This window comes from Manis pentadactyla, chromosome 2, assembly GCF_030020395.1.
Source record: "Manis pentadactyla isolate mManPen7 chromosome 2, mManPen7.hap1, whole genome shotgun sequence".
Taxonomy (NCBI): Eukaryota; Metazoa; Chordata; class Mammalia; order Pholidota; family Manidae; genus Manis; species Manis pentadactyla.
In genome coordinates, this window is record NC_080020.1 from 149,677,163 (window position 1) to 149,821,341 (window position 144,179).

At 40.6% G+C, this 144,179-nt stretch overlaps 3 protein-coding genes across 8 annotated transcripts in view; all 3 read right to left on the minus strand.

Annotated features, from left to right (window-relative positions):
• Nucleotides 1-13,962: 13,962 nt before the first annotated feature.
• Nucleotides 13,963-74,637, minus strand: SLC9A4 (solute carrier family 9 member A4). 2 transcript variants are annotated; one of them, XM_036907407.2, is made up of 12 exons: nucleotides 73,888-74,298; nucleotides 68,682-69,145; nucleotides 44,388-44,647; nucleotides 42,897-43,114; nucleotides 39,579-39,781; nucleotides 38,921-39,007; nucleotides 35,720-35,790; nucleotides 33,251-33,412; nucleotides 27,888-27,984; nucleotides 24,473-24,604; nucleotides 23,219-23,306; nucleotides 13,963-17,198 (listed from the first exon to the last, which is right to left on the minus strand). In XM_036907407.2, the coding sequence occupies exons 1-12, from the start codon at nucleotides 74,129-74,131 to the stop codon at nucleotides 16,843-16,845; spliced, it is 2,382 nt and encodes a 793-aa protein (XP_036763302.2). In that variant the 5' UTR covers nucleotides 74,132-74,298; the 3' UTR covers nucleotides 13,963-16,842. The 2 variants fall into 2 exon arrangements, with proteins under 2 accessions (XP_036763302.2, XP_036763305.1); XM_036907410.2 differs by lacking the exon at nucleotides 13,963-17,198 and having other exon boundaries at nucleotides 22,860-23,306; nucleotides 24,404-24,604; nucleotides 73,888-74,637.
• A 23,402-nt stretch (nucleotides 74,638-98,039) lies between these two features.
• IL18RAP (interleukin 18 receptor accessory protein) lies at nucleotides 98,040-126,150 on the minus strand. Of its 2 annotated transcripts, XM_036907405.2 has the most exons (12): nucleotides 125,160-126,150; nucleotides 124,868-125,013; nucleotides 120,601-120,773; nucleotides 119,032-119,353; nucleotides 118,749-118,935; nucleotides 110,811-110,961; nucleotides 106,792-106,857; nucleotides 104,875-104,998; nucleotides 103,481-103,632; nucleotides 102,262-102,399; nucleotides 99,496-99,669; nucleotides 98,040-98,807 (listed from the first exon to the last, which is right to left on the minus strand). In XM_036907405.2, exons 3-12 carry the CDS (start codon nucleotides 120,668-120,670, stop codon nucleotides 98,308-98,310), a joined length of 1,884 nt encoding a protein of 627 aa, XP_036763300.2. In that variant the 5' UTR covers nucleotides 120,671-120,773; nucleotides 124,868-125,013; nucleotides 125,160-126,150; the 3' UTR covers nucleotides 98,040-98,307. The 2 variants fall into 2 exon arrangements, with proteins under 2 accessions (XP_036763300.2, XP_057352870.1); XM_057496887.1 differs by having other exon boundaries at nucleotides 124,868-126,150.
• An 8,273-nt stretch (nucleotides 126,151-134,423) lies between these two features.
• Nucleotides 134,424-144,179, minus strand: part of IL18R1 (interleukin 18 receptor 1) — a 37,541-nt gene continuing 27,785 nt past the window's right edge. For 2 of the 4 annotated variants that reach the window (XM_036907402.2, XM_036907403.2), the window contains exons 9-11: nucleotides 142,824-142,985; nucleotides 138,330-138,488; nucleotides 134,424-136,411 (exon numbers count right to left, since the gene is read on the minus strand). In XM_036907402.2, the coding sequence (XP_036763297.2) occupies nucleotides 136,056-136,411; nucleotides 138,330-138,488; nucleotides 142,824-142,985 (677 nt within the window). In that variant the 3' untranslated portion in view covers nucleotides 134,424-136,055. The remainder of the gene's footprint in view (nucleotides 136,412-138,329; nucleotides 138,489-142,823; nucleotides 142,986-144,179) is intronic. The other 2 variants (XM_057496888.1, XM_036907404.2) reach the window with 2 other exon arrangements.

A 144,179-nucleotide genomic window follows, 5' to 3' on the forward strand; every position in this document is an offset into this window, starting at 1 on the left:
TAAGGCAGTTATCTTTATATGTTCTTCATATTTGGCCTTTTTTAGACTAGAAAAGAAAGAGCTAAATTGTTTTTCAGGTCTTTGTTTTACTGATAGACTAACGTATCTGACTTCAAGACTATGATGGGATGAGTTCTGAGGACAGAACATGTCATTCTGGCTTTGTGCAGGTTACATCAGTATCACTGTCAACACCTAAATTATTGTCATTATTTAGTTTCAACTACATAGAGAAAAAGCAAGAAGGTATCATGAAATCTATGCAGCCAAAGAAAGAGAGTTCAGAAAATGATGAATAAGTGCGTCAGAATGAAAAGCACTCAAAACAAGATACAAACAAACTCAACAAAAGTGTGCCGATCCCAAGCATGCCGATAGAGACTGCAATGTTTATAAACAAAGGTCTTCCCTTCCGGAGGATCACAATCTTATGGAGGACATATTCAAACATCCTGGACATACTACATAGGAAGTGTTATAATACAGAAAAGCATAACAAAATTAAACTGTTATATAGAGGATGAAATGGTTCATTTCAAATAGAAGAATTAGAGATCTAATTCATGGGAGAGATGGAATAGTTCAACTGAACCTTGAGGTGTAGAATAGATTAAGGCCTGTATTGCTGAAAGAGAAGAAGGGAAAAGTTCACACCTTGATCTTGAAACAGAATATACTTGTGGTAAGAAGTATATGCCACTGGTATGATTCCTGCTATCTATGGTAAGATAAAATTGTCTATGTCATATATCTATGGATAAAATTGTCTATGTCATATATCTATGGAAAACACAGGTATAAAAATCCTAAACAATGCACCAGAAGTAGAAATTCATGAACACTTAAAAAGGTAATATGTAACAACAAGCTGTGTTTACTAGAGGTGTGCAGAATTGGTTTAATATTAGAAAATCAATCAGTATAATTCACCACATTAAAAGGGAGAGAAAAATCCTACAAAATGTTGGTAAAATGTTACCCTTAATTGTAATAAAAATTTCTTGCCGATATAATACAAAGAATTTCTGTAATGTGACAAATGAACACGGAGATAACTCACCTGCCATAGCCCAAAACCAAACCAAACAAGATCACTGTGATATAGTAGTAATTGAATTGCCTGACAGAACAAAATTCAACATTATTTGGAGAAAGCTAGCAAAGTACGGAATCCCTACAACATACTATCCAAAGTGCCCAACTGTTAGACAGGAAGAGGCCGAAAACTATAACCCCTACTCAGAAAAATAATCAATAGAAGTAGATCTATAGATGACTCAGATATTGAAATTAGCAGACAAGGAATTTCATGTACCTATTATAAACATGTAAAGGATTTATGGGAAAACATGGACAGATTTATGAGCATTCAGAATATCAACAGAAAGGGAAGCTATTTTTAAAATGAGGTGAAAATTGTGCAACTGAAAAATACATTAATGGGGAAAAATATATATAGGATTGACTTACAGGAGACAGGACACTGTAGAAAAACTGACCATTAAGCTTTCAAATAGGTAAAAAATTATCCAAACTGAACTTCAAGAGGAAAAGAAAGGAAAAAAATAAACAGCCCTTCAATGACCTATGGGACAATATAAGGCAGTATAATATTTGTGTAAATTAGAGTCCCAGAAGAAGTGGGTACAAAGAAGAGCAGGAGAAACATCTGAAGGAATTATGTCTAAAAGTTTCTTATATTTGGGTACAAAATCAATATACAAATCCAAGAACCTCAATTAGCACACACAAAAAAGAGAAACACACATATCATAGTAAAACTGCTTAAAATCAATTAACAAGGAATTCCTAAAAGGAGATATAGAAAAAAAGACATAGAGAGGAATAGCAGTAAAATTATGGCTGACTTCTTTCAGAAACAATGGAGGCCATAAAACAATTATGTCTTTAAAGTGCTGAAAGGAAAATACATCAACCTTGAATTCTGTGTCCAATGAAAATATCCTTCCAAAATGGAAGCAAATGAAGCCTTTTTTCCAGTTAAACTAAAATTAGACAATTTGACCCCAGAGATCCTAACCTTAAGAAATACTGAAAGAAGTTCTTTAAGCTGAAAGGAATTGATGCCTTATGGAATCATGGATCCATATAAAGGAGCGAAGAGGACAGGAAATAGTAAATATGGTAGTAAGCATAAGACACTCCTTTTATTATTTGCTAATGTCTTTACAAACAAGTGATCATTTAAAGAAAAAAATAGCAATAAAATATTTTTGTTTTTAAACATAAAAAAGTAAAATATATGAAAAATACAGGGTAGGAGGAGAGATACAGGGAATTATACTGCTCAAATGTTCTGGGCATGTGTATGTGTGTGTGATGTTAATTCAAGGTAGAATGTGCTATGTTAAGGATGTAGATCATCATTCTCAGTGTAATCACTTAAAAATAGCAAACACCAATAAAGATTTTAAAACACTGTAACTAATCTGAAAGAATGCAGAAAAGGAGGAAAAAACAAATTATACATTTGGATCAATAGAAGAAAGCTTAGATTCGTCAATAATTGTATTAAAAATAAAAAAGTCAGAAATAACCACCCAGGGTAAAAAGGAAAGAACCAACTATATGGTATTGACAAGAAACTTAAATATAAAGACACAGACAGTTTAAAAATACAAGGATAAGGAAAAAGATATACCATGCCATCAGAAAGTATAAGGAAGCTGCTATGGCCATATTACTATCAGAGAAAGACTTCAAGACAAATATTGAGTCTTGAAATATTAAGGGATACTTCACAGTGATAAAGAGTCAATTCTTCAAGAAAACCTAATACTTTTTAATATATATGCATCTAGTAACTGCTGCAAAATAAATGAAGCAAAAATTGGTAGAAATCAAGAAAGTAATAAAATAATACGAACTCAGAATTCCAGATTTTAACAATCTTCTTCAGCAACTTCCTTCAGAACAGGAAGACAAAAACATTATAATAATGTAAAAAAATTGAACACTATCAAACATGATCTAATTGACATTAATAAAGGAAGATATCCAACAAATGCAGATTATATATTATTTTCAAGTGAATAGGAACATTTAACAAAGATTGATCATATGTTGGAACATTTAAAAAGCAAAATACTGAAATCATTTAGAGTATGTTCTATGACCTCAGTGAAATTCAGGTGAAGTCAATAATAAGAAACTATCTAGAAAACCATCAAGTATTTGAAAATAAAGCAATAAATTCCTAAATAACATGTGGTTCAAAGGAGGAAAAAAAACAGAAATCAGAAAATATTTTGAACTGAGTGATACTGGGTATTTTGTGGGATTCAGGTAAGATAGGGCTTAGAAGAAAATTTATAGTATTAAATATTTATTACTTAATAATAAGAATTATTATTATCTTTCTTTTCTTGTGATGGCCTTAACAGATTTTGGTATCAGGGTTATAATGACTTCATAAGGTAAGATAGATAGGTTTTCTCTTTTACTGTTTTGAAAGTGTGCAGGTTTGGTGTTTTTCCTTCCTGAAATGTTTGATAGAATTCATTTATAAAACCATCACAACCTAAAATTTATTTGTGACAAGGTTTTTAAATAATGAATTCAATTTCTTTAACAGATAGAAGGTCATTTAAATACTCTATTCTTTCTTAAATTATAATTTGTGTTTCTCAACACATTTTAGAAGAAGAGTTTTCCCAAAATGCAAAGATGGCTCAGTATTTTTTAATTAATCAAAATTATTTTTTAATTAATCAAAATTAAATAAAGAAGAAAAATGGTACAATTATTTGACTAAATGTCAATAAAGTATGTAACATAATTCAACACTCATGAATGATAATTCTTAAACTAGAAATAGAACTTATTCAACTTGATAATATATGTCTATTAAAAAAAAACCTTACAGATAGCTTCATACTTAATAGTTATTTAATGACCAATTTCCCCTCTTTCACATCTTTTCAGTGTTGCTGTGCGGTGCTCATCAGTGTAACATAAGAGGAAAAAGAATAAAAACTATATATATTGGGAAGACACAAACATCTTTATTTGAAGATGAAGTGGTTGTATACTAGAAAATCTTAATATATCCACACATAAAATATACTAGAAGTAATGTGTCAGTTTAGGAAGGCTATAAGATACAGGGTAAATTTTGAATTCAATTGATTTGTATTCTAGTGACAAATAAGTGGAAAATAAAATAAAAATGAATTTAAAAGCATATCGCATAGCATTAAAATACTAGAATACTGAGTAATAAAAGTTAATGAAAGATGTTCAAAAACATCTACATTAAAGTATATGGATCATTACTAAGATAATTAAAGAAGAACTAAATAATGTGGAAATACACTATATTCATTAATTGAAGGACTCATTATTTTTAAGATGAAATTTCCCACCAACATGATTCATAGATTTGCCACAGGACTAATCAGGACTTCAGTGGGAATTTGTTATGGAAATTGCAAACTTATCCTAAAAGCTACATGGGAAGGCCAAGGATAGCTATAACTATCTTGAAAACAGAAAGCAAAAAAAAAACCCAAATTTGGAGGAATTACATTTTCAGATTTCAAAATTTACTATGAAGATACAGAAATCAAGGCAGCGATATTGGTAATAGAGATAGACAATGATTCAATGCAACAAAGAAGGATCCAAGTATAGACCTAACAGGTAGTGCTTTTGAGTCATCTACTCCAGATTAGGTAGGTCAGCGTGAAATCTGAAAGCCCAGACTTGCAAATTCAAAGCTAGAGTTATGGCAGCCCCACCCCAGCCATGAGCCCTGGACATTTGGAAATGTGTAGATATGTTTTAGTGGCAAGCAATGTGCCTTACAGGGTATGCGTAGACGGTAAGGAGCCAAGAAAAGCCTTGGTTTTCAGAGTTTGCACAACAGAAGCCCCCTGCCCTAACTAAGAGTGCCACAGCTTTTATTGGAAGTGGTTCTATAATTCTCTGGGACAAAAGGAGTCAATTGCACCCCCGTTTAGACTGGAGTGTACTTTAAAAAATGACAGCATATTAGTTATCTATATTATTGAAAGGCCAAAGGAAGTTTGAAAGAGGTTCATATTTTGTTTAGAAATAGTCACAGCAATTAACATGTGTTGAGCAGTTATTACTGACAAGAAGACACCTTAAATGCTTTCCAAAAACTATATCTTTTAATTTCCTAACAGCTCACATAACCATCATCATCTTTTTTGAGATGAGAAAGTAGTGATCCCTTGCCCATCATAAAACCGATCAAAGTAGAAGCTGCTGCAGAACCCCAGGTAGTTGGGCTCTGAGCCCACCTAAGCACTAGTCTATGCCTCCCCCAAAACAAACACGTTGACACTTCGTCATTTCTTTCCCCACCTTTGATCTTTACATTCTTGTATTTTCTACTTTGGCATACCAGTTTAAAATAAGCCACCGGCAGCCGTAAGTTACCTGGATCTGAGGTAGCTTTCATAACAATGTGTCCAAATGTACTCTCTATTCATACTCTACAAAGGGTGTGGATAATTGGATTATTTGCAAAATATTGAGGCATGAGTTCTCTAAACAGCACATTAAAATCAAAACACAGTTCTCATTTTTTTCTATCCTCCTTCAGCAAATAGTTCCCCACCCTATATTCAGCCTATATGCCTTCCTTGTTACCAGTCTGTGCCGGGCTGAATTGCTACATTTTCTGCCTATGATTTGTCACCTTTCTTTCTGAGTCATACTTACCATTATTTCTTGGTTTCCTTATTCTCCTTTGTATGAGGTATCTAAGTTTCTGAGAAAATCCTTATCTAATACCAAACCAAACACTCTCTCAGAAAACTTGCGAAGTTCTCACTTGACCAACATTGATCAAATATGACCTTTATCTGAGCATGTTTAAGGTAAAGCTGAAAATCATGTTGTTAAATGTGTTAGCTACTGTGCTGGGCTTTCCATTAGGTTCTGTACTAGGCTTTAGAAGAATAAAGATGGATGAGACTTGGGAATTGCCCTCATCAGCTAATGACCCAGGAGCAGACTTGTGAAGGACCTTTGTGTTTTCCCTGGATTTAGAGAAATGCTAGAGAAGAAAGGTCAGTCAGAGAAGCAAGAGCCCTAATTTCAGACTGAGCCCCTACAGCTGCAGGAGATGACTGAAAAGATGTCTCCACATAAGATGACTGAAAGAACTGGCCATGCCATTAATAAAAATAACAAATAGCATTTGAATGCCTACCATGTGACAGACATCATTTCAGGGTCATTAAGTAAAATTTTAAAAGTAACTGCCATTTTATGAAATATATATTATTTATTATTATTGCTATTGTTATCCCCACTTCATAGATAACTGAAGTGCAGAAGACTAGTGGAACTTCCTCAGCGTCATCCATCAGGTAGAAGATGAAACCATCCTTTCAGTACAAATATCCTGGCTACAGAATCTGTATTTTTACACTAAAATCATATGTCTCTGCTAATTGGGTAGTCTTGGGCAAGTTATCTATTTAAAAGGAAAATAATAGTATTTGTAGCTACTATATTTCAAGCACTATTTCAGACACAAACAAAGAAGTAGTAAACCTTGCACTCATTTGTGTGCAACTCAGCAGGCCATCTATCAAGAAGCCTAGCTAGATGGTATTTATTCCTTTACTTTTTAATTTATTCAGTAGCTATCACTGAATATTAATTATGCTTTAGACTTTGTCCTAGTTAGATCTAGCAGATACATATATGCCTGGGTTTATTTCTGGGCTAGAATTTCTTTAATTATCGTCAGTGCCCACCTTGAGTAGCATGCCCATTGCAGACAAGGCCTTGGAGGACAGAGTGGAGGCTGTTTTAGGGCCATTAGGAGCATGAGGAGCACAATACTGGTGACTGCTGCTTCTAATTGTGCTGGAGAGTGTTAAGAAAGATAAGGTCAGGCTCAAAATTTTAAAATTCTCTGAATACAGCACAGTTAGAGAGAACCAGAGAACTTGCTATAATTGTCCTAATGGAACGTTTTGAATCAATAGACCTACAGAGCCCATATAGCTGAAAATTGTGTAAGTTCCTTGGCTGCATTAAAAAGTAAACTTCATGCATCTTACTACACTGATGGACAGTGACTGCAGTGGGGTATGGGTGGGGACTTGATAATATGGGTGAATGTAGTAACCACATTGTTTTGTCATTGAAGCCTTCCTAAGAGTGTATATCAATCATACCTTAATAAAAAATTTTAAAAAAAAGTAAACTTCAACTGAATAAATGTTAAAGATCTTATTGCTTCATTCATTGATTCATGAATCAGACAGCATCCAATCTAACAGATAAAAAGGAGCTCCAAGGAGGTGTACAGAATGAAAGGTTTGTATAGGCAAGAGGGAGCAGGAGCAAGGAAGCTGTACTAGCAAAAGGCGGGTTGGTTATGGCAAGGCTACGTTCCTCACAGGGGATGGCAGGGAGGCAGGCATCAGGCAGGTCACCTGACCAGAGCTGGTCAGGTGAGCTCTGATTGACCAGGTAAAAATGTCTTTTCTGGGAGAGGCCAAAACTGTCATTAACTAAGTCTCAGTTTGGTGAAGTGGGGCATAGCAAAAGAGGCTCTGTTTTTGGCCTGTTATCTTGTTTTTAATGACAAAATAAGTTGTCTAATGAAAATATTGCTTGAATTCACAACTCAACATAGTCTCTTCTGTGAGACCATAGACATTGCTTGGGAAAGAGTAAGAGGCAGAAACTTTGAGTGGGGACATTAATGACTACCTGAATCATTCACAATGCCCCAAACTAAAAAACTCCACTGAATCTCCCTAGACAAAAGAAGCAATTCCTCCCATTCTGCGTTTTGAAGCCCCACCTTGCTTGAGGACTATAAAATGAACTCACTGAGGCAGCTTCTTTGCAAAGTAAAGCCACCTCTATGACCACAGGTCCTTCCCATGTCCCAGCATGGCAGAGGGGGCCAATCTTGGAAGGAGAAGAGTTACTGTGTAAAATAATTGCAGGATATCTTCTTGTTTATATTGCTTAACCATAGAAAGTATTTATGGCAATGAATTCATAGGTTTCCAGAACAGAGGGGAAGAAATACATTTTTAGATCAAGATGACTTTGATAAAATATACTTCCTGGGGAATCATAGATTCAATATACTTGCTTGAGCAACTGGGAACATTATTTGCTTGTCCTGCTGGCTGACATCTGAATGAAATCATGGTCTACACTGAATGGAGTTCAGAAGTCAAAAATCCATTGGCAATGTATCCAAATCTAAGGAATCCTAAGATATAAAGAATAAAGTGGATGTATCTGTGTCATTTTTTGTTCCATCTCTGGATGGAGCAGCGAGCAAAAAAATATGGAGATGGAGCAAAAAATTAGACACTTTCTACTTCAAAGTTCTGAAGATCTCTTCACCACGATGAGGGGAACACCAGCATCTTTGAGAAGTACTGTACTGGCTGTTTCCCACAGGCTATCTGGTAGATAATGCATTCGAGATGGACTCTCAAGTTTCAACTTCAGCATGATAAACTCTTGATATGGCAGAGACCAAGCAGCGGTGCCTACTAAGCAAGAGAGTTGCTGTTACTGTGATCATCAGATTGGTTGGTGCAGTTATGAGAATGGTCTGATCTTCAGAGGTCTTTGGCAGTAATCACTGATTGACCATTAGGTTCCCAGAACTGAAATAGCTAGGAAACCTACTAATTTACTTCTCGATCCCCTAAAAATACCCTAAAACTGGGTCTGTCGACCAGATGTCTGCCTTAAACCACCACAGTCAATTCTCTCATTAACCAATTCTCAGGTTTAAGTCAGTTTACAAATCCAGAGCTCCTTGAATAAAGGGGAGGCCAGATACTCCTGACCATCCTGTGATAAACTAAAACCACACAATTTAAATTTCCCACCTAATATTTTGCAAAGTTATAAATATGTTTCTGGTAACTGTGTCCAAGGGAAAGAAGAATCCAGGGAATTTGCTGGATGTGGGTTCTGAGGTACCTTTCATTTCTGCAAATCTGAAATTCAGTAGTGGAACCCTTGTCCAAATAAGAGCTTATGGGGTAAAGCAATACATGGGATTTTGGTCAGAGTCCAAAGATCAATTACCTATCTCCTAGATCTGTGGATCTATTTGTGGTCAATTTTCTAGATTCCGATTTGTAACTGGAATACACTTAACCATTAGCTCTCTGACTCATTAACTGGGGTTATTACCTCAAAAAAAGAACTCTACAGAGCTTCTACTATAGAAAATTACCTTTTCCCAGGGTCTAGGCAGTCTGACTCTGGAGCTTACATCCTTAACCACAAAACTATGCCAACAGCTTCACTGAGGTATCATAAACATTCTGCTGACCCCTTGGAGAAGTCAAACACGTTGCCTGAGTTGTACAATTCAGGTCCACCTTACTTCTGTATGCCAGCTCTTAACCAGCATGTTACATTTCCTCAAGTTCTTTGTAGCCACAAACATTTCTACTTGCTCAAGACCAGTGCAAGCCTCGATAATTCAGTTTGCTAAACTCTTGACCTCATTCCAGAGTTGCAAGGACTTTATGAGGGTAGAGTAGATATTATAACCCTCCACTTACTGATATGGAACTGGCTTGAGAGACTAGATGTTTTTATCAACAGTACATAAGCATTAAATGATGGCCTAGTATTAGACCTCTGACTCCGAATTCTTCTATGTTGCTCTGCAGGAGGAGAAGGCTGTCCCTCTGGGTCTGGGGCTGTCTGGGTCACCCCCATACAGGTGGTAATGCCCAGTGAAAAGGGGTGCTGCCAGGTGACTTCACACTCTGTAATCCTGGGGAGAGTTCGGAAATCCTGGGAAAACAGATCCCGGAGCGCGAAACCAAGACTGGCTGCTGTTCTGAGATGTTTAAATCTTAGTGCTTATTAGGGACACATTCATGCAGCCACATTTCCTCAGGTTTTCTTTGTATCTGGAATTCAAAGAGTTTACGGTCTAGAAGGGACACTGGGAGGTACACCAAGCCTCGCAGATAATTTATGAAATGTAGAATTATCTTCCTGTGTCTGAAGGTGTCCTGAGTCTACCATAAATACCTGGAAGGGTATATAGTTGTAATATAATTACAACTGTACATTTTTCCTCCAGCAAATTCCTCCTTCCTCCTCAAGGCATCATGAAACTTGCTTGGTTAGTTGTTGTCTGTCACTCTACTTAGAAGAATTTACACCAGGTCACCATAGATGTATCTTACTTCTCAAATATTCATTTTCACTCTTGCAATATTTGTCCAGTTATTTTTAAGTGAGAGCTGCCTGAAGCTCCATGTGTTCTGGAGTAAAAGTGCAGAAATTCCAGCTGTATTGTCTACATTCAGAACTTGAAATTCAGCTCCAGCGGTGTGGGTGGTGTACAGCAACCATTGTTGGCTAAACCCCAAGCTCTACGACTGCTGGTTTGTCCTGCCCCGCTCTGTGTGACTTCCCGTGGGTGTGTGCCCTGGGGAGGACCTGTCCTTTTGTCCTCTTGCTTAAGAATATCCCCCTTTCAAGGGCAGAACACCTACCCTCCTTTCCTCTTTCTGATTGGTCGTTTTTTTCTAACGTCTGCATTTATACCCATGGGGACATACCTGCTCCCCCCACACATACAACCCCTTTTAAAGATGGCATAGTTAGATAACAGGGCTGCCTCCTGAGCCAGGCTCAGGACAAGCACTGGAACAAGGGCCGCCTTCACCTGGTGAAACAGTACACTACTGAAACCCAGCGTCTGAGTTTCACTTGCTCTTAGTTATGCAGAAGAATTCCTGTAGAGAAACAAAATACATGAAACACTGTGGAGCCTTCCTTCCAGTGCCCTGGTGCTAGGTGACCCCTTATTTTCAAAGTTTCTAACAGTCTCTATTACTTGTAGTTCTATTAGTTCAGAGATAAAATACAATAGGAATAAAAATGTTGAAATTCTTAAAAATCGATTAAAGGTTAATTCATGCTCTTGCTTCACTGTATCTGATTTAGTGATCTAAGAATTCAAAGGAAGGTGGCATAAAGCATACCTACGTTTTTAGATTACTTAGTGGATTCTTTACATCTATGAGGCTGTTACTAAAGCTTAGCAGGTAGAATTAAGTGGCTTTGAAGTCATAAGGCTCTAGATGTAAACACACTTGCCATGTGTGTATCCTTAATAGAAATGTGGACCAGCCGTATATCCTGGGTGAAAACTTCCCTGAGACTCAATTTCTCCATCTGCAAAAATGAGAATAGTAGCCTTAATAACTACTTCACAGCAGTGTCATGAGAATTAAATTTTTAAAAATATGTAGGTAAAGTTCTTAATAAAAGCAAGGCCCATAGTATGTTTTCAATTAATGGTACAGTACTTACCAAGAATATAAGTTCTTCCTTAAGTATCTTATCAACACTTCAGTAGTCTAAGTCATTCTCCTACTGGCTTCCGTCCTTTCAGTGGGTGGTTGGTTTACGTTTCCATCGTACATAAATAGCATTGTGTGGCATTTCAGAGTTGCCGGGACCGTGGAGATTGTCTGGTTGGGGACCTCCTTTGGGACCAACAAAGTTCTTTGGAAACAACATATAACTGATAACAGAAACTCAATCTAAAATCAGACACAAAACATTTTACTTGTCTTCAAAAAACAATCTTAATGACACAATTGATCAAAATCCTACTCATCATGTACTTTTTAGATCATCCTTTGTGAAAATAGATTTTCAAAATCACGTCATCTTCCGCTGTATTATCTGTCCATTTTAAAACAAAGTTCTCTTTTGGTAGGACGGAGCTCTTCTGTTTCTTCCCACTGAATTTCTCCCAAGTAACAAAGAGAACTATAATGATTTGAGTCACTCATTAAGTTTCCATTTCTTCTAAGGGAGAACGGTTAGGTAGGAGGTTATGAATGAGACAGACCTGGTCTGCATGGTTTTTACTGGAAGTAGGAAGATACTGAACCTGTTATTTAATCTCTCTAAACATGTATCCTTTCATTTAAGATAGGGTGATACTGCATCTATTATGTGAATCATTTTATATAATTGCCTTACATAAAGCATACAGTAAGCACTCTATAAATGTTGGTTATTTTACTTTTCTATTCAAGACTGATTTCTTAGAACACATCGCATATACCTTGGTTTCCAGACCACCCATTCTGTATTACTGAGCCTGAAAACAGTCATGATCGTCCAGGGTCAGCCTACAGAAGGGTTCCACTCCCTTTGTTGAGTTTCCTGAAGGAGGCTGGGCAATGGAAATTTGGATTTCTAATTTGTCACACTCACTTTATCACCCCTAGCTTGGAAACTCATTGGAGTCTCAAAAAGAAAAAGAATTTATTAAATCAAGTACTGTGCACAGATGAAACAACATATCACTTGCTAATTATAGGAGTGAATAGCGCTGAGGCAGGTATCGCTTTTATTCCCCAGGGCTTATGGCCCAATTAACAATTAACAGTGACTAATGTCCTTAAAGGAAGCTTTCTGTCTGCACTGCTGGGTTTTCTCAGGAGGAGTCAGAAATAAGGTACTTGACAGAGTTTAGTCAGGAAAATGAAACGAAAAACTGTGAGAAACCACCTGTATTATTTGTGGATAAAACATACTTGCAAAGACCTTTCACAACAGCAACATGTTCACTGGCTTTATTCCCTAATTTTAGAAAGTTATGAAACATACTAGAAATTGTTTTTTTCCTTGATGAAAATTCTTAAATGTTTTTCTTTCTAGTTAATATTCCTAAATTAAGAGAATCAGTTATTGGAGAGAAGTTATCTTATAGAAAAGATTCTAAACTGAGGAATTAAACCCCATTGAGTATAGAAGTTTGCCCTTTCTTCACCAGATGCCTATCATGATATGCCTATCATGACATGCAGAGGCAGGGCTTCTAAATTTATTGGCCCTTTGAGAAAAGTGTGATTAAAACTGGACACCAGGGTAACTGTCCCCAAAGCAAGAAAATGCAATAATTCAGAGTTAAAGCAAAAGAATAAATAAATTTTGCTTGAAAAACAAGACTCCATATCCAGACCTGGTTTTGCTATTGATTTATGGAAGCTGAATGGGGACACAACCAGAGTTGCGACCATGTTCCTCAGTGCCCTCTGTTTCTGCCACAGCCTCTGCCCAGAGCCCCCAAATGTCTTCTATTATGTTTCCATCGGGTCCAGTGCCATGGTGCTAGGTGACCCCTTATTTTCAAAGTTTCTAACATTGTTGGTTAAACCCCAAGCTCTGCGACTGCTGATTTGTCCTGCCCTGCTCTGTGTGACTTCCCGTGGGTGTGTGCCCTGGGGGAGGACCTGTTGTTTTGTCCTCTTGCTTAAGAATATCCCCCTTTCAAACTGCCTCTCAGAAAACTCTCAGCGGTTTGTTATTTGCACCTCTTTAGGTGATTAAATCAATGTGTGTCCTCTCTCTTGAGTACAGATATTTTAGCCTAGAGAGTAGCTATTCAAGCTCTTACTAGAAAACAAGCACAAGCTAAGAATTTTACATATAACTCATTTAATCCTCACAGTCATTCAATGAGGTAGATAAATTATTATCTTATCAATTAATATATTTCAGCCCATGGTCCCACAGTTAAAGTGGTCTGGCTTCAGCAGTCAGGCTCTGATTGGTTCAAAAATCTAAATGATCTGAGTGGCAGGTGTCTGAATAGGTAAAGAAGTATTCTAGGAGTTTCCCTACAAGCCAAAGCCAACACTAATGGGCTGAAGATTTGAGTTCTGCCACACACCTGCCATAGTAGTCACCTCTTCTACAGGAATGATGATTCTGTCACTGAATTTGGAGTCCTACCTTCCCTGACTCCTTAACTTTCTCCAAGAAGAGAAGCACAGAAGTATATGGCCTTCAAGAGACAGAGAAAAGTGTGAAGGAAGTATAATAAAGTGTCCAGAATCTCACCTTCACTTTGTCACAGTAAATTCCCTTCTATAGCCAATGTTTCTCTTTTAGCAGGTTTGAGGTCCCATAGCATTACATCAGGTTTGAGGAGAATGAGTAAGAACATTTCCACATCCAAAACACCAGAAAATATGTGAAAACTGTTAAGTCAGAGAGTTGCTATATAGGATAAATAAAAGGACATGGTACTTTATCTGATTTCAGAATTCACTGAAATCCAAGAACATTCAAGCTAGCAACATGAATAGTTTTGAAAAAGTAAAAAACAAAACAAACACAAAACTTATGTTAGGAAATTGATCTTTGTGGGGTATTTGTGACTTTTTGAGGTTCAACATAAGAAGGCAAATTCTACCACTGGAAGAGAAGGTGTATGGCTCAGTGGACTGGGCACGAGGCCTAGGAAAGCACTCCTACAGGAGTCCATTCCCTCCCTGACTGAGGAGGGAACAAGAACCAGATCTTCCTCAACACTCAACAGGGCACTTTCTCCCCTGCCCTGCTTAGCACCTGTTAGAAAAACTCATCATGCAAAACTGATACCCAAGAGCATTCTCCAGGGAACCAGTACGCCCTTGGCCAATCCCCTGTGCAATGAAGATCAGCTCACACTGCATTTTGAAACAGTCCTGGAGGAGTACACAAAGAGGCCATTTCCACCATGAGCTCTCCAAGTCTGCCAGAGCTCCCAGGACCACTAGGGTCCTCAACCAGCCTTAACATCTAAGGAAGGCGCTCCAGGGCTGCCTCCCAGACTTGGGCAGCCATGGCCCAACAGTGTCTAGATGAACAAAGGGCCTCTAGGAACATAGCTCCACTATGGCTTCTACCAAGTTCCAATCTACTCACCAAATCCCACCATCCCTCTCCCAAGTGGCAGCAGCATCTCAGAGAACAGCAGAAGAGTTCAATGGATTGCACTAATCCTTAGACCCTGCTGACTCTGGGAAGGGGCCTTTGCAATCTGGATCTCTGGCAGTACATGGAGAGTCAAGTAAGTGACATAACACTCTGCACCTCTCAAGAATCAGGCTTGCATATGGCTTTGAAATTTCTCACGACTTCTCTCTGTTTCTCTATCTCCATCTGCACTTTAAGGATAATGACTCACTGACTCCCTCTCATGGGGCTTAAAGGTTTTTTTCTTTGTAAAACCTTTGCTTGTTTGTTTAAACAAAAAGAAAAACCCAGAGATCATTGGGTTTTATATGTACTTATATTGCTTTGGGGATTGCTACTATTTGGTAGGATATAGTTTTTATGAAGGTCAAAAAATGTGGACAACTTAGAAGCAGTCTTATATTTCAGATTCAGAAGAAAGTAAGTGGGATCCTTTGATTGACATTTCTACCACTGCAGCAGGAACCTAAGTGAGTGCCATTCACAAAATATAAATTCAGGGGAACACATATCTTTGTCAGTCACTCTTATCCATGGGTTATACTAGAGAACAGCTCCATGTCCTTCAAGGGAAAGCAGACCCTGAACTGGCACCAGGTAGCTCTCAAAACCTCATTTTTGTCATCTGGAAAATAAGAATGTCTGACAATATCTTCTCTGGTGTCCTTTCCAGCCTTAAAGTGAAATAGTCACCTCAATGTTTATAGATCATGTGCCATGCACAAGGCACCATAATTTAAACTAAGAGAAAAAATTGATAAAAGCTAAATAAAATACACAAAAATGGTAAAGCCTGGAGTTAAAAAAAATGATAAATGGATAAAATGTAAAATGAATAGAATAGACTATCCTCTCCACCCTTCAGACCACAGTAGTTGCACATTGCACGTGTTTAAGTGTAATTCCCAGATAAAGTCTATGACTTACCCAGTGTGGTGTGGGGGTACCCAAGAGGAAGGGAATCACATGCTCCCTCCTGATTACGGGGATTAAGGCAGATGCAGGGAGCAGGGAACAATGGATCATGGCCTTTAAAGGGGCATAGGATTTAATCAGTTGGGATGGTTAGAGATGACCTATAGCGATGATAAAGGATATTAAGTTTGATTGATTATTATAGATGAGATATTTGGCACAATAAATAGCACTTAATAAATATTTGTTGATTATAGGTGACCAGAAGAGAGAAAGGGGAAAAGAAGGGAAGGAAGAAGGACAGATAGTCATCTAGCAAAGTTGGTGACCTGGAGTGTGAAGTTCAAGGTCAATCTGGGGATGATGAGGATGAAAAATTAAATCGGAAAATAGTTTCAAGCCCTAGGGGAAAATATTGCACACCTGTTAAATACCTGCTGTTTTTGTCATTGTCATTAAAGCCTGTTTATGGCTATTTTTTATGTTTGTTTTTAAAATATATATTCCAATTATAAAATAGACTATAAGCCAACTGTTCATCAATTAATCCTCTGGTTTGTATCACATCTGTTATTGTTACTGATTAAATATGGTAATGCTATGACAAACTTTACCTCTCCCAATAACACATATCAGAATCATGTATGAATGCATTCTCTTTGGAGGGAGGTCAGCCAGCTTGTGAAGACAGTAACTCACCACGTGACCTTGGACCAAGTGTCATTTGGAGACACAGGGGTTTGCCAAGCAATTTCTAAGGCCCCTCTTAAGTTACAACTTGATTATAAGTGGCACATGCATATAATCAAGGTGAATTACTGATCAGTCATGCTTGTTTCTCAATACATTACAAGGATCACACACTCTTAAGAATCCTTAGTGAATAATTCCTGGGATGATTAACATTTATCACTCCCATGGAATTCATCTACAAAGTACACCAGCTAAGAATGTGGCAGAGCCTGCAAGTTTGACCCCAGTCATCCAAAAAAAATCTCCCTGCCTCTTGCAGATGCATATCTAACAGCTTGCATAAGAGTAAACTCAATAGCTATCTTCAGAACTCTGAAAATCCTTCTTTCATAATAATCAGAAGATGGACTCTTACAATACATGGAAACAATCTTGCGGACAGTAAAATTATTTTCTTCGGAGCAAAGGACTGTGAGACCTGTGGTGGCCCCTGTGGGGTCTGCGCTCAGCTGACCGTCTGGCCCCAGCTGCTGAGGCCTCTTCTTCACTCTCCCCCCCAGATTCATACTCCTCATCTACTGCACGAAACAGCGGTTTGGGCCTTACAGCCACCCTTCTGCCTCCTCCAATATGCTCTTCTTGGCTCACATTTCTTTGATAACTGACGTTTGATGGTTTCCTTCCTCTGTGTAAATTCCTCATTGGGATTATTTCTTGTACCAGTTGTCTTTCTTGAGGTGACCTTGTTTGACAGTGCGCCTTCAATGTGATGGACAGGAGTTCCAAATCACTGTTGTCATTATCTAGGAAAACATGACCAGGGAAGGAAAGAACAAGATACAAGATCAGAGAGAAGAGCTAACATACAGAGGGCAAGAACGCAGAGTGAAGCAATATCTTTCTTGAGGTGCCAGCTCTTACACTCAACTCTCTTATCAGCACGATTGTCCCTCTTCAAGGTTCCTACCCCCAAGGGGGGAGTGGAATAGAGGCTATATGTGCAGTGTTATAAATAAATAGAAATGGATGGAAAGCTTGTTTCAAGTAGACTCCTCCAGTTAAGTAAGGGAGTGTTTTTAACCAAATCAGATCAGTTGGTTATACGCCTTAGGCCATAAGACAAAAAGATGCTTTGTGTTGTCCACAGTCCCATGCTATACGACAGTCACGTGGTACTGTGGTATGAGACTGGTTGGTTCCTCTAGGTTTGTTTTTTGATCAGTGGTTACCAGAAAGTATTAAATCGAAGTTTCATCCCTTTGACCTCAAAATAGTCAATCTTAGAGAAACAGGGATGGGAGAGGGCCACAGCAGACAGCCATGTGTGGCAGAGCAACCATGACAAGATTGTGTCCTTTCAAAGGGTGGACAGATTGTGGCCGGCACACAATGACAATGATAATGATAGTAATGTCCACTTACTGAGAATTTACTAACTATCTGTCACTGTGCTAATCATTATAGGTCTATATGCCATTTAATCCTCATAACAACCCCTTGAATTGAGCAAAATTATGTTCATTTCACAGGTAAGGAGACTGAGGTTTCAAGAGGTTCAGTGACTTGCAGTGTCACATAGTGAAGATGGGACTGCCCTTTGAGTAGAGCCTACCTAGCAGTGCATCTGCTCCGCTAGGCTGTCCCTACCCTTGATGTATGCCGTGTGTGGGTCAGGTGGGCTACAGTGCAGGGAACCATTGGGTGTTTGTGTAGCATCCCCTCTTGTATGACCTTCCTAGTACTTAAACCATACCTAGAACATTGCCTTTTCCCTGCTTCACTGCAGACACATCTTCAAGGGAATGGTCTTCACAAATCTCACTTATTCTCATCTACTCAAGTTTTAACCTTACAAATTTATTTTCCCTTTAAAAATTCTTCTGAGACTATAGGTATTTTAAGACCTTTATATTTAAGTGGGGTTCTTTCTCCTACTTTCAACTCCATCTTAAAACAAAACAAAACAAAACAGGACCACAGCTAGAATAATATGTACACAGGTTTGTTTTTGACAAAATGTATTTAGAATCAGAAATATGGTTTACACTTGACAAAATGTGTTTTAACATCAAGAAAGTTTTAAATAACCTGTTCAATAAGGTTTATCTAAAATGTGAACAAATTATCATGAGCAGATAGCATGGAGGTTGATGGGAACTGGAGGTGGGGATCAACTGCTTTGAATAAAAACAGTTTATTTGCCCATTTTTTTCAAGACCTCCCTTCACCGTGTGCTCCATGATCTGGATGGGAACCAGGATTCCTCTTGATCCTTTGGAGCTTGGAACACTGTTGGGAAGGAAAGGACTCGGCTCGGTGGCGCAGGGAAGTCAGATACAGTGAGACAAGAGACCAAAGTCAAGAAAGCAAAGTAAGGTTTAATACACTCTGCATAGAGTAACAGGGCGGGCCTGCCTAAGATAAGACGGGCAGGCATGGATGCTCATTCTGAGGCTTCTTTTATGTGGTTCTGGCAGGGCAGAGAGGTCCTTGATTGACAGCTGTCAGCTCTCTAGGCTGGTTCTGATTGGTGAAATGGAGACAGGGGCTGTGCTGTGGCTGTGCCTCTGATATTTTTTATCTGGGGGACCCTGGACATTTCCTGAGTCACTTTTGGACCCTGTGGCTTCATCTGATTAACTCTTTGAGCCATTTCTGGCTTTCTGGTTCTATTTAATCAACTCCCTGAGTCATCCATCTTTGCGGGGCCCATTCTCCTTTCCATCCCGCTCATTTCTGTCTTTCTGCCTAACAACACTACCTAAGAAAAACAACTGCCTAGATGCTTCTGCGGCCGGAGCCGGCCTGTCCGCTCTCCCTCTCTGCCCTCTGGTTCCCAACCTCTGCTTCTGAGCACACGCTCCCCATAGAGGACAGATTCTGGCCACCATTTCCTGTTCACCTTCTGGTTATTGAAAAGCAGATTCTAAACACCAGGAAGGAGCTTGGGCAGGTGATTTGGTAAATTTCAACTTAAGTCACTAGGTCTGTCCTAGTAGGAGGAGGAAGGGGGTTGGAAAGCGGGGGCAGAAGGTGGAAAGCAGAAGGGCGGGTACTGGGTCTCGTACCATCTGCGTGGCCCTCCTGCAGCTCAGCCCTGCGGCAGGCAGCTCCAGGGAGCTCAGTGGGGACCTCTGCAGCAAAACTGGGGTATCTGCTCTATCTTCAGGCGACTGGCAGCCTTAACTTCTGGCAAGGGTCCTCCGGGGACAGGTGAAGGAGAAATGGGGGAAGCACTCTGCTCAGGGCAGCCAGATTCCATTACCCCAGGGATGGATGTGGATGTGCTGATTCAACACAAGGTATTTAGCGACATTGAGGGCAACCCTTCCCCTCCCCTCCTTAGAGTTTGGTTTTGCTTTAATTGTGGTGTAATACATGCCACAAAATAGCAAAAAAGCTGCCATTTTTCTATCATTTTCACCACTTTGAATCAGTGTACATTTGTGTGGCATTAAGTAGATTCACATTGTGCAACCATCAACATGCTCCATCCAGGGATATTCTTGATTTTCCCCAATCCACGAGGGTTTTAAGCCGTCTCTGGACATAGAAGGGGTATGCAGGCCGAACCTCTTTATTTACAACACCATGTGAGCCCCAAAGGCAAGGGAGCCTTGAAAGAGTGTGTGGAGCCCCCCAAACCAACAGGGAGCTCCCAGACATCCGGAGTAGGGGAGGTAACCCTGGAGGGCGAGGGCAGAGTGAGAGAGGACAGTGTCACAGCCTGGGTAGCCAGGACTGCTGCTGGACACCACATCTCCCTCATGTGCTCTCCTAGGGCCCCTCTGGCCTTTCCTTGACCTTGTCCTGGTCCTTCAAGTTTGGAGAGAAGGTGGATTCAAATCATTGTGCACATTGAAGACTATGTCAGTCTAACCCTCATTATTATTACAATTCTTTAAAACCGATTAACCAGTTAAATAAGTGCCACTTCATTACTTTTCCTTCTCAGATTTCTAGGTTTCTGCTCACCTAATGAAATTTAGAATCAGTTGAATACATTTGAAAAAAAAGTTCACTGGGACTAAGATTTCATTGCATGTCTAGATTCATTCATGTGGAACCGACTTTTTGAGTGTTGTCTTCCTTTCCAAGAATTTCCGTATCTGCCACATCAAGCCTTCTTTGATGTCCCTCAGCAGTAGTGATAATAATAGCTAATATTCCTTGTGAACTTACTTGATACCAGGCACATTTCTAAGAGTGCTATGTGCATCAACTGACTTCACCTCAGGGAGACACCTTTGTATGTGGAAAGCACTAATATTCTCTCCTTCATAGACAGAAGATGTCAGCATGAGAAGTAGACATATGTTTTCTTCCATAAATCCTATAAATATTTCTTGAGGATTTTGTGATTTTGACTGAAAGTATGAGTGAGATGCCTTTTGGGGCATTTATTGAAAGGATAGGATCATTTGATTTATTATTCAAGTGACTAATATAAACATATTTCTGAATGTTAAACAACCCCCACCTCGGGAATAAATCCCACGTTGTAAGGTGTAGTATTCCTTTAATGTTCTATTGTATTTTATTTATAATACTTTGCTTAAGATTGGTGTATTAGTGCTCAGGTAAGGCTGCTGAGTGGTTATCTCCTGCTACAGTAGGTGTCTGATATTGATGTGTATCTTGTAAGAACCAATTGTAAGACTTTCATGTTTTCTACTCACTCAAACCATTTGAATAGCACCAGGTATTTGTACCAGGAAAAATTTTTTTTTAATTAACTCACTATACACACTATAACTGGTGCTCTTTTGTCTTGTTTGCTTTTGTTTGTGGTATAGCTTTCTTATAAATTAATACTAGTTAAAAGAGTGATTTGGGAATAGATGATTAGATGGTTGAAACAGAATTGAGAGTCCAATCCCTCTCCAGAATAAAAGACTTCAGTACAACAAAGGTACATGTTGTCTTGGAGGAAAAGATGGTGTTGCAACAGGAGTGTAGCCATTTGAAAACAATCTAATCTAAAGTGTGCCACTATCTTTACACAAAGTTGAACCTTGATGGTTTGAAATTTAAACAGGAAAATTGAACTATTAAAACTCTAATTAAAAAGTTGGGTAAGTCATTTCTGATTTTTCTGTAGGAGATTGAGCAGATTTGATTAGGCAGAATAAAAATTTCTGAATAGCAACTATATCTAAAAATTAAAAGATAAATGTGAAGCTAAAACTACTGGCTACAAATATGGGACAGTAGATGATATCCTTGTTACGCAGTGTTCTTCATTTCATTTTAAGAGCACAACTCAATAGAAGGAAAAAATGGGCACAGGCAAAATCAGAAATTTCCCTTAAGGAAATACAGTGCCTCTAAATATATGAAAAATGTTCACCTCACTAAAAATCAGACTCAGATGAAAGTTAAATATAGGGTGTAAATTTCATCCTATCATATTGTTATTATTCAAAAGTTTAACAGTAGCCAAGTGATGGTGAAAGTGTTCAGAAATGACCTTTCTCACAGATTTGGTAAGTTTAAGATATGTAATTTTTTACATATTTTCTAAAAATTTTGTTTCCACAAAAATGCACTAAGGAAATAATTGGTTATTTGTGCAAAAGGTCAGTAATAAATGATCCAAGGTTCTTCTTATATATTGTTGCTTATGTTCATTAAAACTCAGAGATACCTTAAATATGTGTTAAGAGTTTAGCTAAATAGGCCATGGTGATTTCATATCATTGATTATTAGTAAGTGATTAAAAATGATTACTAAGTTCATAACTGCTGATATGGAAATATGCTCACAACATATGTTGAATGAATTAGACAATTTATAGAAATTACAAAACAATGACTATACTATGATTTTATTTATAATATAATGGTGTGTTTGTGATTTTATTTTTTATTTTTTATTTTTATTTTTTGTCTCAGGTACAGGTAGGATAGCACAGGGATGAGGATGGTGTAGGTCAATTATAGGAAGATGCTCACTGAAATGTTCTACAGTGATTATATCTTGGTGTTGAAATTTCAGGTGCTTTTAACTTTCTTTTTTTATGCTTTTCTCTACTGGTTTGTTTTGATTTTATATCAAGCATGTTTTTAAGTCAGAATAAAAATAAAGTTTCCTTTAAAAGAATATTTATATCCACTCTTCAAAGAATTAATTCTAGAACCCTATGTGTTTAGTTTTTCTGAATTTCCATGTTTTTAAGTCTTAAAAATAAATCTAGGAAAATTACAATAGATAACATGACATATTACATATACTATAGATCACCTTTTGCTAGTAGTCCTTTTATATACACATTTTTAAAATAACAGCTTTTATTAGAACAACAGGCAATTAATAATTCTAAGAATTCTACTTAAAAATTATATATTAAATTGGAAATATTTAATCAGTAAAATTTATTAAATTATTTTGGTAAATTTTAACCAACTTCGAAGAATTCTACTAATTTTTAAACTATGGGTGACCCCCAACAATTTTTAAAAGATGCCCATTTTACATTTCTCTAAGACAGGGGCCAGCAAATTATGACCCCTGGGCTATATCTAGGCTGTTGCCTCTTTTTGTATGGCCCCCGAGCTAAGAATGGTTGCCATGTTTTTAAATGACCAGAAAAAAAGTAAATAAAAGAAGAATATTTTATGATAAGTAGTTATGTGAAACTCAAATTTCAGTTTCCATAAAAGTTCTGAATCTGATTACTAAAAAAGTTGTTTTCTTTTTTATGTATCCTATAATATACCTACAAAATATTCTTGATTTTGCCTTTTGGCCCGTAGGCCCCCAAATAATTACCCTCTGACTCTTTCCAGAAAAACAAGAAAAGCAGCCAGGTACACAGCTTACCTGTGAATTCAGCAAGTGTCCTGTCCCTTCTTGTTGGCTGGGGATTGCTATAGGGAAACGAGAGGTAGCGGATGTTTTTGGTACTATCCTGTGGGTAACAAGCAGAAATAAAAAAGCAGAATTAATACAGAACTGAGAGCTTCCTGGCAACAAAGTGAAGGGTGCAGACCTCTCCCACAGGACCTGGTTCACGCACTGGCTTTCTGCTACTACGGTTTAAAGGACATGGAGTGTGTCAGCCTTCATTATGAATCTCCTTCTCCTTCATGGTAAAATAGACCATCATGACCCTCTCAAAGTTTTTTTTTGACAAGCACTTGTGTTTTAAAAAGGAAAACATGGAATTCTGGGTGAACATAGATATTTTTATGGAAAAGTATATTCAGTCCATGGTCAGGAGAGCTGCATTCTATTCGTCACTGATCACAGGATCAACCAATTAGCCTTTCTGTGCCTGAGTTCTATTGTCTGGGACCAGAGGATAAGAATACCAGTGTTACATTACCCACGGGGATAGTTTGAGGAGAAAGTAAAAACACTTAGCATTTCAGCTTTTTCAAAATACAATATTAACATTCCATCGCGATATTGTTAATAATTTTACAGGTACCTTTCAAGGTTACCTAGTCAGATGTGTGCTTAAGATAGGTCTTCCTATGAGACTACAGGTTGAATATTTAGTTTTATTTCACTTTAAAAATAATAAATCACAAAACTAAAATGTTTGAGCAAGGTCACTCCTCTCCCTAGGTAGTTACTAATGATACTATTATCATGATTATTATTACTTTTGAGCCATGGAGATAAGGAAAGAGATAGGCTCTATCCAGACCCAGCCTCCATCCAGAAGTCCCAGGAGGATGGCTTGATAGTGCCTCAGACAGGACAGTCAGACGCACAGTGGGAGACGTGCACATGAGACCCCCGAGTATTGGCAGGGGGGAAGAGAGCTCCCTAGAGGTGGGGGCTGTGGCTCATGGACGACTCCTCAGTACCCAGCGCCATGCTGTGCTCCCTAGAGCCACAGTGCAGTGAGTGTGCTCCTGTCACTGTCTCATCGTAGGGAGTCGTCTGACCCATGGGCAGATGCCTGGGGACTCAAAAGAGAGGTTGATAGGTATCCTGCACCCACTTACTTTTGCATTTCTCTGGCAACAAGGTGGTGAGTTTTGTTTGTTTAAATACCTGTGGTGGGCCCCAGCGGAGGCCCTGAGCGGGGACCAGCCCGGCTCCAGGCACCTCAGGAGTCCTTACCGGCTTCACCCACGGCAGGCTGTGGCCTTTCCTCACGCTCTCCCTTAGGGTGTTCTGGCGGCGGATCAGAATCTCCTTGGCCTGCTTCTCGCTTGTTTGGGGTTTCAGGTTGTATTTGTTGTAGGACAGGGTCTGCAGGAAGAATGGAATGTGAAATACGTAAGGACGTCTCCAGGACAATTTGTAACCTTCGGAAAACATGGAAATATCACGACCTAAGGCCACTAGAGCAAGCAGGCATCATGGAGGTCGTCTGGGCCTCAGCCTCCATTACAGAGAAGCAAGCTGTGCCCTGAGGAGAAAGGGCTGTGCAGATGCCCTGTCAGGACAGAGCTGTGACAGAGCCCACGCCCTCTGGCTTGGAGAGAGTGCCGTCCCCCTACTGTCCTTGCAGTGGTCTGCCCCAGGGAACCCACAGACTTTGGCTTCCACAAGTACACACTTCTTTCCCAAGTCATGTTTTTGGATTTAATGGATCAGGGAAATGTCAAAACTAAATGTCAAAACTTTGGGAATCTCTATGAGGTTGCTATTTTAAAATTTTTTCAATTAAAGATACATTAAAAAAATCAACCAATTACTATCACCAGTTCCAAAAGGAAGAGATCTTTTAACCAAAATATTAGCTAAGAACTTAATCTCAAACAATGAACAACGCTTCCATTTATTTTCATGACAATTTCTTCCTTGTCATTACCCAGGCCAGGGAAAATCTATCTTAAACCATAGACCAACATCAGTCTTCAGATGCTTGCAAAGTGCTTAACTGGAACTTCTCTTGTTTCTTCTCACTCAAGGTTCACCAGTGAATATCCTGTGTCCCCTGGGTCAGTAGGTCCCATTGGATAATGAGATCAAGACTGAGGCGTTATGACTCCTGGTTAATGGATGCTTTAATAAGGATTGTCAGTTCAACAGCAAAAGACCAAATGCTCTATGTGCAGGTGCCATGGTAAGCACAGGATTTCTAAAAAATGGATACATTAGAATTATGGTCTTCAAAAGGCTGACAGTCTACTGGGGATATAAAACAAATAAGCACATACTGCATAGGGCCAGCTAAGTGCTAAGACAGTGGACTGCAGGGAGTTGGAGTGTACAGACAAAAGGTGCTTATCCCATCCTTGGGGCGGAAGGTGCATTGCACTGAGCTGAGTTTTGAGAGATGAATGGATGTTCCCTCCAGGAAGAGGGAACACATGAGATGAGACATAGCTGTGAACAATTTGGGGGATTGGGGGGGCCACTGGAGCAGAGCTGGGCATTGTTTTCACAGGGGAATGAAGTGCTCTACTCAGAGTACAGTGAGAACTGAGACTAGCAGTACAGGAAGGGGCTGGGGACAACCTGTCAAGACAGGAGACTCCACCCTCCAGGTCGAGGGTCTCCTAGGTGGGGTGCACACACTCCAAGGGACACGAGATGACTCCAAGTGTGAGAAAAGAAAACCCTAATCCTTATATTTCCATTTTTAAAATAAAAATTACAAAAGAGATTAAGGTTTATTAGTATTTAACATAAGGATTTATAATAGACCCTCGCCTGGTCAATGTGTGAGATGGCCACGTTTCCACCCAGAACACAAGAGGGAGTGTGTAGCAAGGAGTCAGACCCTGAGCCCATCCCAGCCTTGCCCGGAAGTGATTCCTGACTCTCAGGATGGTCTCTGCCAGCATGCAGACGGTGAAAAACCCCACACCTCCTAGCCCAGCACCGCCTGAGACCTCCGGAACTATCACGCAGGTTAGAGGACTGCAGATGTCACCTTCCGTGACAGTCCTCCAAACTGTAGCATGTCCACTAGACACAAAGCAGATGAACGGTTGCATCTTTGGAGCAGTTTTTCCTTCACGAGAGCAACAGGGCGCTGGAGGAGGAGAGGAGTCACTGACCCCGAAATGACAGAGAGCAGGGAAGGATGGGTGAGTTTCACTGCCTCAGACAGCAGAAGTGGAGGCAAAGGCACCTAAGAGGCTTGGAGCCGCCCTGTTTGTTGTTTATGCTCTCCCACACAACTTCCCAGGACCTATCTTGGATTTGGGGGCAACAAGGAAGGGGAATGTAAGTGGCTTAGAAGGCAGGAAGCTGGGAACAGATGTCATGGGCACGCTCACAGAGGAAGAAGAAAGGTGGCTATGTGGGAAGCCGCAAGCAGGAAGGAAGAGAGACTGGGCGGCTGGCCTCACTTCAGGCAGCGGTGGAGTCCTGGGGCCTCGATCTCCGTTTCTAGACCTTGCCTAAACTCAGCCGTCATCAACATGGGGAAAGGCTGAGCACCAGGCACCCCTCGGGCCTTGGCCCTCACTAAGCCAGCCGATATTCATCAAACCAGGAAGTTCTTGACTGTGTATCTAAGGCAGAATGTGATAGTCTTACTGAAACAGTTTCACTTGGAATGATTTGAAAGCAGTTGAATTTACTCCAAGCGTGCCACGACTGACGCCGACCTCTATTCCTTCAACAGGCACAGAGCCTTTCATGACACATTCCCCTTAATCACTGACCTTTCCAAAACAAGCAGCCAGAGAACACTCACTTTCACTGGATCACGGAAATCTGGAATCATGGAGAAAGCACTGGGTAGGAGTTGAAAGACCTGGGTTTGTTTTGTGACCTTAGTCATATCAGATAAACACTCTAATAACCTTAGTATCTTCTTAAAAATGAAGAGTTTGGACTGGATGATTTTTTGGTCGGTCCCATGAAGACTATGATCATAGTCACAGATACCACGGCTCTCACAAATGAATTCACTTATATGCAAGAACTGGAATGCTCAACTGAAGCCTCCAACAAAAAGGCCTCCTGTTTAGAGGATGCAAGTTTAACTATCATTTGAATGTATCACAGTTTCAGAAGGACTCACCTGCCGCCCCCAGAAATTCTCTTACTATGCCCTGTGGACCAGTTCCCAAGGGCTAGCATAGACTCCACACCTTTCTCCAAAAGTGGAAAATAATAAGCCCAATGTGTTTCCTTCCATTCCAGCTTTCAGCCTTGCAGTTTCAATATTCTAACCTAAACCATCTCAGTTTTCTAAGCTCTTTTGCAGGCAATCGGATCATGACAACTCTAGCACCACGACATCTGGCTCTTGCTGGTGGTGGGGTGGCTGAGCTCCTCCTCTTGCCCGTCTCTAGAGGGAGAGGGACCTGCTGGCTCTGGAAGCACCAGGCTGTAGGGTGGGGGCAGCCTGACCCCTAGGGCCTGCAACTGGATTTACATTTCTTTTTATATCACGGGTGCCAATAGTGCTGCAGAAAGATAACAATTAACTTTCTGTTCCCCAAAGGAAGCATAGAGAAACTGTTCCACAAGAAGGCTGCTTTAAAACGGGCAATGTGAACGACAATGGATGCCTGGAGGACTGGCTCCAAGGACAGACAAGGGGGCGAGTCAGACGGCCTATACACACCCTTTGGCGAACTTGGTACATGCTGTGTGTCAGAATGTCCCTCATGGACTCCACGTCTTCAGGGGAAAGCCTTTTGGTTCCTTGTGTCCTCTGGGCCCTGGAAACATTATGGGAAGGAAGCCAAGCATTATTCCATGTTGGCCAGAGTGCTGCCAGAGTATCAGTGCACTTGGAGTTCCAAGTTCCAGAACCCCAGTTTTTACATAATTTCTCCTATTGGTTTATTAGTAAGTTCATGTGAAATGTCAGTACATGTGTCTGGATTTACATTTGAAAAATATGATTCCTTGGCCTATAGCTTTTATGTGAGAATTATGCTAACTCATTTTTAATAAGGGGTTTAAGGTGGTGAAACACTTCTTTCCTTGTATCAGTTATGAACAGACACAAAAAAATGCAAAATACAATAAAAATCAATTATTAGAAAACACATTTTTAAAAGATACCATGCTCTCTACTTCATCATGTAAGAACTGATTATTACTTTGTGCCATCCAAATGTTTTACTGTTAGATTCAACAAAAAGAAGATTTCTCAGCCAAGGCTGACTCTTGGTTAGGTCTGTACTTATCTCATTGTGGACAGGTGACAAACAGCCCCTGGATGACACCATCCTCACACCACATCTTGAGCAGCATTGATCGAAGGGAGCATTAATATTTTTAAGAGTACGTGTATGAGTACATTTATCTTGGAATTATCCCTGTAGGGATTTTATCTTTGGTTAAAGAACAATTGTAAGAAACTAGGATCATATTTTACAAGAAAAATTAGACAATTTATGCTCTGAAAGTCAACCCAGCTGAGACACTGGGCACAGGAGTTCTGGAAGCAGTTGACCGCTCCCTGCCTCCTCGCTGATAGCGCGTCCTTCCCCATGAGCCCACCCCCACCCCCCACCCCCACCCCCGTTCACCGAAAGGGTTTAAAAGCCAAGTCAGGCCCAAGTCACCTATCAATGCACAATTGTCCTCTAAGGATTTCAAAGTCATGGCATTGTTATGTGCAGAATCCTCACGTGACAAGTATATTTGATTTCAATCACTTCAATCTAGTAATGATAATTTCTAGGGACTTTTTGTTGTATGAATAATATATGTTTACTGAAGCAAAAAGGAAAGAACTAAAGAAAAACCCATTTTGAATACTGTCATCTCCCCTAATATCTTGGTTTAAACCCTTAAGAGTTTAGATTTTTCTTTCTCATTGCAGCTTTTCTGAATGCCTGAGGGCACTGATGTGCTAATATCTGCCTGCAAAGGTCTCAGAATAACTGATCACAGGGACAAGTAGCTACTAGTTTCAATACAGGCCACTTTTTAAGTATTTCCCCCCCAAACAGTAGAAGTTTAAGCCATAAATTACATAGGACATTTTCTAAGCTATGTACAATTGGTGAAAATATTTTTAAGGACCTGGACACTGTATTTCACAATATGCCAGGATTTATTTAGCAATGCTATCTGTAGACTAACTATTGCCCTTTCTACATTATCACTGAAATCAGAATTTCCATATCTCAGAGCTGCAAGCACTACTTATAATTCAGTTACCACCCTTGGTGATTTACACATTATTATCAGGGCATTTCAACTTAACTGTTTAAATAAGCTTCAAATAAAATTTATCCTGACTTAGATACACCCACACATGCCCACAATCTGAACACATTCCTTTATTATGATGGAAATAGTCTACTGCTAAGCAGAAACAACAGCTGTAATAAAAAAATTACACTTCCTGTGTTCATAATAAAACAACCAAATAGGACGAACTACTGGTGAAGGAAATGATAAAGTTAAACTTGAGATAGCAATAGATCTAACTTGGCATTTTCCCCAGTTTATAATGATCACTTTGGAAAGGGCCAGACTTAAGGTCCGTTCTGGCTGCTGGCCGAATGTTATTAAAGTATCCCAAAGGCATTGTAGCTCACTGATGCATACTGAGAAGTTGTAGTTATAAAATTACACAGTGAAATTAGTAACTTGGACAAGGTGATACCTGGAGTTTTCTACATGCACTTCTTTAGCAAAATTATCCCCAAAATGATCATAACATGACAAGGAAAGATGAAATCCTTTAAAAAACTTAATGTTGGAAATCTCTAGGTCAAAAAGGTAAAATTGCAAACAGAAAGACTCTTGTCACTGGAACACTCATTTATTATCTGTAAAGGAAATCTATGTCACCTTAAATAACAGCCCTGTGGTAATTTCATGGCTATTAAACTCTTGGGGAAATCTGAGTCTAAATATATCTGAATATAAGATTTGCATTTCTCAATTTTTTCTTTTTATCAGACTCTATAATAATGTAAAAAGGGGCTTCAATTCTAAACACAGCAATATAGACATGAAATCTAGAAGATGCTATATTTATGCCATAATAGGGACTGCCAAAAGATCAAATACTATATACCCTGATTCGTTCAGAAGAATCCATCCTCTTTCAATACCTTTATCCATGAAATCCATGGGAAATGCATGAGAGGATGACCGATTCATGCCCACTAAGTGAGCAAGGATACCCCGCAGCCCTTCTGTGTGTGTGGTTGCCTTATGTCTGTTTAGAAAGGTCACCAAGATGACCAACATTTTAGAATGAGTGAAGAGTGGCAGAGAAGAGGGCCTGATTCCCAATACAGTGTTCCATTCTGGAAGTGAAAATGATATCAGAATCTTCCTTCCAGAGCCTGCGGTGTAAGAATGCCTAAATGTAAACAAATACCTGTCAATGTGATCAATTAAAAACTTAAACAATAATTAATGAAAAATTAACCAACTACTTCTTAAAGCTTGGACAGTATTAATCAGTTTGAGCCTCTATCTTCTGATATTTCTAAAGGATTACTACTCAATGGAAAAATGAGGTGCCTCATATTTAAAATGACAATCCAGGTACATATTCTACCTACTCCACAGTTGTCTGAAGGTCAGATAAAATAATGGACATAGAAGCAATGGGATTCCATAGCATCACTGTGATCCGTGCTGTACTACAGACCACTTCTGGTGCTAGTGTTCTCCTGAAGGTCCCAGAGTTTGGAAACTCAACTGCTGGTAGAACAATTGCTTAAACTTCTAAAGAAAAAAATATATGTGCATTTTGTTGTTATCATCTCATACAGAATAATAAAAAGCGAGCTGAGTACACACTTCTTCTTCCTATTATTGTATGAAGGTTTGTTTTTTAAGAATTTAGCTGCTTTGATCTTAGAAGAGGAATTCCTTTTTGCTTGATGTCCTCCAGATTTCTGATGAGATCAAATAAATGCAATTTAAATACTAAACTTGTATTAAATATCACTTTAAAAAATATCCTCTCCCACTCCAGTAAACTAACTGGTTTGGGCTTTAGGAGGGAAAAAGGTATCTCCAACCTAAAAGACTCTCTTACTAACCTTCAATCAATGTCTGAAAATATAATTGACTCGGCAGAAGGGCTCCCACCAAATACAGCTGGATTAAAAATTGCCTTAGGTCAGAAACAGGAGCAACTGCTTATGACCTATGCCGCACTACAGAGATTCAAAATATGTCTGGGCACATGATAGGCTGATTCTCATTTGAGATAAGCACCCCTACATTCCTTGACCAAGTGCTCATATAACTAGTAAGCAGACCAGTGGAGGAAGTTCATAATGGTCTCAACTGCCTGAACCTGCCCAGCCCTCCTGCACTGCATTCAGTTAACTCTCATTCATCCTTCAGTGAGCAAGTCAGACTCCAGGGACCAGGGGAAGGTTTCATCTCTTATACTCTTATAGAACCCTAGATATGATGATTATATGTTGTGTGATCTTTTTTATTAATGCCATGGCTCTCCTGGATCTTATTTCCATGAGAGCAGTGACTGCACCTGCTTTCACAGTCCTTGGCATATAACAGGTGCCCGAGGAACAAGGTTGGACCTAAGGTAGGGTGAGAGAGTCCTCCTCTCTGGTAAGAGGAATTGAGAAAGTTCAATAATCAAGTGTAGTAATCAAATGAAGTTAGGTTAGAAAATAAAGATCAATGCCAAAAATTGCATGATTAATACAGTATCAACATTTCAATAACAACAGGATCAATATGACTGATGTTTCCTTTGTCTCAGGCCTTAATAAGGGCAGAGCATGGCATTGACAATAAATGTTAGCATTTTAGTGTCAGAAGTTTCCTTCTAGCCATGTAATGGGCAGCACCAGAACAAACAACCCAACTACAAAAAACAGTCTCTCCAAGAAATAAGGCAGGAAGCTTTCTGTTTATACCCAGATGGCCTCAGGGACACTAGTTTAGATTTTTTCCCAGGCTGTGTAAGAAAAGCAATGGTGTTTCTGATTCTTTTGTGAGTAAGGGATGAGAAATAACACTCAGACATTCGTGACAATTTTGCTGCTCTCTATTCTTAGCTGTTCTCTCAAATTGCCTTTCGAACATGAGTGCATAATTGAATCGCATGATCAAGTGTCATTACCTGCTGAAGATGACAGGATGGAGAAGTTGGTGTTCCTTATTCTAAATACAACTTGTGACTAATTTTTCCAATTCATAAACCATTTCTTAGGAGAAAACTGGGCATCTTGGAGGGGTTGAATTACTTCTTGTGACACTGAAGGGACTTTGCTAAATGTCACAGGGTCAAAGCAACTTTTAAAATGTCTAGCCAGCTATTGGGACCTTTGGTTTCCAGAAGTTCCACCAAAAGCATCATGTTTCACAGGTAATCACCTGGTCCTGATGGATTCATACAACAGTATGGACACCCTGCCTCTACTCCAACTCCTTCAGGGTCTCTGCTCCACAAGAAGCCAGTCCTCCCCCTGCACCAAGCTGTGTGCATTCCACAGACTCAAGGAAAATCTCAAACTCACACACAAATCTTAGACACAACTACAAACACAGCTCTTAGTTTAAAGAGCCTACCAACTGCCACATCTCTCCTACAACCACTCATCCCCAAATCTATGTTAGCAGCACCCCATGCGGACCAACAAAGAGAAATTGCCTCATGAGAGCAATACAATAGTAGGATTCACAGAATCAATGAGCAGGGGTGAAAGGGTAGAGATTTCTAATCAGGAAGAGAAAGGGAAAGTCTTGTAAAATATGCTGTTATTCTATAAATTCACTCCCCACCCCATGAAAGGTGATATTCAAATACAATAGGCAACTTTTGTCAAAAAGTGGTTTTCAGAAACTAGATGAAACACTTCGTAGCCAAACTACAAAATGCCAAGACTTAGATCATCTTTTTTTTCATGATTTCTTCCTATGTCTGCTTCTTCACTTCCAGTATTATCTTAAATGGAACAATGTGTTAGTGCCCCTTGCAATTCTGGTGTGGAAAGTCTAGATCAAAGAGCAGATGTGACTTACAGATGGGGCGTGGGGAAGGTTGTAGAACTTAGTATCCCCATCTCTACCATCTCAATAGCTTGTTTCATTTCCAGCTTCTTGTACAAAGAAACAATGCTTGATTTTGGCAGGTTCTTTCGGATTAGGATTTTCCGTAAATATCTGTGATCAAACTTCTTAAACCTAAAAATGAAAATCAACATTTGGAAATCTTTAACCTCTGTATATATAAGTATGTATTTTTCATAAAACAAACTACAACTTAACTTTATTCTGAAAAACACCAGGACAGTACCAGAAATTCAGAGACTTTGCACACACTTTTTTTTTTTAATCATAGACTTTATACTTTTTTTTTAAATAAAGAAAGAATGGCCTACTGGCCTGAATACATTGAAAATCAACTAAACAAAAGGAAAGGTCAAGTGGCAATCAGGGTAAAAAGTATGCATAAATTGTGAGCTGGGGAGGCCCAGGCCAGCTCAGCCCCAATTGCAGGAGAAGAAATGAGAGGGTTGAGGCTTTTGAACACATCTTCCATTCTAATAGCTCATAACGGTGGCAGCTGCACTTACAGTAATAGTGGCCCATTCAACCAGAACCCAATACATTTAAATGGCCCAGTAGTTACAGTAGTTTTGCCCATTATGCAGAAGATCATTTTGAATTCTGCCAATTAAGAGGATGGGAGGGAGAAGCCACGTATCTCCTGACAGTCTGAATGACGGAGCATCTGAATAGGGTCGATGCTGATGGCCGCTGACTATTGTAGCAATCCTCCCGCCCACCCATCAGGCTGAGCTGAACGTGTGCCTCCGGAGTCAGCCATTTGTTCCAAGTAAGAATTTTCAATGCTTCCAATCATGTTACATTCAAAGAGTAATTTGTCAGCCTGCTTTATTTTCTGGGGGAAACATAACTCCCAGGGCTGTGGGCTTATTATCTGGTGATTGGTTTCCTAGTCTGAGTGGTGGATGGGCCCTTTATCAGTCAAGCCTCCTCTGTAATTTCTTAAGTGCTGGGGTTGGTGTTTGGCTCACACTGGGCCCCTCTCCCTCCAACTGGGTCAGCTCCTCAGGTTCCAGTTTGATGCCTTTGCTCATGTTCCTGTTTATTCCTCCATCCACTGTAACCAGCTCCCTGACTGTCAGGACTTGTCTGATGCTGTTCACAACAAGCTCACCTTGACCTTATGCTGTTCAATACCAGTGGGTGCTGTTTCCCTTGCCCTGCTTGCCAGGGGGCTCCTCCTGATGTGCCCCTGGGTCATTTCCTCAGCACCCCTCACATCTGGCTTAATACCCATCCTAACAACTTCTTCCGAGCCTCCTCTGCCCTTCCTCTTTCTTACCTGCCCCGTGGGAATGGGAGCTTCTCAGAGTCCTGTTCTCAGGCAGCATCCCCTTTTGCACCCCTGTGGTTCTCTCCCCTATGACCACGGATTTAGTTATCACATGCTCACTGACAACTCACAGCCTTTATCTCCTGCACCACCTTCCTCCTGAAAGTGAGACCGCATTCTAAAAGGAGACTGAGTATATATTTGAGATAACTTAAACAGAATAGATTATTTAATTCTAAACATTCTTCTATAATCTATACATTTAACCATGGCATTATGTCCCTAGGCTCTCTATCTGGGGTTCTGTGGTTTATTGAAAGCAAGGAGTTCATTTTAAAGCCAGACCTCACTTTAGATCAAGGTTTTTCTGTTGAGCAGGTTAACTAACAAAGATGGTTTCCTCACCTTTGAAATGAGAATGACAGCAATAACACAGGACAGTTAAAGCAACCACATAAAATATAACATAGTCTCTTTGATATCACCAACATCAATTTGTTCGCAAGCCCTAGAGAGGAAACATATACCATTTGGTTAACTCAGCTACTGCTAACTCCTACATCTTCCAAACAGCTGTGTGTAAGTCCAAAACTCCTCTTTCTCATCCTCAGTAAAACTCTTCTCAGAGCCATAATTCAGAAATATGGCTATAGATTCACTCCAGGAAGAGAACGAGTTCTGAAATGTAAGAGGTGCCAGGGGAGGGGACTTTGGCAATCCTACAGAATCACCAGGTGGGAAGGATTCTTCAAGGTCTTCAACTACAGCCTCCCCTAACCATGGAGGAATCTCTTCTGCAGGATCCCTGATGCGATGCCAAACTCCCTTTGCAGACTTAGGAAGCCAGTCATTCCATGGAAACTTGACTTTATTTTAAACTTAATCTGACTTCTCTAATCTCCATATCTCCGTGTACTGGTTCTCTCTGAGATAGCCTAGTCTACCCACTGACAGTTCTCCATTTTCCAGGCTTGGCATTCCCAGGAATTCCGCCATCTTCTTGCATGCCATGGCTGCTAGGACCTTTGATTGCCTGGTCTCCTACTCGTGGCTTCTTTCTGGCTTCATGTTCAGCTTCTGGTGTCAAGTTGTGAGTTTCCCAAGCCCCAGATTCCCCTCCTAGATGGTGAGACCATCCACCTCCTTACTTGTCTCTCACTTGATAGTGGCTCCATTGCCCACACACATCTTCAATTCCAGCTTTCAAGTGATCCATCAGCTGCCAAGCCGAACAAGAAAATAATTGCTGGTGAAACATTAACTCTAAAAGACACACAAAGAATGCTAACATGCTTGGAAAAACAAAGGATGCTTTAATTTCCTGGAGCCTGTCCTCTCCTCTGTCACTCTGTCCTTGTAACTGAAACTTATAATGTCTTTCATAATAATTTAACTTAGTTTCATGATTCAGAGACTCTGTAGATAAGTTCCTTAACAATGCACATAGCTTGCAATGAAGACCAGGTACCTGCCATTTGCCTTGAATAATATTTTTCTAAAATGATAGAGGAAATTTCACATTACTGAAGTCACCTGGATGTAAAGTCTAATGATTAGCTGTTAACTTTTAATTTCATTGCAAAAGAAAAGAAAATGCCAGCATCCACTTTATAAAGTTTCTAAGAATACAATTCTATAGATATTCTATTATATACCAACATATAGCAATAAAACTTATCTATATGCCTCATTTTTTAATCTATTTCTCTTACTATTTACATTTCACCACCCAAGCCAATTACACCATGCTTGCTTTATCCAAATTCTTTACAGGAATTCAGAAAAAAAGCACAATCTCTTCAAAATTTATGAATTAGTCTTCAAGTAAATTAAATTTGTAATAATTGAAGTTTATACCAGATTCTAAAAATTTTTGCAAAATAGATTACAAATTAATTCTGAAGTAATTAATGTACATTCTACCAATAATTAAAACTTTATTTGAAAAATAAATAAATAAGAAAGGAGTAAAATATTCAAGTTTTATTCTCTCAGGTATATTTTCTAATTTTTCAAAATAATGAACATAAGAGATAAAGATAGAGACAAAAACCTCCAGTCATGTTTAAGGCATTGTGTATTTTAAAACACTCACTCCCTATTCCCATCTGTTGAACATTTTCAAATGGTCTTGAAAATTTTTGATTTGGGTTTCCTGGAATTTAAATTTATTTCCTCAGGTGATTTCGGCCATGAATTCAGGGCTGATTTTGAAAGACTTCATCAGTTACTCCAACATTAGAATCATGAACTCTCAGGGATGAAAGAAACCTAAAAAATTATCTTGGCCAATCACCTCCTCAAAGCTTGAATCTCCTGCTCAGCACCTATGCCAAGTGTTCCTAATCATTGCTTGCGCACATCCAATTCATCTTTGGGTGTGCCACACAAGAAACAATTGTCAGAATGCTCTTCATTAACAAAGGTGAAGTCTTTCTCCCTCTGTCTTCCATCCCTTAGTTCTTCCCATTGCTATTCCCTTGAGCCACACAGAATGGCATCCCTTCAACATTGTGTTGCATTTAAACAGGTAAAATCCATGCTCAACTTCCTTTTCATCTTCATCAGAGTTGGATGCTTTCATAAAAATTGCCACTGGGCCATGTCTGCAGAAGTATTCGAAGTCTTTACCCCTTCCTAATTAAAAGTTCAGAAATAGCTGAGGGTTCCATGTGCCATTGGTACCAATGGTTTTAGAAGCAAGTAGGGCAACTTGGAATATTAGTCACCATGACAGCTTTTGAGGTGTCAGCTTGCCTAGTCTAGCCCCTAGTGATTATTAGCACTAATCTAGATGCTGCTATGAAGGTATTTTGTAGATATGATTAGAGTTCATAATAGTTAATCTTAATAGTTACCCTAGATAACCTGGGTGGGCCTGGTTTGATCAGTTGAAAGGCCTGAAGAGTAGAGCTGAGACTTCCCTGATGAAGAAGAAAGTTCCACTCGTGCACAGCAGCTGTAGGTCAAGCTTGAGAGTTCCAGTCCACCCTCCTTGCTGGCCTGTCCTACCTATATTGGACTTGCCTAGCCAGCCTCCACAGTGGGTAACCCTACCCCTCACAACAGAGCCCTTAGTACATCTCCTACTGCTTCTGTTTCTCTGCTGGACCCAGATAGAAACACTGCCAGCTCAGACCAAAATGAAAGGAGACAGCATGAGAGCAGGCTGTCAGATCCTAAAGTTCTCCAGGCAAGAAACAAGCTGATCAAACTGATGAGGTGCAAACACATGCTGCATTTCATGTAAAGGAAAGTGTGACTCAAGAATATGCAGTTGAGAATCCGGAGGGTGAAGCAAAGAATCAGCAGTGATTGTTCCCAGGCCTGAAACAAAAAGAGTTTTCCCAGGCAGACTTGGGCCTTTGCTTGGGACAGATGACCCCTTTTTTCCTTCCAATTTCCCCCTTTTTGAAAGGGAATATCCGCCTCTGTTATTCTATGACTCTCCATCTGGTGTATTTTGGAAGCAAATAACTTGTTTCTTGAGTGTCACAGGCTCAGAACTGGAAAGGAGCTGTGCCTCAGGATGGATAATACCTGGAGCCCCAACCATCTCTGGTTTACAAGTTGACATGATGAGATTTTGGACTTTTAAACATAACATTTAAATGAGATTTTGCTCTTTGAGTTAATACTACAGTGGATTGAGACCTTTGTGAGGTTAAGATAGAGTTAATGCATTTTGCATGTGGAACAAACATGAATCTCTGAGGGGCTATGAAAGGCTGTGGTAGGCAGAATAATGGTTCCCCAAAGATGTCCACCTCCTGATCCCTAGAACCTGTGAATATGTTAGTTTATATGCAAAGAAGAATGAAGATAGGATATGGACTTAGGGTTGCTAATCAGTTGACTTTAAGATAGAATATCCTAAATTATCCACATGGGCCCAGTATAATCCCAAAGGTCTTTAACAAGGAAGAGGAAGGCAGAAGAGTCACTATCAGAATGATGCAGCTAAGAAAGACCTGAGTGGCTGCTGCTAACTTTGAAGATGGAAGGGACCCACAAGGAATGCCAGCAGCTCTCAGCCTGGAAGAGGGGAAGAAACAGACACTTTCCTAGAACCTCCAGAAAGAAATGCAGCATCTTTATTTTAGCCCAGTGAAACTCATCTTGAACTTCTGACCGCTCCCCCCAGAAGTATAAGATAATACTTTGTGTGTGTTTATGCCACTGAGTTTATGGTAATTACCTACAGCAGCAATAAGACACAATACAGTCACTCTTTGTGGAGCTGGGAAAGAGGCTATGTGCACATGTCTCATCAAAGCCCAAGTTGCTCCCATAGGTGAAAAATGGGGAACATCCTATTAATTTACTAATTATAAAAAGAGAAAACTTACACGGATATGAAGCTCTTCATTGATGGATTCCTTTTTATTGGTCTTTTTAACATCCAGGTACCTGACCAAGGGGCCAATTGTAATTCCCTAGATCATAAATAACAAAATAAAGGGTTTTGTTTGGAAGATTGTCATTATCAGGAACAAATCTTCTAGCAAAACTATTAGGACTTCCAATTTTTATGTCTTTGTTTTGTACTAGTTTTTACTGGATAAATGCTACAGTGTTTACTTGTTCTGATTTAATTCTTCTAAATTCTACAATAAAAGTAGACATTACATCTATATATTAAAGCAAGAATTTAGTTTCATTCCTTAAAATAAACTCTCATTAGTTTGTTGAGAGATAACTCCAACTAAAATTAAAAACTCATGCTATGTGGTACTAATTGGAATATCATTTTGAGCAATACCGAGAATAGTTATGATTCATCTGTTACCCAGGAATATATTTATAATATATTTTACTGATTAAAAGACAATGTAACTAGAGGTTAAAGGATGACTACAAACATGATCTAGAAATATTGGGAATTTAGTTTGAGTATTGAGCCACATGTCTGAAAATCAGATAAAGTATCTCTGTTTTGGTATTATACAGTTAATACATAATCCCCCCAAAAATTACTCATTTCAAGTATGAAATAATTCAACCAACCTGAATAAATACAGTAAAATATATAACTACTAGAGTAGCAGTAACAAACAGTTTCTTCCTGGGAAAAAGAGACAGCGGAAGCAAAAATGCAAGTGAAAAACTTCCAGCTCCTCGCACGCCGCTGTAGAAGATTATGCACTGGTCCTTGTTGGAGAAGGGGAAAGTCCGAAACTGGTTACTGACATAGAAGAGAGCAAATACGCCTAGAAGGGGGAACATAAGTATTAGACCAGAGGGTCCTGGATGAGTAAAGATCCCAGGCCATGTGCATGTGCCCTCCAAACAAGGCAACTAGCTCCATCACACCCACAACTGTCTGTCCCAAACAGAGTATCTTGCAAAACTTTTCACTTTGACTAGAAGTGAGGTACTAGTACTTCAGACAGGGAGCTTCCCGGCACATGTGCACATGTCTGTGTATTTAAAATAATGAAATCTTGATACTTTATAATATATGAAGTTGCATATATTTTCTAATCCATATTTATAATTTTTGCTCAGCCTTTCAAAAAGAAATAAAGCTAAGTTTTTATAAATCAGTTTACTAGCTTAACTGCCCTGTAGATTCCTGGAGTACAAATGAAAAGGGACCTAAGAAATGTGTCTGCACAGTTTTGTGGTTGAGAAAGATTCTGCCCAGGTCGAATAGCTACTTGGTAGTAGTCCCAGGATTTGATTTGAGATTATAAATTCATATGACAGTCTCCTTAATTCTTTCCTCCCTTGGAGACCTAACTGACACATGTATTCAGGATTCGTTTTGTAAATATTTTAATATTTCTGCATTCTTACTATTCTTTCTTAGATCTGAAAACCCACCCTAACTACTTTTTAATGTACTTAGTTTTAATTCCAACCTAACTTTATTTAAAACCTAATTTTATCTCCCTATTACTGGGGGCTAAAAGCATTTTTACCATCTCATGTTCTCACTGGGTGACCAAAAGAGGTGTATAATTTTAAACATGAGAGGGGCCCTCTCGGTGACTGTGGTCTCTGCAAGGTGAGCAAATCTCTTGTGTTTGGTTTGGTTCTTCCTGAGGTTCAGTGCAAACCAGAAAGGATGTTGGCAAGGGTTCAAAAGAGTGCCTCTTTCTGTCAGCAAATGGGAGGAGGCCACTTGGGGAGAGCATGTCTAAAACGTAGAGGTGTTTTCTCTCCCTCTGCTTTTCCATCCCCAAGTGGCCCACCCACACGGTGTTGCTGGTGGGAGACATGCCTTCCCTAAAGCTCTGACTCATTAAAGAGTTTTCACTGCAGAGTAATAAAGCTCTCAGTAATCTCGTGTGACTTCTAATCCCACAGGCTTCACACCAAGCTACCTTGTTCACAGGCGAGGGAGTGCAGCAGTCAATCAAATCAAAATGTTTTTCACTTAGTTTTGTTTGTCTTCACTCCTTCACATACACATCAGCCTCGGGCAATGTTCTTAACCGTTTCATGTGCTCAGTCCCCTCAGTTGCTGAGTGGAGATAATGATAGTATTTACCTCCAAAGGTAGATGTGAGTCTTGAATGAATTTAATATCTATAAATAACATAAAGCAGGGCTTTGTAGGTTAAAAGCCCTCATGAGTGTGAACTATTACTGCTTACAATGAGTCAAGCTGGGAAAAGGAACAACCTGAGAGTGGGAGGAGTGGGTGCTGACACCTGGCTCTGTCCCTCCCTGGATGTGGCCAAGTCCGCCCAGAGATTGCTCCGTCAGTTGCCTCAGCGGGAAGATGCAGGGGTTCGGCTGGACAGTCATCAGGACCAACAGTGTTGAGCTGTCTACAATATTAATCCCCTCCTAGATGGCCCTACTCTTGCCGGCTGGCCTGACGCTCTCTTGACAGTAACCTTACTCCCCTATAGATCCCTGGAGTGTTAGAAGTGAAAGAGACCTAAGAAATGTGTCCACACCCACCATTTTGTAGTTGAGGAATATTCTGAGTAGTTCAGTATCTGCCCAAGGTTGAATAGTTAGTAATAATAGTTGCAGGATTTTATTTGAGATTATAAATTCATTATCACATTTTCCTTAATTATTTCCTCCCTTGGAGACTTAATGGACACACATACTCAGAATATATGTTTTCTGAATATTTTAATATTTTTGTGTTCTTGCTATTCTTTCCTAGATCCTAAAACCCATCCCAAATTAATTTAGACTTGACATAGTCAAGATAAGTTCTCAGCATTTTACCTGAAAGTTACTTAAAAATGCTTCAAATATTGGTCAAAATCATTTTGCAATAAAATTGCTTCTAATCAAAAGGCAACACATATATTGTAGTTCAGTACTTAATGTTCTTTCTAGTTTCAGAAACATAAATGTACAAGACAAATCAGCAGCTATTAGTTAAGACATCTCATTTTTTAAAATTAAGTGTATTTTATAAGGGTGAAGCTGGTTCCCAATTATAGAGTTGCCTTTACTAATTAATAGTAAGCACTTCTTTGAAAAACAAAGACTCACTTCGTGGTCCTTGGTTTTCTATACATCAAACTCCACCCTCAACTAAAACCACCTGTGTTATTTAGGGGGATGTTTTTCTAACAGTACTTGCCTAACACAAAACACAATTTGTGAGATCTCACTTTTCCTGTAACAAGTGTAAATGCTTGCAGTTTATAATCTATATCTGATTTAAGGTGCAAGAGGGTAAAAATTGCCAAAGTGAAGAGCAAGGGATAAATTTACTGAGTTATATTTAAATGTGTAGATGTGAAATTTCTCTCTTCAATTAAGAAAAATATACTCCTTGCTCTGACCTTGCTTCAGTGCAGCACCTTATCAGCCACTCATTACTTCAAATTGATTAAAGGAGCAAACAAAATGCTCCTAGTCTCCCTGAGATGCCTATACTCCCAGAACCAGTAAAACCAGTTCACATCACCTCACTACTTATGCTTTTACATCACAATTGCACTTATTTGTGGAATATAAAAACAAAGCAAAACAGAATAAATGGAACTGCAGTAGACTCATAGACACTGAGAAGTAACCAGTGGTTACCATGGGAGAGGGACTGGGTGGGCGGGTGGGGAAGGGGAGAGATAAAGGGGCTCAAGAATTCTCAGTCATAGCATAAGTTGGTCATGGTGATAGCAGTACAACATGGAGAATATAGCCAGTGATTCTGTAACATCTTTCTATGTTAACGAAGAGTAACTGCACTAGTGGGGGTGAGGATTTAATAATACAAGTAACTGTTGAACCACTGTGTCGTACACTTGAAACCAATATAAGACCATATATCAAAGATACTTCAATTGAAAAAAAAACAGCAGCCAACAGCAGGCAGGGGACCCTGCGAGGCCTTGCGTCTCTTACTAATGGCTCTCCAGACCAGGCAGAAGGCCAGGGTGCAGCTCACAAAGGCCCAGTTCCACTCGTGGTTCTTCCCCACGGTGGACACACCCATGAAGATGAAGATCAGGGTCTCGCTGACGCTGCTCAGCATCTTCATGAAATACTTGATGGTCGTGTAGGATGTCTGTGACACGTTTTCTTCTACATACTTTTTCATTGTCACTGCACAGGCTGTAATTCTGCAAAAGGAACAGAATCTCAGAGCGAAGCCACAGAAAAGATTTTGCCCGTCCACAGAAAAGCCTCCCTATAGGTGATGCCACAGACACACAGATCTCATTTTTATACAGGCAGGATGTCTTCTCCATTTTTGTCTCTGGATGCAGATTTTCCACAGGGTGTCTTTCTTCCTGTTCTCTCTCCCCAAGGGTTTTGCACAAGTGGAGTTTGGCAGTGAAGGTGGGCATGGTGGGGGAGGTGGCGGGGCACGGCTCTCTCACAATAAAATGGCGTCAGCCAGGCACAAACCCAAAACAGGGCTGTTCTGTCTTGCCCTCTCTCCTCAAGAGTTGGTCAGCACCACCTCTAACTCTACTTCACGCTGCCTTCAAGCAACACAAGCCCAGCGCAGTTACCTAGAAAGTACAACTCAGCGAGGCCCCTCATTTCCTCCACCTGAGCAACATTTCTTACACTTTGAGAAATTTTTCACTTAAAATTTTTCTGTTCTAGAGCCACTTAGCAAATCTGGGGGTGAGGGGAGAAAAACTGTGCCTTGTCTAAGTAGTTTTGATCACTTTTAAGGTGGGGAAATGATGAATGCCTAGGAAGATTAACATTTAATTAAAGTAAGTATTTCTATATAATAAAATTAAATATTTCTGCCCAGGTAGCTGGATGTGGCGATAATGTCATTGTAAAAACAACATAACCAGGTATAGCAAGTCAGGTTAAGAAGCCTCATTCCCAGATCTATGGAAGGAAAAACATTTCAAAAACATTTTCCTTGGGAAAAAGAAATCTGGATTGCTAGTCTTATTCCACTGGCCTAGTTTCATTGCACAGTGATGAGTTCTGGTGCGGGGGTGTGGTTGAAGGAAATAGAGGAGGCAGAACCCAGGAATGATGGACAGTCCCTCATGGGATTCTTCTCTGTAACTTTAATGAATTTTTTTAAGGAAAAAACCCCAAAAAACTACTGAGATGAAACTATAACCTTGATCTGCGCCCAGCCCTTCTCTGCATTCACCTTTCTAAGCACTCTAAATTGACCTTATAATTATTATGCTCTCATAAGGCAAAGCATGAGAATAGAGCAAACAAAAATGCTGGAGAGAATATTTGTTTGGCAAAGGACCTGAATCAGATTTTACCAAGTTTAAATAACTAGAATCCCTCAACACTTTTGAGGACTAGGGTCAGAAGGCAAGCCTTCTCCAGAGGCTAGTCTACAAGAGGGGCTCCCAAATTCTCATTTGTGACTATCAGAGTTAGTCCTTGGTTTGTACTCACGCCAGGATGCCGGAGAGATAGAGTGTCTCAGCAACTAAGTAGGACAAATAACTGAACATGAAGACGATGAGTGGCTCAATTGCAGAGATATTCTGAGTGAAACGTGTGATAAATGCAGAAATGAATCCAAAAACAATGCCGAAAAATACCCCCCCAACTCCCACAATGATGAATCGGGCACATCCAGCCAAAATGTCCACAGGCTCTATGTCTTCAAATTTATGCATCTTTGTGAAGGCAATTAATATATTGTATAAGACCTAGATAAAAAGAAAAGAAAAGAAACATGAACTAGAAATGAGAAATGTTTTACACACAGATTATTAACTTAGTGTCTAGTTAAAACGAATACACACCAGTAAATTATACAATAAATATTAACATGGCTGCCCGACTTTCAAATGTATTCCAGATAAACTAAATTTATTTACTTTGTTTGAATAAGAAATATAACACAGCTTTCAGTCACTGAACACCTACTACGTGCCAGCCTCTTTGCCAAGCTCTCTGTCAGTTTTTTATTTACTTCCCGTCACTTGGAATGCACCCTTCATTATGGGCTCTGTAATAAACCATGGACCCCTGTAACTGACTGCTTCTCCTTCAAAGTGAGCAAGTGCCTCACTCTCTCAGTAAGGGGTGCTGAAGGGACGCTGCAGGAGGAAGGGGCTTCCGGTAACTTCCAATGGGAGGGACTAGAGAGTCAGTCAAGTGGGAGGGAGGACTTCTGGTGGATCCTGCCAGGGCCCCAGGACCTCAAAGGGATTCTTGTGCAACGGTGCAGCTTCACCTGATGATAACCTGTGCACAGACCTCTTAACACCCTAAAACAAGCCCTGCATTGGCCCCTGTGCAACAAGCCTGTGGCCAGGGGTTCCCTGAGCAGCCCACCTGTCTGTAAACCCTCTCTTCCAAAGGCCCTCTGCCACCTCCTGAGCCAGGCTTCCACTGCATGTGGGCAGCATTGACTGCTCCGTGTCCACCCTCCTGAGGATGGTCTTCTGTTTGCCCAGCAACTCCAGACCAGCTCCAATCTGGCTACCTGGCCAGCTTCTCTGCTGTTCAGGGGCCCATCCACACCTTCTCCAATGAAATCTGAACCCCTTCCAAATTTGTCCCTCTTCGGGGGCCTTCCCTCAGCTCTAGGGTACCATGGAGAGTTCTCATATCTCTATTCTTTTGTTATACTTTTTATATAGCTATTTTTTATATTTTTCTATTTATTGTATAGTTATTCTTTTATTATACTTGATAATTTTGATATTAGAATTTCTCTGTTTAACCTATGGGTGGTTTCTTTCTTGATTGGACTCTGCCTGATTCACTTTCCTTGTACACAATCTCATTACATCCTCCAAACACCTCCAGCCATGTGATACACAATCCCAATTCTCATCTTATTTCAATGCTTAGATGAAGTTACAGTGCTTTATTTATCACTATTTCATGTTACTTGGCAGCCCAGCACTTAGACTGAATCTCTGAAAAGTGGCAGTTACCACATGGTTAAGGAAACACATAAAACAGGTAAGGTAACATCTCTACAGAAGATGAAGACCTTTGAGAGTATCATGCCCAAAGAGTCCTGATAACCCAGAGCACACAACTATTAGCCTCTGTCTGTCTATAGCAGGAAAATGAAAACATCAGAGCAGGGGCAGAAGATAAAACTCAGGGAAATAGGGTCAATGATTATAGTGTGCATGGCAAAGAACTACAGGAATGCTTCAGCCCTTCAGAACAAATACACCCGATTCAGTCCCTCCCCTCACACCCTGATCAAGTCTTACCATGCATGATGATCCCCTATTCTGCATCCTGCCAGACTTCCCCAGGCTGGAGCCTCCTGCCAGACTGACTGACCTCTTCGTTCCCAATTTGTCTTTCCTCACTGAGTCACTTAGTGTCACTTCTGTCCTTCAGTGTGCCCTGACAGCACATGGATACCAGCTCCAGGTGCACCCTCAGGCCTTCCCAGAACTGCTTGCTGCCTCATGTGTGTGCTGACCTCTTGGCTGGAGTCACTCTTCCCCAGCCCCCTTCCAGTGCTGGTCCCTCCAGGTCTGCTCTGTGCATGACATCACCTTTAGGATAAACGATCACTTGTTTCTCACAGAGAGGCTGAGAATGAATGTTCATCTACAGATGGTCCCTAGGCTAGTTTCTTTTTATGTTCACAATCATAAACAGTCAAGGTGCATTTAAAATGAAGCCCACTTCATGTCATTTGTATTTCCTAAGGAGAACCTCACATTTGTTTGAGTGAGGCTGTTCTCCGGTGATGGAAGCAGAGGCAGCAGCTGGTCTGTAAGGATGACCATCTCTGCTCATGGTGCTCTAGAGGCACCATGTAAATGGTTTATACACATTTTGCCATCCATTATGTATGGAGGTCAAACAATCTTACACATGGCATGGCTTTTGGCTTTGGAGTGTGAGTTGGCAGAGAGGGTCATTCCTAGAACCAATCAGGTGTCACCAGTCCTCATCTAGGGATGCTTCCTCGCTAATGCCCTTTACTGATGTGGGAGAGGGTATGTGAGGAGGGCGTGCAATGGCCCCTCTGCTCACAGGTTCTTAGTCACGTGCACCTCTCCAGTGCAGTTTTCCCACATTGCCTTCTGTGCTAGTTTCCTAGGGCTGCTGTAACAAAGCACCACCAACTCAGATAGCTTATATCATCAGAAATTTATTCTCTCATTGTTCAGGAGGCTGAAAGTCTAGGACCAAAGTGTTGGCAGGGCCACACTCTGAAGGCACTAAAGAAGGATCCTCCTATTTTCTTCTTAGTTTCTGGTGGTTGCTGACAATCCTTGGTGTTCCTTGGCTTATAAACATACTGCTCCAGTCTCTGCCAGTATCTTCACATGGCCTTTCCTGTGTGTGCCTTCCCTGTGTCTTCACATGGCCTTCTTCTAATGACACCAGTCCTTGGATTTAAGGCCCACCTTAATCCAGTGTGAGCTTATTTAACTAATTATATCTGCAAAGAACTATTTCCAAATAAGATCACACCTGAAGCTCCAGGTGGATGTGAATTATTGAGGAATGCTAGTCAACCCAGTACAGCTTCTACAACCAAAATGACTGCTCAATGGAAAGAACTTGTATTACAGACAAGTATATTTTAGTTGTATATCTCTCAGGACACAACTTAATTTTGAATTTCATAAGGTTCTAATCCGTGGCTTGCTCTCCAAATGGATCCAATATATTTCTTTAAGAGTACCTGGGACATATACTTTCAGTGTTTGCATTTGTTTCTTCTTTTTAATATAACTAGTAGCCTATAACCAACAAGCTTGGCTAGATAAGTGGATGTGGACAACAGATTATAAATGCTTGCTTCCTCTCCCAAAGAGATATTTCTAGTGTATTTTCTGGGGAAGATGAAAAAATGGTTGATGCAAATTGGCTCAAGCAAGGATCACACATACACACGCAACATGAGCATTTATCAATTTCTGCTATTAGGAAAGGGATTATCTTCAAAAAGAGAGAGGCTTGCTGAAATCTCAAACCAGATTTGCTTAAGAATATACATGCTGATAAGCTCACTGGGATGGAAAAAGATGGCAGCATGAGAAGTGAGGCAGAAATCTCCTCCCAAAACCACATATAACATGAAAATACAGCAAATACAACTAATCCTGAAAGAGTGACCAGAAAGAAGATTGCAACAGACTGCCTACATCTGAGGAAAAGAGAAGACCCCACAGGAAAGGTAAAGTAGCAAAGCTGCAATCCAGCAGGACCCAAGCCCTTCTCCCCACCCAGCTTACCAGCAGGAGGAAGACAAACTGAGTAGGGAGAGAGTAGAAGCCAAAGTCTGCTAAACACCCATCCCTGGAGATCTTCACCATGAGCACAAACCCACATTACATGGTGCTCTGGTAATTAGTGGGGTTAGAAAGCAAAGACAGGAAGAATATTCAGAAAGACTGAAATTCCATCCACTTGTGGAAAACAGGTACCCCACAAATGGCCATTCTGGGACAAAAGAAAGGTGGGTACTTTGAAAGACTTCCCAACAGTGAGAGGGCTGCTAAAGGGGTACGGATTACACGCAGATTGCTGCTCAGGAGAAAGGACAGGTAGACAAAATCATCCTGGAACACTCAGCCCAGCAGATTGGGAGCTTTCAGGAGCTTCAGGCACTCCATCCCCCCTGGTTGGCTATGCAGTGCCAAGGTCTCCCATTGCGATACGCAGTCTGTTGCTCCTGTCTCCTGGCAGGGACCAGTTCACAAATCTTCTGCCCCTGCCATCTCACCAGGCAGCCAGAGGGTAACCCTGTCTACAGCAGCTATAGGGGTATAATGCAGAGGCTCCTCCCTGCACACTCGGCCCACTAACCCTGGCAGTGGAGGCAGACACTGCAGCTGGGAAGCAGGAAAGAGCTCTTTCCTCCTGGTAGACACCAGCACTGCTTATCTGCAACCCCTGCGATTGTTCCAGGAGCTGGGCAGCTCCACAGAATAGAGCATCTGGGCACTAGAGGAAGCTGCCTGCACAAAGTTATTATACCATAGTAATCATTAGAAATATGAAATGGTAAAAGAATCTTGTACAAACCAAAATCCCCCAAACACCACAAACACTAAGTGAAACTGAAATCACCAATCTTCTTAATAAAGATTTCAAAATAAAAATCATAAACATGTTCACAGAGCTACAGAAAAATATCCAAGTTCACAGAGAGGACTTCAAGAAAGAGAGAAAAATTTTGAAAAATACAGTATCTGAAAAGAAACATACAATGGAGGGATTTAAAAGCAGATTAGATGAGGTAGTGGAGATGGTAAATGAAATAAAAATTAGAGAACAGGAATACAAAGAAGCTGAGCCACAAAGAGAAAAAAGGATTTCTAGGAATGAAAGAATAATAAGAGAACTGTGTGACCAATCCAAATGGAACAATATTTGCATTACAGAGGTACAAGAAGAAGAGAGAGAAAAAGGGATAGAAAACCTCTTTGAGGAAATTATGGCTGAAAAGTTCCCCAGTCTGGGGAAGGAAATAGACTCTCAGGCCAAGGAAGTGCAGAGATCTCCCAACACAAGGCACCCAAGGAGGACAACTCCAAGATATATAATAATTAAAAGGGCAAAGGTCAAGGACAAGGACAGAGTATCAAAAGCAGTCAGAGAGATAAAAAAAGATCACATTCAAAGGAAACCCCATCAAGATATCATCAGACTTCTCAGCAGAAACCTTACAGGTCAGAAGGGAGTGTCATGATATATTTAATGCAATGAAACAGAAGGGCCTCCAACCAAGAATATTCTACCCAGTAAGATTATCTTTTAAATTTGAAGCAAAGATTAAACAACTTCCAGATAAGCAAAAGTTGAGGGAATATACCTCCACAAACAGTCTCTATAGTGTATGTTAAAGGAACTGCTTTATATGGGAGTGCTCCTAAGGCTAAATAGTTGTAACCAAAGAAAATAAAACCACAGTGAAGGAATTAGACCAATTAAATACTAAGCAAATCCAAAATTAAATAAACTACATGCAAATTCAGTCAAAGGATACACAAAGAGTACAGAATATGACACCTAATTTATAAAAAGTAGAGGAGGAAGAAAAAGAAGGGAGGAAAAAAAGATGTTTAGATTGTTTTTGAAATAGCATAATAAGCAAGTTAAGTTAGACTGTTAGATAGTAAAGAAGCAACCCTTGAACCTTTGGTAACCATGAATCTAAAGCCTGCAATGGCAGTAAGTACATATGTATCAATAATCACCCTTAAGGTAAATGTACTGAATGCACCAATCAAAAGACATACAGTTACACAATGGTTAAAAAACAAGACCAATCTATATCCTGCCTACAAGAGACTCACTTCAAACTCAAAGACATACACAGACTAAAAGTGATGGGGTAATGTAGTATTTTATTAAAAAAATAGACTTCAAAACAAAGAAAGTAACGAGACAAAGAAGGACATTATATAGTGATAAAGGGGTCAGTCCAACAATAGGATATAATCATTATAAATATCTTTGCACCCAATATAGGAGCACCTAAATATGTGAAACAAGTACTAACAGAATTAAAGGGGGAAACAGAATGCAATGCATTCATTTTAGGAGACTCCAATGCACCACTTACTCCAAAGGACAGATCAACCAGACAGAAAATAAGTAAGGAGATAGAGGCACTGAACAACACATTTGAATAGATGGACCGAACAGAGATTTTCAGAACGCTCCACCCAAAAGCAACAGGATACACATTCTTCTCAAGTGCACATGGAATATTTTCCAGAATAGATCACATACTAGGGCACAAAAAGAACCTCAGTAAATTCAGAAGGATTGAAATTATACCAACCAGCTTCTCAAACCACACAGGTATGAAAGTAGAAATAAATCACACAAAGAAAACAGAAAAGCTCCCAAACACATAGAGGCTTAACAACATGCTCCTAAATAATCAATGGATCAATGACCAAAAAAAACAGGCCAAGCAATATATGGAGACAAATGAAAATAACAACTCAACATCCCAAAATCTGTGGGATGCAGTGAAGGCTGTTCTAAGCTATTACAGGCTTACCACAAGAAAGAAGAGCATTCCCAAATGAACAGTCTAAACTCACAATTAATAAAACTAGAAAAAGAAGAACAAATGTGGCCCAAAGTCAGTAGAAGGAGGGACATAACAAAGATCAGAGCAGAAATAAATAAAATTGAGGATAATGAAACAACAGAAAGAATCAATGAAAGCAGGAGTCAATCCTTTGAGAAAATAAACAAAATAGAAAAACCCCTAGCCAGACTTATCAAGAAAAAAAGAGAGTTTACACACACATAAACAGAATCAGAAATGAGAAAGGAAAAGTAACCATGGACACCACAGAAATACAAAGGATTATTAGAGAATACTGTGAAAAATTGTATGTTAACAAATTGGATAACCTAGAAGAAAGGACAACTTTCTAGAAAAATACAACCTTTCAAGACTGACCCAGGAAGAAAGAAAATCTGAATAAACCAATTACCAGCAATGAAATTGAAATGATAACAAAAAAACTATCTAAGAACTAAATTGCTGGGACAGATGGCTTCACCACTGAATTTTATCAAACATTTACAGAAGACCTAATACCCATCCTCCTTAAAGTTTTCCAAAGAGTAGAAGAGGAGGGAATACTTCCAATCTCATTCTATGAGGCCAGCATCACCCTAACACCAAAACCAGGCAAAGACATGACAAAAAAAGAAAATTACAGACCAATATACCCAATGAACATAGATGCAAAAATACTCAAGAAAATATTAGCAAACTGAATTCAAAAATACATCAAAAAGATCATCCATTATGATCAAGTAAGATTTATTCCAAGGATGCAAGAATGGTACAATATTCAAAAATCCATCGACATCATATACCACACCAACAAAAGGAAGGACAAAAATCACATGATCATCTCCATAGATGCTGAAAAAGCATTCGACAAAATTCAACATCCACTCATGATAAAATCTCTCAACAAAATGGGTATAGAGGGCAAGTACTTCAACATAATAAAGGCCATATATGACAAACCCACACCCAACATCATACTTAACAGCGAGAAGCTGAAAGCTTTCCTTTTAAGAGAGGGAACAAGACACGGATGCCCACTCTCCCCACTTTTATTCATTCAACATAGTACTGGAGGTCCTACCCACAGCAATCAGACAACACAAAGAAATAAAAGGCATCCAAATTAGTAAGGAAGAGGCTAAATTGTCACTGTTTTCAGATGACATAATATTGTACATAAAAAACCCTAAAGAATCCACTGCAAAACTACTAGAATAACTGCATTCAGCAAAATTGTAGGATACAAAATTAATACACACAGATCTGTTGCATTCTTATATACTAATGATGAACTAGCAGAAAGAGAAATCAGGAAAACAATTCCATTCACAATTGCATCAAAAAGAATAAAATACCTAGGAATAAACCTAACCAAGATGTTGAAAGATCTATACCTTGCAAACTAAAGACACTCATGAGAGAAATTAAAGAAGACACTAATAAATGGAAATACATCCCATCCTCATGGATAGGAAGATGAATATTGTCAAAATGGCCATCCTGTCTAAATCAATCTACAATTTCAATGCAATGCTTATCAAAATACCAACACTATTCTTCAACAATCTAGAACAAAGAGTTCTAAAATTCCTATGCAATCACAAAATACCCTGAACAGCCAAAGAAATCCTGAGAAGGAAGAATAAAGCTGGGGGAATTTTGCTCCCCAACTTCAAGCTCTACTACAAAGACACAGTAATCAAGACAATTTGGAACCAGCACAAGAACAGAACCATAGATCAGTGGAACAGAATATGGAGCCCAGATATAAACCCAAGCATATATGGTCAATTAATGTACGATAAAGGAGCCATAGATATGCAATGGGGAAATGACAGCCTCTTTAACAACTGGTTTTGGAAAAACTGGACAGCTACATGTAAGAGAATGAAACTGGATTATTGTCTAACTCCATATACAAAAGTAAATGTAAATTGGATCAAAGACCTGAATGTAAGTCATGAAACCATTAAACTCTTAGAAGTAAACATAGGCAAAAATCTCTTGAATATAAGCATGAGCATCTTTTTCATGAACACATCTACTCTGGCAAGGAAAACAAAAGCAAAAATGAACAAATGAGACTACATCAAATTAAAAACTTCTGTACTGCAAAGAAGACCATCAGCAGAACAAAAAGGCACCCTACAGTATGGGAGAATATATTCATAAATGACATATCCAATAAGGGATGAACATCTAAAATATATAAAAAACTCACATGCCTCAACACTCAAACAACAAATAACCTGATTGTAAAATAGGTGGAGGATCTGAACAAACACTTCTCCAAAGGAGAAATTTAGATGGCCAACAGACATATGAAAAGCTTCTCCACATCACTAATTATCAGGGAAATGCAAATTAAAACCACAATGAGATATGACTTCACACCAGTTAGGACAGCCAACATCCAAAAGACAAGGAACAACAAATGCTGGTGAGGATGTGGAGAAAAGGGAACCCTCCTACACTGTTGTTGGGAATGTAAGTTAGTTCAACCATTGTGGAAAACTATATGGAGGATCCTCAAAAAACTAAAAATAGAAATGCCATTTGGCCCAGGAATTACACTCTAGGAATTTACCCAACAAGATCCCAGATTCAAAGAGACATACACACCCCTATGTTTATCACAGCACTATTCACAATGGCAGTGCTGTTGTGGAAGCAACCTAAGTGTCTATCAGTAGATGAATGGATAAAGAAGATGTGGTACATATACACAATAGAATAGTATTCAGCCATAGGAAGTAAACAAATCCTACCATTTCCAACAACATGGATGGAGCTAGAGGGTATTATGCTCAGTGAAATAAGCCAGGCAGAGAAAGACAAATACCAAATGATTTTACTCATATGTGGAGTATAACAACAAAGCAAAACTGAAGGAACAAAACAGCAGAATACTCTCAGACTCCAAGAGACTAGCCATTACCAAAGGTAAGGATGTGGGGAGGGTGGGAGAAGGGGATTTATGGGCATTATGATCAACACACATAATGTAGGAGGGGGCACTGGGAAGGCAGTAGACCACAGAGAAGACAAGTATTGATTCTATAGCATCTTACCATACGATGTGCAAAATTTTAGAAAATGTAAGAAAGTGCAAAGTGAAACTCCCACAAATGCTCCACAATCCCTCCCAAAGAAAGCCACTCTATTAAATATATATATATGTGTGTGTGTATACAATACTTATTTTCCAATCTTGCTTGACTGTCTAGGTATATCATCATCATCTGTCATCTATCTATATATCTGTCTTTTTGTATATTTATAATTACCTATCTACCTGTTCTCTACTTATCTACCTGGCATTCACCATCTACCTGTGTCTCTGTGGCAGTCAGGATCCCTCAGGTCTCTGACTGCCAGGAGCAGAAGCAAGTGGACCGCTGCTACACCCTGAGTCCCATTGGCTGTTCTCAGCCAAGGACCTGGTATGACAGGCCACTAAGGCAGGCCCATTCTGGAAGGTGCAAGACTCTTGATGGGCTTCATAAATTGTCTTAGAAGTGCAGTGAAAGAGTCCTACCCAGTTTCCCTCCATCCCCCACTGCCTTACCTACACTCACTCTGCAAGGTGGTCCAGGGCTCTCCCCTGTCTCTGAGCTCCCTTCCCATTTTCTCACAGAAATTTCCCCTATAAATCTTTTGCTCAACTAATGCCCTCTGAGTGTGTGATACATGGGAGACCTGAACAATATCTATTAACCTCTCTGTTTATCGATCATATTTTATAAAACTGTAGAAATACTGGCCTATTTAAGCAAACTGAAGCCATATTCCAAGAGAAATCTTAGCTACATGTTTGAAAGAAAACTGTGACTTAGGGTTTCAAAGTGAATACAAAAGAATCTTATTGGTGTATCTCAACTCAGTGAGTTTCTTTAATCCAGTTTCACCTTCTGTCTCACCTCAGAACAACCCTCATATGAGTTTTAGAAGATCTGGGTGTTGCACCTCTGGAACTGTACTTATACTGCAGGGAGTGAAGCCAAGATGATGAGCCAGACACTTCCACAAGGCCAACAAGAGGCGTGTTTGAATGAGTTAAACTGGACCTGAGAGTGTATTTGACTAACAAACCTCAGGGAATACGACTGAGACTCAGAGATTTGCATGCTATTGCCACAAACTCTTTAGCCGAGCTCTCCAGATTGTAAGCAGCTACCCAGTCTCTCTGAAGGCCAGGGAAAGTCAACTGGGTCAGACCAGTTCCTGGACACCTGTGTGCCCTGCCAGGAAGATGTCATGGCAGTTTCAGAAGCTAAAGCAGTACATATAATTAAGAAGACTACATTTACGGACACAATCATTGTGACTACATGAGAAACAATTCTTATTTTTCAAATTACCAGGGTCTGGATGTCATTACAGTCATAAAAGATTTTCTCTGGACTCATTTAAATCACAGTCTCATGTGTGTGTAGTTTTCACACATTGGAGGGGAAAACTCAGCCAATGCTAAATCTCAAGCGTGTCCATGGCACCAGTGGAAAACAAGGTGAGATTCACCCGCCTCACTCGGTATGGAGGTGTGAAGTTGTGATACAATTAAAAAGTATATATTGTGTCTTTGTCCCAGGTACCTGGCATGGAGTTCCTAAAAACCTTGTCATTTCCTGAGTAGCTGGGGTAAGAGGAGTCTTTTGTTATGCATAATGATGTCTTTTTAACCACACCTGAGCTCATACTTATGAAATGACTCTTGCCTGAGTCCCAGAGAGCTGCAGGTGCTGAGCTGGTTGCCAGAGGAACCAACCATATAATCTGAGGGCTCATAACTTTCATCCCCACCCCCTCCAGGAAGAAGAAAGGGGCTAGAGATTGAGTTCAATCACCAGTGGCCAGTGACTTAATCAATCCTGCCTACATAATGGAACTTGCAGAAAAAACTACAAAAAAGGGCTCAGAAAGATTCCAGGTTGGTGCTGGAAGGGTGGCACGCCTGAAGAGGGCACAGAAGTTCTGAACCTCCTCCCTCATGCATTAGCCTATGCATCTCTTTCATCTGGCTGTTGCTGAGTTGCATCCTTTACGATACACTATAATAGAAAGTAAGCTGCTTTACTGAATTCTGTGAGCTATTTAGTAAATTATCAAACCTGAGGAGGGGCTGGTGGGAACTCGCAATTTTATAGCCACTCAGTCAGAAGGATGGATGATCCAGACTTTGATTGGTGTCTGAGGTGGGGGCAGTCAGGTGGGATTAAGCCCTTGGTTAACCTGTGGGGTCTGTGCTAATTTCAAGCAGTTAGTATCAGAATTGAATTAAATTGTAGGGCACCAAGTTGGTGTCTGGAGAGGTAGAGAACTGGTTGCTATGGGAAAAAAACACCCACACATTTTTGGTGTCAGAAGTGGGGTAAAAACTACAGTTGAGAGGTGTCTCAGCAAATGGTCCTGTTACCTTAACAAGATCACCAGGTCTCCCGAGATCATAATGGCAACCCTTTAACAGGTGCCACTATAAAAGTTTGCAAACTCCTTTCAGCACACAGAATAATGACTAAAGACACCAGCCCTCCAAACCAGAATTAGAAGAGGTGGAATGTTGATTTTAAATACACTGATTTTTTTTCTATCAGTTTTTTTGAAGAACAACTTATAGCTTTAAATGCTTACAATTGAAGAGTTGAAGGGTCTAAAATCAATGACATAAGGTTCTCCTTGAGGAAACTAGAAGAAGCAGAACAAGTAATTAGGAAAGCAGTTGTAAAGACAGTAATACAGTAGAACAAAAAAATTAATAATAAATTACAAAAGATAAGATACCTTATCTGTATCTTAAGGAAGAAATGCTTTTCTCTATAAAAACCTTTAAAAAATAGAAGAGGAGTTGAATTCTGGTCAACAATTTGGTTGGGACTAAATTTGCATCTGAAGTGGGTAGGGAGCCGACTTGTAGCACTAGGAGGGCATGAATGGAGAAATATTGTGAGACATTCAGAGATGGTGAGGGGTCATAAAGAAGTATGGGTTATGAGCACCAATAACTGAAAATAAAACTCAAAGAGTAAGGGAAATATAATTGAATAGTGGAAGCTAACTGGAATGGAAACAAACAGATCTATAGAGAAGAGGTTTGAGCAACTGAACAAGTTGCATCCCTGGTGGAGCTGCGGAGCGACGCTGTGAGAGTGATTAGTACCATTTACTCACTATTTCTTTTCCTTCTAAGCACCTGGCAGGATTGCATATCCAACTCCACCAAGTGACGACACCTGGCCAAGTTTTGACTTTGAATGGTTTTGAGCAGAAATGATACACATCATTTACGGGATGTGGTGTTTTTTTGCAGAGGTAACCAATAACTGAATTCCCTTTCATTTAAGAAAAGTATAATATTGTAGAGAGTCACTGTGAAGAATAAACACACACTGACTCCACACTATATATAATATGCCTCTGAGCTTCATTCCATGTCTGGTTTGCATGCTCTCAGTTTGCAAGCTGCCTTTTTTGGTTTGTGCACAATAAACTTTTACTAAATACTGCTTCCGTGATTCACTCACTGATTTTACTACTCTGCTTTTTCTGAGCTTTTGACACCTCTGAAATCCCTGAAGCCAGCATGCTTTTAGTTACAGCCTTTGTAAGATCCATTGTAAAGCATGTCCAATCCTGAACTCTTGAGAGGTCTTCTATGGGCTGAGCTGTGTTCCCCTCAAATTCATATGCTGAAGTCTTAACCTCCAGGACTCAGCCTGCAACGGATTTTGGAGATACGGTCTGTAAAGAGGTAATCAGGTTTAGACATGGCCATCATGGTGGTGCCCTAATCCAGTGCAGCTGGTGTCCTTGTAAGAAAAAAAAAGAAACACAAGGGCTATACACAGAGGACACAGTAAGGAGACAGAGGGCTGCAAACCAGAAAGAGGAGTCTCACCAGAAACTGATCTGTCAGCACCCTGATCTTGGACTTCCAGCTTCCAGAACCATGAGAAAGTACATCTCTGTTGTTCAAGCCCCCCAGTCTGGGAATTCTGTTATGGCAATCCTGGTGGATAACACAGGATCTATGTATTCCTGACGGCCTCATATATCTTTTTTTATTATTCCTCATTATTTGAGCTTGCCATAAACTCAGTTCCTTAAAACAAGAAGCCTAAATAATTTCTGACTCTACAACCATGCAAAGAGCTTTGCAAGTTAGTCATAACACAGTCAAATAAAAATGATCTTGACTGTATGTCAGATGCTGGAAAGGTACACAGAATATCATAAAGAACTATGTTCATCAACGTTACACAGGAAATTAAATAATGAATCCATTTAATTTTCTGTTTTGTCTAAAGGGGCATTTGCACAACTCCCTCTGTCATAAAGCAGTTCCTTGACAACCACTTGCTCTGACTGGTAAAAGAAATCAGCTAAGAAAACCAGAGATTACCTAGCAGGCACCACAAAATGATAGCACAGACAGAAGGCAGGAAGCTTTAACCTCACTCTTAAAGGAAGGAAAAAGATCCACTGCCCAGAACAAGAGATTAAATGTGGGATTTGCTAACTCCCCAAGAGCTAATATCCCTGAACATTAGCTGCTTACAACCTCAAAGATCAGAGATCTGAAAAACAACTTTGAACAGAAAATTTAGTAAAGAGGAGAGAAATGTGAACAGCAAGGTTTTATTGACTCAGAGCATAGCAAAGATGTTCCTTTAAGCAACTCCTTTTCAATTAAAAATGTCTGAAAAATTCTTCAGAGCTTGGAGAATGGTAGGGTGGACCACTGCCCTATTTCAGAGCTACAGTCTCCCCCTCTTCCCAAAGGCTCCCAGGTAGGCATCTCCTTTCTGTCTTTCCCCCATGCTCTTGACTCCTGTTTCTAAAACTATTGAAAAATTCTTTTCAGTGTCTTATAGGTGTCTCAAGCTCAACAGTTCAAAACTAACCTAATAGTAACCAAGCACCCCCTCCAACATGTCTTCCTTACCCACGATTCTGTCCAAGGAACTGTCCCAGCCTACTACCCCTGAGTCTCTACAACCTTCCCCCTTACTCACCCCTCACTCTGACTTGGAGTAAATGCCATAGGACTTTTCTATCAGTACACCTCTATGACAGAAGAAGTAATTTAAAAGCTATTTAACCTTTTTAACCATAAAAGCAAACATCAGTTGTGACCAGTAGATTTAAATTCACTGAAGACCAGTTTGATAATTGCTTCTTCTGAGAATGTCACCCTGGCGTACTGGAAAGCACAGTTTCTTACAGAAAGCAGCTGCTCTTCACAGTTTTTTAAATGAAAGAATGAAGGGAAATTGAACACATGAATTTCAGGGGCTATTCTGGCTCAATCAAACAAGAGTGAACTTTTATCTCTAAAAAATAAAGAAGCTGCATTTCATGATCTCTGTTTTCTCCCTTGCTGTTATTCTAATGTTTACTGATGATCAAAGCTGGTCCTGGGTGGTGAGGAGCAACGTGTAGGTAACCACAGCCCAGAGCCACAGTCGATGGCTCCATCTCTGACCCATGGCCTGGGCTGCCCAGCAGGCTCTGCTGGATGTTGTTCATTTTACATAATCATTAAGGAAGCATAGGGGAACTATCTGTCAACCAGCTCACAGGGCTTTGCACATGATAGTAAGCATTTATTCTTTTAGTCCATACAGCAGCCTGACACACCCTTGAGAATGTAACTACACATGCTGTTGGGGGGTGGGATCTGTTGAAAACCACTGGCCTAGAAACTGTGTTTTAGACTTTTCTCCCAAGTCCGTGATTTCGATTCATGGGTTATGTAATCTTTTTCCAAAGCCATTTCCATAGCTGTTCAACCTTACCTCCTGTCAAAGGAAGAGAATTTGATACCCAGTGGGGTTTTGATCTTTCTTCCTGTACTTGTGAACTGGGATGAGTTTTAACCACCCGTAAGCCCCTCACAGCATAGCCGTTAAAATCCAAAGTGCACAATTCAAACTTCAATCAATTTGTTTCTTCAGCCAGAACAAAACGAACCAAAAAAGGTATTTATGAATCAAATTTGAGGAATTTCAGTGAAATAAAGGCTGAAGTGTCCCTCTCTGATCCCGCATGGCTTAAGCATGGCTCTGAATAACGAACACACACCTAAAACACAGACATCTCAGGCTGCTGCTTAATGGGAGTCGCCAGCTTAGACCCCAGACATGTCCAGTTGGGAGAGTTCAGGAGTCAGATTTGCCTCCTCCATGTTGGTGAACCTCCAAGCCCTCCAACATCCTTGTTTGCTGGGGTCAACCATCGGCTGCCAATGCCCCTCCCTTCTCCCAGCTCCTCGCACCTCCCCAGCCTGGTCCAAGAATCATCCCAAGTTATTTGTGCATGTTGTATCACGCACACACTCACACCCCGCAGGCCCCACAGCTAGCGCCCTACCTCATTGCCAATGGCAGGTGTAGGCTGAGATGACACTCATCAGACAAACCTCCAAGTGTTTTGATAAGAGAGCATGTCTGAGGGAAAATGCCTGGTCCTGGGCTGGTGGGGCACCAGGCACCTGCCCTTCATCCAAGCTAGGTCAGAAGCAGCCCTGGGGAAATGCTCATGGCTTCGATGCACTTGCTGAGACCCTGCAGGGGGGAAGGTCCATCCCCAAGAATGTGAAGCCACCAATGAAGGCTGTGTGGCCCTGTGGATCTGAGTTTAAGCCTTATCCCCATTTGCATGCTGACAGACACCAAACAGAGGGCCTCTCCTGGGTAGAATCTTCTCTCAAATATGAGAAGCACGAAGGTATATTTACTCACCACCTATGCTCCTCAAAACCACCCTCTGAGGTCAGATTAATTGTTCCCATTTTGCACATGGGGAAACTGAGTCACAAAAGGATTGAGCCACCTGCTCAAGATCACACAATTTGTGAAGTTCATGCCTCCCCCGACCCAGATGCTGAGCTCCTTACATTCTGGGCCAGAGGAAACAGTCTACTTATAAAGGCATCTGGAACTTCTCACCTCCTATCCTAGGAGCCTGAGTAAAAGGAAAGGGAACAGGAGATACAAAGAAGACAAGAGAAAGATGTCTGCCACTCCCCCTGTGGGGTCTGTTCAGGTTTGTGCATGGCCCTCCTCTCAGAACAGCTAGGACTGCAAAGTCCAGACAGATGAACAATACGATGTGGTATTGCTTAGGATTCAAGGAGAGCTCTTGTCTGAGAGGTGCTCAGGTAGGTAGACTTCTACTGATAACACCGATCCTGACACCAGTTCCTGTGTGTATGTGTTTTCTCCCACACCACCAAACCATTAACTCAATTCTGATACCATCTGCCGGCAGACGTTATCAGATCCCACAGGTTTTAAGGGCTGAGATCCACAAGACATCCCCCACCCAACTCCACACGTCAAAACATCAGACCTGTGCTTCTGACCACCTGGCTGCAGATTGCAGGTCCCAGTGACCCTCTCTATACATTCAATTAATTTGCCAGAGTGGCTCACAAAACTCAGAAATATTTCACTTAGAAGATTATTGGTTTGTTATAAAAGATATAACTCAGGAACAGCCAGATAGAAGAGGTGCATAGGGCCAGGGGTGGGGAAAGGGGACAGAGCTCCCAGGCTCTCTCCAAGCTAACAGTCTCCCCAAATCTGCACGTGATTATCACCCTAGAAGCTCTGCAAACACAGTCCTTTTGGGATTTTGTGGAAGCTTCATTACATAAGCATGGTTGATCCAATCCCTGCCATTGGAGATGCTATCTCCAGTCCCTCTGCTGTCCTCAGAAATCAAAGGGTGAGACTGGACGTTCCAACTCTATTCCTGGTTGGTTCCCCTGGTGCTTTCCAAATGTTGCCTTATTAACATAACAAAAGACATCTTTATTGCTCTCATCACTCAGGAAATTCCAAGGGTATTATGAACTCTGTGCCCTGAGTGGCATGAAGCCCAAAGTACATATTCATCAATAATCCTAATATCACAAACACCAAACCCTCTGTACTCACTCTGTGCCAGGTGCCATTTTAAATACTTAGTGTATCAACTCATTTTACAACTCTCACGCAAACCTGATCTCCATTTTACAGAAAGGAAACTGAGGCCCAGAGCGGTTAAGTACCTCACCTAAAGGCACACAATTTGCAAGTAATAGAGCCAGGACTTGAACTAAGGCATATGACCTCACTGCTCAGGCTCTCGGTCATACTGGCTGCCTCTCGAATGGGATGTTCTTGGAGCTAGGACCGCTTTGAGGCAGGAAAATATAAACCAGAGAGAATCATGGAGGAACACACCCTGAGTGAACTTTAAAAAGATCTTTCCCAGATCCAGTGCAGCCAATCCCATCGTCCTAGCTTGGTTTGAGCACGCCATCCCGTCCTCTCAGTCAGTGGGATCCGTGACTATCTTTCCACTAGTGAGTGATCTCCTGATGGGCCACAGGCACACAGCTCACCTCCATGTGTCCGTGCTCCGGCGGGGCCAGTGTGGGCAGGAAGGGCCCTGGGGCTCTCCTCTCCCACCATACCCATGCCGGTTCTCCGGCCTCCAGCATGTAGGCTCAGGGAGCAGTTCTGAAGTTCAGTGGTGGCACTTTGTCAGAAGGAGGACACCCCAGTTGACTCACATCTTCCCTGACAATTCCAGACACAACAGAGTGTCACTCATGGGACTTGGGGCAGGAGGGCTGTGGTCACCGGGATGTGGCTGGGGCTGCAGGTCACCCGGGCAAGGACAGCCTCTCCTAGTCCCCATCACGCCCTCCTTTGTTCATTTATTCCCTCTTCAGGCAGCAATCCATTTCAGCGTTACAGCCATTTATTTACTTAACACCCCCTGCAATGCTCAAGGCTGCATGATGAGTCCTAGGATGGTGGCAGGGGGGCTAGGAGAGAAGTCACCAGGGTCAACAGGCAGCCAGTTAGCAGAGTTAGGCTAATAAAGGGTGGAACAATGAGATGAGAAGATGAGAAGAGGACACAGGAATTCTAGCATAAAGGATCAGGAAATTTAGGATCTCATGCCAGCAACAAAAATGCATAATAAGCAGAGGCAAACTGCATGCAAGATACAGGTCTCTGCTGAGAAACTGCTGCTGTTGACTGCTGGCCGGGAAAAGCGGTGAGAGGACAACTTTTCACTATATCTTTTGGATGTTGAGCCACATAGAATAAACTGTATTCAATAAATGATTTCTCTGACAGTCTGTATATTTATGACAAAAACAGCAATGAAGAAATGTAAACACATGGAGATCGGGTCACCCACCTGTGAGGCTCAAAAGACAAGAAGAGCCAATGTAGAGATGTGAGCCCAGACGTCTGTGTCCAGGGGCCTCTTCTCTCAACCCTACATACTGTCCTCTCACAAAAAGGGGACAGCAATCTCCACAGCATTAGGCTGTTATGAAGCTCAAATAAGGAAACATACACGAGCAGCCATCAAGGAGACTGCCCCGCGTTCTGTGTGCAGACCCTGTAGGCTGCCTCCCACTCTCCCATGCCTGCATTCACTCTAGTCCTAGAGGATGGGCTACAGCAGCAAGAAGATGCCAGGTGAAGCTGTCACTAGGGGGAGGAGAAAGAGCCGGACAGGGGGAGAGGCAGGGTCCAAATGGAGCAGCAGTTAGGAGCAGAAATGCTCTGGGACCAGGCCACCTGGGTTCAGCTCTCAGTCCTGGCCCCCAGACCTCCTGGACCTCTTGGGTGAGCTGGAGAAGTGGGTGGTGGAGAGAGATGCGAAGCGACAGAAACCTTGGTGGTATTTCCTGGTTGCTTATTCAGCACATAGACCCAAGAAAACCAGGGAGGGTTATTGATATAAGAACAATGTTCCTATAATAAATGACATAGTGTCATATTTAAAACTGACTGCCAATTAAGAGCAAGCCAGCCACCATGCTGTGCCCATGAGCTGGTATGACACAAAATAATAACAACAGCCAGTGGAAAAAACTGCAAAAGCCCACATGCACTGAGTACCCGCTACAGGCTTAGCACTCACTGTCCAAAAAGCCTAATGTGAATTTTCCACCGACCTTATAACTAAGTAATACCATCTTCCCAATTGTACAGAAATGAGGCCCAGAGACTATCAGGATCTTTCCCAGAGCCATGCACTGGATTAGGCCGGGTGAGCCAATTCTGTTTTGGAAAAGGCACTGGCTTTCCCACTAACTGGACATGAGCCCTACCTCTTCGTTGGTAGCACAACGGGTTCTCTCCTGTGCCTCCAGCTCCATGAGTTGAAAACTCAAAAGGTAAGAATACAGGGAAAGAGATTAGAGTGAGACAGACTGTGTACCCATGTCCCATCTGTCACTGGCCAGTCAGTGTGCCCTCATTCAGTTTATTTTAACTTCCTTTATTTTCTTCTTCATGAAATGTGGTTATTTATTTATGCCTCACAGTAAAATCTGGGAATTTAATAAGATAACAAATGTAAAAGGGACCCCATACAGGGCCTGGATATAGTAGCTGCACCTCTTTTCCTGCTGTGATTTTGGCCATTAGACCCAACTGGGGATACTGGTTATCATTTTAAAGCTATGTGGGTTTTGTCTCTGATCCCTTTGCCTACCCTTAAGGGCATGTTCCAGTGACTAGAGTCATATGCTAAAGTCATATTTCAAAGTCATAGTCTAATGATATATTCCAATGCTAAAATATTCACCAAGAGGGAGAAATAAGTGGGACAGCCGACCTGGAGAATCAGATTAATTGACATTTCTACAGCTCTGCTGTAGTGAGCATGCAATCCTTCAGTGGATGAAGACCTGTGCAGTTGTCACACGTAGCCCACAAATCACAGCTGGCCTCCTCAGTGACTCAGACTTTCTGTTGGGGGAGCATGTTTGTGACTGCTGCCCTCGGGAAGGTTCCTTCCTCAATGAAAGGGCGAGGTCAAGGCCCTTCGCTCAAAATACAACTGGACGGCATTAAATACCAGTTACTTTCAACCGCTTTCTAAATCCGGCCCTGCAGCTTCTCTGGTTTCACGGAGGGACCCGGCAGCGCCCCAACCCTCTTAATACCCACTGTGTAGTGGCTGACAGCACAGTGCCCTGGAACGGCGTGTGGCCGAGCCCCGGGAGGCCAACGCGACTGCGGCTGCGCCCGGCGGGGGTCAGAGCAGCGCCCTTCGCAGGTACTCTGGTCGGTCCCAAGTTGTCATTTTATTTCAAAATGATCGCTTTTTTAAAATGTCCAAGTGGAAACAATTAAACTCTGGGAAAGTTAAACAAACGTTGGTAGCAAAGAAACCCCAGCCAGAAACCAAGCTGCGATTAGCTGTAGATGTAAAATCCAGAGAAAATGCAGGGTGCAGTCAGAGTCTCAAGTTCAGGGGCAGCCCCGGGGAGGCAGCCGAGCCAGCTGTTTTCAGTGGTGATCAGGGAAGGCTCTTTCTCAGCAAGAACTTCCACAGATTGGATCATGGGGTTCCCGGTGAAGAAATGGTGTGTTCTGTGAAAATTAGCCAGGGTGGTATTTAGAAAATAATTTCCAAACTTCCCTAAAGTTTGTATAGTTCCTTCCTAATGGGCTACCAAGGGGTGGCCTTCATGTCGCCACAGGTAAGCGCTCTCGGTGCCACTGCCGGCAGTGGGGGTTAGGTAAGGGAGTACCCACGGGGAACTCAGAAGTGGAGTAAGATTCACCCTGGGACGTAAACTACGAAATGAACACATCAGGTTCAGAGGGGCTGCCTTAGGGGAGGGAACCAGTTCCCAGCCAACGACACTTACTCCTTTGTAACACAATGGAAGTATGAAAAGGAAGAATGCTCGGGGAAGGGAGGGTCCTGGAGACTAATCTCCGCTTTAGGACAGCTATGCAGTCCTTGTTCCAGATACAGCATCATTTTGAATAAAGATACACTGGCTTCTCTCCACCTAAAGGCAATAAAGGAGTAGTTCTCCAGTGCCAGCAGTCATCTGAGGCTCCTGTTAAAAACAGATCCCAGGTTCCATCCCCACAGAGTCTGGGTCAGTAGGTCTGGGATGGAGTTTGGACGCCTGGTTATGCACCCATCCCACCAGGGTGACACTGAGGCATGTGGCTTGTGGGCCACACTCTGAGAAACTGAATACCTTGAATCCCATGGCAGTCTGGAGTCCAGGCTCCCCTGGCAACTTTCTGACAACTCAGCGTTTTGTGCAGCTTGCTCAGAAGTTAAGTATCCAGAATGTGCGTATTTGATGAGCTTAGTTCCTTGCTCAACAGTTAGAGATTCTCATTATGAAAAAATAAATAGATTGCTGACTTCATGTACGGGTCTCCATCACTTGGTGAATCCTCCCCAGATATCTTGGATTACTTTTCAAGAACCTTTTCCCCATGTACTATCTATTTTTACATAAAGTTCTCCCAATAAAATACTGTGTGACAGATGAATTAAGTAATTAATTGTAAAAGGGGAAAAATTTTAAAAACAACATGATGTTTGCTTGTTCTTTGGCTAGGCACAATCTCCGAAAGCAAAATATGAAAACGAGAGACAATAAAACAGTATGTTAGTAGGTTTGACTTCACACAAACTTAAAACTTTTATAGGATAAAAGACATTATGATCTAAAAAGTTTTAAGTGACAAAATGGGAGAAAATATTTGACTTTTTTTGTAATATTCAAAAGCTTAAAAGTAGGATAGTTTAATGTGTTCCTACAAATTAATTTTTTTTAAATGCAAGGGTCCCAAAGAAAAATGGATGAGACACAATACTTGCATAAAATAATTAAGACATACTTATAAAAAAACTCATTGTTGATATGAAACTTAAATTTAACTAGGTGTCTTGTATATTTTAAAATCTGGCAACCTTAAAAGAATATGAGTACCCAATTTCTAGCATACAAAACACTAATGACCGATGATTGTTGAAAAGATGCTTAATATGATCATGCAAATGAAAACAAACATCAGTATAGATTGGAAAACACTAAGAAAGCAATGTCCCTTACTGACAGTGATAAAAGAAACTATGCACATAATACACTGTCTGTGGAAAAGTAAACCCATTTCCTGGAAAATCTTGGCAACTGCAGTGTTAAGAACTAAAATTAAGGTCCAATATTATGTGTCACCTTGACACTTGGTAAAATTGGGAGCGTCTTGGATGGCCCAACTGCAAGTTCCCCTCCCCAGTCTGACCCCCTATGGAGGAGGTTCCCCAGCCAAATAACGCTCCTTACAAAGGGACCAGGCACAGTACCTGCTTATCGCCGAATATTAGGTGTCTGTCCCTTGTCAGCCTGCGGAATTATTCAAATCAAGCCAATCACATCATCCTGTGGGAACCAGGGACACCTCACCCTCGTAATGCTACAAGGCTTCCTCCCACCACCCCACCTGTCCACTCACTTCTGAGGGAAATTCCATGTGTCCCTGCTTGGTGCACAGAGTCCTCCTTCCAGCTGGGGGTGTCTATGGCCAACAGATTGTTACAGGTCTCATCTGTCTACTATTAGGAGTGACTCCATGACCCCAGGCTGGAGATCCTTCAACAACTAGATGAAGAGTAGTGATTGAAATAGCAGCATCTTTCAGATTTTTAAATGCACTTACTTTTCAACCCATAAATTTCACTTCCAAGAGTATATGCTATCAAAATACCCACAGTACAAAAAGAGATGCATGCAGAAACAGGAATACTTATTGCAACATTGAATTTCCAAGTGAAAAATTGGCAACAATGTGAATTTCACCATTGGGAGATGGTGAAAAAAATTATTATAAAAGTAATCTGTGAAACACTAGGCAACAGTACAAAAGACATAGAAATAATTCCAAGATGTGTTACATCTATGCAAAACATACAATATAATCCCAACCTGATTTATGTAAAATAATACATGTATATGTATCTATAGATGTGTGCATACAATAAAGGTGAGGAGGGAGAATGCCAGTCTGATCAAGGGCTTGCTTCTTACATAGAGGGTGATGAGTGGCATGAGTTTTGTAATTTTATGCTTCATAATTTTGTACTGTTTCAGCCTTTCACACTGAAAAGGCATTCTCGTGTTGCTTATGTGGTATGATATAAATTTAAAAATAAGAAGAGTGTATCGAAATATAAAGGTTTCATAGACTAACATGTGGTGAAGGTTTGCAGTAATGTGATGAAACTGAGCGATGAGACTGACACCCCCTCCAGACACCTTCTGGGCCCTAATGCTGTGTGTTGACCCAGCCTGGAAGTCCTTCTCAGCTTCTCTCCAGGACTCTAAGCAAAAACGTTTTCTTCACCTTTTCGGTATGAGTCATGCCATCAAGATTGATACACAAGCTAACACACTTTTGCAACCGTTTTTCATCTCCCTCCCTACTCTTACCTTCTTTTTAACTTCATCACTTAATGCAGCCTGTTTTTTAAAAAAAACATATAACAGGAATGAGGGTGAGGTACAGCGAATGAGAGAAAGTAAGACAGAAGTACTGCTTGTCTTAGAGTGAAAACAGAATCTTTAGCGACGGTGTCTCCTTGCTATGTGAAAACCTGACTTAATTAAAGAAATGAGATACTATCTCCCATTTTTCTCTCTTTAAAGAAGCTAGCTGGCCAGTGAATGATAAGCAGCATTAGTGAGCAATTATGGACACAACACAGATCCTTGGGGAAGTCACCAGAACTTGGGCCACACCGCACGGCCCCCCTGTGCCTGGCCTGCTGTGGCCCTACCCCTGGTCCCTGAGGACAGGTGCCTGCCTCCAGCCCCAGCCCCACCCCTCTCCTCCCCCAGGGACGTGTCCCTGACTTCTCACCACACTAATGCCATCGTTGAGGAGGGCCTCCCCAAAGATCATCATGTAGAGTGGCTCATTCACATGCGCCTCCTCGAACACAGCCAGCACGGCCGCGGGGTCCACAGCCGAGATCAGGCTGCCGAACAGCAGGTTCTGAAGCAGGTTGACGTCACTGAGGCCAAAGGCTTGGATCTGGCAGATGAGGTAGAGGGAGAGGCCAATGCCAAACGCGTTGATCAGGGCCCCCAGGCCTGCCCACCACAGGATGGAGCCGATGTTCTCAAAGAAGGGCCGGGTGGGCATGAAGTAGCCGCCCTCCAGGACGATGGGTGGAAGGAGATACAGGAAGTAGATGCTCGAATCCATGACCGGAGGCGATCTGTGGTTGGTGCCGAAGATGATGGCGCCCACCAGAAGGCCCACTGTGATGAGGATGCAGCTTTCTGGCATGCAGCCCGGCAGCCTGCGGTACAGATGGAAGCCTGCGGATGGCCCAGAGCCTCAGTTAGACGTTTGCAAACAAAACAGTCTGCTCACTAAGACACCAGGATATGAGTGTATAGGAGGCCTTTTAAAGCCAGCACATGGGACGGTTGGCAAGCTTCCTGGCCTCTGTGAGCCTTGCACCCCATCCGTAGCAGCAACCCCAACAGTTGGGGGAGCTTTAAACAGCTTTAAACCAAATGTGCCAGGCCCAGTGCAAGTGACAGAATGGGTCCCTGCCAGCTGCCACCACCCTCTTCCTCCTCCCCACCTTGCAGGACCTGAGAGAGGACATGGGAGGGATGGGAACAGAAGGGCAGCACTGTGCGCACTCATGCAAAACCCACCTGATGCAGAGCCCATCACAGTCACCTAACCCTCAGCCAGTTCCAAACCCACCTCACGTCCCTCTCTCCCCCACACACAAACCAAAGCTAAACTCCTTCATCTTGATTCCCACCTTCAACCTGGCCAGCCAGCCACTGAGGGCAGAAACCAGGTCACAGCCCCATGAGCCTGTCTCCCTCACCTCTTTCCCCATCAGGCGATCATCTCCCAGTTTCATCAATTCTGTCTCGCATTCACTGACCAGAAAGAGCATCTCCTCCTCTCCAGCTCCACAGCATGATTCTCATTTAGGGCTGCCTCATGGCTCCCCTGGACCACTGCATGGTCCTCCTGATCTCCTCTCGCTCTCAACCCCCTCTCCACTCCACAGCCCGCTGCCGGGTGACTGCTCTTCACCACGTGTGTCTGGTGGTCTCCATCCCCACCTAAGACTCCGAGGGCACGCAAAGCATCTCACGGCTCTTAAACTGAGGATACTGTTAAGCATGCCCATGCCAAGACCAGCCCACTGGTCAGTACTATGAGGTGAAAGATAGAACATGTTCATTACATGTTTACTACAGCTGTTAAGAAAATTTAAAAACAAGACATTAACTAATAAGACATCAAAATAATACTATGTACAAGTATTCAATTAAGTGCATATTGAATATATCAGCAAATATGGTAAGAGACCAGAGCACAGTTGGCACCCTGGGGCTCTGCCCAAGTCAGTGCCCCACACACCATGCCCTAGCTTTCTGTGTGGTATGTTAGAGCCCACCACACACCTTTTCATCCTGTAGCCCTCCTTTTTTGTCTTCATACACTGTTATTGCTGCCTGGATTGTCATTTTCCTCAACCTATTTAGTTCCTGCTCAATCTTTGAGTTAAGCTTTCCCAACCACTTCCCAAGAAAACAATGTCTTCCTCTGATTTATTATAAGATTTTTATCAGTATCTGTCTCACAACAATGACCTCTTTCAGTCATTTTTGTGCATGATTTATCTCCCCTGCTAATCTCTATATTCTTCAAATTCAAGCGGAATGACACATGTTATATCCCCCAAAGTGCTTGTCCATAACAGCTGGTCTATGTGCTGAAAGAATCTGTAAGTATATTAACGAATGAGTGGGCAGGTTAGATGCTCACCAGAGAAGCTCTTGCATGGGAAGCAGCAGTTGAACAGGTTGTCAGAGAATGACGGGACTGCACAGTTGGACAGCAGAATGGAAGACATTGCAGGTGGGGACAAAAAAGTAGAGGGACAGGAATGGCCCAGCCAGATCGTTTGATGTTCACTGAAGGGAAACACCTGGCCAGGGCAAATTTTGAGTTGGTAAGAGTCCCAAGAGAAGATCTGGAAGGTGATTTTGAGCCAAATAATGGAGGGCCTTGAATTCAAGGCTAAGGAGTGTCAGCTTTCTCCCATAGGCCATGGGGAGCCTTTGAATGTCTCCCTAGAAAGTTTTAGGTTCATACACCCCCAGAGCATGTGGGTTTCCCTGATGACAGCTTTGAAATTCTCCATTCACTATCAGCATTCAGATTATTGCAATGGAGAACCATTGGTATCCAGGCCACTGTCCAAACCACATGCCTAGCCTACTGGCTTCAGAATAGCTCACGGCCCCCTTCAAGAGTCCTGTTCTCCCCATTTCTTAATGACAACTTCCTCCTCCTCCTCCCCCTGCACCTCCCCTTCCCTCTCCCCCTCTTCACCCTCCTTCTTTTTCTCTCCAGTTGCTATTTATTTTAACCACACTGAACTTTTTAATATGTAAATGGGGTGGGAGAGCCCAGAGTGTGATTTTTCTCAGGTCCCCATCTGTCCTGTGGGGTCCTGCTTTCAGGAACTGAGTTTCCCAAAATGGGACCAACATGCACCTGCCTGAAGCCAAGTGGCACCCACAGAGTGGGAGTAGGAAGAGGCCTTGTGCCCCTAAGTAGGGCCTTATAAAGGGAAGCATCAGGTGCATCTCACATTTCACCACTCTCCTCCCCGTTTATGATGGACAGTAGAGCCCGTCACTGTGAGAGTGTACAGTTCCAGTGCCAGAAACATAAAAGGCCACAAACAGCAAAGCCCTGCCCAGAAGCCAGAGATGCCCCCACTACTCCATTCCTCACGGAGATTCAAGATCTTCCTTCTGTGATGTTCCAAGAGGTAGAACTGAAGTAAAAGATAAACAAACTCTGAGTTGATTTTGTATTATCTTTGTTCTCAAAAATCATTCTTGTATAAGATGCATCATTGGGTGTTTCAGAAAGGACTGGGGAGAGTTGTGATATTTTCTAATCAGAGCACCTACCAGGCAGTGCTAGATTCCCCTGTCTTCCCCATTAAAACAAGCCCCTCGAGGTCAGGGACCAGGGCCATGCCCACACATTACATGGGCACTCAGTAAACATGTCTTAACAGAATAACTGGCTAAAAGAATGAGTGATGATGACCATTAATTCTATTTTATTCAACTTTTATAATGCAGAATATAAAATACCTATATGGATTCGTTGTGTTAAAGCTTTGGTCACTTTTTTTTTTGCCCCAGGTAAATGAAGCAATATACTTAAAACTACAAGCCCACTACTCAGCACAGTATACATTCAGTAAACGTGACCTTTTTTCTAGTATAAGTGAAAGTAATCTGAGTTCTTAAAGACTAGCAAAGATGAAACTGTACTTGAATTAGCATGATCCAACTGATAGCCTACTTAGGTTATTTTCTTTTACTGAAGTATGCTGACTCACACAAACATGGAAATCAATAGCATTGAAACCAGCAGCTCCGCAGACACTGGTGTCCTTACAGTGCTCTAAACTTCTAGACATCCTGAGTCTGGCTGGCCACCTGCAATACTTCTAAAGAGTTTTATACTGATATAAAACCAAGATAAAATATAACCTTTCTGCACTAAGATGTTTACTGATAAAGAATGTAAGCCTCTGTGCTATTAGAAAATCTTTACTTGCACTAGAAAGAGGTCTTAGATATAATTTCACAGAGGAACAAACTGAAACTTAGAAAGATAAAGTGACTAGCTGGTCAGTAGCAGATCTAACTTCCTGATTCCCAGACTAACTTCACCCATTACTGTGAAGCAGAAAGGGTGGGTGAGGAAAGAGTCACTAGTATTGCTTGCAAAGGAAATTCAAGATCCTTATATCACTTTAAGTGTCCATGTGGTTGCATGAAAGGTATTAGATCCCTACCTCTGAACTGAGAATACCATCCCTTTTGAAAGCCATTTGTTGTACTTGAATACTTTTTAGAAAGAATGGGAGACCCATTTTATTGTTTGACAAATAGCACAGGAGTTCCTCAAACTCACCATTCCCATTCAACCATCACACTTTACTAGTTCAAGTGAATAGCAGTTTTGAAGGGGCACCTAATGAATACATCAGCACCCCCAATATCCTCTAGGAGGGAGTTAGATGAATAGACAGAGCCACAGTCCTGATGCCTAAGACTTAACAGTCAGATCTTAAGGCTCAACCCATACTCCACACCCAGACTAAAGGAAAACTATAAATAAGCATCAAAATGTTTCATAGATTATATCTGAATAAGGCCATTTGTCTACTTAAATAACAAAGGTCATAACTGAAGCAAAGAAGATGTTATGCTTAATAATTGAGGAAATTGTATCCATTTTCCACTTTGGAATCACTTTTCCCCTTTGAATAAGCTGGTTCTGAGAGGACTGGGGTGGAGGTAGGGATAAAATGGTCACCAAGCAGAAACCATCAGTTTGGTTTTTGGCTCAAAGAACCCAGATTAGAATTTAATCCACACACTTAAATTCACCTTAACACACCAGAGTTAGTGGGAAACCAGAGGTGTCCCACTAACTCCATTTGGCTAAGAGGTAAACCAATACCTTAATGACAAACACTACTCCATATGCCCCCATATCCCGTCTCAGAGTGACAGCAGAGTGGTTTGCTTGCTCCTTGCTTTCTGGCGATTTGCAAGGAGCACAAGCCACTTTTAAAGAAGAATAAACAATGGGAGTCATTGATGAAACCCACTGTTATATGGCTGAGAATTAAGGAAAAATATTTTACAGGAGAATCATTATGTGGTTCCTGGAATTTCCAGTGGGCATCATTCAGAGGTCAACATGCCTTAGTTTCTGTTTTACATGTCACGTGGTTGTCACCCTGAAATGAGAAGAAATCAGAACCCAGGACCCAGAAATATGCTCTTAAATTTCAAAGCAGAACCCTAAAACATCAAATGGCTTTACAAAAAGCAGGTATGACTTCCCCTTGACACAAGAGAAGAGAATTGTTGATGTAATAGCAGTAACAGTTAAAATCCACTTACCAAAATCTACAAGGCATTTGCGCATATATTATCTCATGTGGGAAACAACTCCCACAGACAGATACCTGAGGACTTACCTATTTTTGCAAGGGATGCTAGAAGTATCCACAGGGTGACCTCATAAGGAATTTGCACATAGTCATAATCCAGGGCAAAAACAGGTATTTTCTCATATGGCTCTGAGCTCGAAGCTGCAAACCGAACATTAGGTTCATGCTGGGCAGTGGAATTTGTGGATTCATTCATATCAGAAGATGCTTCAGAACACTTGAGGGCCATTAACAATAGCAACCAAGTCCAAGGACTGAAGGGCACAAACATCTGAAAACACACGCTGTGGGCTTCTCCTGCCCCACACGGGATTGTGCGCCACACCAGAAGGGAAGAGGGTTTCAGTTGCGCAGCCGCATCCACCTGGGTCAGAGGCAGTACGGGTACAGTCCGTGGGTCACTCACTCCAAGAATGACGGTCCGTGTCACTGAGTTCTGAGTGGAGACGTTTTCAAATTGCCTTTAAAGGATTTGTGTTCCGGCAGCTCAGCTTCTTGGTTCAAATGCAGTCCGTCATTCAGCAGACCTGTGCAAGCCCAGGGACTACCTGTGTGACCTTCATCCGATCATGATTTTAAAAGCAATTTATGAAAAGCAAAAGAATATCTCTTCACTCAAAGCTCTTTTCTCCCTTCACTGCACACCGGTTTCATGTTGTGAGTGGAAATTTAACAGGACACACGGTACTTTCAAATTTTCATTCCAAATACTGCTGGAGTCCTTTAAACCGGGAAAGGGGTCCTTCCCTCTCTACCGGATGCCAGTCAGGAGTTACCTGTCCTGCATCCGCGCCCTCTCTCCTCCCCCTGCTCTCTCCCTTGCTTTGAATGGCCAAGGTTGCAGGTAGCTCTGGAACTACACTTAATTATTTGCTCTGATTTGACTTTTATCATGAAAAGCTTTCCCTGAGTGTTCTCCGGAGGTTACACTGCTGACACCTAGTGGGAAGCCACAGTAAGACACCTTGGAATGTTTAGTGGTGGGCAATTAAGGTGACCATGTAGTTATCACCCAAACCAGGGTAATTTTGAGAATAAAGAAGAGCTATTAATAACTGGAAGACCATAGGTGTAAACCAGGACCGACCTGCACACTGTGCCATGTGCTCTCTCTGTCAATGAGGGAGGAGGAAGAAGAGGCAGCGTAGAGCGTACTGGACTCCGTGAACAGCAATTCAAAGAAAGAATGAAGTTCCAGCTTTCCATAAACTTTACCCAGAAGAAAAAAATAATAACGAGAAGAAGAACAAGCTCCATGAAATGCATCTAAGCACCCAGGTTTCTAAAACTATGGCACATACAAATTTTTCATTATTACGGTCTCTCTGTTCAAAAGTAGCCATACAAAAGAGTGTTTAAGGAAGGTTGAAGTGTCTCTGTGGATCTACTCCTACTTCTACATCCAGCCAGGTGACCTTCATGAAATCGGTCACCTTTCAAAGCGTTCTTATCTGAAAAGGGGCAGGGTAAGAATATCCACCTCACTGTGCAGCTAGGAGCATGCAATGAGATAAAGCAAGTAAAGTATTAGCATATAAATGGCAGATTAAAATGTTATTTTTTGTTAGTCTTAATCACATTTCTTATTCTATACGAAAATAAGAACTCTGTTGCAATGAAAATAATGATCAATAGAAAATGAGAATGGTCATTCATAATCCGTAGACTATCTCAGCACGTCTTCCCTATCCAACTGTAGGATGATTTGTATTTTTTTTCTTAGTTCATATTAGTGAGTATAGACGATGGTCACTCCCCCCAAACACACACTCAGCAAAGATCATTGGAAAACTGAGGTAGGAGGCGTTGAAGAAGGTAGCATCTCCATGCAACTTCTCAGTAAGACAACAGGATTAAGAGCTCACATATGGACTTTTTTCCCCTCTTTCTTTTGCAGTTTAGCTCCAAAATAGATCATATCCAGTCTCTAAATGAGACTTTTAGGTGAACCACAAGAAGACCACCATATTTAGGTCAATTTTTTCTCCAAAGAAGCTTGCATGAATAGCCTTATAATGGAAAACGTTTTTATAATTGATATTTTATCTTTTTATTTGCATTTTTATCTTACTTTTCTTATAAAAAGAAATTGGAAAGAGAAAGCTTCCCATGGTATTCTGTGGAAAGACCAAAACTGAATCAGAAAACCTCTGTTCTCGGGCCATTAATTATCTGTTCTACTTTGGGAAATCACTTTACCTGTTTGAGACTCAATTTTTTCATCTACAAAATGAAGATGCTATCCATACCAAGCATCCCTTTTCTGCTCTAAAACTCCAAATATTTGTAAATATATGACAACATGCTTAGCCCTTCAATCAACTGATAGCTGGTAGTGCAACTATAACCACCATTGGAGAAGTGATACCAGTGTAGGGAGAGTAGTTGGAGAAAACCTTGAAATCTGAGCAGCCTGCCAACTTGTCTTCAGGTTGAGGTTTTGCTGTCAACCTTGCCAACTCTAGCAACACTTCTAACCATGTGACAGTACTTTCACACAGCTGCCCAAATATTCTTTCTATAATACTCTCTCAGTCCATGTTCTTAAACAAACTCTGAGACAAAGCTTATATGAGTAGTACAAACCAAAGGCTGTAAGAGTGAGAGAAAGGGAAGCAAGAGAGAACTCTACAGACCCTCTCCCTAGTGAAACTACCATAACTGGTGAGAATTATTACAAAAACAATTCAGTCTCTAGAAGTTTCCTAAGGGCATAGAGCAATTAAAGACAATCTTCCAAACACTGCCAGAACCTACAAGAGTTGGCGGCATGACCTGTTTCTTCCCCCCACCTCTCAGCTCAGTGTGAGGAAACATCTCCTCTGGGTAGGCACAGCTGAGAGGATGGGGCTCCCTCTAACCTCAGCTCCCAGTCTAGGTCTAGAGTTTGTACTTATAAAAGTCAGGCTGTCAGTATTTGTCATCAGTATGCCCCCATCCCCACCCCAGCAATGTACTGTACAATCTCTATTGCAGGCAAGTGGGATTGAGAGATCCTTTCCTCTATACAACCCTACTCATAGGCTTGAAATTCTCCCCCAAGAATGGCAGGCCAAGAATACTGGGCTCCAACCCCTCTCACCCAAGCTTATTCTAGGCCTGAGTTTCCACACCAGAGGAGACAAGCCAACATTAGCCACTATGCCCCTGCCCATCACCCCTTTCATAAGCAAGGGTGTCACTCCAAGAGAGGCAGGTGCTGTCCTTATATCACTTTCTAGAGTAGAGGGACAGAGGTTCTGTTAAAAGGAGAGGCAGGCCATGGAACAGGGAACTCCACAGGTGTCCCTAAGGAACTGAATTTGTCTGGAAGAGAAGTAGGGAAGTTCAAGCCTAAGAGCACTGTCACAACCAGTGAGATTTATGTAGTGAGCAAGTAAGAAGAGCTGTAGCTTCATGTTTTCAGCCCATGAAAGGTAAACTGGTTAGAAGTTTAACAGAAGAACTAGGGAAAGAAAGAGCTAAAAGAACCATCATGGGGACACAGATGTGCAAAGACTGGCCTCAAAAATTACCCTGCAAGGGGCCTGACTTTAATTGGATCAAACTGCAGAGAAATTTATGGACCAAGGCATGTTGAAAACAATAGAGCATTCAGCTAGTAATTATTGGAGGCAAATAGCTGAGTGTGATATCAATAGACAACAGACCAGCTAGAAGCTTAACAGGGAGATCAGTGAAAGAGTCAAAGAGAATCCTATTAAGGCCACTGTCTCTCTGAGTGAAAGAGGAAGAGATCAGGGGGATTGTGTGTATGCCCAAGGTCATACCAACTGAGAGCATTATTAAAGTCTACATAGAGAGACAGACTCCTGAAATAGTCCAGCCAATGTGGTAACAAATAAACAATCAAACAATAGGACCTGAAGTTGGTGGGGAGGGAAAATCAGCAACAAGAATTGCTACAAGCTATCAGTTAAAATATCCTATTTTTAACAACAATGCTATCTACAGAAACCTAAAACTTTAGATTCAAAGATACAAGTAGATTGAAAGTAAAAGGATGGGCAAAATAAAAGTGTCAATTCATCAAGAAGACATAACAATTATAAACTTACCTATACCAACTGGGATTTATCCCAGGAATGCAAGGTTGGTTTAACATCCAAATGTCATTTAATATGATGATATATCAATAGAATAAAGGACAAAACCACATAACCATTTCAATAGACTGAGAAAAGACATTTGATAAAATCTAACACCCTTTCATTTTAAGAACACTTAACAGACGAGGAATAGAAAGGAGCTTCCTCAGAACAATAAAGGGCATCTAGAAAAAAAATCCACAGCCAACATCAGACTTAATGGTGAAGACTAAATTCTTTCCCCAAAGATCAAGATCAAGACAAGGATGTCCACTCTTGCCCCTTCTATTCAACATTCTACTGGAGGTTCTAGCCAGGACAATGGGAAAGAAAAATAAAACATACAGACTGAAAGGGGAAAAGTAAAACTATTTCTATTTGCATATGAAATGATACAATTAGTCAAAGAAGAATGTTGCAATTAGACAAAGAAGACCTAAAGAAATAGAGAGCCATCCCTGTTCATGGATAAAAAGATTTAATATTGTTAAGACAGTACCTTAAAAATAATCTACAGATTCAAAACAATTTTTATCAAAATCCTAATAGTCTTTTTTTTAGAAATTGGCAAGCTGGTCCTGAAATTCAATGGAATATGTCCAGAAGAGCCCAAATATCTTGAAGAAGAAGAATAAAGTTGGAAGATTCACAGTTCCCAATTTCAAAACTTACTACAAAACTACAGTAATCAAAATAATGTGGTACTGGTATCAGAATGAATATGTAGATAAGAGAAGAGAATTGAAAAACTAGAAATAAACCATTATATTTATTATCAATTGATTTCTGACAAGTGTTCTAAGACAATTAAATCAACAGTAAAAAATAAGTTTTTCAAAAAGTGGTCCTGGAAAACCTGAATATACACATGCAAAAGCACAAAAACATACTCCTTCCTTATTCCATATACAAAAATTAATTCAAAATGGATTGTGGACTAAATGTAAGAGCTAAACCTTAAAACTCAGAAAAAAAATAAGAGTAAACTTTGAAGATCTTGAGTTAACAAAACTTTCTTATATATACACACCCAAACCACAGCAAGCAACAAAGGAAGATAGATAAATTGGACTTGATCAAAATGAAAAACTTTGTGTTCCAAACTACACTATCAAGGAAGTGAAAAAGACAACTCACAGAATGGTAAAGAACTCTTACAGCTCAATAATGAAAAGATTAATAAACCAGTTAAAAATGGACAAAGGATCTGAAAAGACATTTCTCAAAAAAATGGCCAATAAACACATGAAAAGAGGCTGAACACCTTTAGTCATAAGAGAGATCACACATCAAAACCACAATGAGATATCATTTCACACTCACTAGAATGCTACAATGAAAAAAAAGAAAAAGAAAAAAAGACAAGTAATAGCCTACTGCCAGTGCTGCCATGTATGTGGTAGAATGTAAAATGGTAGTGAAAATCCAAAGCACTGCAATTTGGCTGTTTCTCAAAACATTAAACAAAAAGTTACCATGTGACCCAAAAATTCCACTCATATACCTAAGAGAAATGAAAACATATATCACTCAAAAACTTGCACATGAATATTTTTAGCAGCAGCAATCATAAGATCCCCAAAGAGGAAATATCCCAAATGCCTATCAGTTGCTGAGTGGGTGAATAAAATATGGAATGTCTATACAGTGGAATGAAGCCCTAATATGTGCTATACTATGGATGACCTTGAAAAAATCATGCTAACTGAAAAAAGCTAGTCAGGTCACAGAAGATCACATAGCACAGGACTATTTATATGACATATCCAAGATAGGAAGATCTTAGAGACAGAAAGTAGAAGAGTTGTTGCCTAGAACAGGGGTAAAAGGGAAACGGGGAGAGGAATGGAGAGTGACTGTTCATGAGTTTAAGATTTTCTTGGGTTGAAGAAATATTCTAAATCTCTGGTATTCCCACAACTCTGTGTGTACACTGAAAACTATTGACTTGCACACTTTCAAAGAGTGAATTGTGTATGTGAATTATATCTCAATGAAGCTGTCTAAGTAACACAGTTATGAGACAGGGAAGGGGGTTCATTTGTTGTAAATTGGCAGCCATAGCTTCACAAGAAAACACAATTGGTTGCTTGTTTCCCTGGGATATCTTCCAGGAAGCAATGTGGAATTGACATGCTTTAGAGAAGTTTATGGAAGATGGGGGGAAAAGAGAAAAGATTTATCTGGAGGACCCTTTTAAAGTTCCTGTCTCTTACTGGTCCACATTTTCCCTGTAGGGATGAACTTCTTATACACTTCTGGATGTAGTCACGGAGTATCTGTAGGTAAGCTAGGTCATACACCTGGCACTACTGTAGGGATTCATATTGGCCTGGAAGTAAGAGGAGGAGCCATAGCCTCCTAGGGTCTGAGGCTATGGCTCCTCCTCTTACTGAGACCATGGAGGGTCTTCAGAGTCATTGATACTGCTGGAGCAGAAGACGGTAGAGAAGCTGCCATATGTCTTAATATACACCACTTTTCCCAAAAAAAATACCAGAGCTAGGGAGCTGGGGTGACTGATGTCTTCAATTTGGAAGCCCCCCTACCACACTGCCACCAACAGGGCCAGCACTGGAGGGACAAGTTGCAGGTCCTTGCATGAAACAACATGTAGCTATTCATCACTGGCTGTGAAAGCTCAGCTCAAAGCATATATTCAAGCCCTGCACAGCGGTCTAGCTTCCTAAGACCATTATCATCTACTAGATGAAAAGCTAGTGGTCCAACAATAGCTACTCATGCACTGACTCAAGGGCATCTGACCCAAGAAGACCAATCTGACATGGGACCAGTTGAGCAAGCAAGGTTATGGCTGCCAGAACAAGTGGTCAAGGGTCATTCAGAGAGACCAAGCAAATCCTGGGGCAGGAAGAGGTGGTGGCACATAAACTGGGTCTGGTTAAAAGAAAAAGAGCCTCTTTAACCAATGCATTCCTGAGCATGATCTAAGTAGCCTGCAGGTTCTAACCCTTGATTACATCTCTAGCTCCACTTATCCCAAAATACTTACAATTCATAACTGTAAATGCAGCTCATTTTGCAAAGAGAATGTGATGTTTCAAGAACACATTTTGCACTGTGCAGGTCTCCCTGACTGGAACCAAGAGGATGCAGACATTTACGGAGGGTCAGGGCAACTGATAAGAAAGAGACGTAGTTAGAGCCTCATTGTTTAATTGAAGCAAATTCTTACCAATGTGTCTTCATTGTAATAAGACTTTAATGAAAATTATTGGTGAACTTAATTCCTAAGGGAAAGATTGATGGATGAGGCATCAGGGTAGTAGAGGGTTTTGGACACTTAGCTGTTTGTAGTTTTATACAGAGAAAAAGTTTGAAAGGTCAAGGGAAGGAAAACAGCTTTTATTTGCAAAGCAGAGAATCAAAGGAATTATTCTGGAATTGTAAGGTCAGCAGCAAGCTACTGAATTACCTGAAACTTTTGGTCTAATTATCCAGATAATTGAATTGGCAATGGTAAGTTGGCTTGCTTCACCCTCTTGGGTGCCAGGTCCCAAGAATCCTCAATCCTTGTCACCTGCTCTTTGAAACCCACCTATCACAGTGTCTGTGCAGGGGAGGAATGACCTGGTGTCCTCTCCTTGGTGGGTCCCTTATAATTTAAGTGACCATATCCTGCCCAGCCTCATGAGACTGATTGAGGGTGGGCACCCAGCAGGGGAGTCTCTCATCACTGGGAGCCTCAGCTGTGCACAGCTGGAAGCAGAATTTGGAGGTTTGGTTTTATTCCCTTTTTACCCTCAGTTCCCCAAAGGCAACTTTTGTCTTAGAGAAGCCTCAGAAGAAACATGAGCAAGACACCATGTTCTGTGCCTGTACATGATGAATTAGGAAATCATCTCTCCCCCATGAACGGTTTTAAGTAAAATGATTAGCGTATCTTTTCTTCCTTTCCACAGCGTGTGGTAGAATCAACTTTACCGGAACGTATTTGTAAAGCACTTCTGGAACTGAAGTATCTTTTACTTGCCCCTGAGCCCTTGTTACTTTGTCAGGGCTAAAATTTCTATTCTTTTTTTAGGAAGAAGAAGGAGAAGAAAGCAGTGACAGAGATCTGCTTGGTGCTGTCCAGAAACATGATTTGCGTTCCAAGCCCATGGGTAGCAATTAAGCTGCATGGCTTTGGATTGAGTTCTGGCACATCATTCCCCTAAATTGAAAGCCTGCATCCCAAGCTGGAGGGAAGTCAAGAGCTTTGACCCTGCTTTCAGGACAGAAAAGCTGAGCTCTTTCCCTGCTCCCCAAAGTCAACCTTCTAGTGCTCCCAGAGAAACACAGGGTGGAATCAGTCGGGAGGTTTCCTAATACAGGAGGAGAGGACTGGCACCGTGGAGGTATGGGTGGGTGGGGAGGGCATGAATGTGAGCTGTGGAACAGAACAGGTCCTCCCACCAGAGGACAGTTACTGTCGTGCTCTTACAGAGCTCACGTGATAACGTCCCTACAAGGACAGTGATTATTTGTAGAGAAGATAAAACCTGAAGTTGTATGATCTTGGGGATATCACAAACACTTCCAAGTCTCAGCTGCCTTATCTGTGATGATGATAGTGATGATGCCTCTCAGCTTGATTAACTCACATAACATATAACAGAGAGGAAAATGTACACAGTAGATATTAGACGATAGTTAGACTGATTATGTTTCAGAGAGACTGTAAACTCTATGTAGGTAGGATCCCTTCATAGTTGCCATTGTGGCAAGCAATTTCTTGTCCCCAACCTACCTTAAATCAGTGGATGGAAAGGCCCAAGTAAGACAGGTAAAAATGACTCAGACTCCAGTGGCTGAGCTACGGTTTCACACTTTTTCCCTTCTGCCCCAGAACTGTCACTTTCCCTCCATCCACACCATCAGGTGTCCTAGGAATGCGTGAGATGTCTGTCCTCTCCTCTTTCTGGTGCTATTCCTCTTTTCCTCCACAAAATTCCTTTTCCCTTTGGGTCGATTGGATTTTGAGAAACACTGATCCTCACCACAGAGGATGGATAACATGTGCCTCCACTGGAAGAGTCTGCTTTTGTCAGCCCAGGAGGCCTGCTGGTAGATATTTGGACAGTTTATTTCAATGGAAGTGACAGACACAGGCTAGTGAGATGCAGGGAGATGCCAAGGGCCAGAGGAGATTTCCAACCCTTTCTAATTGGGCTTCAAGGATATGGGTGGGTGTTGAGAAAGCCCAGTTGTGACCTTTTTCACATCCATTCTCAAGGAACTCACTTGCGTGCCTGTAAACCACTGACAATTCACATTTCCTGTGACTCAGTCCAGGTAAATGCTTAAGACTTCTGCCTGCTTTACATTATCTCCACCACCAAATACCTAAGCAAGTTTGAAAACTGCATTAATCAGCTTAGGCTGCCACAAAAAAACACCACAAACTGGGCCACTGAAGCAACAGAAATTCATTTATTCACAGTTCTGGATGCCAGAAAGTCCAAGAGTGAGGTGCTGACTGATCAGGTTTCTGCTGAGAGCTTTCTTGTAGATGACTGCCTCTCTCTGCATCTTCAGATGACCTTTCTTCTGTTCACACACACACAAGAGACATCTGTAGTGCCTGTTCATTTTTTTTTCATATTAAAAAAAATTTTTTTTAAATTTTTTATTAAGGTATCATTGATATACACTCTTATGAAGGTTTCACATGAAAAAACAAGGTGGTTAGTACATTTACTCATATTATCAAGTCCCCACCCATACTCCAATGCAGTCACTGTCCATCAGTGTAGTAAGATGCCAGAGATCCACTATGTGCCTTCTCTGTGCTACACTGTTCTCCCCATGATCCCCCACACCATGTGCACTAAACATAATACCCCTCAATCCCCTTCTCCCTCCCTCCCCACCTGCCCTCCCACATCCCTCCCCTCTGGTAACCCTTAGTCCCTTCTTGGAGTCTCTGAGTCTACTGCTATGTTGTTCCTTCAGTTTTGCTTTGTTGCTTTACTCCACAAATGAGGGAAATCATTTGGTACTTGTCTTTCTCTGCCTGGCTTATTTCACTGAGCATAATGTCCTCCAGCTCCATCCATGTTGCTGCAAATGGTAGGATTTGTTTCTTTCTTATGGCTGAATAGTATTCCATTGTGTATATGTACCACATCTTCTTTATCCATTCATCTAGTGATGGACACTTAGGTTGCTTCCATATCTTGGCTATTGTAAATGCCATAAACATAGGGGTGCATATATCTTTTCAAATCTGAGAAGTTGTATTCTTTGGGTAAATTCCAAGAAGTGGGATCCCCGGGTCAAATGGTATTTCTATTTTTAGTTTTTTGAGGAACCTCCATATTGCTTTCCACAATGGTTGAATGATCTTACATTCCCACCAGCAGTGTAGGAGGGTTCCCCTTTCTCTGCATCCTCACCAGCATTTGTTGTTCTTAGTCTTTTCGATGCTGGCCATCCTTACTGGTGTGAGGTGATATCTCATTGTGGTTTTAATTTGCATTTCCCTGATGATTAGTGATGCGGAACGTCTTTTCATGTGTCTGTTGGCCATCTGAATTTCTTCTTTGGAGAACTCTCTTCACATCCTCTGCCCATTTTTTGATCGGGTTATTTGCTCTTTGGGTGTTGAGGCTTGTAAGTTCTTTATACATTTTCAGTGTTAACCCCTTGTTGGATATGTCATTTATAAATATATTCTCCCATACTGTAGGATGCCTTTTTGTTCTGTTGATGGTGTCCTTTGCCATACAGAAACATTTTAGTTTGATGTAGTCCCATGAGTTCATTTTTGCTTTTGTTTCCCTTGCTCAATGAGATGTGTTCAGGAAGGAGTTGCCATGTTTATATTCAGGATATTTTTGCCTATGTTGTCTTCTAAGAGTTTTATGGTTTCATGACTTACATTCAGGTCTTTGATCCATTTCAGGTTTACTTTTGTGTATGGGGTTAAACAATTTAAACAATAATCCAGTTTCATTCTCTTACATGTATCTGTCCAGTTTTGCCAACACCAGCTGTTGAGGAGGCTGTCATTTCCCCCATTGTATGCCCATGGCTCCTTTATCATAAAGTAATTGACCATATATGATTGGGTTCATATCAGGGCTCTCTAGTCTGTTCCATTGGTCTATGGGTTTGTTCTTGTGCCAGTACCAAATTGTCTTCATTACTTTGGCTTTGTAGTAGAGCTTGAAGTTGGGGAGCATAATCCCCCCAGCTTTATTCTTCCTTCTCAGGATTGCTTTGGCTATTCAGGGTCTTTTGTGGTTCCATATAAATTTTAGAATGATTTTCTCTAGTTCATTGAAGAATGCTGTTGGTATTTTGATAGGAATTGCATTAAATCTGTAGATTGCTTTAGGCAGGATGGCCGTTTTGACAATATTATTCCTTCCTATCCATGAGCACAGGATGTGTTTCCATTCATTGGTATGTTCTTTAATTTCTCTCATGAGTGTCTTGTAGTTTTCAGAGTATAGGTCTTTCACTTCCTTGGTTAGGTTTATTCCTAGGTGTTTAATTCTTTTTGATGCAACTGTGTATGGAATTGTTTTCCTGATTTCTCTCTCTGCTAGTTCATTGTTAGTGCATAGGAATGCAACAGATTTCTGTGTATTAATTTTGTATCCTGCAACTTTGCTGAATTCAGATATTAGATCTAGTAGTTTTGGAGTGGATTCTTTAGGGTTTTTTATGTACAATATCATGTCATCTGCAAACAGGGACAATTTAGCTTCTTCCTTGCCAATCTGAAAGCCTTTTATTTCTTTGTGTTGTCTGATTGCCGTGGCTAGGACCTCCAGTACTATGTTGAATAACAGTGGGGAGAGTGGGCTTTCTTGTCTTGTTCCCAATCTTAAAGGAAAAGCTTTCAGCTTCTCACTGTTAAGTGTGATGTTGGCTGTGGGTTTGTCATATATGGCCTTTATTATGTTGAAATACTTGCGCTCTATACCCATTTTGTTGAGAGTTTTTATCATGAATGGATGTTGAATTTTGTCAAATGTTTTTTCAGCATCTATGGCAATGATCATGTGGTTTTTGTCCTTCTTTTTGTTGATGTGGTGGATGATGTTGATGGATTTTCAAATGTTGTACCATCCTTGTATCCCTGTAGTAAATCCAACTTGATCATGATGGGTGATCTTTTTGATGTATTTTTGAATTCTGTTTGCTAATATTTTGTTGAGTATTTTGCATCTATGTTCATCAGGGATATTGGTCTATAATTTTCTTTTTTTGTGGTGTATTTGCCTGGTTTTGGTATTAGAGTGATGCTGGCCTCATAGAAAGAGTTTGGAAGTATTCCCTCTTCTTCTACTCTTTGGAAAACTTTAAGGAGGATGGGTATTAGGTCTTCACTAAATGTTTGATAAAATGCTGCGTTGAAGCCATATTGTCCAGGGGTTTTGTTCTTAGGTAGTTTTTTGATTACCAGTTCAATTTCATTGCTGGTAATTGGTCTGTTCAGATTTTCTGTTTCTTTCTGGGTCAGCCTTGGAAGGTTGTATTTTTCTAGAAAGTTGTCCATTTTTTCTAGGTTATCCACTTTGTTAGCATATAAATTTTCATAGTATTCTCCAATAATTCTTTGTATTTCTGTAGTGCCTGTTCTTATAAGGACACTAGTCCTATTGGATTAGGCCCTACCCTTATGTCTTCATTTAGCCTTAATTACCTCCTAAAGACCCCATTTCCAAATGCAGTCACAATGGAGGTTAGACCTTCAACATGTGGATTTTGAGGGGACACAATTCAGTCCAGAGCAGAAATGTTTAAGAAGAGTTTTGCCACTGCCCACCTCCTGACTTCTTGTAGTGAAGCTGGTTGTTACCAGCTAAAGAATTTGTTCTCTTTGCTATCTCACCTGGCAGAGCCCGATGATCAAGCTTAGGTCCTCTGTTAACACAGAAGAGGCTACTTGTCAATATCCCTCATCCAGGAGGCTTTCTCAGGTAGCTCTTGATTTCTGAGACCTGTGGCTTTGTTACAAGACAGAGTTTTGTCAGCCTTTAGTAAAAGCCTTTTTGATTGAATCTGTAATTGTCCATTTCTTCTAGGTTATCCAATTTGGAAACTTTATAAACTCTGAATAGAGTTTCCAAAAGCCTTTTTATAACAAAACACTGAAACTGACCACTCATCCCAGAATGCTCTACCACAGAGACAAAGGAACTGCCTGGGAGCTCACAGCCCAGTGGCAGTTGGAGAAGAGGCTAGCAAGCATTCCTTTAGCTAACTGATCCACCAGGATGCCTCAGAACAAAAGAGTTAGTTGCCTAGAGTTCCCCCAATGCTTTAAGAAAGCTGGGGCTCAGAGAAAATATTGAATGAGCTGGGTGCCATGCCGGCTGGAGCTACCTGACAGTGTGCCGGCCTGAAACCCCACACCCCCAGAGGCGACGCTCCCTCTCCTCCAAGACGGAAAGGTGAGAGTGGATTCCTGAAAGGAAAAACAGTGTTGATAAGAGATAATTCATGAATTTTGGACATGGAAGGCTAGGGTAGCACATTAGGTATGGTTCCAGAAATTTGTGAGTTTGGACTTGAGAGTCTGGACTTGCTAGAAAACAGGACTTATTTCTGGTGTATTTACCAAATGCTCAGCTCCAGTGCAGGAGAAAACCTCTTACAAGGTGGCAGCTTTATGTTAATTGAGGCAAATTGGATGGGATCAGGTCTTTTTTAAATTTATTTTTGTTTGAGTTATAATTAATGTATAACATTATATTATTTTCAGGCATACAGCATGATGATTTGATACTCATATATGTTGCAAATGATCACCACAATAAATCTAGTTCACATCCATCATCACACATAATTATAATTTTTTTCTTGTGCTAAGAATTTTTAAGATTTACTCTTTCAGCAACTTTAAAATATGCAATACAGTATTATTAAATAGTCGCTATACTGTACATTACATCCCCACAACTTACTTACTTATAACTGAAGCTTGTACCTTTTGACCTCTTTTACCTATTACACCCAATACCTACCCCACCCCACCTCTGGCAACCACCAGTCTCTATTCTGTATCTATGAGTCTGTGTTTTTGTTTTCTCTTAGTTTCTATATATAAGTGAGGTTATATGGTATTTATCTTTCTCTGGTCTGACTTATATCACTAAGCATAATGCCATCAAAGTCCACCTGTATTATTGCAAATGACAACACTTCCTTCTTTTTTATGGGTGAATAATATTACATTGTCTCTGTTTGTGTGTGTGTGTGTGTGTGTGTGTACATATTACATTTATTTATTCACCCATCAATGGACTCTTTAAGGTTTCTTCAATGTCTTGGCTACTGCAAATAATGCTACAATGAACATAGGGATTCTTATATCTTTTCAAGATAGTGTTTTCGTTTCCTTCAGATAAATGCCCAGAACTGGAATTACTGGATCATGTGGTGGCTCCATTTTTAATTTTTGGGAACTCCCTACTGTTTTCCATAATAGCGACACCAACTTACATTCCCACCAACAATGTGCAGGGTTCCTTTCTCTCCACATCCTCACCAACACTTGTTATTTCTTGTCTTTTTGATAATAGTCATTCCAACAGGTTCTGATTTGCATTTCCCTGATGACAAGCGACGTGGAGCATCTTTTCATGTGTCTGTTGGCCCACCTCTATGTTTTCTTTGGAAAAATGTCTATTCAGATCCTCTGCCCATTTTTCATTGAATTGTTTGTTTTTTGCTGTTTATTTGTATGAATTCTTTATATGTTTTGGATAATAACCCGTTTTCAGATATATGATTTGCAAACATGCATCCCATTCAGTAGATTGCCATTTTATTTTATAGATGGTGTCCTGTACCATACAGAAGCTTTTTAGTTTGATGTAGTCCCTCATCTAATTTTTCTCTTGTTGCCTTTCTTTTGGCGTCACATAAAAAAAATATTGTCACCAAGACTAATGTCAAGGAATTTACCACCTATTCTAAGAGTCTTGTTGTTTTGGGTCTTATATTCAAATCTTTAATCCATTTGGGATATTTTACTGTAGGCAAATGAATTTGTACACATGATTCTTAGCCCAAAGTCATTATTAGAACCACTGAGGTAAGAGGGATTTTAATCAGAGTCAGGATGTTTTTTGTGAGGAAAAAAAAGTGGGGGAGGGTTTTCTGGGACACAAGAAAGTAGGCACTCAGGTAAAATTCAGTAGCACAGACATTGTCCATGCCTCCCTTGCTCAGGGGTATGGCCTAAGCAGTGTTGAATTTGTTTCAAGAATGAAGGACACACAAGGTTTGTAAATCCCTTAAACATAAGTCATAGACTGTTAGTGAAATTTGATGTGGAATAGTGAGAAAAGCTCTGAGTTCCAGATTAGTGGGGTATCAAGAATGGGAGTCTTGTTAACTCTGCTGAGAATCTCGTTGCATGGAGAAAGTGACTGGCTTCTGTGATCAACACAAAGCTAACACACCAGGGAAATCAGACACAAGAGATGCTGTGTGCTCCTTCTGGGGCAGCCAACTCCATTCCCTTCAGTGTTAGTGTGCATGTGCACACTTGTGAGTGTGTGTGTGTGTGTGTGTGTAGTGGGGGAAGGAGACTAGGGGTTTAAGGTGGATGTATGTGATCTTTTCAGACCAAGTAAGCCCACTTACAATGAAGGACCCACACCCACACATTCATACAGGATCCCATTTTACTGAGCGATAATGCTAAATGATGAGACTCTAGTGTATTCTATTCTCCTGGAGAAATGTCTATAGTCTACTTGCCTAACAGACAAGAAGAGACATTTAGTTAATTTTAAGAGGAGGAAAAATAGAAAGGCTTGAAAAAGTGTTGGAAAGAGCTCCCATGGGCCTAAGTTTTAAATTCCTCTAATGTAAGTGAGAGGTAGGTGGGGTGGATTTCTTCATCAGAATTCTTCACTTATGTGGCAGTTCATGAAGTAAAGCCCCAGAGCTCAGTTCAATTCAATGATTGTTGACCAAACTGCTCTGTCGAGTGCCTTCTCGGTCTAAACAAAGGTGTTCAGCAAAACCCTGCAGGACTTGCTAAGAGCATCCAACTGCCAAGTCACAACCCCGAGCAACCTACGTAAGAGGCACTTCAGCATCTTATGTCACTTGCCAAGAGACACTTCATGGACATGGGGCTTATCTGCCCACTGGAAGACTGATGCTTTACTCCCTGGCTGAAGGTTTATCATTCCCACAGCATCCATGGGATTGGGATGTAGAAGAGTAAAAAAAATCTTGGGAGAGCTTAACATTTTTCCAAAGATTCAAAGATCAGACTGGTACTTAACCCTCTGCAGAATATCCTTGACAGAGGCAAGTCAGCTGGAACAGCGGCAATGGGAAATCAAGGGAAGAGGGGTGGAGCAACGGGCGCAGTGGTGGGGCAGGTGGGTATCTGAGTCCCTAGGGGCCAGGTGAGTCACACTGAAAGAACTGACCATTAGGGGCTTCATAGCATAGGGTGGAGATGAGGGGGATCCAGAGAAGGCATCACCTGCATCAGGGGCGCCATGAGCAGTGGAGGTCCCAGTGGGACTGTGGGGGAGGGGAGGCTGTCCAAACAACCCACTGGAATGTCTCAAACAGAAGCAGCCTGGCATCAGGTAGAAGAGAGGGCATTCCACTCTCAAGAAACAATTTCAAAAGCACCATCCAGGTTAACAGATGTCTCCTTCTCTAGTCCCTGCTCCCTCTAAACTTGAAGAAGAAAAAGGCATAAGCTGGCAGGAGGAAGTAAATCACACTCTGTCCCATTGCCGGGGCTCGGAATCGCAGGTTGGACCGAAACTAGGGTAAGGGAAGAAATCTGACCTGGGTTAGAAATGAAAGTTTTGATGTTAGGTTGGACTAGCCTTTAAAAATTTTTTATTTTAAAATTAACATCTAATAGAATTGGCCTTTTTGTTGTATAGCTGTATGAGTTTTAAGACATATATAGCTTCACATAATCACCAAGACAGTCTGGTTACTTCCTTGTGCTCTCTCTGCGTGTCCCTCTGTCACACCCTCCTCTGCTCCAGCCCCTGGAAACCACAGGTCTCTTCTCTGCCGCAGTTTTGCCTTTTTGAAAATGTCATCTAAGTGGAAAAATGTAGCCTTTTAAGATTACTGTTTTTCTTTTTTTCACTCAGCATAATACTTTGAGGTTCATCCAAGTTCCTATGTGTCTCAGTAGCAAATTCTTTTTATTGCTGAGTATTTAATTTTTTGCATGTACAACTATTTATTGACCGAGGTGGTTTATGCAGTTATTATTTCATTACCTCTCAGCCCCAAATTCACCATTCAGTATCTGCTGTGCATAATGGACAGGGGTTTTGAAGCATTTATCCCTTACATGGAGAACCATGCTAAGCTCCGTTGGTAGAGAGAGGTGGAGGGGTATTGCAGGAGGGTCCTCCTGGTTCCAGCTGCTGTGTTGTGTGTTTTTCTTGCTCATGCTGCACCATTAGTTGGCAGCATGGGTGTGTGAGACATCTGTTGGTGTCCTGCCCAAGCCGTGCACCCAGAGGATGCAGTTGTTCAGCAACCTCGGCGTCAGGGTCTAACCCCGGTGACCACCTTCCCCAAGCCTCCTAACATAGATGCTATGCCACCCCACGGTAGCACTCCACATGCCCCTGTGCACCCCCACATCAGCTGAAGCTCACCTGCATACCAAGGCTTTGTTCCCTGAAGCTCCTACAATGTGGACATCATGTGCTCTAAGCTTCCTACCCCCATCACACACAGATTCATGATGCAAGTCTGTCCATAAGCCGTGGTTCACTACGTCCCAGAGGCATGCTTGCTGCTTTCCGGCAGCTGTGGACCAGCTCTGGCCCATGCAGTGACGAGAATTCTGCCATTCAGTGGGCAGCGCCACACACTATCCAACGTCCATGCCCCAGACCTGTGGAAGAGACTGCTTCCAAGTTTGTCTTCCCACTCTCTTTGGGTCTTAAGATGCTCTGGAGTTCTATTTGTATCTTTATAGTCACTCTTTTATGGCTAGATAATTGTTTATATTAAAATTTCCCCTTTAAAACTACCACATGGTTTCTGTCTCCTGACAGGAACCAAACTGATACACACTAGTTGCAGGTCATGGAGTTGTTCCCAGACACAGATGACCATGAATAGAGCTGTTGTGAACGTGCATGTGTAGGCTTTTGTGCATGTGTGAGCCTCAGTTTTCATTTCTCTGGGGTAGAGATCTAGGAATGGGATTTCTAGGATATATAGTTACATACATTAATTTGTAACATCGTGAAATGTAAGTGGATATTTTGCTGCATGTGGATTGTCAAGCGGTTCTGTAAGGTGGCTGTTGCATTTTGATGGACACCAGCAGTGCATGAGAGTTCCAGTTGCTCCACATCATCACCTGCATTGGTCCTGCCAGGTTTCTTGTCTTCTCTTCTCTTTCTTTTTCGGCTGTTTTAGTTGGTTTTAATTTGTGTTTCCCTAATAGATAATAATGGTGCACATCTTTTCATGTGCTTATTTGCCATCTGTATATCTTTTTCAGTGAATTGTCTATTCAAGTTTTTTGCTCCTCTTTTAATAGGGTAGTTCACTTTTCATTATTGACTTTAGGAAGATCCTTATAAATTCTAGATACAAATTCTTTATTGGTTATGTGATTTTCAAATATTTTTGACTAGTTTAAAGCTTCTTACCATTTTAATATTTTTCTCCAAACAAAGATTTAGTTGTGTTGAGATCCATTTTATCAATATTTTTCTTCCAGATCATGCTTTTGATGCCATTTTCAAGAACTCTTTGTCTAAACTCACATCGTGTTTTCTTCTAAAAATATATATTTTTTTCATTTTACCTTTAGATCTATCATCCAGTTTGAATGAATGTTTTTATAAGATATATGGTTCATCTCACTGCATATGTACGTCCAATTTTTCAACACCATTTGTTTAACTCTATCCTTTTTTCATTGAATTACCCTTGAAACTTTATCAGGAATAAACAGGTTATATTTGTGTAGGCGTACTTTTGTGTAGGAATAGTTTTGCACTCCCGACTGTGCCACTGATCTATCACTTTGTCAATATCACATGGTCCTGATTACTGTAAGTTTACATTGCTTCATAAAGTTGAGTAGTATAACTCTTCCAACTTCTATATCTTTTCAAATCTCTTTGGTTATTCTAGGTCATTTGCCTTCCCATATAATTTTAGAATCAGTTTGCCTATGTCTACAAAAACTCCTGATTGTATATTGATTGAAATTGTGTTAAATTTCTAAATCAATGTAGGGAGAATTGTTGATTTGAGAATATGCTGAATATTTATGTCAATGAACATGCTGTGCTTCTCCATTTATTTAACTGTCCTTTGATTTCTTCCATATGTATTTTGTAGTTTTCAGCATATAGAACGTCTGAATGTTCTGCTGATTTACTCCTAAGTATTTCTTTTTTGAGGGAACTATTGTAAGTGGTAAGGCTTTTTAATTTCTCATTTTCAGTCATTTGTTACCAGAGATAGAAATATCTTTGTGCATTAGTATTGTATCTTGAAATCCTGCTAAACTCACTTCTTACTTTTTTGTAGCTTCCTTGGATTTCTACATAGAAAATCATGTGTCAGGAATAAGCAATTGTAGTTCTTCCTTTCTAAATGTCATGCATTTTACTTCTCTTTCCTGTATTATTGCACTGGTGAAGACTTTCCATACAAATCTGAACAGGATTGTGAGAGCAAGCTTCCTTGCTTTGTTCCCTGTGTTATGGGGAAAGCATACAGTCTTTCACCATCAAGCATGATTTTAGCTGTAGTTTTTTTTGTAGAACCCTTTATATCATAATGAGAACATTCCCTTCTATTCCTAATTTGTTGAGTTTTTATGATAAATGGATAGTGAATTTTGTTAAGATGCTTTTTTAGAATTGGTTGGTATGATCGTATAGGTTTTCTTCCTTAGACTATTAATACAGAGGTTTACATTGAAAGAATTTTGATTATTAAACCAGCTTTTGATGATGTCAATTTTCTCTGTTGTTTTCCTATATTAAATACAATCAACATATTCAATATGTGCTCTTATCTTTATTATTTCCTTCCTTCCATTTGCTAGTGGAAGTTTAGATATTAATATGAGATATTTTCTTTTTCTAATAAACACTTAATACTATAAATTTCCCCCTAAGCATAGCTTGAGCCTTATCCTGCTAATTTTGATATGTTACATTTTAATTTTTATTCAGTTTGGAAAATTATTTAATTTTCTTTGAGACTTCCTCTTTAACCCAGTGATTATTTAGGAATGTGTTGTAATTTCCAAGTGTTTTGAGATTTTCCTGTCATCTTTATGTTATTAATTTCTAGTCTAAATTCATTATTAATTGAAAACATACTTTGTATAATTCTTTTATTTTTGTTAGTGTTTGTTTTATGACTTAGGATATGGTCTGTCTTGGAAGGTATTCTATGTGAACATCAAAAGAATGTGTCCTCTGCTGCTGTTAAGTATTCTGCTATAAATGCCAGTAGATCTAGAAATTATAAATTAAGTGATAGTGTTCAGTTCTTCTATGTCCTTGCTGGATTTCTGTTTACAAGTTTTATCAACTCCTGAGAGAAGAACATTAAGGTCTCCAATCTACAAGTGTGGATTTGTCTATTTCTTCTTTTAGTTCTGTCCATTTTCGCTTCATGTATGTGAGATCTGTTGTTAGGCGCATACACATTTAAGATTGTATATCATCTTGGCAAATTTATCCTTTTATCATCATGTGATATTGCCTTTATCTCTGGTAATTTTCTTTTCTCTGCTTAAGCTGATGTTAATATTGGCACTCCAACTTCCTATTAATCCTCACATAATATATTTATATCTAAACATTTTACTTTCAACTTAACCTATTTCATTATATTTGAAATGTATTTATTGTAGAGGGAATATAGTTAGGTCATTTTAAAATAATGTGTTCTAATAATCTTGGTTTTTTAGTTACAATGTTTATACATTTTAGATTTAATATAATTATGGATATGTTTGGATTTAAGCCTACTGTATTATTATTGGTTTCTGTTTATTTCCTCAGCTTTTTTCTCCTCTGTTTTTCTTTTCCTTATTTCTTTTGGGTTATTTAAACATTCTGATTATTCCATTTTAATTCATCTAGTATATTTTTAAAATATTTTCTTCTCATTTGCTTTTTTTAGTGGTTACTCAAGGGATTAAAATATAACATACTATGTTTTCACTTTTATTTAGAAACAATATTTTACCACCTCAAGTGATATATAGACACCTTACTACCATATACCATCTCTCCTTTATGTTGCAGTTGACTTATAGGTCATGTCTACTTACATTGAAAATCCTATCAGAAAATGTTACCATTTTTTGCTTTCAATGGGTTGTATTCTGAACATTTTAAACATTATGTTATGTGACTCTGGATCTTGTTGAAATCCTATGTAGGATGCTATTTTTGACTTAGCAGGCAGTTCATGCAGGTAGATCCAAACCCCAAATTCTAACCTTCTTTGTGGTTTCCATGTAAATTCTGTTTCTCTTTCAGTTCTATTGAAACTTACTCCATACATACATCTTTCTGCAGCCAGTCTGGAACCCAGGAGGTGGTCCATCCTATAACTCACTTCTCAAACTTTACAGCCTACAATTTTAATCAGGGTCAGATTCATGCATACATAGCTTGAAGATGAGTCCAGAAATTTGTAAGCAACATAATGAGCTCACTTTCCTGAGCACCTCTCTGTCTTCAGTCTCCATGGTACTTTCCCTGTCTACAGGCATCTTATCATGCTCTTGCAGTTCTCTGGCCAGGGTGTTGGTGCTTTATATACCCCACTGTGCATTGCACTTCCCCCAAGTGCTTCCATCTCTGCAGGCAAATGGTGAGAAGATGGAGAGACCAAAACATCAATAGAGGCTCACTACACTCTCTTGGGGCCACAGCTGCTTGTATTAAAGCGTTCAGTTATCCTTCCATAGAGATGTGGGCTCTTGAGAGCTCTTCTTGCCTCTGCTTTCGTTGGTACCAATGCCACCATCACAGGATTGCACAGGGGCTGAGAAGTAAGAGACACAGAGAGGACAAATATGGGGATGTTAGGAAACTCCTTTCTCAGTCTCAAGGCAGAACTAGAGGGCTTCTTTCTGGAGTTCTTTCTATCATCACCAGTGTCCACTTCTGAGTTCAGACTTCACTGAATCCAAACTAAGGGAAAAAATAAAATCATGAAACTTTGAATTCTTGTTTTTTCCAATCTTCCTTCTTAGATTTAATTTTCAGAATCCTCAAATTCATTTTCTATGCATTTTATTCAGGTCTTAGAGCTGCAATGAATGGGAGAGATGGTGTTGCATGCTTATTTCATCCTACTGGAACTGTAATCTGGAGATAACATAGGTAAGAAAGCTGTGAGATTTGCCTAAGATATTGCCCAGGGTCAGTAAGAAGTGCTCTGCGGTATGTGTTAGAGGCAGGGTGGCCATCATCCACACTAGGACACATTTTCAGAGAGAGAAATTGTACTTGGACTATGGAAATTATGTTTGGGCAACAGGTCCAAACCAGGGACCAGGATATATGGCCACCTTCTTTAGAATGTGTGGTGGGAAAACAATACTCTTTCTCATTGTATTACACCAAGTTCAGTTATGTAATTGCCATCAGCCTCTTATATAGAGAAAATTTGTTTTGGTTGTCCACTCCATTTTGATGGATTTGCATATAAGAAATGTAAATACACCTTTGCCCCAAGTGCTCATTTATCATCTCCAGTGTACCTACGAACCTGGAAAAAATGCATTCTGTAAATGTTAGACCTAGATTTGTGTGTGCACATATATGTGAAAATCTAAGGCTCAGTTTGAGTTTCTGTTAAGCTAAGAACTAAAATTCTGTACCTCTGGATAGATCTGTTAGGGCAATATTTATTTTAGAATAAAATGAACCTGGATAAACTGGCCAAAAGAGGTTTCTGAGTCTTAGATCTGAGAGAGGGGCAGAAAACCAGGGATTCTGGTCATCACCATCACACACATCACAGTGACAGTGTGGATTCTTCCCCGCTGAGACCCTGCAATGAGTCTTCCCACAAGAAGCTTCCTCCAGGAATAATTTATACCCTTTAACTCATCTTTAACTTTATCACTGAAATCCCCTACAAGGATGTTGCTTGGTGCCAAAGCCACACTGGTTTTTATGATGTGGGCACCTCGGTGAAAGGAGAGCTCAAGAGCACTTCACACAGGCTCCGAGCCGCGCTGCAGGACAGTGGCTTTCAGCCACGTGGATCACATTCATACTAGTGGATGGGACACATTACACGGGAATGAGTCCAGAGCTTGCTTTTCTGTATTGCTCAAATAAATCACTCCACTCCATCGGGGATGACAGAGTGTGAGGGTTCTACATGTCCGTATGACGGGACAGCATTCTAACCACAGACTGAACTCCCATAAGACAAACAAACATGAGAATGAAATTAGCCCTGTATATTAGGAACAATCACGTACAGCTGTGCCAGCACATCACCCCTGATTTAAGAGGGCTTCAAATGAGATCAGCAGGTCAGAAAGAGCACGGAAGGAGCACCAGCCTCACAGGCAAATGGCTCAGACTAAAGCTCTCTTCCACCTCTGTTCTTGCTGTCTGTTAACCAACGTATGCATGCATTTACTTCCCAGACTCTTACTTTGGCTGCTGACTCCTGACACTGCCTCTCTACTTTGTAAGTAACTGCTAGTCTGTCCCTCACTGGCCTCATCATTTTAGCTTAGCTGGTCCCTGCTTCTGTGGCAAGGTGTACACTCCACGACCTGCACAAAGGCCAAAGGGACAAGGAGAAGCTGAAATTAACCCTACTCTGCTCCCCAAGCCTTATGTCCTGCACAGGGCTACACCGGCTCGATTTAAGGGGCTCCCCCCTCCAGTTCATCTGCTCAGTGGGGCGCTTTCCATGAAGACACAGCAGAAGCTAGCCATGGCCCTGTCTGCTCCTTGTCCCCCCAGCCTCTGCTTTTCCTACTTGCTCTCTGTGCCCCAGAGTTAATGAGACAACATGGAGTAAAAATTGTCTTCTTTACAGAGAAGGGTCAGGCAAAGTCCAAGTCACTCATTTCTAACAAAATAATATTTATTTGATTGCAAAATGTACATAAATTTGTATGTGCATACACAGTAGACATGATAGTCCATGGTCACAAAGCAAAAGTGGCTGTACGTGCTGGTACTGCACAGGCCACTAGGAAAACCTCGGGGGCCTTGCATCTTGAATGTGTGCAAATGTCCAGAGGAGCCCCCTCCCTCTGTCATTCCAGGAGATCAGAGGCTCTGCCCACAGCCTCAGTGTCATTCCAGCTCCTGCCAGGCTTGCATGGGGCTGGCAGAACACTTTCCATTTTACATCAGCCCCACTGCTGCTCTGTGTCCTTCCCATCAACATCTCCAGCCGCCGGAGGCCAGAGGGAAGGCTGCTCGGGGCCCTTCTCACCGTTCCTTGGGCTGGGAGTTCCTCCCAGTGGTGTCTGCTTTTTTGAGTCTTTCCTAGTAAAAACATTTCTTAGTATAGTTCTAAGATGGTTCCACATGAATCTTTTAGAGTTTTTCACTGGCATGTGGTAGTGCATTTGAGTCCAGAACCTGGAATTAGGAGGGACTGATTTTAAGCCTCTCCAAGTGACTGTGGGCAGAACCCGGAGAGCTTTTCTCACAAGATGAGGCAGAGACTGTGGCTCTTGGAAGGAACAGAACTTAATTAAAATTAGTTTAAGTGTTTGATCATCCAAGGCAAGATTCACAGCTGCTTGTAGCTCAAAGACACTGGGTCCATTGACATAGTTGGGGCTCAAGATAAATATTCCTCTTCTACTTTTCTTAATAATGTTCATGATATCTTCTGCATACACTGAAAATAAAGAATGTAATCACTTGAAATTGTTATTATTATCCATGAGTTCCAATAACCCTGAGTTTCCCCAATCTACCCAGAGGCTTCCTTGCAATGGATGCAGTTCAGCAAGGAGGAAAGGAAACATGGTTTACCACGTTGCTTTTGCTGTATCAACTTAATTGACAGTTGAAGATAAACTCCAGCGCTAGTGACTCTCAATTCCATATCCTCCCTTGGTGCTCTGTTTCCTCAGCAAATCTGATTGGATCAAGGTGGGCTGGGAAAATAGAGGGGCCTGGAATGTCCCAGACTCCTTGGTGGAGTGTCTGAGGTAGAGGAGACGAGGTCTCCATGTCTCATGCATGCCCATAGCTGGACCCAGGGTCTGTGACCAGCAGAGTCTTAGAAAGTAGGGGAACACCTTGGCCCAACAGAGAAAATTTCCTGCTGAGGAACCAGGAGAGAGAGATCTTTGTTCTGAAAGGCCTCCCTAGGGCCCAACATTTTTTTTCTGAAGATGGACTTTTTTGATATTGGAGCATACCTCTGCAACACATGTTTTTCTGCATTGTTGCCTAAGATGCTCTAAGCTCATAGAACCTTCCAGAAGATATGTATCCCAACAGAAAGAATGGCAGAAAAACTTAGTGTTTGCATTGGACTTCCTTTGTACTCTGCATTTTCTCTAGGCAGCAGAACCTACCTCCTCCTGGGGCCACATCTCGTTCAAGCAAACACAGCTTGTATCCGAATTTGTTTTCCAAAACTTCAGGGAACAGATTCAGGGCCAAGTGTTCCTCACTGAGAGGTGAAGTAGCCTCACTCTCAAATGAGCTCCATTTTGCATAGGATACGAAAGCATCGAATACCTTTTTATCTAAAGAAGAGGAGTCACAGAAAATATAAGCCATTTACATATTTGTCACTAATGTCACTTTCATGATGTTCCTACATATGCTCAAACCATATGGTAAATGGGTAGGAATTAAGATTAAGGATCCTTACTGAACTGAGTTTAAAAATTAAAAGCAGCAACTGTGTTCATTTCAAAATCACTCTGCTCTGTGGCATTGATGGTCCAAGCAGAGTCAAGTTCTAATTATGAAGCACTCCTGAATTTTCACTGAGGTCAGATCAGACAGCTGGGGCCTTATGTGATTAGATTACATGCACTTCAGAGTTCCTCTGAGCTTTCTCTGCATCTGCAGTGTTGCTGTCTCATTAGTTACACATCAAAGAAGACTGTTACATCAAAGCACGGTGATATCCAGCAGAGCAAATCACAACCAAGACCAAGCCTTGCACATTAGCCAGCTGACAGCACATATACCTATATGTGAATCCCCAAATGTAAGACGAGATAATAACTCCCCCACAGACTGTTGTCAGGGTTGCATGGGATAATGTATATGAAGTGCTCAGTGTCTGGCTCAAAACACATGCAACATAAGTAAACATTCCCCCCTTTTCCCCCCTTCCAGATGGGAAACTATATTTATGGAACTTGTTTTAGGATGTTTCTAAGTCTCATATGCCTCTGTTGACTACATTGTTACAAATGCACATTGATTACTGGGATGTGCTAAAAAGCTAAATACCTAGAAGAAGAAGAAAATCCCTGAAGTTGGCTTTAGAAATGGACACACACTTGGCTCATATCCCAGTGCTTTTCACAATTCCTGGCTAATAGTATTGTTAAAAATGGTAAGCAACAGCAATTTGGCAGCATACATGTTCAGGGTGGACCTCAGAAGAGGCCTAAGCAGATGAAGTGCCAGCAACAGAAAAGGAAAAGGGAGGGAGGAGGTCCTGGAGATGGGAGAGGAAGCTGCCAAAGGCCCAAGGCAGGGGACCCTCATCTATGAAGCTCCTCATTGCTCAGGTGGGAAGGAGGAGGCTCACGGCATGGCCAGCAGGGGGCGCCTGTGCAGTTTGACTGTGTAACACACCACAGCCACCTCAATCCCTTTCACATCCCTGGGAACCTCCAGCAAGCTAAGGTTTTTCTACAATCTAGAAACATTACACTTCTTTAGTAATAAAATTATGGAGTGGGAGTGTAAGGCAATCTCTTGGATTTCCCACGATTCTGACAGTCTATGCCTCTCTGAAAGTTTGGATATTCAATATTAACTTCAAAGGAAACAGTCATTTTGTTAAAAAACATCAGACTGGCCACAGAGGGCCCTAAATCACTGTGCTTGAAAACCAGGTTCATCCGATTACTGAAATGCTGTCTCTGCAAAGTAAGAAGAGAAAGGACACATTTAAATGCATCACAGTTGACTGATGCTTCTGTACAAGCTCTAAAATCCTAAGATAAATAACATTATAGGAAAAAAAGTAAGACGTCATCTAAGGGAACAATTAAAACATTGATTTGATAACTTGCTCAATTCAAAAACACTAAAAGCTAATTTAAAAAATAAATCTCAAAAACATTCTTGGCTAAAGGATTTCTAGTCTGTATTCTCAATGAAGGGCCTGCAAAAAGGTGTGACTGATACATTTCGTAACTTGGCCTTTCCCTGGAGATCTGCCAGCTCGCCACTAATCTCACCGGGTGGGGAAAGGGCTGGCTTGGGAAAGGGGATGTCACTCAGGTAGGTAATCCTCCCTGGATTCTGTTAGAAGGGGTTCTGCTCTTCCCAAGCAATAGAATCACTCAGTAAAACTGCAAGCACTCTAACCTTAGAGACCTCCAGGACTAGAAAAACGAGGCAAGCTTCTTCTCTAAAGAAGCAAACATTCATAAGCGCTTTACCCTATCTCATGAGAAAACAGATACTTCATTTATAGTATTTGCATTTCACAGAATTTCACACTTCTCAGGACTGGTGCCATATCCAAGCCCCTCATTTTACAGGTGAGACTAAGCACTGTAATATGCAGGGTCTAAGCCAACTGCCTGGACCAAGTGCTAGGCTCTAATACCACCTGGCAGTTAGTTTCGGTCACATGGCTTCACGTCTCTCTGACTGGCTTAGGGGACTGCTGTGACAATTAAAGTCACTAGTGTATGTGACTGGCATGCACTCAGAACTCAAGTGATAATAATGGCTGGCAGGTACTGAGCGTTTGCTATGTGCATGATGCTGTTCTGCTTAACTCCATGAGCCCTCATAGCGTGCACTGTGATTGTGGTTACAATCTCCTTTTACAGAGAAGGAAACTAAGGCACAGAGATGTTAAGCCATTTACCACATTGCATTCAGTTAGTAGTGAGATTATTTTCGAGCCCAACATGTTCTACAATAGCATTGTCGGCAAGATTCTTGGTAGGTAACTGGAAAGAAATTGTTTCTCCACCTGGTCCTAGACTTCCCAGGTGTGAAGCTGCCAGTCCTGGATGAAGGACTCAGAGCCTGGGGGGCGTGGCTTTATCCTTCGGGAAACATCTGTTTCTTGAGCTCCTCCTTCTAAGTCAATTCTGGGAGGAAAAGTCAGAGAAAAGTTGGGTTCTCCTTACCCCCGAGCGTCTCATCCTTGCTCCAGTAGGTTCGGTACAGCAGCACTATTTCAATCCAGTGCGTGTAGAGCAGAGCCCCTGCCATCAGCGAGCCTGCCAAGGTCATGATGGTGCCAAGCAGGATGTATACAAGCACCACTGGGGAAAATACGGCAGCCGTGAGCAAATGCAGACCAGCAATCCTGGGACAAGACCACACTCAGGCTGACCGTGGGGACCCGGCCACTGCCTTTTCCTCCCCTGTTATTTAATCAAAATCACTGTGACTGGAAACTTCTTACATCACTTTTTGAGGGACCTTTCTTACAATGAACCTGAAAGAAACCAGGGGGATAGGCACTTCCAGCTGGGAAACTGATCATAGCCATTTTCATTTATTTTCCCCCCTCAGCTTCCACACAACCCATTTGCATCCCTCTTATTGCATATTATAAATTATTTTCATGCATTAAAGCCTCTGCTAAGTCCAAACTTTCTGAAGCCAAGAGCCACATCTGGTTCACCTCCTCAGTACCCAACTCGTGGGAACTTCCACATGCATCTACCAAGGGAAGCCATAGTACAGCCATCTACTGAGGTGGGCCATGCACAAATTTTGTCTCATTTAAGCCTCACAAACATTCAAAACCTGATTTTTCTACATTCACCTATTAATGGAATGAATGGCTCATATCAACTTCATCTCTGAGCGTCTTCCTAAAGAAATATAAAGGCTGTTCCTTACCAAGAATTTCCACTCCAGCTTTAAAAGGCTATGATCGGTGATACACACATACCACTCTGAGCAATGAGCAAGATTATTCTTTCTCTACTCAACTCTCCAATACCCAGCCATCACATTCTCTGGATTCAGAGGCCAGTAAAGGAAAAAGCAGAAATGAAGCCAGGTCCTAGTATAACACATGCCACATAGGGCATGCCCTTTAGGTATTTGTAGAGAGAAAGGATGAGTGGGTGAATGAATGAATGGCAGGCTTCAACACAGCCCCTGTACAGAGTATTAGGCAACAGGAGCAGCTCTGGATCACCCACATGAAACTCACTAGTTGTGGGGCCTTGGTCAAAGTATCTCATGCGTTAATATGAGCAAAGTGCTCAGAACACTGTCTGGTGTCTAGTAGATGCTCATTTTCTCATCATCATCACCATTCTGTGGACAGCCCCTCTCCTCTCAGGTAAAATCAGTTGCCTGTGTTCTGGGACAGCCTTCCAGGCTTACCTCCTTTCTTTTCTCTCAGTTGGATGGACTGGCTTGTGTTCCCAATGGAGTTCTGGGCAAAGCAAATAAACTTCCTACGAAGATCATGCTGAGTAACTTCTTTCAAGAAGACAACACGCTCAATGACTTCATCCTTCAAAGTGGATTTAACACTAGGAAAAAGGGAAAGTACCACACTCAATCAGTTACATAAATCAATACCCATTAGCAGTTATAAGCAGCCAACAGTTCAGCTTTCGGAAGAGTTGTGGCATCCACTAGTGTAAGGAGGTGTTAGAAGAACTTAAAAGAGTTTCTGATTATATGATTGCCAATAGGTGGAAAACAGAGATTCAAGTACAAGCGGATGTGAGGTCAGAGCACATTGTCTTAACCACACTCAACTACTCTGAACTCTGATGCAATATCAGCTTAAGATGGACCCTCATGACCTCCCTTGTCTTAGAAGTCCTTGCTAAGTTTAATTATTGATATCAAAATATGTCCTTTATTTTTTGTAGTTATGTATACTTTTCAAAATGATATTATTTGTTCATTGAAATGTTTTAAAAGTCATAAGGAAGTGCTTAATACATAGACTATTACTTTGGGACAGATCTCAGAAAAATGAGGGACTATATCCTTTAGTGACATGCATGACAAATTGGATCCAAGCTCTTAAACTCTTCCTGGGACTGGAGTCTAGCTTGGTGAGCCACTGGATAGCTCCTAAAGTCTAGAGTTTTCCTTTCTATTGAGCCACTAATCCAGATTCTGTGCTCCAGAGAGCAAAAGCACTAAGTCCACTTTCTCATTAATAACTTCCAAGTACTTAGAGAAAGATACCCCACTTCTGCGTCTCCTCTTCCGGGTTGCATTCTTTCAACTATTCCTCGCTCCACATATCTTTTATCAGACTTCTTATTGTGTGATCTCCTCTGGATACATTCTGGGTGTTGATGACCACAAATTTGGATCCTGACCGCACCACTGTGATTGGATGACACTGGGGAACATGGAAAGGTGAAGGGGACAGCATCCTTTCCCATTTGTTGGACATGATGCTTCTATTCAGGTAGCCTTGGTCGGGGTATCTGCTTGCTTTTCTGCTTGATATTAAAGCAGCCACATCAGATTGTTGCTACACAATGAGCTTTAAAACCACTTAAATATTTCATTCTATGGCCCTGTCCAAAACTGCATTTGCCCAGTGTTTAAAAAAAAACACGCACTTTCTATTCCTGTACTTTCATTTCCACCACTAGTTGGTGCTAGTTGCCAGGCGATCAAGTCCATGTGTGTGTGTTCACTTCCCTGTGTGTGTGTTCACTTCCCTGTGTACATTTTAGAGGTTTTGAAGTTGAACACATTCAGTGTGGATTGCAAAGAATACAGTCTTCTAATTTCCTTCTTACCTTTTCCCCTCAGGTGCAGGGACTTCCCACTCCTGATTAGAATCTTTGATGTACCATTTTATCACTGGTTTAAAGTGCTCTTCGAAGCCAAATCTCACCGTGCAGTTAAGAGTTAAAGGCTTTCCTGAAAATAAAGGGGCCACAGAAAACAGGAAGGAAGCTGATGAGAATACTCTGTCCTGGGAAGCAGGAAGGCTCCGCCAGAAGACTGTTCCCTAATGCAGTCAGATTTGCAGGTAAAACAGGTGTGCCAGAAATAACCAAATGTCTACCTCTCATTCAGAAACAAATAAAACCAGGTGTGTTTGCCTCTGATAGGCAATACTTATATCTCAAACTTGTGACTATATGTTCTGAAAATGAAGATTAGCATGGTCCAGGCACTAAGATTTCTGATGTGGTTTCAGGATGAACACCAGGAAAATAAGATATTTCAGGGACCAGCTGGTCTCCCCACGCTGCTACTGAAGTACAAGGTGTGTCAATAAGAAGTATTTTACTAACCAATATTTGCATATTAAATGAAAATCATGAGATTACTGTACTTCAAAGGACAAATTATTTATATATTCAGCTGTTTCTTGAACAATGCACTCTGAATGGGTATGCATGCTGTACACCTCTTTCGACCCATTTTCTCTGTGAGGGGTGTCCAAATACACTCTGCCTCAAACTCAACATTTTAACTGTGAAATGGTTAGGGACTCCATTGGAAAACTCATCTTTGCAACTTAATATTTCCCCCATCCCTGTAGTACTTTGAAACTCATTGATACCATATTAACATGGCTATTTCCAATTAGTTAATTTTTTTCCTTCTTTCCTCTTTTCTAATGATGCCCATATTGCTAGCCCCAGTTCTATAATCAGGATACTCTGATACTGCCACCTAGTGGTCTTTTACCATAATATCCACTTTTACATTTCTTTGTAATTATAAATATTTGAGCATCTAGAGAAGTTCTTACTTGGCTTTGTGGAAAGATGTAGATATTTATTGAAGTTGCCAAAATAAAAGGGGCCCATAGGAGAGTCATCTGGCCCCTCCACCCAAAAGAAGATACTACTTCAGAATGTAAATTATTTGAGCAAGAGTTGTAGCATTTTTGCGTAAATATACTAAAACTCCATGTTCATAAAGGTTAACGTTACTCAAGTTGGTAAATCGGGTAATTTTATAGACTTAAACAACAGACCTGATATATGTGACCACCTGCTCCTGGGTGGAATCTAAAATCTATTGATTATGTCCAATGCACCTGCCACATAACATACATTATCCTATATTTCTCAATGCAGCCCTAGGAGGTCAGTTTAGGATTTTTTTGTTGTTGTGGAAGCATAGTTGGTATAAAGTATTAATTATACAGGTATACAACTTAGTGATTCAACAATTTTATACATTCCAAAATGCTTACCATTAGTATAGTTACCAACTAGCACCATAAAAAGACATTACAATATTATTGCCTATGTTCTCTATGATATACTTTTCATCTTCATGACTTATTTATTTCAAAACTGTAAGTTTTGTATCTCTTTATCCCCTTCACCTATTTCGGCCCCTCCCCTTGCCCCTTCGTCTGTGGCCACCACCAGTCTGTTCTCCCTGTCTATGAGTCTATTTCTGTTTTGTTTGTTCATTTGTTTTATTTTTTGGAGTCCACATATAAGTGAAATCATACGGTATTTGTCTTTCTCTCTTTTATTTAGTTATTTATTGCCTATTTATAGATTTTAAAACTTGAGGCTTAGAAAGATTAACTAAATAAGTTCACAAAACTAGTCAGTGGCTGGATCAAGTTTCACACCAATTCTGTTTGACTTGAATTCCTGATGCTTTTTTCCTTGTATCCTACTTAGACCTGCTCCCAGAAGCACAGTGTCATTCTCGAGTGACAGCAAGAGCCACCTTACCAAGTTCGACTTCCAGTGTGTCCTTGGTGGGATCCAGAATATCTGGCTTGAGATTAGTGTTTTTCACTAAAAGAGGAAAAAATCATTATTTGCATTGAGAAACCTAAAGGCCCACTTGCCAAAGCTGTGAGTGCATGGTCGCTCTTTGATCTAAATGTTTTGAAGCTCCCAAATTTTATTTATGTTTATAAGGCTAGAAACCTAAGTGTGCATGTGAAAAGCATGCCTCCACAAACAGCAGGTGACATCAGGCTGGGGACACTAGGGAAACTTCCTGATACATCAGTGCCACCTGGGAGCATTTTCTTCCACAGGAGCCCTCTTCCCCTGTGCAGACGAGCTCCCATCCCAGCTTCTCCTACAAGACCGCTCTCTGGGGCCGCCGGCTGGGTAACCCAGCAGGAAGGAGAACCCAAGAACCCACCCAAGTCAGCCAGCCTGGCGTCCAACCCCGCAATCCTTAAATGCCGGGTTTGTTTCCAAAGCGAGTCAAGTCCTTCATTGACCATTTGTCCCCCAGCCTTCTGCCACAGCCTTCCCAACATGCCTCACTCACTGTCAGTTGTCCTCCGGAAGATGTCCCTTCACCCTGACAAAGGAGAGCCCGCTGCTTTGGCTCTGGGTGTCACACTCTCCGGCTTGCAGCACCTGCTTGCCTCAATCACACTCCTCTCCTGGGTGTTTGGCTGTCTCTGTCTCTGTCTCTGTCTCTGTCCCTGTCTCTCTCTCAGCTTCTTCCCATCAGCATTTGTTCACACTCAGCCTCTCCATCTTAAATGAGAGAAAAATCACCCCACCTCACATCCCCGCCTCACTCATTCTCCCTCCTTCCCGGTCGAATTCTTTAAAGAGTGCCACCGCTCATGGTACTCCCCCACCTCCACGGAGTTTGATTTCTGCCCCATCACTCCACCAAAACTGCTTTGGCTAAAGTCACCAATGCCCTCCTGCCCCGAAAACCACTGGGTACAGCTTAGTCTTCCAGATGCGATACTCTCAGCAGTGCGCTGTCGGCCAGGCCCCCTGGAAGGAGGGCCCTCCTCTGGGTCCATGCCCTGCCCTCCTTCCACGTGTACCCTCCCTCCCCTGTGTACCTGGGGCTCGCTCCTCTGGGCCTCTTGTGAGTATCAGTTCTCCCTGCACCTCCCCACCACGGGCCTCTCACTCTACCTACTGCTGGGGGGTGCAGTGCACTCTCCAGGCCACTTCCCTATGAAAGGTCTTGTCCTTTGAAATGGTGTTTCTCCTACACCACCGATTTTACTTCCTTCCTGCCCTTCATGATGTCCCCTTGCTAATATGAATAATGGCCTTCTTCTCCCCAAAGCCAGAGATAACATCTCAGGCCTTCCAACTGGAAGACCCTTAAGTCGCCGTGTCTTGGAACAGTCCTCTGTCCACATGCGCCTCATCCATCTGCTCTGGGGATCCCCCGCTTGCCCACTTCCTGAGTCCTGGAGTGCTCCCGGCCTCAGTCCCAGGCCCTCCCTCTACCCTCCCTCCCTAGGTGCCCTCATGCGGCCCCTGCACATCAAGATCATGTCACCATGTTCCCGTTCCCATCTCCAGCCCAGACGTCTCCAGGCTTGTTTCTCCAAATACCCACTTGTTACTATAATTTGAATGACTAAAAGTCCTTTCAAGACTAATACTTAATTTCTTCCTCAGACTCTCTTCTTTGTTAGCCTTTTGTCTCATTAAATGGTGCCACCTTTACTAGCTTCTCCAGGCCAGGAAACCAAAACATCTTTTATATCCCTCTTTCTTTTATCTTCCGCTTAAAATCCATCCTTATGTTCTGTTGATGTACACATAAAGCCATTTTCATCACCTCAGCTGAATCCACTCCAAGAGCCACCAGAGACAGCGCCAGAGAACGTGAGTCACCTGCCACCCCCACCCGCCCCCGCAGACACCCTCGTGGATTCCATCCCACCCTCTGGCAGTGTATGACAGTGTATTACAGAAAATTGTCCAATTGAAACCTAGCTCTCATCCTGGACCCCTCCTTTTTTCCTCTTCCTCACTCCCAATTCCCAAATTTTTCAGATGCACCTCCTAAATGCTTCTTGAGTCTGCCTGCTTCTGTCTATCCCCACTGCCACTCCTAGTTCAAGCCTCCATCAGCGTTTCCCTGCTTGACCACAGCAGCCACCTAACTCTTCTCCCTGCCTCTGTTCTTGCTCCCAAAGATCCATTTTCTGCACAGTAGGCAGAGTGATCTATCTCACATGTAGTCTATTCATGACTCTCTCCTGCTTGGAACCTCGCTGGTGCCCCATTGTTCCTTGGCAAAGTCCAAACTTACTAGGAGAGTGTGATGCCAGGCCAGCTTCCAGACGCACCCTCAACTGCTCTTTTCCTTCCTGAACTGCCCCATGCCCTCTCCTGTCTCCCGGACATCAAACGTGCTGCTCCCTCTGCCAGGAATGCATCTTTCCCACCTCTCCTGGGCCAGGTGGTCCTCACCCCTCAGTTCTCCCTAGAATGTGGCGTGCCCAGGCTGGGGGTTGGTGGGCACCCATATGCATTATTTTGTGAAAGCCTGTTTCCTCTCTGCCTGCCCCACAGAACAGGAAGCTCAGGAGGCCACAGAGAGTCTCCAGGACCTCATTCTCACATCCTTGGCCCAGCCCCCGGCACGTATTAGATGTTCAACATCTGCATGTATGAGAACAAATAAATGAAAGAATGAGTGAGTAAATGAGGAAGGCTGGAGTGGTGACAGAGAAGCCTTGTTTGGAACAGAGGCGGCAGATGCCAGGCATCCTATGGGAGAGAGAAAAGCAGATTCTGCCACTGAAGATTTGATGGGCCACGTCATCATGCCAGAGTGAGCAAGCCATTCCTCTGGGAGTGGGCAAGTGGTGCCATGAGCTATTTGCATCCTGACTTCTCTCCCAAGGACCAATCTCATAAAAATTTTAACTGCTGACATCTGAAGTAGTGGAGAGTCAAGGGCCAGGAAGTAGGCAGGCATAGAATTTGGCCTCAAGCTGCTCTGTGCAGTTGGCATCTTAGACTAAAAGAAGGTGAGGCAAAGTGGTTAATTTATTTACCAGAAGCTAAGTCCACCACTCTGCAGCTCTTTAACACAAAGCATTAATGACTGCCTCTCTGAGGCTTTGACAAAGGCTGTGTTTAAATTAATTACCTCATATAATGTATTCATGCTGATACTGGTAAATCTGGCAAGAATGACCCAAGGGGAAGACAGGGCCAAAAATAGACAGGTCACAGAAGAATAAACCCAATGGACCAGTAAACAAATAACAAGATAATAAACTTCATTAGTAATCAGAGAAATGTAAACTGGGATTTAAAAAGAGAGAGAGAGATCCCACTTGACACCAGTGAAAAAATCTGATAACGCCAAATACTATTTGGGAACAATGGGAATCTCTTCATTGCTGGTCAGAGTGTAAATTGGCAAAATGGTATCTTAGAATAATACCAAGTGTTTATTACACAAAACATTATATGTTGATAACATACAACAGTATTTTATTTCATTAATGGATTTTATTATTTTCTATTTATAATGGAAAAAAGCTAAAAAACAGAAACAGAATATAAACTACAAGGTTGGACTACATCTGGGAAGGGAGGCAGTGGTAAGGGGTGAGGGGACAGGCCGCAAGCTGTAGGGACAATGTTTTGTTTCTTTAAAGAAGAGGCAAGATTTTAGGCATGTGGAAAAATATTCACATGTATTAAGCTGACAACACATACATAGGTGTCATTTATTCTGTGTATAAATATTTAATATCATTTTTTAATTTATTAAATAAACCATGGATCAACATGTAGAAAACCCAACATGTAGCAACTTGAATGTGGTCCAGAATGAAACCTTCCCTGGGGGATGGAATCTAGGCTAAAGGGAAAATCAATGTTTTGCTCACATTCAAGACACCACGTGACTGCAAGTAAGTGACTGTTTTGTTCTAAAAAGAAGGTAGCTTCAGTTGGGTAACTGGGGCTCAAATCTCAACTCCTGAAATGAAAACCTCACTCACCAATGGTTCTCACTTGAACAACAGCCCTGACTGTCCACGAACTCGTATTATCCGACTCAGTGTAGTCACACACATACGTGCCCTGATGATAGTCGTAAATTTCATCCATGATGATCCGGTTGTTCCTTTCGTCAGGAAGTAGTTTTCCATTCTAATCCAAGAGACAGGAAAATTCAAAAATTTTCTTTAAACAGAGGTTTATTAATATTAAGCATACCTATAGAAAAACCTAACAAATTGGAACCAAGAAAGGGGACGGTCAGCCTGGTTGATCCAGGTTGCATCTCCCAAGAGCTGTAAAATGCTTCTGCTCAAAATGGATAAATGTAAGGTACTTATCTGAAATGAAGGCATTTTCAAATATAATTCCATCATCAGTGGGGATAAGTGCACCAAATCTGATTAACCCACAAAGAGTTATGTAACCCAATTTTTCCCAAAGTATGATTCAGGCCCCTGAGGGCATTCTAGAAAACTCATAGTGTTCTAAGTAGCTGATATCCAAATGAATTATTTTTAATTTGTGTATGGAAACTGACATCAATTTTCTCTGTAGAGGACTGATTTAAAATTTCCTCTTTTAATAAATTTAATTCTATAAAAAGTGAAATTTAAATATTAAATAACTAAATAGGTGAACATAAATATGACAAAGAATGATTGATGATTGAGAAACACCTATTTAACTTATAGTAGACCCAAAGTCAAGTGAGAACTACAATATAATTATATTTCTCTCCCTTGGGATCTATCAGGGACACTCTTTTGCATTTAGGATAAGATCTAAAGTCTGATCTTGCCATTCCTTCTCTGCCCTTCTAGCCACTGGCCCTTCCCTAAGTAACCACGTTATTTCTCAATTCATCCATTTGCACACCTCTCCCTAGGCTGATGCTCATTCAACTCTGAGTCAACAGATATCTCTGGAAGGACATCATCAGGTGCCCCCCCCCATTAAGGAACAGAACTTTATGATGTCAGACCTCTTACAGTAATTATTTTTTAGTTACCTCCTTCTCTGTAGTTGTTGAAAGCGGCCTTGGTGCCAAGGCATGTAGCTGCTCCTGGACACTGTGGGAGGAATGGACACTGATGCCTCCCCTCCACAAGCCCTCAGCCTCATAATACTGGCCTCAAGTAGTAAGTCAGAGTACGACGCACTCTCACAGCCCTGTTTCAGCTTGCAGAAGGAGGGGATGCTCCCTCTCATCTAATCAGAGTCTTGAAAAGTATGTGGGAATCAGGCAAGTGGAGGTAAGTGCCATTAGGAACATGTGGAGCAAAGCATGTATATTGGAACCCAGGCCAAGTTGAAAGGGCTGATGCATATAGATGTGTTTTATCTGTGTGTTCAGTATACAGCATGCAGGCCAGCAGGCCAGCAATAGCAAGCTCTTCATAAGTGGTGAGAGAACAAATGCAGGTATAATTGAAAGGTGTTGTATCATAAGAGTCACGCGATCGACATTATTAGAAAAATGACTAGCAGCTAAGTGCGGAAGCTCTTATAAATTTAAGCAAAGACAATAACAATCACCTTTGTATTACTAGGAGCTGGGACATAGTAAGGGCTTGATAAATATTTGCTAAATGATTATCACCACACCAGTAATCCTCTAGCTGCTATTCTCCATGTAGTACATGGCCTCCTAATTTCCACCTGAGTGTACCAGGAGCATATCTCTCAACACTGATGTCAAAAGAAAAGAGATAAAAAATAATAACAACAAAAAAATAGAACCTATTATCTATACAGATTAGAAAATTCGGTCTTACATACTATCTCATCAAAAGGATCCTCTGACTTGGTTTGCATTGATTCTATGCCTTCTACTTTATAAATGAGAAAACAAATGTTTTGGAGGTTGTGTTTTTTTCCATATCACAGAGCTGGTAAATGAGAGGGCTGAGAAGCAACCTAATTTTTTCTAACTCTGAGTTTCATGTTCTGATTCAGGAATTTCCCTCCCATCCACTTTGCCTGCTGACTTGTTGAAGCAGGGATTCCCCACACTCCAAGTCTCTGGTGTGGTTCTTGTGGCCCAGAAAGGAATTTCCAGCAGGTTGGCAATGAGCCTAAGAGGATGGCCAGAACTGGACAGAGAGGAGAAGCTAGAAAAGAAAAGAAAAAAATCAGGAAGCAATGTACAAAAGTACATGAAAGTCCAGAGGTGGTACAGGCAATGTTAAATATCAATCATCTGATCTCATGTATCAAGAACACTTTAAAAGAAATATTCAGAACATGGAGTAAAATTCAGAGAGAAAACTCTAAGAAACAAGAGTAACAACATAAAAAGAACAGAAACTGAAGGAAGAAAGTAATGGGGACATGTACAGAGTTGTAACTGAGACCTCAGCTGAGCCACAGGGACGTTGGGTGGTGACAAGGTGGAGCTGGTTTTCTTTTTCAGGAAAAGGTAAGTATGGCTTGATCTGCATCATTAAGACCTTATGAGATGGAAACATCAAAGAAAAGAAAGAAGGAAAAACAATTTGTGTCAGGAATGATGGGAAATCCATTCTAATAAAATAGTCACAAATTACCCTAGTAGGAAAGAGCTGCTAAAGGACTCTGGGAAGTTGCTGTTTTGCTCAGATGTGAAACAGTCATGAACGATACACTAAAGGAGGAACATCTCAGTTTGAACCTGTGTAAGTAGTGTCAGTAAATCCTAGAGAGAGCTGAGGCATGCAAAATGCTCAGGATACTAAAAAGACTTTTAAAGCTATCTAAGAAGCAAGGAAAAGAAAAAGGGAAAGGTATTCTAGAAGCACTAACGATATTATACTGTAACGCTGTCACTCTTGTACTGAAGGCAGTACCCTCACTCCAGGGGGCACAACACACACCGTGCTATTCTGTGGGAATAGTGTTCCCTGCAACTAGGAAACATAATGGAGCTCCAGCCGCACGGCGGAGCTCCCACACTCACGGCAGAGCTCCCACGCTCACGGCAGAGGTCCCACCCGCACGGCGGAGCTCCCACCCACACGGCGGAGGTCCCACGTGCATGGCAGAGGTCCCACGTGCACGGCAGAGGTCCCACACACACGGCGGAACTCCCACCCGCACTGCGGAGGTCCCACGGTCATGGCAGAGCTCCCACCTGCACGACGGAGGTCCCACGTGCATGGCAGAGGTCCCATGTGCAAGGCAGAGCTCCCACACGCACGGCAGAGGTCCCACGCTCACAGCAGAGCTCCCACCCGCATGGCAGAGGTCCCACGCGCACGGCGGAGCACCCACCCAGGCTTTCATTCAGGTTTAGGGGAACTTTTCATTCTAGTCTAGATCTGCATATGCAGCCCTGTCATCCCTGATGGACTTAAGGTTTTCATGTCTGTTTTAATGACTCCTTGGCATCCAAATCTGTCTGGGTCACCACTTATTATCCCCAATTGAATTAATTTCTGCTTACTCGAAATTGGTAGATACTGTGACTATATTTGAGCCATAGAGACCCAAAATACGTTAGTCATCTCTTTCACACCCCCTGAAATATTTAATTTTGTATTTTATTCCTTGAAAATACCACTAGCGTCCACCATCTCCCTTCTGTGCCCATTGCCACTTTTATGGAGGAGGACTCATACTGCTAAAAGTGTGACTCTCTGGTTCCCTTCTGGCTTGAGCCAGGAGCTCTGTCTTCTCGCTTTCTCTCTAAATAAAAGTCTCTGCCTTGCTCTCCTCAAATAAAAAAAGTTCAACCATACCAACAGGGACCCAAAACCGTATACATAACTACCTAGAGCCCTTATTTCCAGCTCTAACCCTACCTACACCACTCAAGAACCCTCTGCTCCCACCATACTGAGCTGCTCACCATACACAGAATGTACCCTTAGTGTCTCCGCTGTGTTTTCTGTTGCCCATGTTGCAATATCCTGTTAAGTGCAGCTACAGTTTCTTGTTTCAATAATCAACTGACAACTTTCTACTTATACATAAATTCTGTACTAATATTTGTTACTTAACTGGAAAAGGGTACGTACATTATAGCAATTATAGACTCGTGAGCTAGATGTCATTCTCTAACCAAAGTCTTGAATGAATTAACAGATGGTTTGTTAACTCTTACAAAATGAAAAGGTGGTTAATATCAGTGAGCTTGCATTCACTAGCAACAAGCATGCCAATCTTCTCATTTCCCACCATGACAGAATGATCAGACCAGAGGCCCAGAGGAATGTAGGAGACACCTGTGAAAATTAGAAAATACTTTGATGATCTCCTTATTAAAAAAAAAGTGGATACATGTGGGCTGAATGGGTCAAAATTTGGTTACCTTTTTCAATTAACTGAGCCACAACCTTCAAGTTGTGGATTAATGGACGATATGTAACTAAAAAGATCAGTCTAGAGTCAGTAGCTGAGAACTTTGTCCTCAGTATAGGCTGTTCAGTATTTTTACTAAGTGCTTAAAGTTAACACCTGTCATACATGCATCTCATCTATAAGTTTCCCAAATCTGGAAATGATGGCTAATATGTTGTATTCCAAAATCTCAATTCCAGCTTCTTAATGTGTAGAATGATGAGCTAACACTAAAAATTAGAATTTAATAGGAATAAATATAAAATGATGAAAATGGTTTCAAATTCTAATCTATTAGCACAAAATCGAACCTCCTTGATTGCAGTTCTTGTGGAAAAGACCTGTTTGCCAACTCAGAACAAATCAACTATATAATAGAGCTGTCCCAAAACTAATGCCATTGCAGGCTGCATAGATATGCCATTCAGAACAAGGGAGGACCTAATTTCTCTGGTTTCAGTATTGGTTAGACAACATGTGGGTAATAGAATTGAACAGATGTTAGAAAGTTGTCCAGGATTATGAGAGTTCTGAAATTTCACAGAAACAACAACTGAGTGAGCCAAAATAACAACCTTGGAGACAGTTCTCCAAAGTCATCTCTAAATCATCTTAACTTCTTCCCTACTTGCAATCACATTAATCCTTGGTCCTGCCAGCCTCACATAGTGCTTCATGTCACTCGGCTCACAGTATGTCAACAGGAGCAGTTACTATGACAATGAGGCCAAAAGGAAATGAGAATGAGAAGTGGCAGGTCTATGTGCGAACATTCCATGGAACACAAGGCTCAGAGACAACACAGCAGCCACGTCAGCATGTGGCGAGTGAATGTGGCATATGAGTGACGTTGTCTTAAACCACCAATGGAAAAGATACTTGGGGCACAAGTCTTCCAGACAAGAGATCACAGGGGGGTTACCAACACCCATGTTTCTGTGCCCTAGGACACTATAAGTGCATGAGCTCTCTATACCGCCTCTCTGTAACAGCCCTGTTACAATTTTGCCCGTGTTAAAGATTTGTCTAAAGACCTTAAAATGCATTCTCATTACATGTAATCACTATTTATTCAGGATGAAGTGTGTTTATGCCAGGGGTATTTTTTCATTATACTTTTTAGAAGTTAGGAAAATATAGAGAAAACATTCTTCAGATAAATAACAAATAATTCACTTTAATTTTGACTTTTAGGTCATGAAATATTTCAGTTTAGAATCTCCAAGCCTAAATTTTTTGATGCATCTATTAAAAAATACTTTGGAAGCACCCAGAGACTGCAGCACAGGCTTGACTTTGGTTGGGTAGTCTACTCATCTGGCAGGTGCATTCCTGATCAGAAGTCCCTTGGAATTCAAAACACCATGTTTTCATCCCCTCAGCCAGTGTTAATGTCACCTGCTGTGAGATGCCTTAAGTGTGACCTACCCCCTCCCAGAGGACTTGGGGCTTAGCTTGAAGGAAATGAGCATTGGGTGTTTTTCCCTGTCTAATAGTTAACACTTTTAGTAACACACTTCTTTCATGAGATCTGTGACCTTCCACAATACTATGTGTGTTATGTGTGTGTGAGTATGTATGCACATAGACACACACGTAATTCACAAAACATAGCCTGAACCATGACCTGTCCAAATCTGCACCCAAAGATAAAAATAAACAACAGTCATTGTTTGCCTACTATTAGGATAGATGCCTATTCACCATTTAACGCATCCCACCATTTGCAGTCAAGTGAAATAAAGCTTCCTTTTGTGAATGTCATATGGAGTTACGGTTTAGTTTACAAGAGCAATATAGGCAGAAGGCTGGCAACTCCCAAGTGCTAGTGTTTACCTGAAAGTGAAAATAGCTGCATTTTACAGATGCAATCACTGAAAATGCAAAATGCATTTTCATCTGAAATAACTGGGGCAAGCTTGCTTTCCTGGCTAGGAACAGCCTCCCTTGACATAGCTACACATCTGTCAGCCTGGATTACAGATACTTTCACACCAAGGGAAATTTTGTTCTTGAGAGAGAACTGAAAATAATGAGCAGAACCACGGACGCATCTCACAAACCTCACTTCAGAGGTTATGAAATTAATGTGTTTCTCAAAGTAGGATTTTATTGAGGCCAGCACATTTTCAACTTCACTTTAAAATACAAAAATGAGATAAACACATCATTCACCCTCCTGCGTACTCAACTCTACCATGGCCCTGATGCCGCCCACCTGTGGTCACCAAGTCCTGAGAGGATGGAGTGAGGAAATGTCTCCTCACACCCCGGCAAGCAGCCCTGCGAGTCTCTGGCTGACTTTTGGAGGGCATAAAGCCACCAGGCAGACACGGACCACCTTCTCAATTGTGATCAGTGACAATTTAAAATGATATTTTATATGAACAAACATATTTTAAAGGCAAATGTAAAGATTCGCATGATTTTTTCAATCATGGTTTAAGACTTCAAACAATTACTATCAATGTAGGAGGCATTTTAAATTCTATTCCCTGATTCCACTCCCTGGGCTCAGGTGACACAGGACTAAGTTTATATAGCATTTATGAATCTGTTAGTTCTTGGAAAAACTATAAAGCACAGCAAAACTGTGCAGTGATTTTGTTATGAAGTCTACTCACATGTGGTTCCTCGGTCTGCTCCCTCTCTCTCAGCACTGCCCTCCCTCCCCACCGACTCACCTGAGCAAGCTCCCTGTCAGCTGCATATCTCATGCTTGCCAAAGTGTTCTCCCTGATCGGCCCTCTTTGAAATGTATTCCTAGCTCCTGTTTTTCTTTCAGGAACCCTCCACAACTTACTGGTTGCGTGTTCCTTCCCCTTAGTAATGTCCCATGTTTTCCAAAGACAGTAAAAATGAATGAATCTGGCCTTCTATGTTAGCAGATATTCATAAGTTTATATCTTACCTTATGTGTAATACAGGTATACCTCAGAGATATTGTGGTTTTGGTTCTAGACCAACACAATAAAGTGAATTATGCAATAAATCAAGTAAAAAAAAAAATTTTATTTTCCAGTGCATATAAAAGTTATGTTTGCACTATATTGTAGCCTATTAAGTATGTGATAATAGCAGCATTTCTAAAAAAAAAGTACATACCTTAAAAATATTTTATTGTTAAAAAGTGCTAACCGTCATCTAAGCTTTCAGTGAGTCATAATCACTGACCAAAAATCACTATAAAAGATACAATAATAATGAAAAAGTTTGAAATATTGTGAGAATTAAAAAAAATGTGACAGACACAAAGTAAGCAAATGCTGTTGAAAAAATGGTACCAATAGATTTGCTCGATGCAGCATTGCCGCAAACATTTAATTGTAAAAATCTCAGTATCTGTGAAGTGCAACAAATTGAAGCATAATAAAATGAGACATGCCTGTATACTTGAAGTTTAGAAGTTTTTCTGGCATTGATCAAAATCGCTAATAATTAGACTACCAGACTCTCTGTTTACCTAGGGGAAAGACCATTTTAGAAAGTCACGTCTTCTCCGTAGTAATACAGCCAGTCTTTGAGAACCTCTAAGCGTCACATTTGCAAACCCACATTTCTATGAAGCACCTACGGAGACGTTCCCATAAAAACACCAGTTTCAGAGAAGTGGTTCTTACCTGGTACCAGGTCACCTCTGGACTTCGTGAGTCACTTTGGCAGCCAAGACTGGGGCAATAGATAGAGCTAATGCTACCAAGAAGAAGGCACTGCTTATGTGATCTGACAGGGCTCGTACAGGATGCATTTGTCTTGGGCTTGACGTCTAAGACAGTCTTGACACAACAGGCCTCATCCTGAGGGCTCCTAGGAGAGTTAACAAGGTCCTGTGAACATAGATATTATATCCAGATAATAAAGGACTTGGGAATGTTTTCATATAGGAGTGTATTTGGGACATACCTAATCCTGGGTCTACAAATATATGACCCAGCATTATTCATCCCTGTGGTCAGAAAACGGAGGGTGTTCTTGTCCTGGATGATGTGAGGATGGTTTTCAGTAACTTCCACTAATGGTTCTCCATTTTGAAGTTGCAGGTACCACTGGACATCAGATAGGTCCTTACTGCCACTGCAGGGCAAGTGCTCAGAGCCTTGGGTTGGTGAGATTTGATTTCTGTGGTGTAAATGCGATTTCTGTAGCTCTGATAAATCACAAAATAAGACAAACTCCTCTTCACTTCTTGCTGAATAAGCCCAGAGAAATTTCTTGGTGGAGCAATCTAGAAACAACGATGAATAAAGCAATACAGAAACATACTAGAAGATAAAATTCTATCTTGGCAATAATTTTTTGGATATGACACCTAAAACTTTGCAACAAAATAAAAAAATAAACAAGAGACTACATAAAACTACATCTACAACTAAATCTGCACAGCAAAACAAAAAAATTTGTCAACAAAATGAAAAGACAACCTATGGAATGAGAAAAAATTTTTGTGATCCACGTATCTAAGGGGTCAACATCTACTATATATAAACAACCCACATAGTGCAATTGCAAAAATCTCCCCAAAATATCCAATAAAAAATGGGCAAAGGATCTGAATAGACTTTTCCAAAGAAGACATGCAAATGCCCCACAGATACCTGAAAAAGTGCCCATTAAGGAAATACAAGTCAAAACCATGAGATATCATCTCACACCTGTCAGAACTGCTGTCATCAAAAAGACAAGAAACAAGAAATGATAGTGAGGATTTTCAAAAAGGAATCCCTTGTGCACTATTGATGGGAATGTAAACAGGTGCAGCCACTATGGAAAACAGTATGGATGTTCATCAAAACAATAAAAATAGAACTACCATATGATCCAGCAATTCCATTTCTGGGAATATATCCGAAGGAAATGAAAACACGACATCAAAGAGATGTCCACACCCTCATGTCCATAGGAGAGTTATATACAATAAGCAAGTTAAATCAAACTCTTGACAGATAGTAACTACACTAACTGGGGTGAGCATTTAATCATGCATGTGACTGTTGAATCATTATATTGTATTCTTGAAACCAAAAAGATATTATATATCAACTATACTTCAATAAAAAAATGATAATAAAAAAATCAAAGTCTAACTTATATTTACAAAGAGTACTTGATTTAACAAGGGATTGAGCTCCCTTGCATGACTTTCTTCTTCATTGTTCCCATGCTCTAACTCCCTCCCAGGGAACATCAGCATTGCCAGTAGCAGCGGCACCTTCCTGTTAGAAATGGCTGAAGCACCTCCCATTTCTCTTCCCTGCTCCCGCTGAAACCCAGCTACAGCAAGTGGGTTTCCCATCACTGCTTGGAATTAACTGAAATCTGTTCACCCCAATAACTTCTCCCACTACACCTTAACAGTAGGAAGGAAATGCTCTGTATTGATATATCACATGCTGCTGATACATCAAATCATCTGTCACTTTAAACTTTGACCCCAAGACTTATAGCACCAACGTGAAAAGAGAAAACTCCTACCTGAAATATTAAATCCTTCAATTCTCTCTCTTGCAACAAACCAAATAAATATCCAGGCCAGACAGAGCATTATTCTCCCTGGGTCCCTATATCACCACTTCAGTAAATTTATTCTGTTGCCAGACAGTAGTGCATTGTGATTCCGAGCTCTGCCCTGAGAATCCTCTTCATGTCTGCAAATCAAGAAATGGGAAATGGAGAAATCAGAACCGGTGATCAAAATGCAAGTCACACAGGAAGCTTTGAAAGGGCAGGTCCTACAGAAACAAGCATTCGCATGCCCACAGTGGTGTGGCATTTTCAATGGTGAGCAGCAGTCAGTCTGTCTGGGCCATTTCTCACACACCTCAAGGAAGGAGAGCATCTCAGGCTCACAATATCACTTAGACCTCTGCACCATGTGGTATGTTCTTTTCGTGCCATTTCTTCGTGGAATACTTTTTCTTTTTCTTAATATTATCACCTAGTATGAGTATTTCCATGAGTAATTTGGAAAGTTAAATGAATGTTTTTCTGAAAAGATGGCCTAAGTTGAGTGAAAATGTCCAATTCTTCAGTTAGGATAGCTAGTGCTATGGCTCACAAGTATGCAAGGTGAGAATATGTTCCTGTTACCAGTTTGTGATAGCTTTTAAAGACTAGAGTATGCTTGGCTCTCTAGGCACCAAACAAGAGAAGGTCGCCACTGGCTGGAATCACCACCAACCCTCTGAACTGCTAAATGGAGGGCAGGCCACCTCAAGACTGAGAACCAGAGCCTGAGCTGTGCCCACGGTGCGTGTGTCCTCCTCGCGACAGGTCCTCATAGCTTCCTTGTACGGTCATCGGAAATTTCAGGCTATTTATAAGAGATGAGAGACGAGAACACTGGGTGGGTTCTTAGCACATTTGGCTGCTATAACAGAATGCCACATATTGGATGGCTTATAAACAAGAGGAATTTATTGCTCAGTTCTGCAGGCTGGGAAGTCCAAGATCAAGGTGCCAGTATGGTGACCTCCTGGTCAGCACTCTCTTCCTGGTCCATGGCCTGTGCCTTCTCACTGTGTTCTCACGTGGTGGAAGGGGCAGAGAGTTCTCTGGGGTGTCTTTTGTAAGAGCACTAATCCCATTCATGAAGGCTTCACCCTCTGACCTAAGCACCTGTCAAAGGCCCCACCTCCAAATAACATCATTAGTGTATCATTTGGGGGGGTTAGGATTTCAACATATGAATTTGGGGAGGACACAGAAATTCAGACCAGACAAGTGCATATTATTTAATTTTGTTGTAAGCGGAAAATGAAAGTAATTTTGCTATCGAAGAGCTTTGCCTGTGCTTTTTAGAGTCCTGAACTATTACCAATAATATAAAAATAACCTGTGTATTATTCTTGGGATCTTAGGAATAAGGTAACTTACCCCTGAACTTTGGCTAAATATTTTCCCTAAAATACTCCCTCAGGCTCTTGGCAGAGGAAGAGGTAAACAGTATAGTCCCCATCCTCAAGGGTCTGTCACAATGTGGAAAACAATGTAAAAAAAAATATTTATTCTGACACTTGCTGAAACAGTAAGGAAGACTTCATTCAATACTATTTCAACAGGGGAGAGAGATCAAGCTTAACTCAGAATACAGTAAGACAAGTGAGGGTTTACAGCCAAGGAGCAGTGGGAGGCCATCAAAGATGGGAATCATTAAGAGGAGACATCACGGTTAAGGGAATTTCACTAAACTGATCTAACAGGATTCTTACTGAAGGCAGATCAAGGACGTAGATATCAAAGCCGAGATTTGAGAAAATTGATCAGATAACAAGAACGTGGGATGAGTCAGCACAAGTCTTGGCTGTGACTGGGCTGGCAGACCAAAGACAGGACGGAAGCCCCGGTCAGTGCTGAGCCCAGAAGGTGCCAGAGGAGCCTGACTAAGACACGGTCAAGGAGAAGGTCTTTGTCAACACAAACATGCAAGTAAGCAATTTGTGGTGACAGAAAAGAAAACAAGAATGAGGGAAGAAAAGAAAGAGGTGGGAAAGGGAGAGAAGGAGAAGAGTTATGTTAAAGGTAATATGGCCACTCTGAAAGTTATCTTTAAAAATCTTCTTCCCACAATATCCATTGTTTTTAGGAAGCTGACAAATAATCTCTCTCTCTATATTAAAACATGCAAATTCTCTCCTTACTCCTCCCTGCACTCTGGCCATTCCTGAGACTCCCACTCCCTCTGCCTCCAGCTTTCCCAGCACCTTTCTTCCAGGTATCTCCATCGTTTCTCACAAAGAAATACTTGGCTTTCCTCATCTTTTAAGATTATTCACTTCCAACCAGTTTCCCAAACACACACACACACACAAACACACACCCCATGTTTCTAACATCTTCAAATGCAGAACAAAAGAATAATTTAACGATTATAAATTAGTTATCAATAACTAATGTTTCTCTGACAGAAATATTGAATCGAGGTGTCTTCAAGGATCAAGCTGGAGTCTTGGGACCAATGGGAATATAATTTCAAAGGTCATTTTAGCTCTAACCTGCTGTGATTCCATGTTTGAATATTTCAGCCTATAGAAAATTAGTTACCACAACATCCAGAAGCCTCCAGCCCTCAGGAAATCCATCCCAACATGGAACCACCAGATGCTGTCCCCACAACACGCTCACCTGCTGTCCTAAGACCTCAGGCTGCCTGGAGGTACTTCCAGGCTACAGCTTCGTCTCTAGGACACTGTTTCTCAAGTTACCTTGATTACAAGAATTACCTGGGACACTGTTATAAATGCAGATTTCTAGGCTCCCCAGATCATATTCAATCAGATTCTCAAGGAGAATAACATTGGAATCTACATGATAAACAAGTGTCGGGATGATCGCTGTGATACGGGAAGCATCCCTGGGAAGCCCTGCTCAAGGACAAGGACAGGACTTGAGGAGGTGACTCCACACTGAGTACTAGTGGCTGTTGCCAGCCAGGACTGTTGGGCAACTAAGCAACACAAGGACCAGCCCATTCTGGGAATCCCCTTTATGTGGGGTAACACTGTGTGGGGCTTGTTTGTCAATGTTGGCCTTTCAAAGACCAGTTAACATCTATGTGATGACTTTCATTCCACCATCACCAGAGTGTTTCCATAAATCATAAGGAATCACACAAGATGCAGAGTATCTCATTTATCAACCTTGGCAAACTAAGCTATCGGCTCTGTTGATGGGAGTAAAGCCATGGAAGCATTGCAGTGAATACAGTGCACCGCTCTCTCACTGACTTTCTGGTCACAGCTGGGAAGATTGCTGTTGTCTTTCTCTTTTTACTGATGGACGGCCTTGGCTCACATTGCTTGAAACAGTGGTCCCCACTGCTAATGGTCCTCACTCATCTGGTATTAGAAGAGGCATTCATGTCCGGATGTAGAGGGTTTCAAAGCTTCTGATTGCCCCATCAGTACACGCTATCCCTCCACAGGAGGAGACAAGAAAGAGCCCAAGGGGGCAGCTTCAAGCATCTGAAGGGTCTCATCTCTAAAACATTATCCACACCTGCTTTTTGAGAGGCAGAGTTCTAAGGTCACCCACCCCCACTTCAGTCAAGGCTATACCTTCTAGTATCTTTGGTTGACAGTGAACAAAAATTTTCTCTGACCAAAGCTTTCAATGGGAGAAAGAGAAAGAGAGGAAAATGCTGGAGAAGGCAGGTGTCAACAGAGAGTCTGAGGCTTAGCAAGGGGAATTTTGTTATCAAAGACAAACTACCCTATGATTACCCACAGGATCAGTGGTGACTGTACACAGAGGATACATGTACACATAGAATCTTGTTCTTGTGTAATAGTACCTATTTAATTCAATCAATATGATTCTTACATGGTCTGTGGTAGCTTTATACCCCCTTGTCTAGGAATTATAGAAAATCAGGTAAATAGTGCCTACTCTCAAAGATCTTATGGTCAGGATAAGCATTTGAATTTGGCAAAATTCTGACTTTTTCACAAAACGCTCAAAGCACTATACATGGGCTTATTTGATAACTACCTGTTTTTTTCATCAAGTGAAAGTTTTTTTGTGTGTGTATATATGGATAGATGATAGATAGATAGATAGATAGATAGATAGATAGATAGATAGATAGACATAAATTTTGCTAGATAATAGCACATCTGTTACTAAAATATTTCCTGAAAAGAAATGGTATTAGCAATTCATTTGGAATGTTATTTAAGCTCTTTTCTCAGCTTAAATTTTCTGCTTAGTAAATCTAGTGAGAAAAAATGTACTATTATCTTACCTTTATTTTCTGTCCTTAAGGCATAGAAAACAGGAAGAAATGTCAAGTCCTTATTTCAGTGCCTGCCGGCGTTTTTATCTGAAGAACACATGGGAATATCCATTTTCAAAGAATCCTACTATTGGTCTTTCTAGCCAGAGAGCTACCTGAAGATGAAAAGATAGCCATTTAACTCACGCAAGTTTGGAAATAATGAGCTATGCCTGGAGAAGAAAGGAAAACCTTTTTTATTTTGTATGTGACCACTGATATCGTCAAATCCATGGTCAGACAGAAAAACCAAATTAACTACCTCCAGCAGTGGAAGGAAATGCCCCGAGGACGAAGTATCTGAGACTCTTCTCTGATCAACCTCCTCCACTAGATAGGTTTGTGGTTAGGGTTAGTTGAAAGAGTGAGTAAACCTGCTTCCTTTACAGGAATTTCCTGTTGAAGAATGTTAACAACTCAGTTTCTCAACTGTGGGCTTGGGTTTTTTTCTTTGGTCTTAGAAAACTAAGCCCCAAAAAAGAACCTTTAAAGTATAAGCTGAAGCCTTTTGAGCTTCTTAATTCTGAAAAAGAAAAAAATACATATCTCAAACACCATTTCTATGAAGAAATAATTAATTGACAGAGAGGAAAATAAATTTAAAGTCTAAAACCAGCAGGTTTTTCTTTTTGGTGCCTATTTATTAACAGAGAAGGCTTCAAAAAATAACATATAACTAAGAATTTTCCTTCAGTTGAGCAACTAAAATAATTTAATAAGGACTTGAGAGCACCCTGAGACCACACAAGTCAGAAAGAGCTTTGTGCAGAAAGCATCTTGGCCAAGCCTAGATATCGCCCTCCCTTAAGAGTCTCATATTCCGACAAAGACAGGACTGATTGAGCTGAATATGTCAAAGTTCCAGGGCTATTTCTATACATAAGTAGATGATAACATCAAATACAAATAAAGACTAAATTCACTTTGGATGAAACCAAAATAAGTCTACCTGAAGTGAGAGTGATAAGAGAAAAGGAGTTAGCAATTATAATCAGGAATAAGCCCAAAACTACATCTGACACTGGTCATGAATCCACCTAGGATTCCAATATTACATGAGTTGTTTTGTTTTGTTTTGTTTTTTCCACGTTTATTCCAAGAGAGGTTCTAGGAAGCAACTGGAAGGATATTCCAGGCATGGGATGCTCCAGGCTTCCCATGCGATACGGGGGCAGCACGGTGATAAAAATAAAGGCAGCAGACCTGGGAAGTTGAGGAGAGACATGACTCAGATGGAAGGGGAAGGTTAAGCATAAGTGTTCTTTATGACAAGTATTCAATAGCTGTGGAATTGAACTGGATTTAAGTGAATTAGAAGGTCAAAGCTGTCCTGAAGTTTCAGAGATCTGATGCAGGTCTTGAAGTTGAGTGTAAAATTATTTAAAGAGGTGTTCCCTGGAGTGAATTCGATCACTATAATAGAACTTAAATCAGGTTTGAGGAGTTAGAATAGCCTGGTATAAACACTGTGGGGATGGTCTCAAAAAATGGCGGCCATCAGTCCCTTTGGCCCACCTCATGTGCTTTCACCTTTTCATGTGAAGAGGTAGAGTCTATTTTCCCTGTCCTTGAATGCAGGCTGACTTTGTGACTTGCTTTGACCAACTGAACGCAGTGGAAGTGTCACTTCGTAGCTCTTTAAAATTCTCACTCCCACTTCCTCTGTCTGGGAAGCCAGACGTGATAGAAGAATTCCAAATATCCTGAAATCACCTTGCTGTAGGGAAGCCAAGCTAGCCAGGAGAAATGAAAATGGGTCCAGTCTGTGAATTCATATTTCCAAACATTTTGTGTATGTCATTGTACCAGAAACATGATACAAGTTTAAGTAAAATACAGTCTCTGTCCTCAAAGAGCTCATATTTTGGGGGAAAGATAATCATACTGCTCAGCAGTAAGTCCAATCTAACAAATATTTCCTGATCTTGCAAGACATTTTAGTAGGAGCTATTGTTATGCAGATGAATACAACGGTTTCTGTCCTTCAGAAGTTACAAGTTTAGCTGTTGGGAGAGGAACTGGGCCTTTAAAGAGCAGTTCTTGCATGGTTTTTGCTAGATAGAGGTATGCATAGAGGAACATAGGAAGGAGGCTTTTAGCTGAACTGCAAACTCCAGGGTGACTCCTAGAGGGGATTCACTCAATGTTCGTTAATTTTTTTAACTAAAGGGGTAGGTGGTTCAATTTCTCATCCGTTATCCTTCAAACTTTTCTCTAGACTGTCTTTCACTTACCCCTCCCCACCAACTACTTTACCTGCCTGAGGACGTTTTTCTAACAGCCCACTTGAACTGTGGTTGTTTTCTCTCCCACAGCCTTGATTTGTACCACAGATTCCCAGTCATCACAGTGCCCTCCCCGCTCAAAACCACCGGGTCTGACCAGCAGGTCCTTTTGCAGTCATTCCACCCATTGCGCCCTTACTGAGGCTGTCCACAAACGCCTGGGTCACTCTGCTTCCTGATCTGAAGGGTCAGCTCCCTGCTCACTCTTACTCTCACCGGGACTCTTCCTTCTATGGTCCATGGTAATCTGGGTGCACACAGAGATGATCCACAGAGCACTGTGGCCTCTTGGTCTTTGACTCCCTCTTTTCCAAATACCTTGCCCTCCGTCCTGCGCAGGCATGTGTTCCTACAGTCATACCCTAGATTCATCCTTCCTGACAATTGCCACACCTCCATAATCTCCATTTCAAACACTCCACTCCCTGACAATCACCTCCTATCATTCAGCTTAGTCCCTGAAATGCTCCAGTGTCAAATCAACTGTGACAATCATTTGGTCACAGAAAAATCTTTTATTGATCTTACCTAATTTTCAACGACAATCTCCACACTTGTATTTTCCAACTTAAATTATACCATCTTCATTATTTCTAGTCCCTTTCATGGACCCTTAGTTCACTTGCCACTCCTTGCTTTATTATACCAGCTTAAAAACTACTAACTCCATTCCCTATTTGCACTGTGTAATTCAGTGTGGCTGGAGAAAACACACTGCCGCTCTCAGTAACCCAAAGGTCACACTTCTTCAAAGCCATATTACATTTCTGCAATTCATTCACTCTCCCGTTCGCCTAGGAAATAATCTAATCGCTCTTCCTTTCATCTAAAATCTTCTCCCTTACCCTCATTCTCAGCTGATGACTGAAAAAACTGCAGGCAGAAACTTCCAATAAGCTCCCTCTAAAGCATCTACCCACCTATGTTTATGAAAGGAAAAAAGGGGAAGAAGGTAAGGCAGCTGCTAAGGAGCTATCATACAGAAGACAGGGCCAGGGTAGAACTTACTGGCTGAATGTGAGACATGGGAAAAAAGAATTGATAGAAATGACTCTTAGCTTCCTAGTTTTGCCATCAGGCAGAGAATGGTTTCATTAACAAAAATAGATTGTGGTAGGAAGTGTAGGCTTAGGGAAACTAGAATAAGTTCAGTATAAATAGTTCTGTTTTAGATGCTATGTACATCTCTAGATAAAGCTATGCAATGTAGAGCTGAATGTATGATTCTAGAGCTCAAAAAACAGACTTCAGATAGGACGAGGGGTCTCTCTGCAGATCAGCTGACATAATGGGCAAAGAGAATAGACAGCATGAAAACAAGAGTTCAGAAAAGGACCCTGGAAAATGTTAGGGGGTTGTGGGGTGGTGTCATGGGACAGGAAAAGAGAAAACTCTAAAACAGTATGAAAAGAAAATATAAAATCTGTGCAATGAGAACCAGGAAAGAATCATTTTACAAATACAAGGGAAAGTTCAAGAAGAAGAGTGGTGAGCAGTGTTGAATACAGCAGAGAATGGGGAAGTTTCCGTTAGATTTAGCATTGCAAAGAGTGCAGACCCAGGGGACTGCTGAGTGTGGGAGGTGTTGCAGAGAACAGAACAGGGACTAACAAGTGTAGCTACCTTTTTAAGGACTTTGACTTTGAACAAAATTTTAGTTATAACCTTTTGACTTCATAGCAATGAAAGGTGTGTCTTACCTCTTATCCCACCATCACAAACACATTTTCCTTGGCTTCAACTTCCAAATATAGTTGTATCATAATTTAAGTTAAGTACATATTTAATATTTACCCCATTGTTACCAGTTAAATATAATTCATGGCAGAGCCATGCATGCTATTTGCCTACATTTCCTTTTATGTACCAACTTTCGTTTCATTTGTTCACTTGAAGCTAATAATTATTTTTCTTCATTTGATTACAATTCTTCCATAGCTATCATTAAATCATTCCTAAACTCCCCACTAGAAATTAAATGAACTTTCAATACATTCAAACCAGCTGGATATCTTCTTCCTGAAAACAGTCTGGAGTTTGCTTTTCTTCTCAAATATGGCATATGTGCAAGAGCCATCCTGGGGTTTCCAGTTACCATCAGTCTAGAGATGCTTTTTCCACTATCTCAAGTCAGGTCCTCTGTTTCTGAACCCTAAATCATTCTCTTGGCGAATGTTCCCTTCCTTAGAAGGCACCTCTTTCAGTAGACCCAAGGCAAAGGTTACTTAGGAGGTAAATATCTTGGAGCCTCATAAGTCTAAGAATCTCTATTTTATCCTCACACTTGAATAACTGAGTATAGAACTCTAGGGATTACATCTTCTTCCTCCCAATTTTGCAGGCATTTCTATATCAATTTCACTGGGTAATTGATGTTCCTTTCATTCTGGAAACTCATATTCTTCAATTTGGAAATATGTTAATTATTTCTAAAATAACTTCCTTTACTTTGCTATTCTCATTTTGTAGATTACTTGCTTATTCTCATTTTATAGATATTCTATTACTTTAATTTAGACTAATGCTCTAATTCTTTTATTTTTTTCTCTTTTATTTATTTAGCTTTTCGTGTTACATTCTGGGTAACACCTCACTGTCCTCCAAGCCTGAAATGATATTTTCCACTTCAGTTATCTCATTTTTAAGTTCTAGCTCCATTTCATTATGCTCTGATGTAACATCTTTTCTTATTTCTCTGAGAATATTAAAGTTTGTTTTTAAATATGATTTTCCTTTGGCTTATCTCCATTTCCTCCAAGCTCTATTTTGCTGTTAGTCTTGGCCTTCCATAGTAAGGAACTTTCTCAAATGTGCAATGATTTTTCACTGTTTGCTAATACTTAGAATGGGACCCTATGATAAAGATCACACACACATACATAACTCAAACCTAAGGATCAGTCTTCCTTAAAAATAAATATGCAGATTCCTAAATAAAACATTAGTGAACAAAATTCAGAGATTATTTATGAAATGCATTAAGATGAAGTGAGGTTTATGCTAGTAATGCAAAACATTAATGTACTCCAGAGAGAAAAGTCACATGATCATCTCCACAGTTGCAGAAAAGCAATTTCTCCATTGGACAGAAATCAATACTGATTCATGTTTTTAAAAAATCATGATAAAATCAGAACAATGGATATGTCCTTAATTTAATTTTGTGTATGTGTGTGATGTAGATTTATAAAACAGTATCATACTTAGTGAGGAAGCACTAAGAGCTTCCCATTAAAGTCAAGAACAAGATAAGAATATCTACACATACATTATTTAACATTACATTGGAGGTTTCATTGCCAAGGCAAATAAATAAGTAAAAGCAGTTAGAGGCATTGAAATTCCCTTCCAATTTCAATGTCACTAATTGCTTATCTCTAATTAATTATATCTAACTGTCCATCTCTTTTTACACATGATATACATCTGGAAAAAAAGAATTGGTTCAAGAAATAAGAATTCAATGAAATCTATAAAGTAGCAGATGATAAAATCAAAACAAAAGCTAAAAACCTTCATGTACATAAACAAAAACAATTTAGAAGATATAAGGAAGAGACAACACCTTTTTAATAGCAAAATAGCATGAACTTAACATGAAATATTCAAAATCTCTAGGAGGCAAACCATAAAACACTCCTGAAACAATAAAATACAGACTTGAACTAGTAGAAAGATGTCCTATGCTCTTGTTGAGGGAGGCACAAACCTCAAACCAAAATCGCTTCTCCCTACATTAACTGAAAAATTTAATGTGAATTCAATAAAATGCCATCAGGTTCTCCTCTGGACTTTAACATGCTGATTATAAAGTTCATTTGGAAGAAAAAAACATGTGACAAAAATCAGAAAATCAGGAGATTTGGGGTAGGACAGGCCACTATAAGATATAAAAATATATTTTAAAATTCCTATAATTAAAACAATGTGGTATTATCCTATGAGCAGAAAGACGACAAATAGAACAGACTAGATACTCCAGAAATAGACCTAATAGGATATAAAAATTTAGTAGAAGTTAAAAGGAGCATCCTGAAATCAGTGGATAGAAAGTGATCTTTTTTAAAAGTCGTGCTGTGGTAACTGGATCGCCATATGGCAAATGGTGGCATGGATCCATTTCTGGCATCAGGCACCAGGGTACATTCCAAATGGACTGAAGATTTAAATGTGAAAAATGAATCTGAACAAGTATTGAAGGAATGGTGAATTCTTCCATAATTAGGGAATGGGTAAATGCTGAAAGCAAAGTAAAAACACAAATGACAAACTGGGGAAAAAAATATTTTCAATTTACATCACAATGTCTTAATAGCTTTAATATGTAAAGAACTTCCAACAATAGAGATGAAAAAGATCAACATCTATACAGAAAACCTGGCAAAAGCTAAGGAACCTGCTCTCCTTACATTGCTAATGAGAATGCAAAACAATACAACCTCTATGAAAAGGAATTTGGCAAACTGAGCAAAATTACTTATGCATTACTCTCTGCCCCAGGGACCTGACATCTAGGAATCTATCCCAAACATATTCTAGCAAAAATGTGAAAACATGGATGCTTAAGACTATTCTTTACACCATAGTCTGTAATTGCAAAAGCCTGGAAACATTTGAGACTGGTGAATAAATGACAGTACGGCCACACACTGGTGTACCATGTATTGTAAGAAAGAAGAGAAATAGAACCATATATAGTTAGGGAATGATCTCTGAATATATTACTAAATAGGAAAAGCAAGGTGGAAAAAAATGTATATAATATACTATGATTTATTAGAGATGAGGGGATTCAAATAAACACATATTTATTTATATTATAAATGGAAGGATAAATCAACATCATTTGTAGAAAGGTTTGCCTATAGGGGAAGGAGAGAACAAGTGGCAGACAGAGATAGAAGCTAGACTTCTCTGCATATACTTACTTTTGCAGGTTTGTTCTAAGAAGAACATAATTGTTTTACATTTTTACAAGACAAAATTTCAAGAAGCATTCCCTAAAGATCAAAATAAAAGAAATAAATCTAACTTTAAATTGAGGTGACAAATCTACATACAGAGAATTAATTTCAAATGACTTTGGAACACAACACCTTGACTTTCTATTCTAAGGGGTTGTTCTCAAGGGATAAAACAGTTCAAAAAAATTCTGGAACCGTTTTTAGTAGACAAAATATTGATAGATATGGCAGTATTATAATTATTCTGAGGTTATTATGTACTTGGAGGATAAAGAAAATTAATAATTATGTGGCTTCTTGTGGCCTCAGATGCACAGAAGCAATTGGCTTTTTCAGGCCTGAGCAGCCGCACAGTATGGGTCTCCCGCTTCTGAGGATGCAGACCTGTTCCGGGCCTGCCAGAGGCAGCAGGAGCTTCCTGGCTGCACACATCTCTTCCTGTCTGTGGCAGGATCAGCAGCTCCTTCTGTAGCCCTTTTTTGGGGGTGACTTCACAAGATATCTTTGGAAGATTAGCCCAGACTCTGTTTCTTCCCCTCTTTGAACAATTCTGTAACTGTTCCTGTTTAAACGAGCTAGAAAGGATCACGTTCATTACATGACCTCTTCAGAGGTATTTTATTTTGCTAAGTAAAATTGTTATGTGGAACCTCAACATAAAAATGCATCAGGCAGTGTTGCTCTAGTGGAAGTAGGTGGGGAGAAGGTGGGCCCCACTCACCTTCTCCTCACTCCACCCTGCTACCCAGGATGGTCCCCGAGGCCCCCCTAGAGAAACCGAGGCCTCCCAAAAGACAATCTGAAACTCTATTTCTAGTATGTTCACCATTAATTATTAAGCACACACATCAAGTTGTAGCAATTGTATAAATGGGTATGGCATTCCCTGGGTGTGTATGTGTAACCACAAGATACGCGGAAAAGAGATAAAAGCCGGTTTTCACAACCTGCACACAGAGCTCCCAGCCTGGACTCTGATCACTGCCGGTGTGGCAAGCAGGTGGGGCCGGAAGGACCCTGTGTCCTGCCCACAGCACCCTAATTCTGTTTCCTGTTTGATTTGTGGCTCAGCCACTCTTCAAAGAGTGCCCATTGCCTGAGCCTTCCTCTCAGAGCAGCTTCTGCTCAGAAAGGTGGCTTCCCCCAGACCTGGGGTCTCCCCCTCAGAGCTGCACTCAGCCAAGGTCATGACTTTTTTCCTCGAGTATTTAAAGCTACTATTCAGTGCAGCCTGGGCACTGGTTTTGCCCGTGGCCCCGCTTCAGACAAGCCTACGGATGGCCACAGGGCAGCGCATCCTCTGAGCATCTTGCTGAACGTCCTGGTAAGCCCACTAGCTCACCATCCAGCGTCAACATAGGGTAGCTCCCAGTGCCTGACGGAAGTCTAATGTACAGTATTGTGACAGTGGGCTTCCTCCAGCCCAGTGGACACTTCCGTCTTGTGGCACACGTGAGTGCTATTTTCTGGCTCCCTCTTTACCCTGGACACTGATAATAAAGCCTCGGTCTGCCTCTGCAGGAATCTCTCCTGGACCCTCCTACTATACGGCATCACTCCAGAAAGTGCTTGCAGCCTCCAAAACCTACACCAAGTCTCCTTGTCCTACAGGAAAGCCCAAAGAAGGAGGGCAGTGAGCCTCCCTGCCCAGCCTCCCTGCCCCAGCCTCCACACACTCACTGGTTGGTGACCTGGGTCAAGTCCCTGTGCTCACCATGTCTCAGGTTCCTGGGTTTGGAATATGTGGGTAATATATTTAAGAGAATATCTCTCTAATAGATGCTTCCAGTCCATGGGAGACATGCATGGGGTATTTCTTTATGGATCTTAGAGAGCTGGCCATTCACTGATTCTCTGAAATGGACTACACAGTTTAAGGACATCAGAAGTCATAGCAAAGAATTACGTCATCCTATCAATAAAATTTGTTTATGGCCCTAGCTGGAAATGTTTGCACTTAAATTTTAAAATATGCACATTAATTAATTGGCATATAAGGAGCTCATACTTGGGCTGGGTATTGAATGATCTTTAAAGAGAGGGAGGAGATTCTTTTGCTCCTGGATGGAAGGTAAAACCAAAAAGATAGGTACAAAATAATTTGACTTTAACAGAAGATGGGTGTAGGAGTTCATTTTGAATGACCCACATCTTATTAAAACAGGTGGGAATCTCTGTTGAGAATGAGGGAATGGAATCTTTAAGTAACTGGAGAAGCTGTCAAGAGACATTTCAAAAATTAAGGCACTAGACCAGTGGTTCATTATTGTATTTTAAAGCATATTTTAATGTACACATTTAACATATTTAATACTAAATACATTTAACATATTATAAGCACACATAATAAAAGAGAAGAGCAAAATCATTCTGTATATATTAGAGACTATGAAGATAGCCAAAACATTTCTCTTGAGCATATATTTTCACATATGAAGCTTAAGTCAGTAATTAAATTATTTTTCTTTTCATACCCATCCAACTAGCACACAAAATTGTAAGCTCTACAAAAATTATATCACTTTCTTACACTGAAAAATATAATGAAAATCTTGCTCTTCTTTGATTTTCAGCAATATCTATTCTACTTGCTTTAAACAGTCTCTGCTTTGAGCTTCTCTGGAACCCTCACACCGCACACATAGATTCTAAACAGCCTCCAACCTCATTCAACTTTTTCCTTGTCATCAAGGCTGATATGTATCACTGAGTGATTTGCAGCCAGCCACACTGCTGAGGCGGTCAAGGAGGCCCATGGTGTTCAGCTCACTGTACAGAGGCAGATACATATATCTCCCAAGGTAAAGTTGCACATGTTTCCAGTCCAATAGACACACATGAGGTATTTCTTTATGCATTTAGAGAGCTGGCCTTTCACTGATTCTCTGAAACAGACTGCAAGAAATACCTGTTGCCCTGCTGAAATACTCCTTCCACATGCTTCTCTGTAAATACAAATACCCTCGTGTCAAACCACCTGCCTTTCCAGATCTCGTTCTCTCTCCTGCTTTCTGGCTTCCACTGTAGTTCACTCATAAATAATTAATCTGAATAATAATAATAACAATAACAGTAATAGCAGCACTTTGAGAATGTTAAATCTGTAATAAGAACTTTTGTAATTTACATTTATTCATTTAGTTCCCCTGTAAGGTAGGTGTAATTATTATAAACTCTAATTGTTCAGATGGAGAAACTGAGGCACAGATCAGTTAGAAAAGATTCCAGAGGTCACAGTAGTAAGCAGCAAACTCAGGATTTGTGCTCAAGCAACCTGGATGTACAACCACGAGGCTGCCTCCACCTTAAGGGCATTTTAAACATATAAGTTTTAAAAAATCAAGCAAATAAAAACCATTTTTTGCTATTAAATCTGGCACCCATCCTGTGTATAAACATTCACATAAAATCAACAAATGTTTTGGGCCAGTTTTGAAAAACTCAGAGAATTATTTGAATTAAAGTGTGTGTTTCTTATGAAAGACAAAACAGTGGTTTGGGTTTCCTTTAACAAGTTCCCGCAATTGGTCCGATTATGCTCAGGCCCTGGGCAGGGCCTAAGGGCTCCAAGGGCCCTGTTGCCGTTTTGTGAGGCCTAAGCCGTTTGCATCATGTCCAGGCTTACAGTTGCTGAAGATGGGATTGAGGGCGAGCCCCTGCATCCAGTGAGAGATGAGGGGGAAACAGGAGATTCATTTCTTGTGAAGGCCAGGTTCTCCGGGGAGCTCAAGACCACAGCACAGTGCTGAGTCTCATCCCTGGCAACCTAATGACCAGTTTCATCTTCACACTGTGAGCGGGATTTTCATAGAATCAACTATTTTGAATAATGCCCTTTGTTAAAAACAGGCTCATATGCCTCAATCCCCAGAGCGTCTGGAGGCCTTTTTCACATTTGGCTTTTCTGAATCAAGACTGTGAAAGAACAGGAAAGACTTCAGATTCATCCCTACATGGCTTGACCATTTTTGCAGGCATCAGATAGAGAAGATTTTTCCAGAACCTTGAGTTATAAGACAGGGAAGTGTCAGCCTTCCACTTCAGAATTCTGTGAGATTTCAAAAGCCTTAGTGATTGGGGCAGGAATGAGAAGTCACTGACCGGTGTGAATTCAATCAAGATGACTTTAATTTTCCTTTCCACCAGAGCTTCATGGAGACCACTTTCAAGTTCATACCTGACTTCATTAGACATGTAGCTTTTACTTAGGACAATGATGAGTCTCCGGCTTTTCTCTATCAGTGAGTGGATTTCATCAACAACAGCTGAAAGCACAAGAGATGGTGTATCAGTGAAAGAGAACTGAGAGGCGGGCCCAAGACAAACCATTTTCCCCATCTAATTTTGTATTATTTAACTCTTAACTTTGCTAATAAGTTTTTGTTTAAGACAAACCATTTATTCTCGATGTTATATACCCATTAAAAAGCAATCATCTAGGGAACAATAATAATGACACCTGGTGCTTTATGCCACACCTACTGTGTGGCATACTAAATGTCTACTGCATGTTAACTCATTAACTCATCACAAGGATCCTATGAAGAAAGTATTGTTATCACCACCATTTTACAGATGAGAAAGCCAAAGCACAGAGTAGCTAAATAACTTGTTCACCGTCACACAGCAAGTGAATGACAGAACCAGCATCTGAACCCGGGGCGGTCTGGTTCTGGAGTACATGTTCCTGACCATCACACTATCTTGCCTTTCCACACACATGGAGGAGCACTCTTAAATCAGGATTCAAAAAAAAAATTCCTGCCGTTATTCTAGACCAAAGGTTGATGAATGTTTTCTGTAAAGAGCCAGATAGGGAATGTCTTAGGCTTTGCAGTCCATCTGATTTCTCTTCACAGCAACTCCTCTCTGCAACTGTAGCTCAAAAGCAGCCACAGAAAATAAGTAAACAAATGTTGTGTTACAGTGTTTCAACAAGGGTGGGAGAGACTGGATTTAACCAGTGGAGGATAGATGGCTAACTTCTCTTCTAGACTCTAGCCCTTCTTAAACAGAGGTTTAACCAAAACTAATTACAACTTAAACATACAAACATTATTTCTATTTATGAACCAAGAAGAAATTTATTTTCGAAATGACTGCTAGCAAATAATAGATATATAATAAAATTAATGCAAAGCCAAGCAGAAATGCTTTTCAAGTGACAATATGCCTTCTTAGATACAAAGAAGGACATACAAGAAAATCAGTGTTAGACACATTTGATAATTTGGCATATTATTCCTTTTGAGAAGTTATATATTATTAAACAGTAGAAATTTTTTCTCTTTCTAATTTATAGGATTTTCTCTTCCTAACTTGTAGTATAGGTGGGAAAAAACACAACTGTTTCTTATTTACTGCTGTATCTTCAATGCCAAGCTCTGAATTTGGCACAAGGATGACACTCAGTAAATGCTGGATGAATAAATGAATGATGGCAACAGTGATGATATTTGTATTGCATCATTCGTAGTACATCAGCACCCAAAATATTTTGACACCAGATTTCAAATATTTGCTATGGAAGACTTTAGAGAAAAATGGAAATGTTACTGAAGCTCCTTGATTCTAACTGGAATCTGCTTCAACATATATGTTAATAGCCACTTGTACTCATATATTAATTTAAAAAACTGAATTTTGTAACTAAAATCTGACATGAATCACCAATTTCCTTTTATTTATCCTTCCCTAACTCTCTTACTTTCTACTCTAATTTTCTCACCAGTGGCAACACAATAAAGAACAAATATTTTGCTGGTAAGAATTCACCTGTTTACTGTCCAAAGGATCATGTATTAAATTAGGAACTGGTTCTGCTGTACAAAATATTATCAAAAGACGTATTCTTACTGTGGGGCAACTCTAGGTAAATGCCTCATGATCATGCCAATTCCTGACCTCGTTCTGAAAATGGAATGCACACACCCTTCCCCTAAAGGTTCACAGAGCCGCGAAGCCGGTGGAGAGACCAGTGCCTACAGAGGCCATTATCGGAGGCACGTAGTCAGCTCGCTTTCTCACGGTTGACTGTATTATTTAGCTGGCTCTTTCGGGACCATTAAAGGACCGTGTTGATTTATTTGTAAGCAAAACAGGATGGACTTTTGTAAGGCTAAGCTATTCATCTTTTAAAAGAAAGTAGCTGCCCAGGTTTTTATCTGGTATCCCCTTCCTTACCTCCTCCAGGAACCACATCCCTTTCAAATATGCATAACTTATACCCAAAGTGTCTCTCCAACACCCTGGGCAGAGTCTCCACGGCAAAGGTGTGCTCCGCTCCGTGCTCAGGTTGGCATTCTTTCAGGTAAGACACAAAAGCATCGTATGTTTTTCCATCTAGGAGGTAAGGTTTACCCCTTTAATGAGTATGCAAATAAAAGTTTAAGGACAAATTTGAGGGAAGGTCATGAAAAATGGGAATGGAATCATTGAAAAACAAAACCTGAATATTGCATTCTCAAGTCCAAACCCATCAGACTGTACATGTTAAACATGTGTGGTTAACTGCATATCAATTATACCTCAATGATGCTGTTTAAAATGTTTTAAATATTTTTATATAAAACAATTTAAATAAAACAGGGATGTTCGAACTAGGTAATTCCTAAGGTTTCCTCAAATATTCTTTTCTTCTATTATCCTTTTTTATGTATTACTCTTTATCTCTAATTTCCTAAGTTGTCAAAAACAAGGAATAAATGCAAATATTACTAAAGACAAAAAAAAAGCATTCTCAAACCCTATCTGTGAAACAAATAACTAATTAGAAAATTTTTTTAAAGTATGCACATTAAGACTCCTACTGTTTGGCACGTAGTCAACCATAGAGGGACTGAGGAAAAGACAAGATGTAAGTCAGTGAACTAAAGGAATTTAAAGATAATAGAAGACTAAAGAGTCCAATATGCCCTCATTGCAGGATTGGGAAGCAAATCTCACAGCTTGCTTTACTGGTATCACTTAATGCTACCAATACCCTAATATCTACCCTCAGAACAACCCCATGGAAAGTGAAGATAGAAACAAAGCTGAGTTTACACTAGACAGTGAGAAGAATCACTTAAAGTGATTGAAACCATAAGCCATAGGAACACACGCTGATGTTTTTAAATATATGATACTAGATGCCAGTATGGAAAATTATGGTCTGTTGAAAAGTTTTCACTGATAATAGCATGTCCTCCTATTTAATTCCTGATAATGAAGCAGAATTCAGATGACTAAAAGGACAAATTCAAGAGAACTGTGTTACGTGAATAATGAAGACCATGCTACTAACTGGGTAACTAAAATATTAAATGCATTCTGTCCTCTCTACCTTCATCCAGTCTATTGGAACAAACAAACAGAAAAATGCAACAACTTGAAAAATTTACAAATAACACATTAGCAGATGCAAGACAGTGTGACACAAACAAACCAAACAAACGAAACAAAACAACCTGGTCAGAGACTAAGCAGTCAACTAGATGGACATGCTTTCTGAAAGAAGGAAATTTTGTTTGGGGTCCTAAATAACATAATTGATGTTAATTGGGATTGGAAGAGGAAGAAGGGGAAAAGGTGGGGGAATGGTCTTTCCTTATCCCAGGGCAATTGGCTAGATAGTTAAGGAGTTAGATTTATGCTTTTATATATTATTGGGATTAATGAATTTGCTACTGAGTTGAAGGCTAAATACTATTGGGTCTTTTATTAAACTATAATAAGATGAAACCATTCTAGGTCCATGTTCTTTGTGGTGCCATGTTGTTTATGCTCAGCAGCCCAGCCCAAGATTGTCAACAGCATCCAGGCTCACCTAACACTTCCTGTTTCTGGCAAAGGCTTCTTCATTTCTCCCTACAGCATTCTGGTTCAGCTGTTCGAGTCAGAACCTACTGTTAATTTAAAGCAATTGCTTTGCAGAATCACATGTAAGTGAAATATAGCATATTTTGTAAAAACAGCAGAACTCTCATGCATATCAAAGGTAGGAATAGTTGGTAAAAATAGAGCCAGCTCTTAGGTTAATAAGTAAGTGGGTCCCCTGGATAATTCTACTAAACTACTTATTAAAGTTAGAGCTAGTTCTTCCATTGGTATAGTCATTATGTCAATGACTAAAGCAGGCACCAATTTTGTAAGAAATAAATAATATACTTTTTAAAAAGTGTCTTTTTCTTATAATCAGGATGTAACTAATTGCAATAATTGGGGAAGACAATTCAGTGAAATTTATATTGTGATATACATGTGGTATTACTTTCTCTTACCCACGAAAAATTAGTTTTTCAACCATTAATTAGCTTTCAAGTAATTGTTCTTATTTCAAGTAATTGTCTCTTGGTTTAGCAAACCTACTAATTTGTAGTATAATTTATTTTAAACTTGAGTAATGAAAGATTTGGTGGCTTTGATAACTGACAAAGTGCCCAAGATAAGGAATTTGAAAGCTAATGATAAGTTTTTCATGTGAGTGGATGTATGGGACCAAAGGAAGCCAGTTGGATCAGTGTTTCTCAAACTCAGCAGTGAATGGCCATGTTTTAATTTAATTTTAGGGTTTCTGTTTGGTTAATTGATTTATTTTATTTCCAATTCTTCATAAACCAATACTGAACACATTCTTGGATATTGTAACATTATCAAATTGCTGTACAATTTTTAATTTTTATACTCATACCTCCATTTCTGCCTTTTTTATGACTGAATTCTGTCCATGGGACATGCTTTAAGCTAATTTATAGCACATTTCTAAATGTCTCTATGCACTGCCACTTAAGAGAGCTAAGAAGTGTGAATCAAAAAAATTATCTGTGAATTGAGTCAGAAACAACTGGAGTGGAAAACAATCTTAGCTGATGGTCAGAAAGAAAAATATCAGTGAATGGCCATATAGACTTGTCTATACATATAGAGATTCATTTGTAAAATATCAAAACAAACCTCCCAGCCTGTGGCATTTCTCTCCATAGCAAAACCATACACACATGCAAACTCAAAGCAATTAAATTTGCTAATATTATATTTTTAAAATTTGTAAATGTAAATGAAACATCTATGAAAATCTCAAAGGATTATTAAAAATACATAAGAATTCCTTTATAATTTGAGGTTAGGAGGACCATTCCACTTATGACCACAAATCCAGAAGCCATAAAAAGGATAAATTTGAGTACATTAAAAAAAATCTTCCACATAGCACAGCACTATAAGCAAAGTCAAAAGACAAATTATAACCTGGGAACAATATTCAAATCTCATACTATAGATAATAGACTAACCTCCTTACAATGTAAATACCTCCTAGAAATAAACAAAAAGATAAAAAAGCCAGTAACCCAATAAGAAAATGGGCAAATATGAATGGACACTTTGAGAAAGGAAATACAAATGAGTTGTAAACAAATGAAAAGTTTCCCATACTCTCGTATAGTTAGTGAAATGCAAATAAAAACTACACTGAGTTAACTTTTTATCTATCAGATTGGCAAGTATCCAAAGGCTTGTGGGTAAGGCCATGGGAAAAAAATTACTCCCGTCCTTTGAGAATGGTAGGCAGTATAGTGGTATGGAGGGATAACTGGCAATATCTATCAAAATAACAACTGTATCTACCCTTTGCATTTCATCAATTCCACTTTGGAAAATTTTTCCTTCAGTTATACTGCACACATATGAACCAATGACTGTGCGAAGCTACTATCATATCATTTCTGTAATAACAAAAGGTTGCAAGCAGCCCCAATGTCCATCAACACATGAATAAATAAGCAGTGGTACATCCATAGAAATGAAATACTGTGCAACCCTAAAAAATGAAAGACAATAAACTAATATATAAGGGCATTCAATGTGTACTAAAGCTAAGTTTGGAATAGTGTGCATGATATGCCAAAATTTAACAGGATTAACAAAATTAAACAAGAGTGAAATAAGATTCTATATTCACATTTGTTTGGGTATACTTTCAATAGGGAATGAACTGGGAAATGCAGACATGCAACAGGCTGGCAGGGAGGTTTTCTACTGTATAATTCCTTAGACTTGTTTGTGTTTTGGACTATGTATGTCCTATACACACACACACAAAGACAAAGGCAAGTGCAATGGATTAGACTGATGTTTTTAATTCAGTAATGATCTTGAACCTTGAAGAGTTCCAGTCACCTTTAAAAATAGGGTAAGTGAGACATAGAGCTCCAAGATAGAAATAGTAGTAAATAAAACCTGGCATATTTAGGGGACTAGAACCAGGTCCATTGGCTTCTAGTTCAGGGTTCTTACAGGTGCACCATGCAGCCTCTTTGCTGGGTTAAAATGATGAACTGTACTACAATTCAATTCAATTTAAATGAACATTACTGAGTGAGCACAGCATACAAGGTACCAAGATGGTGTGTGAGCAAAGACATACATACAGTCCCCGGGCTCATGCATATGCAGGATATTTCAGAAGACATGGCACACAAGCATGAAACAGGACAATTTTTGGCAACATATGAGCAAACACAAGAAAAAGTAGCACAAATAACACTCACAATGGATGATACACTCAGATCAATTTTCCTATGGAAAACTTCTAACACACCTAAGTCAACAATAAAATAAAACTAAGACAAAGATTTTTTATTTGTTTTCTGAATGAAACCACAAGATAAGAAATCCCAGCATGGCAGTATTGGTTACCTGTTAATGTTTCATCTCTTCCTATAAAATGTCTATAAAATAGAGCCACGTCAACTCTATAAATGACACCCACAGTCACTAGGCACACAACTGCCACCAAGATCAAAACAGCTATGATCATTCCTGTGGTGAAGACGTAGCCGGGGATATCAACCAGATCTTCTAGAAAGAAAAAGAAAATGGGAATAATTTATCAAAGAAATTTTACCAGTGTCTTCACTATCACACTGTGGTTGTTGGTTTTTATCTTTAATGGTGATTTAGTTGTCTACCCAACACATTCCATTGCATTTTTCCACTTTCCTGCCTTTACTGGAGTAGAGGTCTTTCCACTCCAGTTTTTAAAGAATAAAAATGTGTACAAGGATATTAAGAGGCCTGAACTGAAAGCACTGTAATGTATTCGATCCCTACAAGTGGAAGTCAGATCTCTAAGATGATAAGATACATCCCAGAAATAGAGAGGGACAATCACAAATCTCAGCTAAGAAGCTGAGAACATAAATGGAGTGCATAGTCTTCAGAGAGCTAACACTGAATGCTCTGGGCTCCCAGCCTGGCTCCGTCACTTATTTTTTGTCTGGAGGAAAGTCACTGATGCCCTTAACTTTTAGTATCTTTATCTGTAATGTGAAGCATATAGGATTGCTGTTTGGGGGAAGATTAAATGAGATATTATGCATAAGTAATATGTGTAATATGCCTGGGAACACAGCTCTGAGAATTTCAGCATTTTTTTTTTCATATAAAAGTGACCTTTGGGAAAAAATTATATTTATTAGATTAATTCAGTTTATGCTCATTGTGGGCAATATATGAGATAATACAGAGGAGTATTAGGGTTAAAATAATTTTTAACAGCTATCCCACAATGTTGTAAAAGTCATTGATAACATGCTGGCCTATTTCCTTCTGGATTTTCATTTTTCCTTGAAAATATATACTTAATTGGAATCATGTGGCAATCACTCTTTATTGCTTAACATTATATTATAAGCATTTCACTAGGTCTTTATAGTGATAATTTATAATATCCCAACAGTTAGATTGATTGTAACTTTGCTGCAGCGAACATACCATAAACCTCTATCCATGTTTTCTGATTATTTTCCTGGAGTAGATTCTAATAGGTGGGGAAATTTCTAAGTAAAAGAGCATAAATACACACAAAGCTCTTGCTATCTTAGCACAATTTTTAAGGATGACCTTTCCAGTAAAATTAACTATTAGGATGGAAGTAAACAGCCACAGTTGCTTAATAAGTGAATTTTGAATAAAGCCAGGCCCAGGATTCTTGCATCTTTGAAGGGTCTACATATCCGTGAGTGCCACACAAATACACAAGCACACACACTC

Bases quoted from the DNA above. Each gene is read 5' to 3' on its own strand.
- SLC9A4 (XM_036907407.2), bottom strand. From the start codon at position 74,131: ATGTTTGTGCCCTTCAGTCCTTGGACTTGGTTGCTATTGTTAATGGCC. The intron at 43,115-44,387 runs GTGAGTACAAAC...TTCCTTTTGCAG, and splicing joins TATCTCTCCGGCATCCTGGC to AATTACAGCCTGTGCAGTGA. The intron at 24,605-27,887 runs GTGTGTATAGGC...TTCTTCCTGCAG, and splicing joins TGTACCAAGTTCGCCAAAGG to ACCCTGTCCTACAACAAATA.
- IL18RAP (XM_036907405.2), bottom strand. From the start codon at position 120,670: ATGCTCTGTCTGGCCTGGATATTTATTTGGTTTGTTGCAAGAGAGAGA. The intron at 110,962-118,748 runs GTAAGAACCACT...CTCTTGGATTAG, and splicing joins CAGAGGTGACCTGGTACCAG to AATGGAAAACTACTTCCTGA. The intron at 98,808-99,495 runs GTAGGTTCTGCT...CTTTATTTTCAG, and splicing joins AGATGTGGCCCCAGGAGGAG to TGTATGCAGAAGATATCATG.